Here is a 129,783-nt window from a genome sequence, read left to right as displayed (position 1 = left end):
ATTAGTCTTATTATTTAACACTTATTAGTGTTAAATGATCTTTTTTAACCTAATTGTTATGACTTTCACTGTGTCATTGTGACATTGAGGATTTCATGTAATCAGTTCAAGATTATTATGTCATTAAATAATATTTTTTAAAATCCCCTGTCATTTTGCTTTTCCTTCTAGAAATCAGAGTTTTAGAGCTCTTGAGTGCTGATACATCCTCAATTTTGTTGATTTTGAGGTACAGGAGCATTGAAGGCTCTTTAAGGCTTCCTTGCTGAACTGCTATCTAAATCTGGGGCTGTTATGACAAATTTTCAGGAAAATCTTCAGCATGTGGCAAAACTCTAAAACTCAACACTCAAACTTGGTAGGAAAAGCCAAGATGTAAGCTAAGAATTCCATATAAATATGTGGCTAAAACAGCATATAAATGTGTGGTTTAAAATAGAATTTTTAAGTTAAAAATATATATGAAAATATATTAACAAAATGTTATTTTTAACTTATTAGTGTTTCATTAATCTTCATTAATTAGAACAAGGAGAATTTTTGAAATTTCAAACTGAAAAGGAATGGAGTTTAGGGTGTTTTTATTTTATGTTGTTAGTTTTTATTTTTTATGAGAAGAGGAAAAAGCAAGATCTTAGATTAATTGTAAATTGACATTGCTATGTTATTTGATGCAAACAAAAATATTTACTTTTCAGTTATATAATGTTAAGGTTTTATGTTGATATATGTAAATTTAAAGCAAAGTTGCAGTCATATGAATTGATCTGGTACTCTCTTTTCCATTAAAGAGAATGAATGAAATTTCACTCTTAAAAGTAAATATACTCCCTTACATCCATTTCAATTTTCTGTTGTCCAAACGTTTAACTTTGTTAAAACCTGAAAGCAAAGATAGGGAAAATATTGCTTTTCTTGATAGGGATGGTAGAATTTTTTTGTAAGTTATGATTTTTTAAATTTCCAGAGTCAAGCACTCTGTTTTTGTAAATACAGTTTACAGTGGGCTTGAGGAAGAAATTAACTATTTTCAACACTTGACAAAATTATGAAGCTCAGCTTTTTTTTTTGCTCTCAACTATGTGCTACAGGAAAACCTTACATGGCATAGAGAAATAACCAATCTGTATTTTCTTTGCTTAAACTGATGCAGCATTTTGAAATTAAACTAGTAGGAAACATGTGCATGATCTCATTATAACTTAATGATCATTGCACAAAACAATAACACAATGAATATTTTTAATAAGACCAGAAACCTTAATTGCTTTAAGGTTTTATTTCTGTTGCTATAGTGATTCTGAGAAAACTCTAATGCAACAAATGAATCAACTTCCTGCCATGGAAGCAATCCAAAAATCAGAACAAAAGCCTTCTACCGACTGGACGTGATGTCCTGGATTGTTATCATTCAGCCTACATGTCTTAGGAAAGCAGCAGCCTTGCCTAGTCCTAGTCCTAGAATGCTGCAGCTTCTTGTCCACTGGGGAGACACCAGGTAAATGTATTCTGGAGGGAAAGTGTCCAGATCTTCCACTGAATCTTTTATATTTACAACAGATTTAGTGGGAACTGGTTTTGACAAAAGGGCATTACACTCTTCTTCAACAGTTTAATCTTAAAGAAAAATGCACTGTACCTCTCTGAATATCTTCTTGTAAAGAGCATTACTGACCTTATTTCCATTCCTTCTCTCTTCTGGTCTTCGGGGATATGTCCTTTGGCTGCTGCTGAGAGAACAGCTGAGATGAATGGCACAGGAATACAACAGGGCACGGAAAGCGTAAGGGAAGAGCAAGTTGTTGCCAGCTGTCCTAGTATCCTTGTCCCCCAAAAACTAAACCAAGCATCCCGGGTCTCAGCCACATGTTTGCCCCATATTACACCATCTCCTTTTGCTGTTTGCTGGAGCAATTGAGAACCATTCTGCTCATCCTTAGAACAGCTGCCTTCAATCTCGCCTGGGCCATTGAGAAATCTCAAGCCAGTATGGAGGCAATTTAACGAGGACACAATAATAGAATTGAAATAATGGATAGGCAGTTTTTATGTTACTGGTTCTCTGGTAAACTGAGAATTATTTTATTTTTATGAGAGACCCATATTTTGGTGAAAAGAACAGATTTTCTTTTCAAAATTTAGGTGTTGGCTGAAAAATAATTTCTAGAGGTCTACAGCTACAAAGGAAAACTGCAGACAAAATGTCTAGTCATTTTCTGTGTTAAAAAATAGGTTTGAAACTGACAAACTATACTCATATCTTCAATTAAATACCCTCCATAGAGGGTAAGAAAGCATGGAAAATCACCTGAGTATTAACAGAAGTGTTAGGAAAGTGTTAAATCCATCTTCAGAGAATTTAAAGCTAAACATATCAGTCACAAAATGAAGTTACATAAGTCTGCTGGGGCTTTTTTGCCCCTGTACCTACAGTACCAAGATAGTTTGACACAGGCATAGATATTCTTGGCTGCCTTGATGCTGAACACTGGCCTTGTGGGTGGCAATGCTTAGAAAGATGTTTGACCAGTAACTGCAGTGCAAGAGGAAGAGAGCAAAATGTGAAAGCATTCTTGCATCCTGAGATGATGGGATGATGTTCCCAAAAGAGAATGGGAACAAAATTCAAAAAGTGTGTTCAAAATTTAGATTGTTTCATGTTATTCTTACTAGAAAAAAATAGTAGCAGCACTGCAGGGGAAATAATATATATTTTGTGGTGTTACAGAAAAGATTTAGACAATCCTTGAGTTCAGCACAGCCTGGAAACACTTTTTAGCCTATGCAAGAGATTTCAGTTGTCCTTTCAGCCTAAAGGAATCACTTCATACCACAGAAAGTGAAAGGTATTGATAAGCTCTGGCAATCAACTCAACTACAGCACTATTTTCCAAAACACTGTTCTTAGATCTGTTGGGACTGTTCCATGACAAAGGTATTCCAACAAAAAAAAATCTTTCTAATCTCAGAAGATACATTTTTGTTTGTTAGGTCTATTTTGCTCCTGGTTATTGGCAATTGAAATTGAAATTTCCTTTGTTAAATTGAAGGAATGTTTGACAATTTATTTTTTATTTTTCAGAAAGAGAAAATGTACGTTTTATATCAATTTTTTCCTACCTTGGATAATCCAAAACATACAGATTGAACAATCGCTTTAAAATGAGAAGTAAACAACCACAAAGAAGGTTTCCATGTAAAGAGTGGCAAAACACTGAGCTCTCTGCTTTCATGCCAGCATTTAAAAATACATACTTTAAATCTGTGGAACTACAATAGGTTCTGCATATTCTTCCTACAAGGCAAAAAGTGAACTTTCTTCTTTCCAGATCTTTGATTCAAGATTAAAATATTAATGTAGGAAATAGTCTTCATTCTGTAGACCCCACACATAAAGTTTTGTAAATGCCCTTTCAATCTAGACCACGTTATTTTAACTTCAAAGTTGCAGCAACTGCTTGCATAGGTATTTTGCTGTAGTGCAAACAGAATTCTGAGAGGAAAAGGTTCCTTTTCTAGTCTGCAATCTGGTTCAGTGTTGTTTTGTTCACCCATAAATTCCATGTAGTTTGTGGGGAGTGGGGCATTGTTCCCTCAGGAGAATACAAATGTCTGTGCAAAGAAGTGGCCAAACTTGTTTCTTGTCACCTGGGTTGCTGTAAAAGATAAGAACTGTCTTGGCTGTCTCCAGTTTTGCCTGTAGGGCGTTGAGATACACTGTGGGTGCGCTCATGCACACTCACCTAAACTGAGTGTATTTTGGCCCACACTGAAATGAAAGTGCACTTTGATGATTGATATTCCTAATAAGTAAGAGCTTTGAGCAGGTACAAGTGCACTTTTAAATCAGTGAACTTCATTAATTAACAACTTGAATAGTAGGAAGGCTGGCCAGGGAGCAACTGGTCCCCTTCTGTGAGCCCTGATTTGGGCTGCTACAGCCTGTTTTGCTGTTGATCAAGAACTGCTTTGCTGGTTCTCAGTTCACAGTCTTTAGTACAAATTAAGAGTTAATCAGAGTAAGTGTGAACTGCTTTAGAAGAGCGTTTGTCAAAGTACTGAGAACTTGCAATTACAAAATTATTACGGAGCCATCAGGCACCTTTGAGAGTATTCTGTAGTTCAGTCTGCCTTTTCCCCTCCTACTTGTTATACTCCACGTATGTTTGGTGATGGAACGAAGGGGAGCAATTTTCTATGTTATGAGGATACATACTGGGTTTCTCTGCTTGACTTTAAGTACCAGAAGAGCCATTTCAGCCTCTCCTGATTCTCATTAAAACCGAATGTAAAACAGAGGGTGGTCATGTAGCTATACAAGCTTTGTTGCCTTAATAAGTTATGCTCTTTCCATGATGAAAAATTGGTGGGACCAGAAGTAGACATTTCTGTTTGCTTGTTCTTAACAGAGAGCCATGGGTGATCTGTTCCAGTATCTTTAACTTGGGAAGTAACTGCTGTGGGAACGAAGGAATAGATTTGTACATCTTTCTCCCACACTAAAGGTTGTTGTCTTCAGCCAGACCATCACCAAATGGATAGCAGAGTTTGCTGTGTTGACTATGCCTAAAATATGGGGAGTTGTTAGTGGTCAGTGTGTTGAGGAGTACATTTAGTGCTCATGTAAGGAGCACAGCTCCAAGTGCAGCTGCAGCTGGAGCTGCAGGTTGTGGGCCCTGAGTGTGGGAGCCCAAGCCCCAGGCAAGAGGCCATGACCTGTTCAGGGACCTGTGGCCCAGCCGGGTGGCTGGACACTCAGACACTTCAGGAGCCGATGACTCCTGACTTCACATGCTTAGACTGTGAGGGTATAAAAGCCCAGGGGTTCTTTTGTTCAGGGTCCCTCCCTGGAGGCACTCAGCTTGAACTGTTATTTTGTTATTGCTCCAAGATTTAATTACTTTAAATGGACCTCAGAGACTCTGCTAGGGGAAACCTGGGGTTGAGCCCATAAGGAAACCTGGTCTGACTGACAGTATGGGGGGTGTAATTGCAAAGAGACCTTGGTCCCAGCTTAGATGATGCCAGAGTGGCTCCTGGATCGTCAGATAGGGAAGTCGCCTTAGTAATTGTTCTCTTTTGACCATCCACCTGTTGACTGAAATTATCTTGTAGCATTAAAAGTTTTAGTGGGTTCTCCAACAGTTTACCTGTCATCAGTCACTTTTGCCACATACATGGGCAAGAACTGCTGTCTGAGTGGAATGGGGTGGAGCAAGTGGACATTTCAGTGAGAGAAATCTGGAGGTATCAAACTAAGAATAAGGTACTAACAGGTTACTTTGCAGGGTCTTTCTTTTACATTTAATTCCTTGATGTTCTACTGCCTTTCCAACACTGATAAGATCTGCAAGTCCTGATTAACCTCAGTTAAATGCTCTTTTGAGGAACAAACAGTGCAGAAGTCACTTGCACATTTTGTGCTAGTGAAGTGCACAGAATTTGTCAGCATGTTAGCAGGTTACAGACTGCTTTGAGTATTCTCAGTTCAAGCCACTTTGATTGGATAAGGGTCTGGAGTTTAATTAATTTTGTCACCATTTTGATGTCTATTTATGTATTTACACCATTACTACATGACTAAGATCATATAACAGCCGTAAGAATGTAAGCAAAAACTGTACTTTCTGTGTTGCCTTGCTTTTTGTAGCCTTTGTATCTGCTTTGACAGGGCTTTCTGCCAAGCTCTAAGTGGCTGGAATATTCACTGAACTGAAAACTGCTCTCAATGTTTGTTTAAATATGTAAGTATTTGTTGTAAACACCTGTGATGGTCGGTTAACTGTAGCACTTTATGCAGGATCTGCTAAGATTGAGGACACAGTTTACATTGGAAAGAACTTTAAAAAATTAGCAACAGAACAAACATGTAACTTAGTTTTCTCATGCCTTTTTCCTTTAATTACTTTTATAGAAATTACTAATGTGTTTGTTTTCAACATCTAGAATGAAATTTGATAATTTTTTCCATGCATCCTTTTTTTTTTTTTTTTTTTTTCTCCCCCCCCCCCCCCGCCATGTACTGTGTGAGTCAGTCAGATCTGTTAGTGCAAGGTGTGGATTTCTGGCAGTATTTCAAGTAAATACATCATGGAATCATATGTTTGTCGTTCAACTGATAGCACTGATGTTTTCTACAACCCAAGAAATAAATGAGCACCTTTAAAAATTTTGTGTAAAATCCTGAGTAGATACTGGTTTTGAAGGCTATTTTTTAGTTGTAGCTGGTTCACAGACTTCTTGTCATAGTATACTTATGCTTCAGAAATATTGCCTGAAAGCTAGATAAAAGCAGAACAGATTGTAAAAAAAAATGGAGGCACTGAAGTGTAGATTTTATCATTCCAGAATGAGTTTAAACCACAGCCACCCAACAAACAGCTGAATTAAGGTGTGTTCAGCAGTTTAAAGCTATGTGTCATATAGATGTCAAAACATCTTTGCGTGGCAACTGTCAGAGGTTGTTTTTTCTTTATAAGGAAAGGCACTTGGCAAGTGCAGTACTGAACAATTTAATTGACAAACCCCTTAAAGAAGACAGAGATAAATCTGAAAATGTAGATGTATTATTTTCATTTGTGACATTTATTAACACTTATTTTAATAGAGACTCGTCAAGTTGTTTCTTATGAACAGTTCTCATAGCCTTCAGATGTAGCTCGTAATCAGAGCAGTAATGAGGAGCCCTGACATTTTTCTTACCATTGTTCTTAAAAGTAGCCTTTGCCCTGTACCCTCTGGGAGCATATGTAATTTCAATGTGCATAGAAGGAAGAATTATTTATCAAGAGCATGAAGTAAAATTTGTGAGCCAACAAATTTTTTCACAATTTTTTCAAGGGAGACCTGAAAACAAACAAATAATTTCTTGTGGTTTTGTTGGATTCTTTAATGAACTGTTTATTGGTGCATTGTATTGTGACCTATTTAGCTCATAGTATATTTCTACACAGCTGCCCTTTACTGGTTGAGTAGAAATGCTAATTTTCTCTTGTATATGCACATACTGTCTCCCATGAAATGCTGCTGGGGATATTATTCTTCCAAGAGACCAGTTTGACAGTCTTTTCAACTGAATGGTTGGGGTTTTCTACTGAGCAGTGTCTGGAACTGGATTTCTGTGGAATGTATGCAAAGATAATGACAATTTCTCTATAATAATTAATAAAGAGTCCAGCTTAGTGTCTGCGCCTGCTTTGTGTGTTCCTGATACAAATAAATGAAGAATTTGTTTAAAGGCCTTGTGAAGGCACTAACTAGCCTCTCTTTTGCACCAGCCCCTGATGGCTTACCCTTCACTTACTCAATTGTTTGGGTTATGTTTACTAGTCATTATTGACCTCTTTGTTAACATGGCTACTGTTGACATCACTCCCTATCCAAAAGAGATAAGGCCTTGTGTTCTGTTGCATCGTTGCAGGGCAGCTGTCCAAGTGCAAATTGTTCATCTATATTTGAAATATTTGTCTTTTGAGCTTTGTAATGAGACTTGTTTACATGCGGGAGGGGAGGAGAAAAATCCTTCTAAATTAATGCAGTAGTCTCGATATAAAACCCCACAATAATTCAGTGAAATAGCAAGGAGAATGTGTTTTCCAGCTGCTGTTTGTAGATCCCTGTTGCTAGGGTGCCTGATATCACAGAGTATAACCCTGTCCCATGGTTACGGTCTGCCTATCTTTGCTTTTCTTGACAACAAGGTTAAAGACTATACCCTCATTACTTATCTGATTAGAACCAGCTCAGAAAATTAATGCTGAGAGAAAAAAATCTTATGAAGCTCATGTAATCATCAGGATGCTGGATTTCATTAATGAACTGCTAAACCCATGAATGACTCATTGGAGAGGTAGACATGAAAACCTGCTTTGCTTGCATTCATTTTATTGACTTTAATTAGGGGAAACATGTCCTTCAGTGTGACAACTTGCTGCTGTAAGAACAATGTCTTTGCAGAAAAGGGAAGCTTTTGCTCTTTAGAATAAGGCTGGCTGTTTGTGTCTTGCCTTAAAAGCATGAGCCATTTAACCATGTAGTCACTGGACACCTGGCTGATACATCTCATTGCCCTTATCTATGCTGCTAGGTTGTAGACCACTGCTCCTTCTCAGTTCACTCAAATATCTCCTTGGTACTGATTAACCAGTGTCAAAATGTTTTATAGGAACTGCAGAAAGTAAGCAAGTAAGAGTTTTTCCTGCGAAAATCCTGATGCTTTTTGCTCTAAACAAATAAAACAACAAAAAGGAAGAAAGTAACACACTAACACCTGTGTCTGGAGGAAAAGAAAGCAGAGGTTGGAGAAAATATCACAAGTTTATACACAAGTTACCAAAATACTCCTTTGGGCTTCTAGTTTTCTCTACTTGGTAATTATGTCCCATTGTCTTCAATGGTAAACCTTGTTTACAATTCATGAGCTGAATCAATCCTTCCCTGACCTCATTAGTCCAGCTGTGGGCTGTATTCTAAGCTATGTCGCTGCCTAGTTGCATCTGACATGCTATTCTTTCTTTTTCTACCATCAGTCAGGACCAGAACAGCTCATAGGGCTTTAAACTCCTGAAGAAATCCCGCTGCTGTTAGTCTGGGCTGTAAATCCCCTGGCTTGTTATAATCCCTCAGTGCAGTGACATGAACAGTACTTGAAACTTGGAAGTAACAAGACTGGGGCTGTTATAAAGCTGACAAATACAATCAGCCTTTTTAAGATGGGATATTTTGATTAAAAATGTTTTAGTGAGTTTCTCAAGTTTTCATTGCATTGATGCCTTGCCATAAAGAATTTTCATCAATAAATTAGCCTTCTTTGATAGATACTGTCGTAAAAGGAGATTTTCAAAAACATCCAGTTACCTTGCTATGGCTCCTCTGTTCTGGGAGCATACTGGCCCCAGATTAATTATTTGTGTCAAGACAATTTCACGGTTATTTTTGTGTTTTTACATGAATAGTAAGTGTTCTAGAAATGGCTGTTAAGAATGATTTGTTTATTATGCCTCTTTGGCCATGCTTTCTCTTTTTTTCTGCTTACGTCCAAGCATGAGGGCAGGAATGAAAAACTAACATGCAGCTGTCATCTGCTGGTCACCTTCCAAGAAGTGACTTTCTTCACCTGAGTTAAGGTGGTTTATCACCTCCATAGGATCACTATAAAGGACAGATATTAAGTTTGTAGTTGTGCGTCTTCCATACTGAGCACATTTTGGTTAGAGGGCACAACTGAACCTTTTGATTTTCCATTTGTTTGGGCAACTAAAACCTATTTAAAGGGAAGAATAACAGGTTACAGTCATAATGTGACCTACATATGAATGACCAAACAGCATGGTCCCAATTGCAGTGGGGACTTGAAACAAAAACCCTTCAATGGTTAAGTACAGGGTCCAACATCCACCACTATCAGTGACTTATCAATTTCCTGTTTTAGATAAACATAAAATGCCTGTAAATGAGCTTCACACATTCTCTTAGCTGTATGTATGCAATATAAACGTAAATTTAAAATTTAAGTGACCAGTCGTGGGCTTTGAAAAATATTGCTCTGAAAAAGTAGAGTTGAAAGAACCACCATCAAAAACTAAGCAGTTCTGCAAGAAGTCTACAAAAGTTTTAAGTTCCTATAATTGCCATAAAATCCTTAGCTATTAAAATGGTCCAGTCGCTTACAACCAGTCCTGTGTCAAATCATATGGTAACATAGGAGTTAAATTACTAAATTAAATTCCAAAAGAGTTCCTGTCTGTACAGATATGGCTAAAAATAGCCGACATTACCAGTTCTTAGTCTTATCAGGAATTGTTTGTCAAACTAAACAAGCAAGCTTGTTCCGATATTTTTCCTGACATCCAGCACAAAAATTATAAAGCAGGACCTGTGTAATTAATCTTGGAACAAGTTCACAGCTCTAAAAGAGCAAGACATCTTTCTTCAATTATTGTCTAAAACTTTCGCTGTCCATATTTTAAATGGGAAGAAGTAGGTCCTATTTCACACCAATATTTATCCAACTAAACAAGGTGAGAACTTGTACCCGGTTGAAAAGTGGGCATATCACATTATTTTTGCTAATTTCTTATGGTGAAAGTCCAGCAATCCTGAAAATGGTAATTTACTTTCTTTTCTCCTAACCTCCAGAACCTGCTACCTTTTTTTCCCGAGATTTTGCAGACACATTCATGGACTTCCCTCTAGGACTGGTTGGAAAGATTATGCGGACTTCCATAAGAACATTCTTATAATAATGTCCACTGATAAAGGGTTGTTCTACAAAGAAGTGTATAAATTATGTACAAGAGTCTAGAGCCCTCAGGTGGGTTTAACTGAAGAGATATTGTGGTAAAGCACAATATTTTTTTCCATGTGAGATACTTCTCCACTTCCCAGCTCCACTTTTTACTTAAAATTCTTGTTCACACTGCCTTTGACAAAATTATTATGATTTGTTCCACACTGCATGTTCTTTGTTCTTAGAATTGACAGAAAAACTTTGTTGAGCTCTGTCAACCCCCTTCAAGTCAACGTGAGAGAGAAAAATGCTGCCTCCTCTTTTCAGTTAGTGTTGTCTTTGTGGGTTTAATGGGTGGTTTTTTAATGAGTTCTGTGGGGAAGTAATAAGCATGGGTTTGTATGTCTATTTTATTACTGAACATTAGCATGCTGAGGGCATGATGAAGCAGATGATATTCTCTGCTTTGTTGCCTTTGGGAAGGACTCAGACTGTCACAGACTGGCAGCCAAACAGTTTGTTGGAACATCAGCTTTAGAGTATGACATAATGTGCTTTCGAATCACTTCTGAGTTGGGTCAAAGGAAAAAAACCCAAAGGACTGACCACAAAGAGAGGATTTGCCTGCTGTCAGGTTGCTGAGGGTTTCTGACCTAGATATAAGTGGGACTGTGTCTTTTATTTTCCAGTAGTATAAAAACATCTAAAGAGGGGATTCCATTTCCAATTTAAAGTGCACTTTGGCACTGGTTCTAGAACAGGCTCCATAACCCTGTCTGTTCTCACCTAAAACTTCATTTTACTCTATAAGCTTAGTCCTGTGAATATTTTTAGTGTGAGAGAGCAACTGAGAAACTCTACTAGAAATTACGTAATTCCTCTGCAAATAATGCAGCAACTGTTAACAATATGTCTGTAAATTAATTTCTTGCGACTTTTAAAGAGAAACAGTTGTGGAAATCAAGCTCTTTTGAGACATGCTGAGGTGGTGCTTTGCATTTCCCAGATTCTTCTGTAAAACAGCTTTCAACTTCATTGCTAAGATTTGATTATATCATAACTTTTTATTAGCATAATTATGCTAAATAATTAGCATAATTAGCTACATAGTAAATCTACCAGGAGTTGAACTCCATGACCCTTGTGTGTCCCTTTCAACTCAGCACATTCTATGATATAGTTTCCTAGGAGAAAGTAGCATAGATTTTTTCAATGGCAGATAATATGGCATTGGGAGGAAGTGTTTCCAAGAACAGAGTTTTTACCCATTCTGTGTTCTCACATGTGGCTAAAAAGCTCTTCTAAAAGTGCTAATTTCCATGCCATTTTTCATTCTCATTTCAGGCCAGGATTTCTGGTACTCTCTTGCTTTGGTGTGCTGATTGCAGCTTTGCTTTCCATCCAAATTTCAGTTTAGAGCTCTGATACTCCTTTGTACCCTAATATATTCCCATTTGATCCAAAGGAATGAACTGTTTGGAAGTGATGGGGAAGCTGACCAGTATATTAGGAATGAAATTTAGCATAAATTAAATAAGAGAATTAATTTGGGATTACACACTAGGCAGAATCCATCCTCTTGTAAATGCAGCTTTCCCTTGTTGCTATCAAGGGTTTTTATGTATTTTAAAGGGAAGTAAATTTAAAATGGCTTGAGATATACTTCTTGTTCAAGCAGATCTGTGAAGGCACTGTGGCTGGTATCATGCAATAACTGCCTGAGATTTCCAATCTATTCCTGTTCACTAAGAATGGCCAGGCACACTTTTGGCCAGCAGAGAATGGTGTAGCCTTTATTGCTGTATTTTGGTCCATGACTTGAAACTGGTTTGTTTTTTTTTCTAATTGAGACGCTTCCTCATGTATAGCACAGTTAGATCTGTTCTCCTTTCCTATCTCCATGGCTGGAGATATGTGCTAGTTTTTTATTATAACCTGTTATGTCTAAATTGGCAAATTTCAATGGAGGACCAATTAATGTGGCATATAACGTAAGAAAACTCTGTGTGTGACCATACAGAATGGGATGGTGATTTTTATTTTAAAGCTCATCTCACTTAGCTCACTCACTTCTATTTCACTCATTCTGTCAGGAGAACCAAGGTGTGTATACTCAAGTGGCGTGGCCAGGATTACTTCTGGCAACATGTCCTGGTTTCTGCTGTGATATAGTTAATTCTTTTCCTAGTAGCTGCTACAGGGCTGTATTTTGAATTCAGTATGAGACTGATGTTGATAACACACTGATGGCTCAGTCATTGCTCAGCAGTGCTTACTCTGAACCGAGGACTTTTCAGTTTCCTCTGCTCTGCCAGAGAGGAGCTGCTCAAGGACCTGGGAGGGAGCATGGCCAGGACAGCTGACCCAAACTGGCCAAATGGATATTCCAGACACAGAACGTCATGTGCAGTATTTAAACTGGGGGAGTTGGCTGGGAGGGGCTGATCACTGTTGGGGCATGGGCTGGGCATCAGTCAGTGGGTGGAGAGGAATGGTACTGTGCATCACTTGTTTCTCTTGGATTTTCTTCTCTCTCTTTTTGTTATCTCACTTTTCATTATTATTATTAATTACTATTACACTTAAACTTATTTTGATTATTAAACTGTTCTTACCCCATGAATTTAATCTTTTTTTGATTCTCCTTCCCATCATGGTGTGGGGGTAAGGGGAAGGGGAGGGAGTGATTGGCTGCTTGGTGCTCAGTTGCCAGCTGGGATTAAACCACAACATAGCAGAACAAGGGGCACTGCTTATTAAATCCTCAGCACACGTCCTGTGTGGTCCTGGATTATTCATTATCAGTAACTAAATCCTGGTTCTCCTGAACATACTTTTTGTGCCTTTTTAAGTTCACAGTGATTGTTATTGTTCATTTTTTTCATCGTCTTACCCCTGAGCGTTATTAACATTACAATTTTATTAATTATCCTTTTGCCTCCTTTTCTAACAGTAGTCTGTCCTTTGTTTGCCTAATTAGATATCTTGATAAGCTGCATGCTTATGTGCTGAGGCTGTGACGACCTGCTGTTCTGCACCAAGGTCTGGAGTGTGGATGAGGTGAGAAAGAAGGTGCAGGGCACCTTCTGCAGCTCAGTATGAAAGACCTGACAACAAATGAAACAAATAGCTTAATAAATAGAGCAGCTTAGTAAAACATCTGCTTTAAGAAGACAGAACAAATAAGACAGAATAAAACCAGGAATATAGGTAGGAAGTAAACCTTTTGTCCCTTCAGATGCTGAGGACACATGCAAGCAGCATCAGGTGGACCCTGGGCGGACTTAGGTGCAGTATGCTGTGCAGACTGTGCATACTATCTGTGGACAGAAGTTCCTCCTCTTTGGTCCTTCAAGATAGTTCATAATGTTTTTACAAGTAAGCAACTCTACCTGAAGGTAATTGAGGTGAGAACTTCTGGCTGCACTGCTGGACATGGGCAAAGATGTGCAGGCAGAGCAGGAGCTGTCTGCAGGCTCCTCTGCTGCAGCCAGCTGCTGAAGTGACCCTGCAGAAATGGGGACACACACAGAACAGCACAGCCTGGGGGCCACACTGATGTGCACAGCACAGCTCAGCACAGCCCAGCACAGCTCAGCACAGCTCAGCACAGCACAGCCTGAAGGCCTAGCTGGGTGTGCAGCACAGTACAGTGCAGCTCTGTGCCTACTCATGCAAGCTGTGATGTAGATCAGCAGCTCCTCTACCTAAAGCAAGTGGTTTCCCAGGCAGAATAAACACGCCCACTGATCTAGGTGTTACCAGCACTCCTTGTTTGTTTTTTCTTTTCTGTGTTCTGTTATGTATTTGCATTCATACTTGATTCATACCAGTCCCAATATTTGTTTCTCTGCAATGCTACTTTTGTATATTGCTCCTAGAAGTATAGTGGAAAATTCTGTTTCTTTCACTCAATGCCTTTTTCCCCCCTTTGACTCAAAAAAAGGTAAGAGAAGTGTTTTACTTTAAAAAGCACTCTGAAGTGTTCTACTTTAAAAAAATACCTATTTATGAAAGTAGTTCTACTTTAAATTAAAAATCACAAGAATCCAAAATAAGAAGCTGCATCCATCATCATGCTCATCTTTCCTTCTTGCTATCAGAGAAAGCACAAGACTGGGTTATCAGACTGGTGGCCATGAAACACAGTGCTCTGATTTATTTTGTAAAATACTATTCTGGACATGAACTGACAGAGGTGTTCTGATACAGTCATCACATAACCTGAGATTTTTTTTTTAGTCGCTTCTGTGTATAGTTCAATATATGAAGAATGGCAGGACAAAATTTAGTGGCTTTATTGAAGACTTATTTTGTTGGGAAAAAAGGTAGATCATGTTGCATATTGTAAACCTTTGCCAAATAATTTTCACAGAGATTTCTCTCTATCATGCTTTTTTTTTTTAGCCCTTGTATTTCATTTTGGTTTTTTGCTTAGCACTTTTCTGTTTTACCCAACTGGTAGACTAATAGTGCTTTGAAAAAATATTTTCTATCTGTACTTAATAAAACAAATCAATATTATTTTAAGCCAATTATTTTTTAATCATTAGCTGTAACAATTCACAGAACCAGAGCTTTGGAAAGTGAGCTATAGAGCTCTGTTGAGATGGTAGCTGCTAAATCACAGCTTTGAGTACATTGTAGTCAACTGCCTTAGGGACTTTGATGTCCTTAGAAACCTGAAGAAGCTACCCCTTTAATTCCAGTTATTTTCGCATCTCTTTGCCATATGAGACAAATTAATTGTTCTGGCTCATATTAAAAGTTCTTCTACTGTAACAAAAGAGCGTACGAGCATTGAATGAATTTCCAATGTTGAAAGGTATTTTGTTTGATAATTTAGTACTAATGGATGGGTTTCTGTTGATGTTTGTGGGTTTTTTCCCTTGTGGCACATCAAGTATTTTCGTTCTGCATCTCTGTGATGCAATCAAAGAACTAGTTACTGTTCTTCTCCTAAATAGGATATCCATCCAGTACAGAAGTACAAAGCTGACAAAATACATCATGTTTGCTCTGAGTAACTCAACTGACATGATTTTAGTGATCATTCAACCATGCGCATTTAAATGTGATCTGCGACTATTTTAGGAGAAGCCTGATCCCAGTGTAGCTTTGTTTTTTGTCTGACATGACCTGTATGGCTGCTCTGTGTGCACACACACACAAAGCACAAACAAAACCACAGCAGTCTTCCCCCACCACCAAAAAAAAAAGCAAGAACTATGCCACATTTGAGGCTTTAAATGTCCTCTAGCAATGCATGCCTGATTTAATCCCATTTTAATGCTTGAGTTCTTTTCCTCCTTATACTAACTTGCTCTTGTTCACCGTAAGAGTTTTACATTCCTAAAGCAGAAGTAGCAGAGTGCATTTTCCTATCTTAGGTATTCCCATTCATAGCCTGACACAAAATAATCTACATGTAGCAGTACTTTGACACATCAGAGTATAAAATTCGATGTTTGACATGTGGACAAATACTCTACTCAGACATCCTGTTACAGTGGTGATAGAAGTGGAAGAATTGTAATGTAAACACCTGAATACAAGGATAACTTGATCAGCTTCAGCAAAATTACAGAGCATGCACCTGCATCTTTTAGTGTAGAAAGAACAGTCTCCAATTCCACTGATTATTAGAAAACATTGTTGTATTAATCATAATTATTGACCAGAAAGTACTCTGATTTTACTCTATTTGACTGTTTACCTCATATTTTCTAGTTGCTTGGGTTTTATTTGCAATAGATGAAGACCTAAATTAAGAGTCGATGCAGCTATTCAGATGCTTCTGAGGAATAAGCACCAAGTGGCCAAATATGACATTAGACTTAAATCAAAACTAGTTCAGAATTTGAGAACCTTTTTTGTATTTGACCCTTTACTTCATGTTGAACCACAGTCCTAAGCAGTACTGAAAAGATGATGTTTTGATATGGTTTGGTTTAGTTTCATTTATTTGGGCTTTGATCTGAGTTTTCTAATTTTTTTATAGTCACACTAACTGGGAAGTAACGAAATTGCAAATCAAATGCTACCTCCTTTTATGTTAATGATAAGGTTCTTAAATTTAATGGGGCTAGAACTTCACATGTTGATTTCAGGTTGAACTTCAATAAATCCATCTATGGTGCCAGTACATATTCACACTGATCAAATGAGCTCTGACAACGATCTGTTTGTCTTAACACCAGTAGAAAAAAGTATCACAAATAAGTCTGTTGGATAGGCTCATGTGAAATAAGATGACATGTGGTAGCTGTTTGGATAACAATCACTTAGTTTTAACACAAATCTACATCTCTTACCAATTCATTTCCTAATCAATGAACACTTGTTAACAGTTTAAAAATGTTACAATAAAAGAATTCTTACTTTCGCACAAAGAAAATACTTGTGGAATCTAGTGCCAGGGGCAGTCAGCAACATTTGAGATGAACAAATAGGTGACTTTGAGCAACGCTTCATATATTTTGAGATTTGCTGACACAAAGTAATTAAAGCTAAACTGAACAAAAAAATACTCAGCTTCTCAGATTCCAGCAGCTAACTGCTGCAAGTACCTCTTCAGAAAGCTTCTGTTCTGTGGTCAGTCTTGCTAAAGTTTTCCTCTTTCATTTTGACTTTTCCCAGCTCCCCCTGAAGCATTTGAGAATGCAGGTCAAAAGCAGTGCTGAAAAAGCCTAGCACCATGGAAACAGCATGGCATGGCCATTTCCATACAAAGTCCATCAAGATTTTCTACTGTCTTAACTGCAATGCTGAATCTTAGGTATTAGGCTTCACTGAAGCTTACCCTCTCTGCAGTTCTGAAGTCCACTTCCTGGCCATCTTCTCTCCTGTCAGAAAGAGAAGTATGATTTATATGCCCTCCTAAGAGTTTTCAGGGCTTTGAAAAGAGTATACAATGTTAACAAAGACCGAGCGAAAAGGGGAGTGTACATGATAAACTGAATAAACCACCAAAAAGGGACAACAAAATGTTTTTCAATGATTAACTGAGGAAGAAAGAAATCAGAGAATTATTAAGGCTTCAGCAAGTACTTCAGTTTTTGTCCATTGTATGAAATTATATGGAATATAGGTATTTAGAAATGGCTCAGTGGTATTGGCTTTTGAATGTGTTGTCTTTAACTACAAAGTCAGTGGCTTTGACTACAGTGTCACTTCACATAGAGTTAAGATATTCAGTGGATGAAGGACCTGTCTTGTCCTTACAACCTCTAATCCTTACATCCCTCAATGCTTCCCTAAAAAGACTTTTTTTCCTTTAAGTAATGACTTTGTGCTACAATATTCTATGTTGCTCAGATTCCTTAATGCAAAATGGACTATCCCCAATTTATGTGAGCAAAACAGGTGCAGAAGGAAACTGTGAATGTTGATAGCTTCTCCATGGAAAGCCTGTGCAAAATACATGGAAAGCCTGTGCAATTACTGGAATCCATGTTTCTTAAATCGTGATCCAAAGCATTGGGTGCGCTGCAAAGTTTATCCTTTCCTACAGCTGTTCTGCATTGTCCTACTTTTTGTTAATTTTAACTTTTTGGAAGGGCATTGGGGAAGTGAATGTAATAGAAGTTGGAACAGCATTCCGTCTGAGAGAAAGATCATGTGATGAGTTCTCCCAAAAAGGGTTTATGTGCAACAGAGAAGACTAAGTGAGAAAGGGTGTTTTAAACCTTACAGCTTCTGAAGCTCTGATTAAAACTTAACTTTTCATTAAATTTTTTGATGGAAGACTTGGCAATGAAAATTTTATCATGGTCAGTCATTTGCAGGACTATGCTCTGTACTGTTAGAGTGATCAAGTTATTTCACTAATACATGTGCACATCTCCTGCAGTCTGGCTTCCATATCTGCATGATTTTATCAATTATTTATATTTCAGTAAAAGTGATGAGCAGTCCTTATTCCTTAAATATAATCAGATTAGCTTCTATACAAAGTTACAGGACTGCATATGGCAAAATACAGAATGCCCTAAATAAAACTTTCTGTGTATGAGAATGGCTCTTTATGCTTGGCTACCAATTTGAACTTTTGCCACATTCTTCATGTGATTAAATATTCCTTAAAATTTCATATATTTAGAAATACATTTGCACTGCTAGTGGGTATATGGCAGGTAGTAGTTTTGCCCTCCTATAAAGTGACTACAACTATACAAGTAGCTGTACATAAATTGACTGTGTGTAACATAGTATGACATATTGACAATATGAACATGGCACTTAGATATACAAATGACATTACTTATGACTATTGGTATAACTTGGAAAGCTGTACGTAATTCTCAAAAGATGGAGTAGGCTTGATGGATTTTCAGTTTCTGTAACTATTCCAAGAAGTGGTTAAAACAAGGGAAAAACTGAACAACCTCTATTTTTCTAAATGAAGTGACTACTAGACATTTAAGAATTATTCCATAATTTTGAAGGAAGTTTCAACCAAATTAATGCTCTTTGATTAACACAGATTTCTGATTAAAACTTATCATATTTGAAATTTACAAGTGAACTAAAGTGACCTTTAATAATAATTATGTGATCTTGGCGATACATTTCCCTACCCAGGCCTGATGGCTCAAGAAATCCTTTTAGTTACTCTTTACCAGTTCGGCTCAAGACAGGATGTGTCTTCTGATTCACTGAGTAACATAAGATTTATGTAATCTAACATTTTGTCACCATTACATCACATGTCTCTCAATCTGGGAACTAATGTTGCCCACAAAGTTTTCCAACTCTGGTGGAAATGGCTTAATATATTAACAAAGAAGCTGTCTAAGCAGGAAAGAATTCTGTGTCTTGTGGAGAACCAGGCAAAGAAGGAAGAAATAGCAAAAAAATTTAAAATAACAAAACTTTTGAACAGTATTCATATGTGGCTAGACATAGAAATAACAGAAATGGGCAGTAAGTATAGAAGCTTGAAAAGAAGCTGTGTCAAATGCAGGGAAGAGATCTGCATCCCTCCCAGAAGACTTTGTCTTGAAACAGAAGAAGTGGCATATTAGTTGATGGAGAGAATGAAGTAGGGAAATACGTACAGTTTTATTTTGAATAGATTTGTGTTCTTCTTGCAGTGTTAATTAAAATCAGCAATATTCTTGAATTCAACATGAAGTCTGGTTGTGCTATACTTGCTGTGTAGCTCTGGAAAGGAAAAATGTAGAGCAAGTTTTCTACTTTCTGTAGAAAGATGCCTGTTGCCATCAGACCAGCGGCAAGAAAGTTCATCCTTAAACTGCATCTTGTAGGAATTTTGTACTCTGAAAGTCCTAGTGGGACCCGATTATAGGCAGTGCCTGCCCTCCGCTCTATTCCTGGGTTCTAAGGATATCTACTCCTGCTGCAGTAGCTTGGGAGTATTTAACGAGAGTGTGTCAGAGACAATAACATTTGATCAGTCATTTAGTCTGTTTAGAAGAGCAAAACAGAATTTAAAATGCTAGGTCACACTGAAAAATCATTAGGTCAGATCTCATGGGAATGCACACAATTGGCCTGTGCCAAGAAGAAAAGATGGTATCCTTCACCCGCAGCAACAGCCTACAAACACAGCTGTACTGTGTACTGGCCTCCTGGGGAAATGCAGCTAATCTTAGGATAAGATAGTGAGATCTTCAGGTTGTGGCCAAGGGTCTTTTCTCTTGTGAGAGAATAGACTTCCTGAGGAGACTGAGATAATCAAGGGTTGGACTACTCTCTGGATTTTCTGCAAGACCCTGTTCTGTGGCAGAGCACTACTGTCTCATCAGTGTACAACTGAATAGATTATTCTCTGGACTGAGAAAAATCACTCTTTGTGCAAGGATGAGAGAGGGCTTCTGGGAACTCTCAGGAATTATTTGTAACAGTGTAATTGTATTATGTAATGTAAGTGTACTGAGTGCTGTAGAAATCCACAACATACATGTTGGCATTCACATTATTTCGTTTTCTGAAAAATGTCCAAGGCACACGTAGGACCCAATGACAGCATTCTCAAGACAAAAAATAAATGCAGACAAAGAAGAACTGCCAAATTTGCTTTAAAATATGGAAGAAGTTAATTTCCATAAGGATTAAGATGAACCCAAAGTTACATTACTTTAGTAAGATAGTGTGAAAATATGTTGGGTTGACCTTGGCTAGCCTGCAAGGTGCTCACCAATCCCACTATCACTTCCCTGCCTCAACAAGAGATGTGACAGAAAGTTCATGGTTCAAGATAAGGGTAAGGATATAACTCAGTAATAACCATCTTGGGCCAAACAGACTCAGTGTGGGTAAATTAATTTAATTTATTGCAAATCAAAAGTAGGATAATATGAAATAAAAACAAAATCCTAAAACACATTTCTCCCACTGGTCCTTCCTTCCCGGGTTCAATTTCATTCTTGACTTCTCTACTTCCTTCTCCTGAACAGTGGATGGGGAATAGGGGTTCAGGTCAGTTCTTAATGCTTTGTCTCTTCCTCCTCATGCTCTTCCCCCAGCACGGGGTGCCTCCCATGGGAGACAGTCTTTCACAAAATTATACAACACAGGTCCTGCCCATGGGCTGCAGTTCTTCATTAACTGCTCCAGTGTGGGTCTCTTCCACACTGGGCAGTCCTTCAGGAACAGACTGCTCCAGTGTGGGTTCCCAGACGGAGTCACAGGTCCTGCCAGAAAACATGCTTTATCATGGGCTCCTCTCCATGGGGTCACAGCTGTTGTGAGAGGCCAACTCAAGGATGGGCTTTTTCTTCTTCCGTTCACAGGTTCCTTCAGGGAGCATCCACCTGCTTGGACATAGGATCCTCCACAGGCTTCAGGGTGGATGTCCTCTCCATAGGCTGCAGGGGCACAACTGCCTTACCACGGGCTGCACCACAGGCTGCAGGGGAATCTCTCCTCCAGTGCCTGGAGCACCTCCTCCTACTCCTTTCCCTCCAGACCTTGGGATCTGAAGAGTTGTCTGTACTGTTCTCACACCCATCGGCTGCTGTTGTGCAGCAATTTCCCCCCCTTATTAAATACACTGTTAAATACACTGTCACTGTGTGCTGCCACCAGGCTCAGCTTTGGCCAGCAGCGGGTCCGTCAGAGCCAGCTGGAGCTGACTCCTTCTGGCATTGGGGCAGCTTCTAGTATCTTCTCACAGAAGCCAGCCCTGTAGCCTGCTTGGTACCAAAACCTTGTCATGTAATATGGATAATCCAAAAATGGGTTTTTTAAATTTTATACTAGAATTTTCTAAAAATTAGTTTGGGAGGTGTAAAAGACAAGCATCTTGAACAACAAAAGCCAGTTGAAAGAATGAAATAAAGGCTCCAATATTTTGTCTCATCCCTATCCTGGCCACTTGAGAGGGACGTACCTGGTAGACTATGAACTGAAGGGTGTAAAGGAGGATGGTGTGGATTAGGTTGGCAGCACATATATGCCCTGAGGTATTACTGATTTATTTCTGTGACTCATTTGTCTTTGCCAAAACCTCATGATGCCACATTTTCAACAGTATGACTCCAGGACCAGGAACTAAATTACTAAATTCCATTAAATTAAATTGCTAAATTAAATCTCTAAAATCCTCTCCATCCAAGAATATACAGTCTTCAAAGTGTGACCAGAAATTAAGTGTTGTTAGGTTCTTTGATAAAAATCTCATCTCCACACTCTAAATTTGGCACAGAACAACAATATCGAGGAGGGGAACCTTCATCTTTATGGGGAGCTCAAAAAAAAGATTCCCTGTCCCAGTCTCAGGAATGTCACAAAAGAGAACTGATGGTCATCACCTGGGTCTGAAACACACCAGATTAGTCTGGACAGGCCTTCCAGACAAACTTAGTGGTTGAAGTCAGGGCTACAATAGATGCCATTTGGGTTTTGCCTTTTTTTATTTTATATGTTCTCAGTATTCTTCACACATATATTTGTAACTCTGTCATGTATTGCATTAGTAGCTAGTTTTCCCAGTAATTTTCCATGGCCTTTCCCTAAGCAGAAAGACAAAACAAATTCCAGAGCTCCAAGCCCTGGAGGGTACAAGGCTCCATGCTACCTTGGTTCTTCCTGGGAACCAAGGCTCAGAACAACTCTTCAAGATACATTTCATGGACAAAGTACAACTAGTGCTGAAGGGGGCTCCAGAGAAGGGGCTTGGTCTGGGGGGAGGGGGAATTGCATCACCACTTGTCCTCCTAATTGATGTTTTTTATCCATTATACTAATTTCCTAAACCTATAAAAATGTACTCACCCTTGGGAGAGGGTGGGTGGGCTTTTGTGGACATCTTTCCATAACTGCCTCTGAAGGCCTTCAAATAAAGATCTCCTTTTATACTACCTCCTTACTAAAATTATCTTGAGTTTAATTTCCAGGTTAGGCAAAAGAGTGTATAACACATACTGTGGGATGCAAGAGAGTAGGATAGAATAGAATAGAATAGAATAGAATAGAATAGAATAGAATAGAATAGAATAGAATAGAATAGAATAGAATGTTCATCAAGTCCAACTGCCTGATTGTCACAGGGTTGATTCAAAGTTAAAGCTGTTTTTAAGGACATTTTCCAAATGCCTCACACACTGACAGGCACAGGACATCAGTAACCTCCACAGAAGACCTGTTCCAGGGTATGACCACCCTCTTGGTAAAGAAATGTTTCCAAGTATCAAGTCTGAACCTCTCCTGACATTCAGGGAACCTTAGGATTACACAAGACATCTTTTGGCTGGTGTAGGAGACGAAACTAAAGGTAGAGGAAGGGAGGGCTTATCTTGGCTTGGAGAAAATGCATCATAGAGGGCTAGGAGGATAAAAGCAGTTGCCCATGTGTAAACAGGTTGCTGGGCAGTATACTTGTCTGGCCATGACCCACACCCTGATCACCTGCTGTCCCGTATTCTTCCTAAATTCCATTTCTAACTATTATCCTAAATGAGTGAACTCTGTTCTGTGTGGATATGATTCTATGGATGTCTAGGAGTCAGGAACTGAAATCGGACAAGGGATTATAGGGCTTGCAAATCAGCAGAGTCATCAACTGAAGAGACTGGAGTGAGTAAAAACAAGCAACAATAACTGCACTGCAGATAAGGGGTTATATGTGTCTGTGGTGTGAGCAATTGGACCAAGTGTGAGTGCAAATATTGAACCAAACTAGGTGGAGAAGAGATTAAGAGGCTTGGGACGGAAAAATGTCTCTGAAAGTGAGGCAATTGGAGAAGGTGACTTCCAAAGGGACCAAGAAGTCTATGTCAACTGATGGAGAGGATATAAAATCTGAAGGTAAACTGAGAGATTGCATGTGTCTCTGTGTGTGTGTGTGTGTGTGTGTGTGTGTGTACATGTGTGGGGAAGAAGCTGGGGACAACAGTGTTCCAGGCTGGAAGGAGGGCCTGTCTAAGATATTGGGTGGTGTTTGCTCAGGAGAGATCCGCAGTGTGCATGCTTAATGTGCTGCTCTGTCCAAGGAAATCTGTACCAGCACCTGAAGTGGGACTGTGAGGTGTGGGGAATAGCGTGCCCCGATGCCAGTAACTGGGTGACCTATGATCCACAGCCAATTACGGGGTGGACTGCATGTCTAAGCCCAGCTACTGAGAGAACCATGGTGCACATGAGTGAGGAGGTCTGCACCAGCCCTTGGAGAGGTGTTCATTCGTGAAGGTACAGCAGCTGGGAAGATTGGAGATTCAGGTACCAGCAGATCATGGTGTGTGTCTGTGGGTGACAAGTGAAGAGCAACTACATTGAGACTGCAAGTCTTAGGAGCTCGTATGTCCAGGGTACAGCAGTGGGGCACATTGTGAATCCAGGGGTAGACTGAGTATCACATCAGCTACTGGAGGAATCCACATTATACAGAGCATATATTTCCTAATAATACACTTTCATCCTGATTAGTCAAAGGGCAACAAGATGAGGCCGTTGGTGCTGTTCGTGCTTGTATGAGTGCTGAGTGTTTCTGGCTGTATTGATCTGTGTAGCTGTCCACATGTCTATGCACATAGGTATTGCCAAAATGACGTTGCATGTCTGTGCCTACCAAAACCAGGTTTAGTTTCATTACTGAGTACCAATAAAGGCTGGGGGATGAAGGGATTTTGAACAGCCCTGGGGAGAAAGACTTGGAGGTGTTTGCAGATTGATTTGCAGACATTGATTTTGCTCTTATGAGAGATCGCAATTTCGTTTGCCCTACAATACCACAAAACCTTCACTCATACTACAGACAGACTTAATCCTAACCAGAAGGGTCCTTTCAAGTCTCTTTTTGACATTCTGGGTAATTTCAATAATTGCCTTGAGTTACTGAAATCAGAGTTTATAAGCTAATTTTATAATAGTTTGTAAACTATTCTGTATCCTGAGGCAAGTATAGACATATAACCAATTATATAACCAATTTAAAAATTAGCCATATATATCTCCTGCATTTGAAAAACTGAGAATCCATTGCACATCAGCATTTTGCTCTCCTCCCTCATGACTGTCGGTAGGTTGTTTTAACTTCATTCCAGCACAGCAGAAATCAAGTTAAAATCCACCAAGCTCTGCAGGGTCATTGGACTCTGGTTATAAATTCACAGATGAGGGTGCATAACGGCTGACTAGATTCCTGCTGACTCCTGGACTGTGTCTGTGCTCCAGGGTTTTGGATGGGGTTGATTTGTGGGGTAGGTTTGTGGCAACGCCTCTCCGCTGTGCCGGCCTCAGGCTGCTCCCAGGCAAAAGGCAAGCCAAGGGAAGGTGAAGCTTTTACTGAATGCCCGCTGCACCACACAGCCCAGTCTTTCACACGATGTTCATTTACGCCGACGATCCCAGCTTCAAGCACAGCCGAGCGGCCACCCAGACCCAAACCTGCCAGGGCGCGGCAGAGCACAGAGGACATTGGTACCCCTCGGTGCATCGGAAGGGGGAAGCACAGGATGCGCGAACAGGGCGAGGCCCCGCCTGCCGCAGCGCACCTGCCGGAGCGTTTCGGGCGACGGGGATGACGGGGATAACAGGAATAACGGGGAAAACGGAGCGGACGGGAGTACGGCCGCGCCAGCGGGCCATGTAAGGCAGCGCCGGCCGAGCAGTCCCTCAGGCGGCCCGCGGGGCCGGGCGCGGCCCCGGCCGGACGGCGCGCGCCGCCTATGGGCGCTCGCGGCGGGCNCCCGCGCGGGGGGGGCGGTGCCGCTGCAACGGCCGCGCCGGCTGCGGACACCCGCGGCTCCTGCCGAGCGCGCCGCACGGAGCTCCGCCAGCCCCGCCAGACCTGCCGCCATCCGCAGCTGGCGGTGAGTGCGCGGGCGCCGCTCCCGGGCCAACCGAGCACCGCTCCGCCGGGGGTGGGTAGGGGGGTGGGTGGGGTGCGTGTCGTGTGCCGTGCGCCGTGCCCCGTGCCCGCTCCCTTCTTCCCATCGCGCCGCTAATCGATCGCAGCTCGGCTGCCGATTGCGCGAGGGGTGGGGGCGGTGGAGGCGCTGCCGGGGGTCTGGCGGCTCCGGTGCCCCTTCCCGGTGCCAGCCCCCACCGGAGGGGCGCCCGAGCCCAGCCCAGCACAGCCGCCGCCGCCGTCGTTATGTAACGCCCGCGGGGGGTTGCGGGCGGCGGTGCCGTGTCTCTCCTTGGGATTCACCTCCGTGCTGTCCCCGCGATGTTCTGTGTTCCCTTCCGAGAGCCGGGGACGAGGGACTGGCGGGGAGCGGGACTCGGCGAGAGGCTGCACGCCTTTTCCTGCCATGGGGATAGGCTCTGCAGCCGCATCCCCCTATCGCCATCGAGGAGGGACGCGCGGCCGCAGCCAGCGTGCGACCCGGCGGCAGCAGGTCCGTGGCTGGGCGATGCTGGAGGCTGGCTGCGCCCGCGGGCGGCTCCTGGAGGAGCCGGGAAGGAGCCACCTTGCGCGCACACACCAAATGCTCCGCAGTCAGCAACAAAGCCTCAGCCGCCCCAGCTGATGCTGCTGCTGGTGCTTCATGCGCTCGTGCAGAGGCAGCGGCCCCCTTTTATGGAGACCGATGCGGAGACGCTATTTGCCGTTTCTTTTCTTTTCTTTCTTTCTTTCTTTCTTTCTTTTTTTTTTTTTTTTTTATTTTCTTGAAATGCCCAAGCGGTCGCTGGGGGGGCTTCGTCTTCAAAAGCCGCTGCTGTATAGCGTCCTCCACAAAACCAGCATCAGGTGTGGGAGACCATTTAGCGCCTCCGGTGTAATACTCGTAGGTGTACAGCCATGTACTCCGGGATGGAAAACAAGGACGAGACAAAATCCTGTGTTATAATCTGTAACCCTGGCTAGCTCGTTTGAAAATAAATACGACCCCTCCCCTGTCAGATCACCAGCGGTAGCAAATATTTCTCCAGTCCTGGGTAAAAGCTCTTGGACATTGGTGAAATTATTCCAAGGGGAAGTTGGGTGTGTGCTACAAGGTGCCGAACGCACATGTGAATAGCATCTTAAACACTGACAGATTCGAATCATGTAGGAGATGCTGCTGACAACCAGTTTCCCTGTTCATGTTTGGCAGGCTCTACAAATGGCAGGTTTGGGAGGGGACAGGTTTTTTTAGGATTTCACAGAGGGTTGCATAACTCCTCATGTTTATTGAAAAAAAGAAAGAGGAGGAGCAAACCAAACCCCAGCCTGAAATGAAACACGTGGTGCGAGACTTTTACTGAGCCGTCCTGCTGTTTTCTCAGCTAGCATCATTAAATAGCATGCTTTAGGTGGGTTGGAAAGGGTTAGCATGATAGTAAAACATTAAGGTATGAGGTTTTTTCCCGTCTAGTGCTGTGAAAACTTTGAGGAAAACCAAAGAGATACCTATACACTTTCATAGTCTTAGGCTTAAAATAGCATCACTGTTTATCGAACCGTATTTTTTAAAGGCAATGGCCATTTTTTTAATCCTTTAGTGATGAGCCACTTCTTTGTGTTTTTGGAGACCCTATCCCAACTCAACCTTTCATCTCCCCAGTCCAAAATAAAATGCTATTTTGAATGCCTTTGTACATTTCTGGGGCACAGTTACATGCTTTTAAATAGTCCATCATTTGTAACTGCTGAAGTGTATGTCCAGTATTAAATTATATTACAGTGTAATGCTTAGACAGCCTCCCATGCAAGGATCAAATTGCAGATAAAGTTCACATAGGAATCTCCTGCAATGCTTGCACTTGACCCTTGTAAATCTAAGAAAAGATATTTATAAACGGAAATGCACATCCAGCAAGTGGTTCTTTCTGTGTCATATTTAATCTGTGGCTTGACTGTGGTGGAAAAAACATTTTTATTTAATTTTTATAGTAGATATATTCATTCCAGTTACTTTCTAGAGGCAGCTGTGTGATTGTAGTGGTTTTGGTATTTTTATATTAATTTGCTATTTGGTAGTGGTATTGGTATTTATGGTAGAAACTGTTTTTGCTTTTTTTTTCTTGAGCGTAATTTGAAAAAATAAAATTAAGAGTCTTTCAAGGAGTGAGGCAGTCAGTTATGTCAATTTATGTTAAGGTAAGTATTCTCATTATATGTAAAAGCAATTAATTTTACTCAATATATCTCATAGCACTTCAGAGAATAAGCCATGCAATGTTTAACCTTGACAACTTGCTTTCAGGTGATAAGCTAAAATACAAAATAAAATAATGTCAGATGTTTTTCTTGCTTTACACACTTTAATTAGGTAAATCTCCAGTGTGAGGATGTGACCATACTCACAAGCATCTATCTCTCTATGTTTATATATTATTGCATATATTTCATATATTACAACAAGAGCAGTCATTCTGTGGCATAGTCAGTCATTCAGTCATGTAATGTCCTTTTTTATTTGTACACGCATACTGCTTATAGGCTTGCATAAATGGAATGAATTCTCTTTAGCAAGCAGCAAAGTTTTTTTTTTTGTCTCCCCTCTGAAACCCATTTTTATGCTGTGCCTAACTGAAATTAAATGCAGGTATATAATTTCCACACCTACTCTTTCTCTGCTGTACTGGCATGACTACTGTGGACATAAGTACTTCTAGAAGTCTCTGCCAGTTAGTTGAAAGGAAATATTTTGCTTACTGTTTGTATTGCCATAGTGTCTGGAAGCTGTGGTCGGGGAACTTTACTAATGTGTTGTGTCCAGTATAATGGAACTAAAACTTGGGCATGGCCCTCTAAATATTATGATCCAAAATAAAGAGCAAAGAACTGTGAGTGGTGCAAAAGAGAAATCAGGCTGATTTTAAGAAGGATACATTGGTATGTGTGTGCATTATCCAGTATATTTACACTCATTCTTGTGTAAAAGCAATGGGAATTGTAGAATTCCCATTCAATTAATGTAATGTAAGACTGCCACTGTTCTCTGAGGGTTATCGTTAGGGCATGAGAATGGCTTGGGTTTGGGGGATTTTGAAATACGTCTAACTTGACAAAATGCTGAAAATTAGGGTAAAAAATCTACATCAACCCATATGAAAAATTTTCTCTTCAGACTATCTAATTTTTACAGTTTTTTAAATCTAAGGTAATATTTTAAAACTTTGAAATGGAGTTTTCATTTCAAATTCCATTTGTACAGGAAAATATTGTTTTTCCTGTATTTCATGTTGTTTTTCCTTTTCGTCAGTGTTTTCAGTAAGCTGTTCTAGCTCTTTCTTCATCTCTTCCCCCCTCATGTGCCTAACTCCCCCAGAAATACATAATAATAAATACACCTTCAGCTAAAAGACATTTCCTAAATTGCCCGTACATAGAAGTATTGCAAGAATTTCCCATTTCATTGTAGGCTGTTTTTTGGGATACTCTGGAATAGTGATGAAAAGAACTGTACAGTGAAAGGATGTCACTGGTAAAATACCCCTATATAAATATGGTCTTTAAGTACCTAGGGACTGTACATGTGTTACAGGACAAGTATGCGTATCCTGCTCAGGTTTCAGGACACTCTTCCTGAGTGGGTGTTTATCTCAAGTGCTGACAGAGCAGAACAGACTGATTCTGTGCTACTCAGTTTTCTTGGCTCACAGTGGTATGTCCATCAAAACAGCTAGGAAGTTTTTCTTTATTGTTAGTTGTGGTGGGTGGGCAATTCATTTTGCTGCTGCTAACAGGGATTCTTAACTCTGTCAGGACTCTGAGGCAGCTGTGGAGAAGCTCAGGCTCTTACTCTTGCTAGTTGTCTTAAGGTTCCCTCTTTCTTTTCCTCCTCACCCTTCTTCTGCCTCGTAGTGTCCTGCATTTGTGGTATGAGTTTTCCTTGTCCTGGAGGGAAACCCAAGAGGTGGCAACCAAAAGTTTACAGATCAAAGGTTCAATGCATTATGTGGCTGATGAAATGATAAAAATGAATCTGCAGTGTTACTGTTTTAAATAATCATATTAATTTTTGCTCAGTTTGGCTAATTTCAGGAATATGCTTCTGTGTCAGTGTTCATATATTGGGAGCATTTGACAAAATGAAGCACAGAGAAACCTGAAATTAAAAAAATCAATGAGATAACAGTTTTTGCTTGAGTCTCTGAGGATTGCAGTCCTAGTTCAAATTCTTAAATGGATCAATGCTAAGAAAATTCTTGCAGTAGTAGTGAAAATGCTAAGACGTCTTGCTCACAAAATTATTTTTCCATTGTTGATGACACTGTTTAATTTAAAAACCTTTTTCGGCCTCTTTTGATTTGAGTATTGGAAGGAGTAGTACCCAAATAGTTCATCTTAGAAGCGCTTATAGATGTGAAAGAACTTACTGATTTAGCAAAGTAAGTATTTCCCTTCTTATTTTGGACCAGGCTGTGGGTGGTTGCAAAAAATCTGTACTTAATGGTTAATTTATTTTCCTGGATTCAGACAAAAGTGAAGTAGCAGATTTTAAGAACATAATGGATCTTTAGACAGTCTAACCTGATTCATGTAGTGGTTATATTGAGTTAATTATCCAAGAGCAATAACCTAGATTTGGTAAAAGTCTGTCTTTCAGAGATACTTGACTAAATATATCTTCTGTATTAAAGGCAGTCTAATGTGTCAACATAAGGATGTGAAGTATTTGCAGCTATTCTTGGGAGTTACCTTTAGTACCTGATATGATTGTCTCTTTGTAAGGAAGTCATATTTCTAATTTGCATAGGTGTAGCCTGAATTTTCAAGTGTTGAATTTTTTGATATCTTTGGTAGTAAAGAGCCATTTGGTAGGTGATTCAGTTTCTCTGCAGAGATGTTTGGATCTCTCAAGAATTCCACCAATGTAATTTGTAAAGTGTCTTATGGTAAAACATCTTGTCTCATGATTTTGCATCTCTTGTATCATCTTCCTTTCTTTGATCAGAGGTAGTGCTTTGTGACTACTAAATCTTACAGTGCTTTCGAGTCTCTGTTAGCTCAGTTTTTCTTAGATTTAATTCTGTCCCTGTCAATAGTTGATTCTCTAGATACTTTTACTTACGGGTGGTACTCAAAGTCCCCCATCTTAATGGAGTTTGAAGTGATCTTTCTGTACAATCTTTGATCCGCTTTCATGAAGTGGATCTTCCTTACTTGTGGCTTTTCCAAAAATATTTTGAAAGGGTTCTGTGGAAGTTCCAAGTAAAGTCTGGTAGGGGTGGTGGGAGGATACAATGTACAGTGTATGAAGAAGTGAGGCTAAGCAAGCTCTACAATTGTAGACTAATCCTAAAGTGATGACAGGCCCAGTGTGTTATTTGGAGCTGTAAATTAATTGTGTGACTACTGTGGAGAGCAGCTGTTGTCTTCCACTCTTTTTGGATCTGTGATTCGAAGTCTTTTTTTGATGCACCATGAAAAAATACCTCATCTAAACACTTGAGTCTCCTCATTCTTTAATTAGTGTCATATTCACTTTCTGCTGTGAAGGCAGTTCTAGACACTGGCTTGTATCCTTGCCTGTGTATGAAATTGCAGAATGTTTGTGTCCAGATTATTCATCTACCAATGATAGCAGCCTGGCAGAGCTTAGGATGAGTACTTAGAAAGTGGAACTCTCAAATGGAGAAGTGGCATAATAAAAAAAAGGCATAATAAAGGTTTACCAGTACATGTCTATGTTGTGGATGCCTTATTTATGCTTTTACCTTCATAGTTAAAACCTTGTGTTAGTATCCTGTAAGTGGTATTACAGGATATTGTGGAGCTAGTTAAGAGTTAGCTAGATAGAGAATTTTTGTGTACTTTTAATTGTTGTCAGGTGAACATGTTTTTTGAAAGAAGTAAGTTGCAATGGATCTGTTACTGATAAAGGTTTGTGTGTCTGTGTACAAATGCTTTGTTTATATAAAGAGGTGATGTTTATGAAGTGGTTCTTTGAAATGGAGGAGTGTAATTCACCAAGAGCTAAACTTAGTTTTGTATTTCAAGCAACATTGTAGAAGTAACTAGCTGAATAGCAATAGTTTTTAGAAATACAACAGTAACAATAATTTGTCAGCAGTCAAAATAATCTCTGTGCTGGATAACACGTTTTCTAAGTTAGATCCTTTAATGGCATATGTGATGGCATATGTTCACAGTCTGAAATACTGTTTTGCTGAGGAGAAACATTGGGCAGGTTAAGTAGGTACCTTTTCTGTTGCTTTGTGCATGTCCTGCTGAAGGTCTAAATGTATCTGCATGATCTGGCCAGCTTTGCCCTTGTCCATAGTGCTAAATTTACATATATTGTTAAGAGAACTCGAGGTTCAGCCAGATGCAGTTCCTCATAAAGCCTGCAAAAGGATTTCATTTTCTTTAGGTAAGGATGGCTTAACTGTAGATAGATTTGTTAGCTTTGGTTGTTTTGCAGTGGTCTCTGCTCATTTGCCTTCTGTATTGTATACTAGGGAAAATGGATGGCTGTCATTCATTTCAGCATCACATGTGGAGAAATATAATCAGGGCAGATCTCTGAAGAGAAATGCTTTAACCCTGGTTCCTGCAGATAGCTGTGAAGGAAGCTTCAGGGAAGCTTTAAGAGCGGTCTAAAGCATTGCTTTTTATTAGGAGGATGTTGCATTTCTCCATCTGTTTGTCCTTCCCTAAGCTTGAATGTTTATGCAAAAATGTGGGAAAAAGATTCCATCTGCTGTACTTTGTCTCCGCTGTTTTTATTTGGCATAAATAATTACAGAGAGAAAATAAATGAGAATTCCCTTTCATTGCAATTTTGTTAAGTTTTTATAACAAGGGGAAGATGGATCGAGTACTAAAATAAACCAGATGCAGTCAGGCAAATCCAAATGCCTTGCACAGTTTCATAATTCATTATGCACTCAATTAACTCATAGAAATAACACCTCCTGTGCTCATTGAAAAGTTGCTTTCTTTTTTACTTGGATAGGCTAGAAGGTCTTAAGAAATTTTGGATGGCAGCTGCTTGTGGTACATTGGATGGGTTTTACCAACAGTGCAGTAACAGATTCTGAGAAAAGTTGTGCCCTGAGCACCTGCATGCTTATCAAAACTTGCTGGGCATTAAAAATGAGCAGGAGAATGGAAGGTAAAAACAGGTAACACTGAACATATAAAACTAGTTGTCTGGAGTGTGTGGTAGAAAGGATTAAGAAATTAGGGAGGTATCAGGGCTAAGATTGAGACCCTGAACAGATAGTGCATTTTAGGTTGTAGGAGCCTGAGGAATTTACACTGCAGACTTTATTTGCTAGCTAGATGATGGCCTTGATGCTCAGTGTAAACATAACTTTGTGTTGTCATGTTGCGGGTTGTGCTGGAGGTGAGCATTACACCTGAGAAATAAGGGTGGCCTGGGCAAAGGTGAGTGTTACAGGAAGGAGGAGATGCTAGCAGTACCATTACTGCGTTGCAGCTGTGTCGTTGTGCTGTTGAGTACTGAAAACTCATCAATCTTAGCAGTCAGAGATCTGCTTGATTCTTGAATGATTCTGCTGTTTAAAAGTGTGAATTGGAAGTTTCCCTTAATTCACGCTAGACTTTTGACCTCATTTTAGCAAATTCTTGGTTGATAAGTATTCTAAAGCATGAACAGTTTAAAAATACACTGCCTTTTCCGTTAACATGAATGTATCTGAGGCTGTAATAATGCTGTAATGTTCCAGTCTGTTGTTCTGTGTTATACAGTTACACTCATATTCGTTTCCATGGCAGTTGATGTTGTGAGATGACTTCCATTAAAACTGTTTTTTAAGATTGTTTAAAACTTCCTGCAGGTGAAAGCTATTAGAGGTGAGCTAGACAAAGCGGATGAAAAAGTACATGGTATAGCACAAAAAAACAGGCATTCAGATTTTTGTATCCTGCTGATATGTGTATCAGTCTAAAGCTGTGCCAAGGGAAATATAGGTTGGATATTAGGAAAAGGTTTTTCATGGAGAGAGTGATAAAGTTCTGGAATGGTGTGCTTGCAGAGGTGCTGGAGTCACCATCCCTGGATGTGTTTAAGAAAAGACTGGATGTAGCACTCGGTGCCATGATTTAGTTGAGGTGTTAGGGCATGGGTTGGACTTGATGATCTTGAAGATCTTTTCCAACCTACTGATTCTGTGATTCTGTAACGTGTGTGTGTGTATATATATATATGTAATTTTTTTTTTAGAAAATAGTTTTTTTAATGTGGAGATCCTAAAGGGGTTTAATAGATTTGCAGCTAGTGAGAATATATATTTTTATTTCCTTTATCAAGTCAGAGAATGTTGGCTCTTAGAGTAGTTTACACTCATGTATCTGCTTTATGTGACTGTAATAATTAAAGTAGTGTAGAATATGGGTCCCAGGGTCCTCATGATGTTCTGAATACTGCAGAACAGAACAGACATGTTTCTTTGTCCCACTCCTTTGGTTTCCCTGTCCATGGCATGGCAGTGATGATAATTTGTGTTACAGATACTAAACTTTCTGCTGAGCAAATAAGCCATGAATTAGTTGTCAGGGATGGTGTAGTAAAGGTGCAGTGGTGAATTTTTACCTGTTAGGATACATGCATCTTCAGAATTGCATAAGCTTCTGAAATTGTTGGAAAAAATACTCTGGGACTTAGTAAGTCTTCCTTGCTGCTGAGAGTTGGATTACTTGTAAGAGCAATTCCCACAAATTTAAATCAACGCTATACCAGAACTCCTGCAGTTTGTTGACACCTGGAGAGGGTGTGGATAAGTGAAAGAGTGTAAATTAATATAAATCCTTCAGTAGAGTTGGCAGCTGGTTAGTACTGAGGCTTTGGTTATTCACACAGCTCTAGAAATTGACAACTGAAATTCACAGAAACATTTACCTCTTGTCCCATCTTTTATGGAAGAATCCAGGTTAAGTGACTTTTATCTAGTGGAGGCCTCTCAGGTGTCTGTCTGCAGATGAGTATATATTCTAGTTTCTGGCTAAAAGGAAGTTTGATGATATTAGAAAATTTTTTCTAATGGCTTAGACATATGCTGAGAACACGGATCTGCACTTTCAGTCTGTTTAGCATAAGATAGTAAAATGAAGTCAGTGGCTGGCATCAGTTAACATGAGTTAGTTTGATCTCTGGCTGTTGTGACGAACTCTCCGTGTGTGGAGACACGAGGCTTGACTCCATTTCAGAAGGCTGATTTATTATGTTAAATATTATATTAAAATGCTACATTAAGACTATACTAAAGAATAGAGAGATCAGAAGAACAAGAATAGAACAGAATAGAATAACAAAATCCTGTGACTGCTCACAGGCTTGGCACAGGTGGCCGTGATTGGTCATCAATGGAAAACAATCCACATGGACCAATCACAGATGCACCTGTTGCATTCCACAGCAGCAGATAGTAATTGTTTGCATTTCTCTCCTGAAGCTCCTCAGCTTCTCAGGAGAGGAAAAATCCCAGCAAAGGATTTTCCATAATATCATGGCTACATCTGGCTCAATCTCTGTGTAATGTGCTGTATTATTTACCAATTGCAGAGTGAGAGAAGGGAGAAGAACTGTTTTTTTCATGTTACTACAGGACACAGGCTATAGCAGTTCATAACACAGCACCTAACTGTCTAAGTATTCTGTGGGTTTCTGAAACTCCATTGTTTTGGAGAATAGTTGTTCTTTTGTGCAGCGGCGGCGGCTGACCTTAAGGTGTGTCCCGGCTAGCTGCGGCCAGCACCGCCGGCAGCACGGGGGCAGTCTCCCGATCCGGGGCTCGGTCAGGGGAGCGCCTAAGGCTTTCGCCTTGAGGGACGAGGATCCGCGGCTGAGAGAGAGGGCTAGGGCTGCTAACCCACAGGAGGCAAAGAAGAGACGGACTCCAGAGGTAGTGCAATCCGGATTTAATGTCCAGGGGGGCTACCAGCTGGAGACAAAGCCAACTGGGCTCCGACCTGGGTTTTTAAAGTAGGGGCGGATACATAGAGGAAAGGTGGTCTCCAGCAAATCAGAAAAAAGGTGGGTGTGATGGTAGGATAACGGACATATAGGGAAAACCAATGAGGGAAGAGCAGGGGTGGAGTCCTGGCCCCTGATCCAATCACTCGACGCCCAGGATGGAAGATTCTAGACAGAAGGGCTGGGGCACCGAGTGACAGACAGGGAACCAGGGAGGGACTGAGGGAATGGATACAATGGTTGCTATGGGTAACAGGGAGGGGAGAGGTGACAGACAGGGCGATCAAGGAGAGAGAGCCAGGGCAGAACCATTACAACAGAGGGGTACAAGGAACAAACCAAATCAGCATACAGCATAACAAAACACAATACAACACTTTTGCAAACCTCCTAAACTCTAGCATCTGCTTGTACCTCTTTCTTATCTGGCTGCTTTTGGTGATGTGGACCTGCTTGCTTGGAGCATGCAGTATTTGGAGAGGATTGTATTGGTGGCTAGTCCCACCTTCTTTCTGCTGACTCTGGAAATTGGCATTGTCTAATTGTATACATATTAGACTTTTTGGATGGTGATGAAAGGCATTTCTTGGGTTAGCTGTAGTTGTTGTAGTCGGCATCTACACAGCTCATGCTTTTCAACAGTGGCTTAATTTTGTTTTACTGTATTTTATAGTTGGTATTCTAGAGTAATCACTTTCTTTTGTCTTTCGCTTATCTTCCTACTGTGGCCCTGCCCCAAATTACTCATAATCTTTACTAGCAGAATGTACCAAGCACCCTTTGATTCCTTTTTCCAGGGAAAAAGGGTAAGGAAGACTCAGAACAGCATTTGGTGTTGGATTTTTGTCAAATAGCATATTCTTTATTTCTGTTTGAGAGATCATTTCTTCAACATGACATGATCTCCTTCCTTATCTCTAAACACTAAAAAAAGTTAAAGGAGCTGGCCCCATTCAAAGTCTAATTTCATATCCTATGTTGTGCAGTTCTTTACCTTCTAATTATAGTATGTTAACAAATATAGTTCTCTTCACACTGTGTTGTTTGTAGTGTTAAGAAAGAAAAGTTTAAATTGAGACTTGATAATTTTTTCATAAATCCAGGTAGCTTCTTTTTAATATATTTCATGCTCTTACATAGGATTTTAACAAGTAAACTGTAATTATGATTCAACAAGGATTGTCCATAATAATATTTGGCAACCACTGCAGAGCCCTGGTTTTAATCTCTCCTTGACTTTCTGCTTTAGATGGCAAGGATTTATTTGAAATGAGTCTGTTTTGCATACCAGATTTCACCATTCAAAACTAAAGCCTTTTCTGTAGTGTGTCTGTTCTGCCTGATCCAGAACTACTCAAAAAACCCGAATACAACGTTAATTTATTAATGAGTGAGAGAAGTTAGTATGAAACTATATTTCTGAAGGCCAAATATGTTCCTGAGCATTTTTCCTATAGCAAGTTTATAAAGTTTAAATTTATTAGCTACTGAGAGTAAGTAAAAAATTCTTTCAGTTGATGCAACTATCATATTAAAGACTGTATAAGATAGTAAAACATGATTCTGCTGTGCTGTGCAAAGTTGACTTACGGTTATACACAACAAATCACTAAGCAATTGGCCAGCAAGGCACTGACACTGGTTAAGGAAAGATTTTGTTCAGGAGATACTTAAAAATGTAGGCACGTGGTTATACTTTCCAATTTCAGATGAGACAGAATGGCACAGATATTTTCTTGTTTATAGCTTGTAAACTGTGCTATTGTTGTATATTTTAAAGATACTCACTCTGAGTATAGCTTCTTAAGAGAATTGCTAAGAGCAAGCAGGAGCTATCCCTGAAAATGTTTTGGAAAGTTTATTTGCCACAAGATAGAATTACAAACTGATGCAAATCATACATACCTTACCATTGAAAAGTTTCACCTTTTCCTGTCCTGTTTCTTGCATACAAAGGTAACTTTGGTTTTTAATATCCTACACAGACTTGGTTTTTTGCTGATCTGTACTCTCTTTCTCTAGCCAGTTAATGTTAGCTTGGAAAATTTCTGGCTCTCTATTTCAGCTCCAGTTGATTTGAAATGCTACAAGCTTGGAAGAGACTTCTGCTTTTGGAAGTCAAGCTTCCTTGAATGTAGAGGTACATCATAGATCTTCATGATCTGATTTTTAATTAAATACTATGTTGTATATGTTATGTCAATAGGGGTTTTTTTTGGTTTTTTCTTATGTTCTTTTACTACTGTTTTGGTGGCAAAAGAATGTAGTGTGATGAAACAGAAGATTTTATCTAGACACATTTTGGTGAAAATATGTGTGCCTTAATGTTTGCAGTAGAATTTAATTTACTGCGCATTTTTTTGTTTTTTTGTTTCAGTGTTGGGATGCTTTCAGATAAGGTTTTTGAGGTAAAATTCCTCTTTGGACAGTAATCAGAATGCAAAGGAAATAGAAGTGGGAATTGGTTACTTTTTAAACTTTTTAATGAACTTGACATTTTCAAACTCTTTTTCCCCCCTCTGTGCTTCACTTTTTATTTCATTGGTGCACGTACAATTCTCAGGCTACAGTTAGTAAATTTCTGTTGTAATAATTTTAGTTTAGCATTTTGGTTTGTTGGCCAAAACCTGTGCTGACTGTGTAAACAGAACAGAAGGATCCCCTGGCTTAAGATATAACAAGGGATTTAAGCATTTACATGTTTTCAAAAAAGGCAGTAGTGCTTTGACCATGCTGTGTTTGCTCAAGTGTGAAGGACAGAGGTCCTTCTAGTAAGTTTTTAATTAAAAGATTCTTTCTAATCAAAAACCTCAACAATAACTGCTGCGTAGCAAGTAGCTATGGTTAGTTCTGTTACGTTGTGCAGGGAGGGGTATGTCATGTTTGTTTGTGTGTCAGAGTTTAAACAGTATAGGAAGAGATAGAATTTTAGAACCCTTTCCCTTGCTGAGGCGCACTGTTGTACAGTATAGAAACTAAAAGAACTTCCTATCTGGTGAGGAAATAAAACCTTAACTAGAAATACCTACCCATCTCTGCATATGTTAATCACATCCCACACACAGCTGGGGCTTTAGAAGAAAGGCTGGTTAAGTATGATGGGCTTTCCAGCCCTTGTCTAGCATTTGCCAGATTTCTGGTACTTTAACCATCTCTTTATGGGTTAAAAATCTGTAACAGCGCCATCGATGTCATGGTGGTGACAGTCTGGGTGCAGCTTGTTGGGGCAGGATGGCAGTGTGCCCTGTGCCTAGGCTTTTTAGTCCCTAGGCTTTTTTGTGTCTTACTTCTGCCATGCCAAGAGTGTATGGGCAGAAGACAGAGGTTTCTATGACGTGCTTCTGGCACTTGAGTGTGGGTTTTTTTTTGTGAAGACACCTGAAAATAGTATTCTGTTGCATAGTTTAAGGTTTCATTGAAAAGGCAAACCTATACTATATGTATTTGGAGTAGTCTGAAATTTCTTGTCTGCAGTAATGACATACCTTCTCAGTATGCCTCCATCATGGATGTGTCCATTCCAAGTGAATTCCACAGTTGCAGTTCTTTGGGCATAAACTTGAGAAATAAATGGTCTGGATAAGAAGAGAGACTTGTCTTGTACTTGTTAGCCCTTACATAATGCAACATAAGGGTTCTAACATTAATATTTTTGTTGTTTCAAAAATACTTAATTTTTCAGAAAAAAAAATTTATAAGTTGAAGTCCAGAAAATAAAGGGATGTTTATTTTTCCTTCAGAAATACAAATACATAGTAATGCCTACAGTGTAAAGGGCATACTTCTATTCAAATCAACAGAGTGACTGTGATGGTTGCCATTTAAGAAAAAAAAAAGGAGCAAATATTAAGTGTTCTTTTGATGGCTGGTGTAATGATGGTGAAACTAGTTTTGTGTTCCTAGTTTCTTGCTATAGCTTTTTTTTTTCTAATGTGCTAGAATTTTTTTCCCAGATGGGCAGAGAGTTACATAGTTCTCTGTTTAGACTGATTTTTGACGGTGGAGGGTAGTGAGTTCTTTCTAACTTTATAGACCATTTATTCTTCATATGGACTTCATATGTTGTGACATGAACTCTAGCATGTAGATTGACAGAAAGTAATCTAGTGCAAATTAATGCGATAAGTTTACCCTCCTTTTCTTTGTAGCACAATGGCTGAAAAATCAGCAAAACCAGCAAAACGGTTATCCTCAGAATCAAACTCCCATGAGGGAGCTACGGCAGGAGAAATAAGTGCTCTGGAAGAGGCCTTTAGAAAATTTGCCGTCCATGGTGATACGAGAGCCACAGGAAAAGAAATGCATGGGAAGAACTGGTCAAAGCTATGTAAGGACTGCAATATCATAGATGGGAAGAATGTGACAACCACAGATGTTGACATCGTCTTCAGTAAAATCAAGTAAGTGCATTTTAGCCATAATTTCATTGTCTTCCCTCTCCCTACCCTCCCCCTGCCACCATGTTTTATAGATACCGTCTAAATTTACCTTCTGTTGCTTCTGATGTTGTGAGACACTGTTTGACAAACTCAACATTTCTTTCTTGTTCCTTTACAAAATTTTCTTGCTTGGTCTGAAAATACAGCTTTGAGCTTCTGACCTACTATCTTAAATTGACTTCAGTTTCACAAGTGTTATACTATACAAGGACTATGATGTGATCAGGATAAATGCAGGCTGTTCCAATGAACTGGTCTGCAGTAAGTGCTGTCAATATTTCCTGAAAGATATGTGAATGAAGTCAGGATGTCAGGATGATCTTGCCAAAGCTTGGCCTCAGAGGACAGAGGCTTAGGTGGGATATGTACTAAAAGTCAGTATTCTAACAGCAGTCATGATGTCCAGCACAACACCAGCTCAGGGTTGAAGTGTAGGGCCATGCCAGACTGATGATGACCCTTGGCTATGATGAATTAGTATTATCTTGGTTGTCTGATCTTATTTTTGTGACTGGAGCTTTAGTGAAACTTTGTCCCCAGTTGAAAACCTAGGCAGGCTTACTCAGAAACTTGTCAAATCTAAGACAAGATATTAAAGGAAATACTTTAATAAGGAATTAATCTGTTATGGCATGTTCTGGATGAAGTCCCAGATAATTTTTTTGGTTTTGCTTTATGTGTAGAATTGGATTATTTTCACCTTTCATACTCCCATGGCATCTAATATGATAATCTTGTCTTTTCTGCTTTTTATTACCACATTAATTGTTCAAATTGTCTCACATGTCATTGTGTTAAGGGACATACTTTTTAAAGGGGTCCCTTAATTGTACTTGTAGCCTGTAGGAGCACTTATTTGGCTTGTGCACTCAACTGTTGTGGTGTAATGCTGGGAGAACATGTGAACTGCATTGCTTACAAGGTAGTTGGAAAATCTTGGTACAACCGCTGACCATTTAGACTGCATCAAACTGGAGAGAGGCAGAGAAGAAAAGACCTTTAATCTTGAAAGTTGTCTGTGTAACATATATAGTTAGAATGACCTTATTTATTTGATTGATTTCTCTCTTTGTTTCTTTTCTCCTTGAGGATCTTATCTATAGGGATAACTGAAAACACTACATATGCACGCTCCCACCCTCTTGTCCTTGTTTCAGTCCCTACTTGAATGGAGTTAGAGAGCTGGCTTATTTGAAATTTTCTTTGACTTTCATCAGCTTAAAATTTTGTTTTATTATTTCCTGTAGATAATCTTAGTGCTACTTTTTCATATCAGTTTCTGGACTCTTTAGTGACAGGATGACCCCATGATATGGCATAAACAGAGTTACAGCATTAGCAGATATAAGGAAGTATCAGGTTTGGTGACTGGGGCAGAAGGAATCCCGTCCTCTTGTGCAGGAGTGAATTGTAAGGTGGCAGGTACCTGAGCCTCCCAGGGAATGTTAGCAAATCCCCTTGCTGCTGTTGAACACTCCCAGCTCAGCTTGGGGGTTCTTGTCTTTGCCTCTTGAGGGGGAGGGCTAGCTCAGCAGTTTCTCAGACCTTGCTGCTGTGACCACTGTAAGTGTTGTCATTTCTCGGAAGAGGCATACTATATTTTCCTCTATCCAGTTGTCCTGGTTTAACTTCAGCCAGTGGCCAAGCCCTGTGCAGCCGCTTGCTCACTCCGCCACCAGCAGCACTGGGGAGAGTATTTAGAGTAAAAGCTGGAAAACTCACAGGTGAGATAAAGACAGTTTAATAGGAAAAGCAAAAGAAAGCAAGAAATTAATTCAGTGCTTCCCATGGGCAGCCTGATGTTCTGCCATCCCCAGGAGAGCAGAGCCCATCACATGTAACAAGCTGGGAATACAAACACCATCACTCCAAATGTCCCCCCCTTCCTCATTCCTCCCTCTGCTTTATTTACTGACCATGATGTCGTGTGGTCTGGAATATCCCTCTGGTGAGTTGGGGTCACTTCACCTTTCCTGGCTGGGTCTCCTCCCAGCCTCCCAACCACCCCCACATTCATTGCCAGCATGGCAGTATGGAAAGCAGAAAAGGCTTTGGCTTTTCTGGACATGCAGAAGTCCTGCTCAGCAATAACAAAAATATCACTAAATTATCAACCATATGCTCGGCACAAATCCAAAATAAAGCCCCATACCAGCCACTGCGAAGTAAATGAACTCTACCTTAGCCAAAACCAGCACTCCAGTATTTAATAGCTTAGTAGATAACTGCATCAAATGCAAAAGTATCTTAGTTTTAATTGTTTAATTTTTTGTTAATTCCTCAACCTGTACATATAACATATGTTTTATATATTCTTCTCTTTTTTAAAGTGATTTTATTTTTAAATTATATTGCTTAAGTGGCATGTGGGAGCTGAGATTTGCTGTCCTTATTAGGAAGGTCTGTATTTTTGAATGTATGCTTTCAGTAGATGTACTTCCACATTTTCTTAACTGTTAGGGTTTTGTGAATTTTTTACATTTTTGTTCTTGAGTGCATGTGTCAGCAATTCTTTTTAGTCTAGATCACATTTATTTCACATATAATATTTTAAGTTTTAAAAAGGGAAGATCTAATGGCTATAGGAACTCAAGTGTCAGTAATATGCTTTAACTTAGGAGGGTTAAGCATAAGCTGGGCATACAGGATTTCTTGAGCATGTTCAGACAGCTGTTTTTCCTTGCTTTCTCTTTTACTTCACATTTAACCCCGCAGCTCAAGGATAATGATAGATTTGGGAATGCATCAAAGCAGGCATACTCACATAATAAACGCACACTCATTTTTATTTTACGAGCAGCTTTTTCCCAGCAGAGCTCTGTGGTTTTTTGACAAACCAAGTTTTTCCCCATCTATGTTAAATGTAAAATCTTAACCACTATAGAAAAATCTCCAACTCCCTCCAAAAGTGCGAAGTGCGACTTCCATGCTTCAATAAGAATTTTCCTTATGGTTACCAGAAGGCTTTGTGCATCACTCTTGATTTTGAGCTCTTGAGCTAAAGTGTGTCTCACAAGATTAGCCTCAGCCTGGGATTCTTATGATCAGCCAAAGTGATGGTTTGGTAGGATGGGGCTGGTGAATTTTAGCAGTTGTAGGCTAGCCAGGGAACACAACAAACATTTAAAAAAAAATGTTTGCCAACATTTGCCACCCAACTACAATTGCCATCTAGCATTGTGTTAGAACTTGCAAACATATTTTCTGTTCTGTTACTGGGAAGCCACTGTACCTAGCAGGGTTGTTTTCTAGCAAGCTGTACTTAGAGTTTATGACAATGGCACATGTTGTTCAGACACTAGAAAATAATTAATCTAATAGAAATGTTCTTTGGATTTATGAGTTACTATGTATAAAGCCCACATTTGTTGTCTTGCTAACTTTCCCAGGCTTTATTTATTATTCTAGTAGATACTGGCAATATAGGTAGGAGCTAAACATTGCTGATAGGGTAAAGTAACAAGGAAATTAATAGGAGATATGTTTACTTAAGAGCTACTGAAAGATAATGTTTTATTCACTAATTGGCAACTTGCTCTGCTCCAGGAGAAATTTTACCTCTGAAGTAATGAACATTTTTGTACACTTAACACCCCTTCTCCACCTCTGCCAAACCAAGTGAACAAAACTTCTGAAAGTTTTAAATAGCCTGTGATACTTCTTGAAAGCTGGGACCTATGTGTCTGTCTTTCAGAGATTAGTTCATTTGAAGTTTAGTGTTGTTATAAAGTTTGAAGAAATTCCATTGAACCTTTGTTACAAATAAGAAAATAAATATGGAATGCATGAGAATGTCAGGTCAGACTGAAATGTAGTTTGTCTGTTTATCTTGCTTAAAAGGTCTACTGAAGGCCTTCATGTGAGCACAACATTTATATGTATTTGAGGATAAGAAGAAGGACTAGTCTAATACAAAGAATCCACAGTAGCAGACATGAAAGAATTATTGCTGGAATTGCATTCTTTGGTAAGAAAATATGTAAATTGGGTGATCTCTCCCCTGCTGCCCCCAAATATTTTTGTGTAACAGTAATTTGTAGGTCCCCACAAGTCCTTCCAACTTGATGGATTATAATACAATTTTATGTTTGTTAAAATTGTTAGCTCAGAACATACAAGAAATGAAAAAGAATTTTGCAGTAGAATTACTTGAAACGAAAAGCTGAAGCCCGCCTATAAGAGTAGCCATCATATGTATGAATATTTATGATTTGCTTCTCTAGACAGCAGAGTTAAAACACCTACGTTTATGCCAAATATTTGGATTGCATTAGTGCAGTTGGAACAGTCTGCAGTTTCTGTAATTAATAGGAGAGTTCACTTTTCTTATTTTTTAGGTTATAAAGCTTGCAATAAAGCTATCTCTTATAATGTCATTAACTTTCCATGAATCCTGTACTTGGAAGAGCAAAAGAAATTGTGACGAGTGAATGACAAAAGTTCTACCATACCTTATGGGATGAAATCTGTTAAAAAATGCACCAAAGCCAACAGTAGCGTACATAACTGTAAATGTAATTATGCAGTAAGCTTTCTTTTTTGTAGTTTCATGGTCAACACTTGAGATGTTGTACTCCTTTCTTCATATGTTCTTTGGACTACATAAAACAGTAACACCAGTTGCAGGGTAAATTTTAATCTCAAAGCTATCCTAAAGTTACTTGCTTAAAGTTATGTGAAAGTCCCTTCTGCTAGTTGATACCAGGAAAACCTTTTCTCTGTAAATGGCAAAGGAAGCAACCTCTTCGCAGAAAAAATGGCTTACGGAATTGTTAAAAAAAAAAAAAAAAAAAAAAAGCCTGAAAATACTTCCTAGGAAATGATTTTTTTAACTGGTCCATAAATTCACTGACATACTTGAAGACAAAGAATAAGTCACAGTCATATTCTGTGGGAAAGGTAGTTTTCGTAAATTACTGTAGCTGGAGTATTTGTGACAGGACCAAAACTAGTACTCTGACTTCTTTTGTTATGATAATATCTTCAATTTCCCTGTATCTCAGGTTTCTGCTAAAATGTAGTTTAGTATAAATATCTTAGTAATATTAGATCATTCAATGCATTAATTTTTCACATACTATCTGAACCTTATACAGACAGCTTTCTTTTATATTTCTTTAATGAAAAGCAATAATGCAATCTGGGCCCACTGAATTTAGAGACATACAATATGCAGGCATGCATTTGAAGATGGATGTTTTTCATGACAGTGGGAATTCCATGGGCATCTTTGCAGTCACTGAAACACTTGCCTGCTTTCTTGGAAAAGTTCTTCATTAAATGTTTCTTTTCTGGTACTCTGCTGGAGTTCCAAAGGTTTGTAGGGTGTGTGTCTTTTATTTTGCTTGCAGAGTGCAAGTATGGATTTAGTGGATCTTGTTGCCTTGGAGAAAGGAAGGTCATTGGTGACAGAGGAGAAGGGCACTGAAGAGTTCTGCGTTTGGTATGAAAAGCAATATGTGGCTGCATTCTTCTTATTCCAGCAAGACGGTGAGACACAACAGTCTAAGAACTTCAGGATTTTTGTATTAAGGAGAGCAGAGCACCCAAGAATAATAGATGCTACTGAGCTCTTACCAGCATTCCAGCATGTTGCCTTAGGAACTTAAATTTCTTTGTTTATTGAGGATCAACAACTGCTCTGGGAAATTTGATATGTTAGCAATGCTGTACACATACTCCACTTGTATGTAGTTAACATGGTCATAGTAATAGTCCCTATATAAATATCTCTGCTCTTATTTTAGAAGTGTTGCCATTGAGCACTGCAAGAATATGTTTTAAGCACTGCCATAAAACTGCTAATTCTATGACATTATTAGATAGAAAAATAAAAATATTTCTGTTTACCCTGGCATGTTGCTATGGTTGCAGGCAGGCCTGGGTGACGTCAGCCCTTGGATCCATTGTGAGCATTTATTTAGGTAGCCATCTCCATGGAAACATTTGTTTGTTTTGATGTTACTATGTGTTAAATTTTAAACAAATTTTTGTGGTTCTATACTGGCTTGTTATTGAAGATTAATTAAGCTACAGAAGCCTTGTAAATATACCTTACTCCCTGCCCTCTAAAATATTCTTGGTAAAAGATCAAGTGGAAGCATAATTGTCTTCTGAAATTCCATTAGTATTTCATGATGTTGCTTTGACATGTTTTCTTGTTGCTGAGGAAGCCATGTATTCTAAAGCCCAGAAAACTCTCCTCCATCTTTTTGAGAAAAGATGGTTTTGTTCCTATGGAGAATCTTTGCAACACACTTTATTGTGCCCTGACTTTTGAGCAGACCCAGCCATGCACTGTCCGCACTGTCTTGCGCACTTGGCTGTTTAGCCTAATTCCCACAGCCTGGATCAGTCAGGTCTCTGCAGGAGCGCTTCCACCTGAGAACAGCTGGGCCTTAATGCAGCAGTAGTTCACTGTGGCTGCAAGACTTGGGTAATGTTTGCTCTGAGAAGCTGGCAAGAAAACTCTTGGCAAGAATGAGTATGTGCTTTCCCCGTTTGTCAGCTGTAATATAATTGTTGTCTTTTCTTTGTATTGAATAAGAATGATACTTCCTGCTTTCTTTTTGTATTTGAAAGGACTAGTACTTTGACACCTGAGCTCATTCAAAACAACAATCTGTCCATGAGGTTTCTCTGAAGTAAATAATCTTTAATGGAGATTTTTACCAAAGCCTCTCTTAAATTTTTCAAGTATTTAAATAGGTATGTAGTGGTCTTTATATATAAATGAAGTACCTAGTAGTTGCAAGCTTTGTTTTACATCCCTATTGGAGACATTCTTTTGACAGTGACATAGAAAAGGATTTTTGTAATCCTACTTTATGCATGAAGTAGGCATAACAGTTAACTTTTGTACTTTAGTATGGCTGCATCAGGAAATAAGTTTTAAGTGCATATAGAACAATATGCAGAGCAAAATCTTTTCTGATCTGTCTCAGGCAAATTGTGAACTGTGCATTTTTAGGTAGAAATGTAGGTAAGTTTCAATAGAAAGTGTTCTTTTTTGCCACATCTATATTTTTGTTGAAATTAAGAGCGAAGTGCCTTTTTTCCTAAAGAACCAAATGTAATGTTGCCATTTGCACTTTATCCTTCGAATGTTTTTTGTTTAAAAAAATCACAGCAGCTCTTCTGCCAAGAGGCATAAATTCTAAAAGCAAAACAATGATAGCATATGAGAAGGAAGATGGTTTTTAATTCACTTGCTGTAACATAGGCTTGTTTTATGCATGTATAATGGATAAATTTTATACCTGTAATGATGTTTGCTGATTAGGATTTTAAAAACACCATTTTACAGGACATCACATGAAAACCTATAGATTAGGTGGTGGGTGATTCATTTCCCAGCTGATACGGAATGCTGCATGATGTCATACACAGTACTATATATAGCAGCTTGCTTGGTATTTGCCACACTTCGTGGCCCATTCCACATGTGTGCTACACAAACTTGTACTGGCTTAGAGTAGAAGTCAGTTGTTGTTTTGGTTTGTGGTTTTTTTTTGCAGGTCAGCCAATTGCACCATAATTTAAAACTACCTGCTTTGCATTTATAAAAGCAGCTATGTGAAATCTGCCCAAGTTTTACTGACTAAATAAACTAAGTAATAGGCAAGTATTTTCCAGATTGTTAAATATCAGTTTTGATTTCATGGATTGAAGTAGAAGATGATTAAGATGCAGAGGACAAGGCAGCCTTGTCTGCAGCAACCAGGTGATTGTAACGTTTAAGCTCCTGAGGGAAATGATCAAGATTAACAACAGAACTACAAACCTGAACTTCAGAAGGGCAGATCTTGGCCTCTGCATTTTTTCTCTGGAAGCTGCCCTGGAGAGTAGAGTGGTCCAGGAGAGCTGGTTGGTCTTCAAGGCAACTTCATCAGGGCACAAGAACGTTTCATTCCCATGTGCAGGAAGTCAGGAAGCATGGCAACGGGCTAGCAAGAATAAATGTGGAGCTTCTAACTGGCTGGACCCACGAGGAGGAGGTATGCAAGAGACGGAAGCAGGGACAGGCTTTGTGGGAGGAATAAAGCCCATGCATGAAGAAACAGAGTGAGCAAAGTTGAAGTTCAGGCCAATCACCATAACCTCAGTCCCTGGGGAGGTTATGAAGTAAATCCTTTTGGAAGTCCTTTTTTAAAACACAAAGGACAAGAAGGTGATTTGGAGCAATCAGCATGGATTTGCCAAGGACCAGTTATGCCTGATTGACCTCATTGCTTTCTCTGATGAAATGACTGACACTGTGGGTAAAGGGGTGTAGTTAGTATACATTGATTAAGGCAAGGACTTGACTCCAGTCACATCATCACCAAATTGGTGAGGCATGGGCTGGAGAGTGGGCCAGCAATCTAGGGGGCAGCTCTAGAGGTGGTGATGGTGTCAGTGTTGTAGTTTAATAATACCCAGCTGGAAAATAAGCCCAATGTAGCCGCTCTGTTTCTGCTACCAGTGGGCTGGGGAAGAGAAGCAGAAGGATAAGAGTGACAAAACTCATGGGTTGAGTAAAAACAGTTCAATAGGAAAAGGAAAAATCACTCACACAATCAAAGGAAACTAAGGAAGTAATTTACTGTCCCATGGGCAGGCAGGTGTTCAGCCATCCCCAAAAAAGTACGGCTCCGTCATGCAAAATACTGACTTTAAAAGATGATCACTCTGAATATCCCCCACTTCCTCCTTCCCAATGTTTGTATGCTGAGCTTGATATCATATGATATGGAATATACCATGGGTCAGCTGGGGCCAGCTGTCCTGACTGTATTCCTTCCCTTGCTCCTTGCATACCCCCAGCCTTCTTGCTGAAGGAGCAGCAGGAGAAGCAGAAAAGGCCCTGAAGCTGTTTCAGTGCTGCTCAGCAATAAAAAAATCTCTATATTATCAACACTGTTTTCAGCACAAATCTAACATACCACTTCATACTCGTCCCTGTGAAGAAAGTTAACACTACTCCAGCCAAAACCAGCACAGATGAGAAACTTCTGAAGGTGAGATGACAGCAGTCCTTGCAGTGAGTGTGAGTTGTGGCAGCAAGTTGTGGTAGCTACGTCTGGGCTACATGAGTCAGTGTGTGGTCAGCAGGTCTGGGGAGGTGATCCTTGCATGCAGCTTGCATTTGTAAGACTGTATTGGGAGTGCTGTGCCCAGTCTGGGGCTCCCCTGTGCAGGAACTGGAACAGGTCTGGTGCAGGGCCACCAAGATGGTTCAGGGCTGGTTGTGGTACATGGTGACATGTGGAATAAATACAAGTTTCTTTGTGCTCCTGTATAGGCAGTAGAAATTAACTTCTGGTTTTGAAGTTAGAGGGGAAATTTTATAGGGGAAAAAATGTGTATATGGATGCTATTTACTCCTAAAAGTAGACATGAGCTAGAAATCCTTCATCTCAGAAGGAGGATTAATATACTATATATGTTGCAATTAGATATATTTAATCTGCCTATGTGTGTAAAACTACTTAAACAATTTAGATGTAGTCTGCTTGTGATCTGATGTTTGTGAATGCAAATGTGCTCGATCTGATGTAGTGTTTATCATTCTTCAACCTTTTTGTTTGGCGTTCCTTAAAAAAACAACAGTGGCTTGACTTGAAGAGCCTAATTGATGTACTCTTTCCATTATCAAGATGTTTAGGAGGACTTTTTTGCAACTGAATTGGAGCAAGTCTCGTTAAAGACTGGAAATGAAATCGCAGCTGCAGAGCTTTCACTTCATATATTTTTCCTTTGTGAACTGGTATATACTTCTCTTTCCTTATTCTCATTTAGCTCAGAACAGCTAAAAGTTTTCTACAGTGCTCTTCTTCTAGGCAGAAACATAGAAGACTCTGAAGAAAAGGATAAGCCACCACCATCCTCTGGTGAGCAGGAGCCAGCACATCTGTTTGTCTCTGCTGATACAGGAGAGCATTGTACCACGTAGTGCCGTTTGTGATCATGCGCATAAGCAGCTGCAGAACACTGGTGATCTTTGGCACCAGGCTGTGCCTCTCATAACACATGACAGCACTTGCTTCATTGCCCAGATGTCTTGCATCTTTATTATATGCCCTTCAGTTGCAAATATTGTTTAAAAATGAAAATAAGCTAACAATAGTTATTGTACTGTGAATATGGTGTTTTTAATGGTATGTAAAAGATTAAACTGATAGCTTTTATATCATTATAATTGTGTACAAGAGAAATTGTTTTTCTTGCAGTTAACAATATATAATACAGTGATACTGTAACACAATAGTAGTTCATAGCAGCACAACTGTAAAATTTGTGTGAGAAAACAAAATTGGGTCTGTGCTTATTGTCTGCAATCGTACCTCAGTTATACAGAATCTTCACATATACTCATTACAATTTTCAGTGCAGTATCAGTGGTAACCCATTGGTACTGCACTGGAAATTGTAATGAGTAAATCCATTAACCCTGGATTTAGCTGTTTTGTGATATTTGAGGTGTTTGTTACTCTCTGTGGGGAACCAACAGTGCTGAGAATGGAGGGTTTATCTGACCCAGACCAGTGTAAGAGTAATAAAAGAAGCTACTGACTAGAGGATCATAGATTGGAGGATAGGCAGTTCTTGGTCATCATCATATGCAGTCTGTATTTCACAAAAAGGTGTTAGGTGTTTGCTTCTGCTAGAACAAGCCTCTGTGGTGTGGGCTGCTTAAAAAGTGAGGACTGCAGTATTTACCATCAGCTCTCCCATCACTTTCTGTGCACAGCAGCTACTGCTGCTGCACACTTAAGATAGTTTGTGTTACTAGGGGAACACAAGGAGTCCTATTTTGATACTCCTTTATGGGCTGTCTTCCTGTGTTGCAATTTGAAACATGTAGTAAGTAACCTTTCTTCCAAATTCAGGCTGTTTACATTTTCTTCCTGTCATGGATGCTGTATGGAAATAGATGCCTGGGGCATTTGTAATCCAAGTGGGGATCAGCATGTGTCAAAACTGTTTGCATTTGTCTTGGTGCCAACAGAAGGTTTCATAGGTTTCTAAGCAGTATGCATTGATTAATGTTTTCAGCTCTACAAGAGGGTTTCTAGGGAGGATGTTTTATTTTATTTTATTTGGCTCATTTTTAATTTTTAAGCAAAAAATTTAACAGGTGAGTTGGTATTCTTAAAAGAGCCTATAGATAGGAAAAATAAGAAAAAGGGAGTAATTTGGCATTTATAGGTTCTGTCTTTTCTCAGTCTAAGGAACTTTGTAGGTTGAGAGATAGGTTTCAAGTCTAACAGAACAATATGTGTAGGTACAGAAAGGTAGTTATAGTAAAAGAAAATATGTACTTCATATGGCAGCCACTCTGTTAGGTGATTGTCCTGTATATATCCAGAAACAAAGAATTTTAATTGTAGATATCAGACGAAAATGGTGGTGAACTGATTTGAGTTCAGGACATTTTTAATGCTAATTATTAGAGATAGTGGAGTGTGAATGCAAATCTAAAATTAATGACTATAATATGATTAAATAATTTTTTTTCCCAGTAAGTACTGGTACTAGTTTAAAAAGAACAATGAGAATATTCCATTTAGTAGATCCTTTAGAGAGCCAGTACATTTGCCATGTGTTTCAGCAATCTATCCTTTATTAAAAAAACATAAATAGCATGATTTTTTCCCAAGACTTCATAGTAAAATCAAATAGAAATTATTTCCTTACCTTTACAGAAAAGCTGGAGCTGTGCTGTCCTCTTCCAGACATGTTTATTTTCTTTCATCACTTCACCTCAGCTGAGAGCTTTACATTATGCTGAAGTGGATGTTGTAGCTGGGAAATCTGTTGTACTAAAATGCTAAACAGAACTAGCTTGATAATTTTTTTTTTTTTCAAGACGACAGACTGTTGCCTATTGGGAGTCCTCTAACCAGATGAAAAAGCTACATAGAGGGTACTAGGCAGTTAAATAAGCTGCTTGGTTTTCCTCGTTCTATACTGAATAGGATGAACTCCGTGTGCTGATTTAACATTCTAGTTTTGAGTCTGACTTGCAAATCCAGCTGACTGCAGCTTCAGTTAACATTGGCCATTCTGAACAATTTTGATAATTCCTTTCCTGATGTAGTTTTGTGTTCTTTGCCCAACAATACACTATCTCATGCATGCTTGGAAGATTGTTCCTTTTATTTCTCTATTAGATGCTGCAGTATGTCACCCAGTCACTGGCTTCCTTGTCTTTGAGTACTAATCTGTGAAAACCATAGTCTGGGTTGACAGTGAAGTGGTGCTAACCTGAGATAAACAGGAAAGGTATATAAGAGCAATCAGACTTAAGGACTACCCATGGAGGACTGGACTTCTTTAATGTTAGGGGCATTGACTTGATATTATTTGACATGACATTTGCTCTTTTTGGAAGTTTTTTGACTCAATTTGTCAAAGTGTCGAGATAAAGAAGATGACAAGACATATTTTCTAGAGACAGTTACCCAAATAACTTAGATCAAGTGTTGATTAGATTTCTATGTGTGCTTGCCCCAGGTGTGATCTCTTAATCTTGGAGGAAGTCATTTGCTGAAGAGCACAGCTTCTGCAACATACATAGTAATTTTTAAAGGGGTTACAGTATTCACTTACTTCTCAACAGCATTGTTAATTGTCATATGCTGTTGTTTTTAGAAAATGAAGCATATAGAGTATACCTGGTTTGCATGTACTCAGAAGATTTCTGGCCAGAATTTCTTCTTGTCATCTTTATTAAGCTCCATTTGAAAATCTGGAGGGTTTTTTTGAGCTTTGAAGTGTGAGAGGATTTGGCTTCTAATGCCTCTAAAGGGGTAGGCACCCTATAAGTGCTTCAAGTTAGAAAGACATAAAAAAGTGAGTTTTTGTAGCTGTGATCTCAGAGCTTTGTGTAGGTATAGGGTACTCTGTATGTGTAGGGTAAGATGTTCAGGAGTGCATAAAACTTGCTTTGATTGTGTTCAACCCTGTCAAACTTTAAGTAATTGAAGGAGAGAATTTGCCTGAAACATTTGCTGTTGAATTCCTGCTGGTTTTGCTGTCGTTACTGTGAGACATTAAATAACCATAAATACATCCATCAGGAACTTAAGCTAGATTAAATTGACTACTTGAATAAATATTCCTAATGTAGAGGTTCTGTAATAAAAAAGACCAACATGTAAACCTGCAAAGATGTTTGTCAGTTGTGTGTTTTGGGAGGTTTCAGAGTAGACCTGCACAGGCTGATACATGCAACACAAAACGTAGAGCTGAACTGTATATATATATACATTGTGTTAATGTATTATTTTTGTACCATCCTATTTTCTTGCAAGAGCCAGTTTGCTTTGTGCTTTATAGGTTATGAGGATATACTTGCTTACAAACAGCATCTACCCTATTGGAAGTGCTGATGGAGGGCAGGACCCCTATATGCTGAGTTAGGTCCCATGGAAATTCATCAGTAATCTTCATTCAGAAGATTTTGCACCACAGATAAGTTAGTATATACCTGGAAAGTAAGACAGTTTTCTGACATGCATTGGGATAAGAGCACAGAAGTCTAATACTAATTGCATCATTAACTGTCCACTATTTAGAAAACTTGCCCTTCTATACAAAACATTGTGGGAATAGATACATTGAATATTCTTGCACCAACATGTCAGTGGATGACAGTTTGAAGCAATACTTTGTTGCTTCTGCTGGTTAAATCATAGGCTTTGAAGAAAACAGTTTTCAGAATTGAAATAGTAATCCAAGAAAAATGGATGTGAAGCTTCATTTTCTGAATGTAAGTAACTGAGAGCAGCTGGAGATTGCTAGTGTAAGAATGTACTAATTTGTGTTTGTAGATGAAAGTACCCTTTTTTACAAAGCAAAAATCAAGAGGGCAGCAAATCTTACCCAGCATTGGCTTGATACGTTCCTTCAGTAGGTGTTGGTCTGTTAAGTCACAGATTTCCAAAAGAGCATATGCTTGCTCTTTTATAGTCTCCTCTCTGCTTTCACAATTCTTTCCAGCATCTTGGAGTCTTCCCAATTGTTCCTTATCATTTTGGTTTGTGATGGTGATGTCTGCTACTGTGTGAGTAAACCTCCATTGTAAACTCTTGCATGTTTTGAATAAAGAAGTTCGACGTTAATGAGAGAATATCTGTATTGGTATCAACTGTCATAATTTTCTGCCTTTCTTTTGGATTGGTTTCAGATGCACATGATTCAGCACTGTAAAGACTGATATACGGATCTTTAAACCAGGGAGGTGACAGATCCCTGTAGAGAATTTGGTCACTCTCTGTTTATAGCTTTCACAAAGTGCCAAAACATTATTGGCATGGACTGTTCTGCAGATTCTGTGGCACAACTGAGAGTTCCATTTGGAAAATGTGTTCGCTCCTCTGAACACAGAGAGATCAGTCTCACTCACCCAAGGAGTCCAAGTGACTTCTTTTTGAAGCTGGAGGTAGCTTTATTATAACTACTTGTTTGGCAGGCTTTCTCTTTCTCTAGAATTGGGGTTTTTTTGTGAGGAGATTGATAAAACCCTGTGCTTTGCCTGTGTTGAAATATATTGGTCTCTAAGCTCACAGGCATGCCCTAATTACTTGTGGGGTATACAGGGGCTTCATACAGTTGTTCTTGGTTATGATTAGTAGGGGGATCTTCATTCAGATTGAGGGTTCCATTGTCAACAGCAACAACCTTGTGCTGAGATGAAAAGTGCCTAGAGATTGCTCTTGAGGTATATGAAGTAAGTGGTCAGATGCATTAGCTATTTTTTCCCTAAGCTGTGCAAAGGTAGGTACCTATCTCCACAAGTTATGGTAAGGATAAAGGCATAGCAGAAGAAGTGATAAAGGCATGGCAGAACGTATTAAAGAATATTCTCTGCACTGGCAGTAGCAGACATATGGATTTGGCTTGTGGATCTGTAGTGAAAACGAGGCACTCTCATGTATAAGTGTTACAGGGGTTTTGCTGCTCCATAATTTAGCCTTAACATTTCCCATCTGCACATTTTAAAAACAGTATTGTTCTCTTCAAGTGGATGCCTCTTCAAATGCTCTTGTACTCTCATTTATAAACTGTTTGAGAGTCTGTTTTGGCCACAGTCTACCTATTCTTCTATCTTGCTTTTTGTTTTGTAAAATGAGAATGCTGCCAATGCAGACAATTGCATCTCTAATTGCTGTTTCATAAGACATAAAGATAAGAAGGACATGAGGAGCAGAACATCATTGTGGATGTTGTCGTTTTAACATAGAGTGAAATCTCCTTTGCGAGAAACAGACATAGAATGGGAAATTCTCCAAGGTTGGGAATTGTATATTTAGAGCTTTGCTGTCACCATCCAATTTTCCCTTTCATATGGGAAGGCAGTCTTCCAGTAGGGGAGAAATATGCAGTTTCTTCATTATTTCTTGTTTTCTTTGAAAGAGAAAATGTCTGGTTTCTGCTCTGTGCATAGCTGCAGTCTGGATTCTCCTTTCTTGAAGGTCATGTTTTGGTCCTTGGCTGTTGGTTATGGCAAACATTTTTGTGGCTTTCTTTGAATGTGACCTATGGATATGGACTAACACTGTAGTTTGGTTCTTTATTTTCACTTGGTGTGTCATTCTTGATTTCACACCTTTCTATCTCCAGCCATGGTCAATGACTCTTACACACTGAGATCGTGCTGGCATCAGTTAACACCAGCTGTCTATTTTTAATGCTGCCACCTTCTCATATCGCCAGCAAAAATGTTAGCAGATATGCATACATCCGTGTTTTCTCTCTGTCATCAGGATCACTGAAACAACCTCTCCCACAAACACATACTTAGAGAGTTCCCTATCATTGAGCTGTCACTGGATTCAGAAATTGCTTTTGTGGTTAGATGTGATTTGACATGGAAAACAATCCAACTCTGTGAAATCCTTTGAAAAACTGGAATGGTGCTGTAGTAAAACCATCTGACAATGATATTTTCTTAGTGAGACAATCTGCTAAAACTCTTGGTTTTAAATTCTGTGTAATTAAACTCTAAAGGAAAATTCCACCTTGGATTAGAGGACTGCTGTTCTGGCTTCCATAGTTGTATTTTAGTAAGCAATGAGTTGCTTACTGCTGAGCTTGTCTGCTGAGCTGGCTGCAGCTCCCAAATACATGAAGCTGTGTTGCTTTGTTTTAATTATGTTTCAGAAATAATGATGCAAAACTATTTTTGAAAAATATGTATAATATTTCTTATGTATAATGTTAAATGGTATTGTACCTTTCTCACAAAAAAGTCACCGAAAACCAGTCTGCAACTGGAAGTATTTAGTTGGAGGGTAGGGAGGAATGTCCTGGAGCTGGTTACCTCAGCTATCAGACAGCGCTTTCTGAATTTCTTGGCCAAGAAATACAAGTAAACTTGCTGTATCCTGGTGCACTATGGTGATTAACAAACAGCTGCCATGCCTGAATAGTGGATTGAATATGCTCTATATGAATTCAAGGTTGTGTTACTCATCCCTTTTCCTTCATTTTTCTTGTCATCAGCTTGGGACTTCTTTTCTTTATACTGACCAGTGTAATTTCTGAATTAGGATGGGAGTTTTGTCTGAGGCCTCACTGAAAAAGTGATCCAGACACCTTTCTCCATAGGAACAAGCAATAAAATGTTCAAGTTGTACTTGTGGTTTTACTTGAGCTTTGTAGTAATTTAAAAACATGTCCCCACAATACTCACCCTTTGCCTTGCCACCATTTTGCATTGTCCTTTTTGTGCTGCTCTGATCAATGTAGGAAAAATGGCCAAAAAATTTGGTAGTTATTAAATTCCTGTCTGGGAATTAAAAATTCCTCATAATATTAGACATTGTAAGGATACACAGCTAGAGTTTTTGCTGAAACATCACAGTATCTGAGGAGGAAAATAAGAAAGAATTTCCAGGAAGGTCAGTAGCACATAAAATTAGGGTTTTTGTTTTAATGTAATTTTAAAAACTGAGAGGAGAAAAATTTTTGAGTAATATGTTGTTAGAGAGAAGCATGGATGTTCACTGCTGTCCCATAATAAAGAGTTGGATTCAGTTATTATTCTGTCCCTTGTGCAATGGTTTACTTTCAAAGTCCAGTTCAGTTCTCAATGAAAGCATAATTTAAGCTCTAATATCTAATATCTTGAGACTTAAGGAGTTAAGATCTTACTATGTCCTGTCCTATTTAATAATGCCATTGTTCTTTGTCCCCCTGAGTTTGAATTTTCTCTAAATCAAGTAAAATGTCATACCATATAAGCATTAAATATCTAGTTCTTAGATATTTTCCGTTCTGGGTCTCATTAATAAAAACAGCACTGTCTTAAGTAACTCTGTTGTCTGTTGTAAAAATTCCACTTTTTATTCCCCTGTCAAATGTCATGTCCTGTTTTTGGTTAGCTGGTCTCATGAAAAAAGGTAGTGTCTTCCCTGTGTGTCAGCTCAGTCAAAACACCGATACTGTATGTAGAGAGAAAGCAGTAAGGAAGGCTACTGGTTACCAAAAGCCTGAGGGTGCTGATATGAAAGTTCATTAGGCTGTGTCTCTTTTCCTATCTCTGAGTGTCATGTATTTATATAAATTCAGGTTAGTAATATAAACGAAGTCCTGAAAAATAGCTAGTAATCTGAAAGCTGTCCTTGAGAATATTTTTCTAATCATACTTGTGAACAATTTTGTATAGTTTCTATGGTTTAACTGCTTGGGATAAAATGCATTCACTTCTGCTAAGAAGATGTTTGGCCATGCAGCATTGACCTTACTCATGGTCATGGCTTGTTGCAGTATTCTAGAACAGTGTTTGTGTTGGATGTCATTTTGTTATACTTTGATTTGTCTCATTTTTAATCAAATGTTTTCACATTAGGTATGAAATCAAGAGAGAGAGTCAAAATAAACCCAAATCCTGGTTTGTTTGGTTTTTGGTTTTTTTTTTGTTCTGGGACGTGAATGAGACATGTCAGCTCACATGGGATTGCTGGTGAGCTGCAGAAGGATGCCTTATCTGTGTATCCTACTTTTCTTTCCCTGGGTTATCAGGCAGTGTGTTCATGTGCACTGCTTTAACTGGTGGAGAAAGTACAAGTGATGTTGGTTCTTTGCCCTGTCCTCTCAGCTGTAAAGTCTTTGCCCTAAGCCCTTGCTCTTCAACAGCAGAAAGAGCTTTTGAAACTGCAGTGGTGTATCAGCTTTTTCAGCTCTCTCAAGATAAAATGGTAAGTATTATTACATGAAAAAAGCTTCTTGCCACTAGCTTGTGTGGTGGTAAGCTCAGCCTGGGGAAGACAGACAGATGAAGTGATTAGCTATTAAGAATGCTTCAACTATTCTTAACTGCTTTAATTTATTTATTTGAAGCTGACTTAATGAGCACTATGACATCGTCCTCCTGGATTTTTGTGTTTTGGATGTGCTCAGCAGTATCTCTGGCAGTTGGGCACTGCATTGGGTTGTTACACTGTGGTTAGTTTTTGCTCCCTTCCCCTATGGTCTGTATGTATGCATAGCCTCATGCATTTCCTTAAGATGACATGAACCAAAGAAAATGGCAAATAAATTGAGCTTGCTAGAGAAGAAACAAGCATATATTCCAGAAGCCTGATTTTGAGGCGTTGTCGTGCTGCTTCAGCACTGGTTTGTCCCCTACTATTTGTATCTAAGACCTGTCTGCAGCCTTGTTTTTGAATTGCTCCTAATTTCCTACATATTTCTGTACTTTGGCCAGTATTCCTCCTAGTTTCACTCACCCCTGTCATGTCCTTTAATGTCTTAACTTCCACCCAAATTGTGCTGTCGAATGGTATCAATCCTTCATACACCCAAGGGATGGATTTCTTTGTTACTGAACGTTATCTGCAAGTTGTATAACATTCATTGGATTCTTTCATAGGAGTAGACAGCATTCTAAGGAGTGATAAAATTATTATCTATCTGTTGTGTGTGTAATTTGGGTAGAGTCCACAGGATTGACAACCAGAAGATGGATAACTCTCTTCTATAACAAGGAAAAGCTGAAGTACTCCCAAACTACATGGTAGCGCATGTTTCTGTCATTTTCCAAACTCTGGTCCGTGCCTCTCACGCCAAATACACTTGCAAACTCCTTTAATGTAAGTTGGGGCACGTGCTTTCTTCAGGCTTCACAGGATTTTCCTAATACTTCTTATCAGTAGCTAACCATTACATGAACCTTCATTATTAAATGTTCAAATGCAACATTATTTTTGTTCTCTTAAACTGAAGAAAACCTCAAACGAATGTGAAATACTGGATTCTGCTACTCTGTTTAGCTAATTTAATCTATTCCTCTAAGCTGTATATAGCTATCAGACCTACTGTCTGCTTGGACTTTCTCTTTTCCTCATCCTCTGTAAATCCCATTAAATCTCTTTAACCCCTTTAACTTATTATGGGATTTGCTTTCTTTTGGAAGCTTTTACTTAGTAATGTTTTTGCCAAGTCATATTCAGTCTCCAGTCCCCCTTTGTTCCCTTCCCAATACTATTTTATCTGATTGGCTCATAGCTGTTGGGTTTGTCTTTTTTTGAATTTCAGGTTTTATTTTAAAGGAAATTAATTTTCTCCATGAGTGAAGCACATAGGAAGCACATAGGATAGGAAAAAAAGTCAAGAGGAGAGATGTGTTAACTCAAGGATCAAAAAACAGAGTTTTCACAAGAGAGGCCTAAAATATTTAAATTGCAATGAAGTCCAATCATCTGCTGGTTTAGTGAGCTGTTGATGTCTCTTGCTTCAGATTTTCATTGCTTTCTACTTTTCTTGCTTAACAGCTGTCCCAGTTTCAGACACTTAGAATAAACTGGGCATACTCTGCTTTACCCTTGCTCACTTGTGAGACAAAAAGCACCAGGAGGGAAAACTGACCGTTCCAGGTTCAGTTCCTGAGTAAATGATCTGAGGTGTTCTGTCCTTGTGGCCCACTCCCAGAGAGGTTTCTGTAAGTGATTACTATTTGCAGTGATATAGTGAGAGAATTTTGTACTGCGTTTTGCATTGTGCTTGTTTTGTTTTTCTTTCCTAGAAAACTGATAATGGCATTCACTTGTGGTCATGGGGTATATGAAGCCATCTAGTCCAGCTGCTGTACTGTGACTTGGCCAGCATGCTATCTGTCTTAGAGAGGGTAATTGTGAAGGTCATCTGGATGTCTTCATTGTCAGTCGTACTCTTCCCGTCAAAAGAATCCAGTTGTGGTAAATAGCCATGCATTCAAAGGTGCCTGTGTTCTAGAAGTGACCACTACTTTAGCTGAAGATCTCTGTTGTAGCTTCTTCCTAGGATCACTTTTTTGAAAATATTGTCAATGCCTCTTTCCTCACAGTTTGCCAGGTTACTCCTGCTTGCATCAACATACAGATGTCTAATTTCAGTATCCCAGTCTTACCCATTAATTGGGCAGAAGTCTGATGCGAGGTGATATCTGAACTTGTGTTACCTTAATTTTGTTTTTTTCACCGTATCTCTTTAGAAGCTGCCAGTGCAGTGCAAATATCCTGATAGTATTAAAGTAGCTTTCTTCACTTGCTCATCTGTCCTCAGCTCTATTTTTAAAATTAGTACACAAGCCTGTGCTTTGGGTTAATTATGCACTGTTCAGTTATATCCAAGAAAATCTTCTCTTTTTAATTTTTAAGGGGTTTTTTGCACTATATATCTAAGAGGTTTTTTATTCTGTTCTTGACTGATACATAGTGAAAACCAGACCTTCACAGGATATCTTTAATACTCCATTAGATTGCAAGGTTCTATTGGCCTGGTTAGCCGCCTAGGGGCCTGCCTTTAGTTTGAGACTTTTTGGCTATGAATTGTTGTGCTGATAACCTGCAGAAATTCTGAGTTGTGTAAGAGAGGAGAAAGTGAAAATTGTAAACTACGAAAAAAAAAAATTAATCACCAGCCCTGCAGCATAATCTGCTTCTTGGTTACACAGCCTTGGACTTTGTGGTGATAGCATTACAGCGGATATTCTTGGGAAAAAATATATCTGTTAGATGAGTGTTGTGTTTTGCAGAGATGGGTACAAACCTATTTTGCTTCAAGGAATTTGAATTTGTCTGTGGTACCTTATGATTGTCAAGGTGTGCAGTACAAATAATACTAGCAATTGTTATCGATATATATTATGTTTATAGACCACATCGTGAAGACCTGATGTTTTCACAAGCAGCAGGGAAGAGAAAGTGTCTGTTCTACCAAACAAAGAGGGGTGAATGCTCTGGGCCCTAACAGCAATAATAATAAAGTTGCTACTATAAAGTGGAAAGTAAGAAAAATCTTTATATGAAAATCAGTAAGTTTCAGCTGTAGTGACTTTTTGGTATGGCATGTTAAGATAAAAGAGAAACAGCTAAAGTGTGAAGTCAGGGCTGAATGTCATTAGTAAATATGCCTTTAGTTATTCAGGATAAAATGCCTGACTAATGGTCTTGTTCTCAGTGATGGTGCTTTTATGTGATTAATTTGAATAATTTTCAGTGTTTACTTCTGATAATTAAGGAATGTTTCAGTATTAGTTAGCAGTTGCCTACGTAGATGTGGGAGCAATAGTGCAAATCAGAAACAGCCTGATCAGGCTTGTTGTGCCAGTAGGTCAGAAACTGTGACAAATAAGCTGCTTGTGCGTTCTCTTGCCAGCTTGGTTCTTCATTCTGTTTTCTGAATGAATGAGACTGCCTTAGAAGGGAATAAATGTAGGAAGTACCCGAAGCCGTGTTCTAATTTACAAGAAAAGATGCTGTTGAGTTTTACTTGACTGCTCAGTTGATCAGACACCCAAGTCCCTGGTGAATTTAGAATTAGAAACAAAACTCCTTCTGTTAGAGTTTATGCAAAAACATTTGTTGGACTCCCACTTCTAGTTAGAGTGTTTTTAGACCCTTGTCAGACCTGCTATACTCCTTAGACCATAGATGAAAATTTCCACAGCAGAACAGTCCTGGTTATTGTATCCTGCCATAATCCTGTCTGACGTACTAACAAAAATAGAAGCTTCTCTCAGTTATTCTACATTTTCTTTCCTATGTTCAGTGTAAGAAGTTAGAAAAGTATCCTATTGTGATGGGAACTGGGTACGACTTTTGGTAGATTGAAGATCACAGCAGGACCTATTAAGTTGTAGACTTTATTCCGTTAACACTGAGCTGTTTTAGTGCTCTGGAGATAAAGATATCTAATACCAGTCAAGGATTTCGTGTATCGGGTATATGGAGTGTAATTGTGTAGCTTTTCAGCTGAAATTGTGGACAACTGTTAATCCAAATACTATTCAACTCCATGGTATCCATTTGCAGCAGTACACTTTCACATTTAAGAACTTGGAGCACTGTTAGTAGTAATATTTGCAAATGAAAGCTGCATTGCTTGCTGTTCCAATCTACTTTGGGCCAATGATTGATACTTTGCACTTTGTTTACTGTGCTGATGTCCAGAAACAGAACTGATGCTTTTATATAGGTGAACTTGGGCTCCCAAGAGCAAACTGAGGATTTTGACCTTCAGTTCAGAATCTCCCATTACGTAGTAGCCACATGTGGAGAGACTTATCAAAGAAGGGGAAGTGATGGGAAGCTTCCTAAAATTCTTCTGAGTATGTTCATTCTGTTCCCAAATGTAGGCATAGATACAGGAGGCTGTCATTATTGTACCATGAACACGGTTTCCGCCACTGAAGGATGATGCATTACAGTAATTCTGTTTGTTGTAAGAAGCAGAGCTTAAAATAGAATGGTATGTAAGAATGTATCCTTTCTAAACATAAAGGTTTCTTTGTGTCATAATGAAGTATAGGGCTTTAAAAAATTTTTTTATTAATGTCCTTCATATATTTTATTCTTTTCATTGAAGTGGCCAACCTTATGACACCTAGTTTTGTGAAAACCTTTTTTTCCCTCCCACCTTCCCTTCTTTGTTGTTATTTTCCATTTTGTCTTACTTGCTGGTCAGTTTTAATTTTCATTCTGATGCCTTGATTTTTATTTTTTTTTTTCAACATAGTTTTTTCTCTTTCTATGCTAACTCTCTGGAATGCTAAACCTAAGAGATGAGTGTTAAGAGCTGAGTGATCACCCTTGGCATACTTAATTGTAGACAAGTTGTTTGAACTTGTAACACTTGGAAAATGAAAGTGAATATATTTGTTTTGTTATTCCCATGGAAACGAGATATTTATAATGAGCTTCTAAAAACAAGTTACAAATATATACACAAAGAAGCTGATTCTTCGTAGCAGTTGCTTAATAAAAAGGAATTAGTTTATTTGGGGTGTTACGGGTTGGGTTTTTTCTTAAGTTCATGAGGTCTGAAAAGCTGGTACAAGGAAGGGGTTTCCTGAATGTGAACAGGACATTAAAAATGGTGAAAATAAACTGGGGGTATGAGAGCCTTGTGTGTTATGCTGTGTTCATAGCATTATAATTTTTCATACAGTTTGAGTTGCAGGGAGCCTTTTACATGTCATCCAGGTGAACACCACCACCTCGCCCTTCTCCCAGTGAGCAGGGACACATTGCATGAGACCAGGTTGCTCATAGCCCCATCCAACCTGACCAGGGATGGACCATCTGTCATTTCTCTGGACAGCCTCTTGCTGTCAGTGTTTCACCACCCTCCTAAAAATGTCTTCCTTATATCTAGTCTGAATTGACCCTATTTTAGTTTGCAGCCATTACTTTGTCCTATAACAACAGCTCTGCTAGAAAACCTTCCCCCAGTCCTTCCTTGTATGCTCCCTAAAAGCTGCAGTAAGGTCTCCTGGAGCCGTCTCCACCAGACTGAACAGCCCCAACTCTTCCCAACTTGTCTTCACGGCAGAACTGTTCCTTCTCTCTGACTCTCTGGTCTGCTCTGGACTCACTCCAACAGGTCAGTGTCTTTCCTGTGCTGGGGACCCCAGAGCTGGATGCAGTGCTCCAAGTGGGCTCTCACCACAGCAGAGTAGAGGGGCAGAATCCTCTCCCACACCCTGCTCCCATGCTGCTTTTGGTGCAGCCCAGGATGCAGTTGTTGGCTTTCTGGGCTGGGAGTGCATGTTGCTGGCTCATGTCCAATTTTCCATCCAATAGTACTCATGAGTCCATTACCCCTAGGGTGTTTTTGTGGACCTGGATTGGAGAGAGTGTGTAAATCAAGGTTCGCTGAAAGACTTTTCCTGTCATTTCTACCTACTCAGTCAGTGGTCTCCTATGTATTCAACCCATGACTGTACAGACAGAGGAGAGGGGAGCATGCTGTTCTAGTTAGTAATCATGATGACAGCAACTGCTCAGAGCTTTTCGAGACCTGTTTCTAGAGAGAGGAGGGGTATAGGATTGCTGCTTGATAATTTAGATGCTAATACATGGCATACATGTACCATACCTCACATACCAAAAGTGCAAGAACATGTTGTGTTCCTAGGGTTTTCCACAAGACTTGGCATATGTTGTAGCTGTAGAGTATGGTGCTTTACTAGTGGATTTGATAATCTTGTAGTAGATGGGGGAGTGAGAGGGGGTATTTTTGGAGTGTAGAAAAAGATAACAAATTTCAAAATTAAAGTTGTTTTATTTAGGAAACTTGGGATATAGTTGCAAAAATTCCTTCACTCCCAATCCTATTTTTAACATCAATAAATGCTGTTGTCTGGTAAAGAATATCAGCTACGATGCACATTTGTTTCTCTTTCGGGGTTTGGCTGCAATGGTACCTTGGTCATATATGTGTCTAATTTGTCTAAGCTGAAGGGGAAAAATCCACTCATTTCCTTGCCCCGTGTAAGTGACAGGGAAGAGATGAAATATGAAAGGTAGGTATACCTGTGTCTTAAACTAAATGCTCTTTGTTCCTCATGGCAGCCATATTTATGTATTTTTCCTTTTAATTCATACAAAAAAAAAAAAGTTATGCTTTTCTATTTAATAAGTGGGCAAGCAGAAATTCTTCATGTGTTAAAATAAAACCCTGAGATCAGTTCATTTGTTTAGAGTGTGGTGCTAATAGTGACAAGGTCGTGGGTTTGACCACTTCAGGGTTGAACTTGATGATCCTTGTGGGTCCCTTCCAGCTCAGAATATTCTGTGAAAAATAAACAAGTCAACATGAATTTTTGCTGGTTTTGCTGAAGTGATCATTCTCTTTCCCACTGCAATGATCCTGATTGATGATCCAAGCTAAACCTATGTGCTACAGAAAACTGCCTTTGGCAAGGCCTGAATGCTAGGCTTGGCAGTGAGTCTGTAGAGAAATTAGGGCCTTAGGTTGTTGTTATGCTGAAGCCTTGCAATGATTGACAGTGCTTTCTTTTTCTAAATAAGAGGCAAAACAAAATGAAGTCTTGACCTCTTGTGCTACTTATAAGTTCTTGGACGTGTTTCATCAGAAGACGGATGTTAAACCTATTAATGAGAATCCTGGAGAAATTCCAGGTAGTTAATTGCAGTTTATTCCACCTGTCTTTCTGATTAATTAAATGCTGGATTATATTCTTTATTTCTGCTGTCATGGTGTTCTTTTACCAGCTAATTCTGAGATATTCCAGCACATGCTTTACCTAAAGCACACAAGTAGTTGCAAACAGCAATGTTTGGGCAAAAAACACATAAAGTTTATTTTGTGGGGGTTGCTGACATTTGATACATATGTTGGGCTGCATTGAAAATAAAGAATGCTAGTAATGAACAATTATTTAGAGGGTTCCCTTAGTGTTGAATTTTGTTGTGAATAACTGATTTTTCTTTGTTTTAAAAGCCTGGGATAAAATTTCATTTTTGTTTAGTTAATTGAAGTAAGAGTCACTTTCTAACTGTTGGTTGCTAAACCAGAAATCTCATTTCCCCTTTTCGTTAGTGGAGGCATCCCCCAGCTGAGAGGGATTTGACCACTGAAAGTATCTAAAAGAAGATCAAAGATAAATCCATGACCTATAGATGAATTGCTCTTCACAGTGGTCTTTTGACACTTGAATTAAAATTAGATTGCTGTGTACTGTTTTTCTAGCCCAAGATTTCTGTTGCTGGTGCACATTCTCTCTATCCTAGCATCTATTGTTTATTCCTATATAAACAGCTGTCTCTGTTGAAAGGACTGGTCTGGGTTGTGTGGTGGTGCTTGGTTACTTTTTCCCCTGATTTGCTTGAAATGTTCTCCAAATTGGCGCAAAAATAAATGCTCAAGCAGCAAACAAAACTTGTGTAGTAGCATGTTTCCCAGCAACATGGACTCTCAAATATTACTTTAACTTAGAGATTTTTGTAATGTAAATATTTTCTGCTTTTGAAGATGGTACTATTTAAGATTATATCAGTATAAGTATCAAAACATATTTTTGAAAATGGTTCTATTTGATCTGCTAAACTATGGCTAAATTTTGGAGTGTAAATTCTTATTATAAAGATCAGAGAATCTGTAGTTTACTAATACAGGAAAAGATGTGGTTTGTCTCTGCTGTAATTCGTAAAAATAGTTGGTTTTTGTTTAATGGTGAGTAAACTCACTAATGCTGTTGCTTCATATCTGAATTTTAAAATGAGGAACACTAAAACTAGGTTAATATTAGGGAATTGAGTGGAGCAGTGCATACTCTGCAACATTATCTCCTGCCTAAACTGAATATTTTAAAATGCTAGAAAATAGACATGCATTAACCTCCTTTTGGGTAAACATATCACTGTAGTGAATGCTTTGTAAGAGTTGTATCAACTGAAACCTTTGGTGTGATGGACCAAAAAAGATCTGCAGGAATGACAGTATAAACTGGTGTTTGTAAAGTGGGAATTTCCCATTATCAGAATTTGCACCACACACTTGTACAGCAAAATTTATGAGTTTACCAGGCTACTATATTGTGTTTTCTGCATACCTTTAAATGTTTTTTGAAGATGATGGTCTACAAAGGAAAATAGGTATTGAATTTAAATGTGTTATTTAAAAACTTGTCAGTCTTCAGTCGAGGAGGAATTTCAAGATTTTAATGCTTTTCAGTAGTTTGCTTTACACGATAGCAGAATAATTCTTAATTTATTTGTGAACACATGAATAGTGACTTATAAGTAATATGATAACAAGTTATTCAAAGAGGAATAAAAACTAGTAAATAAAAAGACTCACCTAAGATGCTTCAGATCCTGTCTTATACGTGCAGGCATTATAAGTGGTCAACCAAATGAGACTGTATTTAATTTGATGAGCTGCAGGCATTTTGACAGTAAACCCAGTTGCTTTATTTCCTCTTTATTTCTGAACATTCATCAAGGGAAATCTATGAAGTGCTATCCTACTGATGTACATATAAAAATAAAGTGATATTCCTGGGATATGTTTTTTTTTGACATCATAAATGGGCTGCATGGGTCTTCCTGTTCTGTTGCAGTTTTCTGTTGTTCACTGTGGTAAACTGAAACCATTCTGCTATTCTTGAAATGCTTTTGTGCTCCCTTGTAATTTCTTTCAATTGCTGTGTGTTTCAACAGGGGAAAGTCTGTAAGAACTATTACTTTTGAGCAGTTTAAGGAAGCTCTTCAAGAACTCTCCAAGAAGCGATTTAAAGGCAAAAGTGATGAGGAAGCACTTCAAGAAATGTATAAACTAATTGAAGGAAAAGGCCCAGGTTTAACTGGAGTAACGGTACGTTACTGGTCTAATGGACAGATTGTTTCTACCTGTCCTTTGTCCTATTGCAGTGTTGTTATGTTCACCACTTCCCTCTACAATCCACAAATCCAATTTCTCTGTGAGCCTGAAGGCAATTGCAAAGCAAAATTGGAGAAAAGACTATGCAACAACTGAGTATTGCGCTACTGTGTGTTCTTGTGTGGTACTGTCATTGCTCCTTCTAGGAATTGTACTAGCATGTAGTAGCACATCAGGAATATTCTGAGCTCTTGTGTATGCTTAGAACAATGAAATGTTCATGAAGAGTGGTGTATCCAAATCAAAAAGGGTATAATGACATTGGAGCCACAATAAAAAGTTTTAAGATGTTTTGTGAAACACCAAAAAGCAAAGGCATCTTAAAATACATTTATTTACACCATGTGAATCCCAGAACACTGGAAATCTGGGAATAATTATCATGTGGTCCCATCTTTGTTTCTTGTTTGTTCAAAGTCTGTCAGAGCTACAATGTTCTTTCTTTTTAATTTTAAAATACTGGTATTAAGCTTTGTATGTGAAAAGAGAGCTATAAAGCATACTGTACATTAGCTTGGTTGTCCTTTTAGATGCCCAGGCTAGGCAAGCTTTTATCCAGTATTTTAGGAAATACTGGAGTGCTTACCATCAGCTCGAATAGTTCTGTCAGTTTAGTTCATCTGCTTAAAATTTGTGATCCTCCTGAATTTTGCCTGTAAAGCTGTGAATGAAAGTATAATCTTTTCAGAAACTGGTTCTCTACAAATGATCAGCGTAAATATCAAGTGGAAAGAACTCTTTTGAGTTGTAAAATAAGTCAGCTTTTTGCAAGATTTTATTTTATTACTCTTCTACTCTCATTTAAAACAAGTGGTAATTTTGATACAGACTTAAACCTTCCTTTTTGTTCTTCACTTACGTTAATGAATTTGAATAACTTCTTCATCTGTACAGGGATTCTTCCTTCAAATTGTGTACATTCTTCTAGGCCTCACTCCTGATTCCATTTTTGGTATTTCAGCAGGCAGATATTGAAATGAGCAGTATCTGATACTAAGGGAAAAGTGTCTTTCTGTGTGGGGTGCATGGATGAGAGAGCTTTGCAGATGCAAAGTAGCTTCATAAAGGTTCAGCAGAGGTATATGAGTGTGCCAGCAGCAGGAGAAGAAGAGCAGAGGGGAATATGAGCCAAAGATGTGAGGCTTGACTGTTCAATATATCCTGTTCTGGGGAGAGTTGAAGAAGTTAGGAAAGGGCGATCAGAATATCTTCTTCTGCTACCTGGAAAAGTAAGGGACAGGAGGCAGAGCTTAAAAAGCAGGGAGATTGCAGGCTGGGAGTGTGTGTGTATATAAAACCAAATGTCATGTTTGTTTTCTCATGCTAATTTAGTTCCTGGATGGTAAAAAAGACCCACAAACTTGGCAATTAAAGACATTAAAATAAATAAATGAATAGATGGACACTCTCCTTCTGCAGCCCAGGAGTATTAAGTTGTTTGCCCCGGGCCAGTTCTCATAAGCCCTAGAAAAACACTTACTACACCCAAGGATAGCTCAGCTACAGCTTTGGGGGCATAAAATAAGCAGGATGGCTTCTGCTGTGGTGTTAGAAACAAAAAAGGTTTAATAAAAGGCAAAATAACAAATAGAAAAACTCGAGCCAGGTACAGAGGTCTGCCCCTGGTAGAAACACTTCACAAAAGCCCCTCTTCTCTTTTGTTCTGTTCTTTTCTACTTGATTGATCAGGCGGGACTTTTTGGCTTCTATCCAATTACATGTTCTCTAGTGTTTGGTGAAGTCCCTGAGGCCCTATAAGGTGGCTTTCCACCTAACAGTTGAGAGAAGCTTCTGGGCTTCTTTCCTTTTTTGAGGGACAAAGGTTAGTTTTGCCACTCTGTCATTAGGGGGCGCATTCCTACACAGGAGTGCATATATGAATTCTCCATACAAGCTTTTAATGCTTTGTTTACTTTGGGAAGTTAATATTGTGGAAATTTTAAGTTGTGCTCCTTTCTGTATGGTTAGATAAAGTTACATTAAACTTTTCTTAAAAGTTCTAAGGTAAGTCAGTCATGCCATGTAGTGTGTGCCCTGCTCTGTAAAACTCTGCTACAGGTCATGTAGATTCAGGTTCAGGTCTCAGAAAAGTTTGTGACTACTGACACATTACTCCAAACCTATTAGGGAAGGAATTGAAAGTATGATTAAGTGAAGCTTGTGGATAATACTTCAGCAGCACGTGGGGTATTTTATGTCTTAGCTTCTTCTCATGTTCTGTACTGGGTATTCTGGGGAGGTAGGGGGCAGGGGCAGTATGTGTGGACTAAATGGCAGCCTGCGGAAAGCACTCCTTCAGCAGGACAGTTAGAAAGTTGACCTTCACATCAGACAATGAGGATTTTAGTGCATGTTAGGACAGAAGTGATAGAAGATTTTTTTATCTTCTTCTGTTTATTTTTTCTTCTCCTTCAGAATGTCATAGAATTACAAAAATCCCTGCTTGCTGTTGATGTGGTTGAGAAGGCTCAGCAGCCAGCCATTGAAACCAAGTGAATTTTAGGCTGCTTTCTAATCTGGGAACAGAACATGTATGATTGACTTTGTCACACAGGAAGAAAAACAGGAAAGTGATACGGGTTAATGAAGCCAGTGGCTTTATTAGCTCACTTGGTGGTGATCTCTGAATAGAATCTACAGTGCAGGTCATGTAACTTTGACAGCTTGTAAACAGACATGTAAATGAACTCTAAGGCCTTTTAATTGTCCTCATTCCTACACAAAGGTTACAAAGAGCAAAACTGAGGTTCTCTCTTTTCCTGTACCAAGAGCTGTGTGCCATAACAATGCTATATGCATTTTTACACCTCCTGGGGAACAGATCCTTACCTTGGTTATTGTTTGCTGTTAAAATAAAACCAGTTGAACTTCAGTGTATATTCATCAGGGTCTTTGACGTAGAAATGCAGAGCAATTTCAAGTGCAAGGAATCTGGGATGATCTCATTCAAACTTCTGCTCACAAGAGGGCTAACTTAAAGCCAGATCAGGTTGTTCAGGGCTCAATCCAGTGAGATCCATGGTGAGAGGACTATGGGTGGCAGGGCAGTACAGCAGCAGCAGCACTTGAAAAGCTGGATGATGGGTGCTCAGGGAGATGTTGATGTGGGCAAGACCATATTCTCACCAAAACATACCTGTTAGGGCAAGAGTAAGGAAGCCAGAGTGAAGCCCACAGAGTGTGGTAAATGAGACAAAACACTTGTTGCTGCAGAAGTGCAAAGGGGACTAGGAATTCTACTTAAGACTATGTGGATCTGCTTGAAGACTATACAGTGGTAGTCTGAAAAAGCTGCAGGAGATGCTGTCCAGCACATGGACTTCCATTAAGATATAGAAGTCTGCAGAACTGCCATTAGCACATCAGAGTCTTTGGCTCTATTAGGAAGAAGTCCTATATCCACCCTGAATGCTTCAGAGAGCTCATGTATCTTCCCAGAGGTCAGGGCGGTGGTGGCCACTCTTGTGGGAGATGTGCTGTGGTCGAAGTCCTGAGATTCCAGATGGCAGGAGAAGATGAGGAGGAGACTGACATGGCATTTGTGGAAAACCCAAGCTACACAAAGTCAGGAAGGAGTGACAACTGAAGACCAAGTGGACAGAGGTTATTGAGATAGAAAAGGCTGAAAGCTGGTGGCTTCTGGCAACAAAAATTCACAGATCTGCTCCACCTGCAATTGTTCAATTTCAGAATACATATAGTATCCTAAGATCTGGTGAGGATCAACAAGACCCATCAGAGTCAGCTGAGCCTGAATTTAGTGTTCACACAAAAAAGGGAAAATGAGTGATAATGTTGACCAGCACTGTCTCACACTGTGGGGACAGACAGCTTCTTTTAAGAATCCTTGGTTGAATGAATCCTTGGCTGGACACAGATTTGTAGATATATCAGGCCTTAGCATGAGCTGTTAGTGAAAATCTGGAAAGGAGTTGAGTGAACAGTCACAGAAGATTTTGCCACCCCAAATATCTCATGTGCAATTACACTTCCCTGAATGGGTGACACTATACTCTGGCAACAGTGCTGTACCATGAGTCAGGAGTAATGGGTACCAGTCACAGAACATTACTGGAGATTCTTCTTATGGATGACCAAGACACGTGTTTTCTGATCTCACCTGATGTCTCAGGAGTTTTACTGCTTGGTAGGTGCCAGGATCTGGGATTGTTGCAGATGCACGGCCAAAATTTGTCCATCTTCCTCACACGGACCTCTTCTTCCTCTTTCTCTTCCTTGTGGGTACCCAGAGTACTGCTCTGGAGGTAACCCTGACACATATAAAGAGGAACTACAGAGCTTTAGGGATGAGGGTGATGGGTAAGGAGCTGAGATCTTGTCTTGCCAATCCCAGGAGGAGGAAGGATTGGGTAGAAGTGGACTGTGTGGCTTCTCTTGAAGATGGGGCTTTGGCTTCCAGGACCACAGAAATGAGGGCTACTCAGCAGGGATGAAATAAATCTAACAAAGTAGAACAAGAGTATCTTTACAAACTAAGCTTACTGATCTGCTGAGAAGACTGTTAGACTGGGTATGGAAGGTTGCCATAACCTGAAGGTGAAAGATCATAAGGAGCAGAGCAGATATGTTTAGGCGACAGGCCTGACAAGGGAGGTTTTTGCCTTTCTATAAATGCAGCAGGACATGGGGTCCGTCTCTAATGCCTGCACACAAAAGCAGTATCATATATCGTATGGGGAAAGCAGGGCAAATTAGTTGCAGAGATGTGATTCACTGGGATTGTGCAGATGTGTTAACACTGCTCTTCTGACTGGAGTGCTGCACTGGATGAATAGAGACTCTTGAAAATACATTAATAGAGGCTCTTGGAAATACATGAAAAAAATTAGGAAGAGGGATGGTACTCTATGTAAAGGCTTAAGTTAACAGCATCTAGTTTTGGACCACGTCTCATTAAAGACTGGTTGTAACATTAAACTGAAGAAGGATTCAGCAGCACCCTCACTGAAAAAAAAAAAAAAAAAAGGTCTTTGTAATATATTTCCCTTTCTTTTTGTATTCACCACCAACAAGAAAAACTCCTCAGAGAAGTATTGGCACACTGTTTTTGTGCGAGGTCATATTAATCAGGCTGCTAGATCCCATGAGGTGGGATTATGCAGTGACTTAGACTGTTGAAATGCTGGAGAGCTGAAGTTAAGGGGCTAATCTTAGAGAGGAGGAAAGGGAGGGTTCTCTTGTGGCTGCCAAATAACACCTGATCTGCCCTTATGGCTGGACGTCACATGGTCTTCTCTTGATGGAGCTAGACCTGGGTCAGGCAGAATTGACAGATTTACGTGAATTTCTTGCTGAAAGTGGTGTCACATATAAGGCAACTTTCTGATGTATTTTCTCTAGTTCTGACTGGACTCCTAAAAAATTAGAAGGTTTAAGTACTGTATATAGAATTAGGACTTGCAGTGCTATATCATCTGAGTGGCATTACTGGGAACCACTCCACTGAAAGTTTGACTTTATGGGGTCTTTTCAGTCTATAAAATCAATACAATTTTCCTGCCGCAAACAAGCCAAGCCAGTGCAGCTGCAGAGCTTTCACTTCATATATTTTTCCTTTGGCAAACAGCTATATACTTCTGTACTACAGTAGACAAAATACATGTTCTTGACTTCTGTGCTCTCATTTCCTTTTTACTGTAGTTCATTTCAGTTTCCTAAGGACTGATAATGCATTTCTGGAACTAATTCAAATTCTTGAAAATAATGAAATGGACTGTGTTGCTTGCTCTGTAAACTGGTCCTTGATTCATTAGTTATCTTTAGGTAGCAAGCAAAATCTGTAAGTTTGCAGAGCTGACTTTCTCAAGAGAGGGGAAGGGAGGAATGTGGCATTTGTTAAGGTTTCTAGAGTTTAAAGACAACAGCTTTCACTTCCTGTCTGGTAAGAGGGCTGCTTCAGACAGAAGTTGGACTATTGGTAATAGGGAATTTAGATGAGATGTAGGACTGTTTTGGCTTTTTTGCTTACCTGCAGTGTAGTCAGACCCTGGAATAAGTTGCCCATGGAGTCTCTGGGACTTCTGAGGTGTTCAGGACTTAACTGGAGAAGTTTCTGTATAAGCCGCTTTGAGCCTTGCTGTGAGCAGGGCCTTATGCTAGATGAAGACTCATATTCAAAGGTTCTTTCCAACCTAATTTGTTCTGTAACTTAGTCATTTTAAGTTTTGATAATCCTCAGGGACAGAGAATCCCCCACTCTTTCCAGGCTTGACCAACCACAGTGGTGAAAAATTCTCACGTGTCTAGTTGGAATTTCGTATCTTCCAAATCATGCCCATTATTGTTTACTTCTAAACTGTCTCTGTTTCTAATATAACCACTCTCTTGAGGACAGGAATAAGATTTGTTTCTCCCTTTTCAATTCTGAGTCTTTATAAACACATTCCCATCATCTTTTCCATGTATGTCACATGCTCCAAGCCCCTTGCTATCTTAGCAGCACTTCTTTGTAGACACTAACACAAAGTGAGGAAAAATACTGAATTTTGAAGAAAAAATGCCAAAAAAATGAATAAACTCAATTTGGAACACTAAATTATTATGTTTCATTCTGTTGTGCTTAGTAAAACTTTCTTCCTAAGACAAAGTTTTTTTTAAATAAAAAAAAAATTGAAGTTCATGGGCACCTTCTGTGATATGCAAACTTTGTGGTTAACTGTATGTGCAAATAAGAGATGGAAAATGAAGGCTTCTGTGGTCTCAGAGAAAAAAAAATGAGGAGGTTGGCCCCAAGGAATTTATTGCCTTTAGAATAATGTAACTAGAGATATTATATAACTTACTCTAGATAGTAAACAGTGCAAGCAGAATTGCTGTATGACATGGCAGAATCATTTTTATGTGATTCACTGTGAAAAAGAAGGGAGAGACTAACTTGCTATTGTGGAAACTCTTCTCATCCAGCCCTTTGTGCTCTTCACTACATTTCTTCCTACATTTTTCTTCACTTAAGAAGGATGGTCAGCTTTCTCCCCCCACCCCCCACTTTTTTTATTTGCCTCGCCATACCCTTGTGCAATAATGAGCAGATGGGTTGTAGAGAATGAGCTCACAGCCACCCTTTCTATTGGTTTTGCCTTTTGCTCAATAGCCAGTTTAATCTGCATAGTTGGTTATGTTCAGAAACAAAAAAAAACATTTTGATAAGAACAGTTGGTTGCACATTCAGTTTATAAAGGCTATTCACTAAAAATAAGTCATCAGCTCACAGAAGAATCTTTATTATAAACTTTTCAGGTTAAGACACTGAAAGTAATGGTACAGCTAGTCCTAGAAATCATATCCAAACACATGAAGAAGAGAAAGTCATCAGAAGTAATCAGCATGGTTGATCACCAAGGGAGAGTTGTACTTGACTGACCTGTAAACTTCTACAATTAAATGACTACCCAAGTAGACAAGGGAAGAAGAGAGTAGTACAGTGTCTACCCCATGCTTCAGTAAGGCCTTTGATGTGGTCTCTTACAAGAGTCTCACAGCCCCTCAAGCTGATGCTGTAGTAGCTGGATGTGGATTGAAAACAGGCTGAATGGTTGGGCCCTGAGGGTGTTGATGAACAGTACAAAGTCTAGTTGGAGGTTGCAAAACAGTGGTGTACCCCAGGGGTCCATACTGAGTCGAGTCCTGTTTAACATCTTCATTAACCATCTTAATGATTGGGTGTGGTATACTTCCAGTGAGTTTACTGATGACACAGAGCTGGGAGGAGTGCCTGATAGGTCATCCAGATGGGATGGTGGCCATCCAGAGGGACTTCACAGGCTGGAGATCTGGGCTGACAGGAACTTCAGCAAGCTCAGCAAGCAGTGCAAAGTTCTGCAACTGGTGAGGAAGAGCCCCATTCACCAGTACGTTCAGGGGGCCATGCAGATGGAAAGGAGATTGGTTGAAATGGACCTGGGAGTGCTCACGGACACCAAGCTGAACATGAACCGGAGAGGTGTTCTTGCTGTATGGAATGTTACTGGTATCTCAGCTGCATTAGAAGTATTGCCAGGCAGACAGGATGTTCCTTCCCCTCTGCTCAGCACTGGTGAAATCTCATCTGAAGTCCTGCATTCAGTTCTAGGTTCCCTGGAGAAGACTGATAAACTACTGGAGAGAGTCCAGAAAAGGACCATAAAGATGATGGAGGGACTGGAGCATATATCCTGTGAGGAAAGGCTGAGAGAGCTGGGACTGTGTAATGTGGAGAAGAGAAGGCTCAAGGGTGAATCCTATATCCATGTATATAAATACCTGAAGGGAGGGTGCAGTGATGATGAAGCAAGGCTTTTTTTCAGTAGTGCTCAGTAACAGGACTTTTCTATGATTCTGTGATATAAATACCACTAGCTGCGTGTGGTTGAGGAGCCCAGGATGGGTATGAAGTTGTTATATATTCTATTCTGTATTTACAAATACTTTTTTGAATGAAAGCATCTTAGCACAATCTTAAAAATGTTCACCCCACCTTAAAAAAAAAAGGAATATTTTCTTTTTAATGTATACATGTTCATCATAACAAAGAAGGAAAAGGAGAAATAAGGCGTTCTGCATATCCTTGTAGTGGCATCTCATCTCTGATCTTTTATATAGATACATCAGTTCAGGGAGTGAGAGCATAATGTGCAAGGAATTAACATTGCTTGGATTTTGTATTGTTGGAAACAAGGTGAGCCTCCCATTTTGTAGGAATTTTGCCAAGAGCAAATCAACAGGATTTCAATTGTAATAATCTGTCATATGTGGGAAGGGGCACATCAGTGACTTGACATACAACTTAGGAAAAGGCTGCAGTTCTTACTCAGTAAAAAAAAAATCTAGAGAAAAAAATGTTTGCCTTGCAGCTACTGCCTTTAATGTTCATTTCACATATTATGACTCCTGTGATGCAGGAAGCATTCTGATCCATCTTGAGATGAAAGACCACCTGATGTGGGATCACTGTTGCTCTTGCCTGGGATTTGTGCTGTTCCGTTGCTCCGTGTGTTCCATGTGGTTTTAGGTTTTGCTTAATTGTTTTTTGGGACAAAAATATAATATTTTTTAACCTGCCAAGCTGTTGCCCATCCTCCATTTTCTTTGTTGGTTAGAAACATGTCTACATATTTATAGGAAAAGGAAGGGCTTGTGTGGCACGCTGCTGTCTTGTAAAGATGCACCTTATAAGTCATGTGTGTTGAGGTCTTACCAGAATGCAGGTGTCTTGATATAAACACCACATTTCTCAAGTTTACAACTGGGAATAGTTTTCTGGGAACATCCTTTATTGTTGACATGACCCATTCTATTAGTCCTTGTTTTACTGTTTCTTCTTACCTGTTAATATGTGTGCATTTCTATCCATTCACACAAGTTTTATTTATGTTACTAGTATTTAGTATGTTACTAAATACATTGCTGTACAAAAATTCTATTATGTTTTTGTTGTAGTTTGTGTACTGAGGAAAACTTCATACATTTCATGCCACACCTTTGAAACAGAGGAGCAGAAGCTGTAGTCTTTCTTTTTCAAATAGTGATTAAGTTTACCATTACAAATTCTCAGAACAGCAGTCTGTCCTGAGAATGAACTAGGTAAAGGAAAGGGCAGTCAACTAGAGTTTCTGAGATTTCTCTGTGGATGTGATGGTAGAGAGTATATGCAAGTGTAGACACAAGTGATTTTCTATCAAGTAATGGTTTTTAAATACAAGGAAAGCAAATATGATTTAATTAACTCCATCTTGAATATATTGCCCTTGTCTTGTATTTGGAGTTTTCCTGGTTAAATGGTGCTACCAGGTCCATGTGAGCAAGTAAACTGTATGTATTAGACCAATACTTCTTCCTAAGCATTGTCTTGATGCCTATTTTTTCAGTATAGAAACTATTCCACCTCTGTGAATAGTACTCTTAAGACTACAAGGCAGAAGCCCCTAAAGGTCATTTAGTAATGCTGTTTTGAGCAAAGAATGCTCCAGTGGTCTTTTTCTTTCAGATAGTGACAGGTGGTGCACATAAAAAAATGCCCAGATTTTAGCATTCTTTGTTCATTTTAGCTCAAAAGTCTAGTGTGTTTTTCCTTCACCTGACTCTAAATAAATAAATAAAATTAAAATATAATTTAATTAATTAATATAAATAAATAAAATTAAAATATACATTGAAGGATCAAAGAGGCTGCTCCTAGTTCAAGCACAGAGATTATCATGGTTCTATATTGTTATGTGAAATAATTTTTTTTTTTGTTTCTGTAGTCAAATTTTTTTTGTCTCAATGACAACAAAACTGATTTTTGAAGAGCCTGATATGACTCACTGGAAGAAACGTCTTTGTTCAGTGCCATTTCACAGACTGCTAATTTCCTAATATTAGACATTACTTTCAGTTCTTCCAGTTTGTTACTTATCTCATGAATACTAGAATTTAGAATTAAATTGTCTTTTGAAGCAACGTATTCTAGTTGTATTGGAATACTTTTTCTATATTGGTGGAGCCAGGCTTTTATACTTTCATGTTGACGTAATGGATTTTGAACACGGTTCAAAATGTGAAATCAAGATGAAACTTCTTCATATCATTGGTGCTTAGAACTTGATTATTAATTAAAAGTATCTCATACTGAAAGTATCTTCCAAAAGGTTTTGACATAATTTGTGCTATTTCCTTTTCTGCTATATTATTATTGTCATTGTATGTAAAGGCAAGAAACAAACATCTTTTGTATCCTATTTCTGGGAAGAAGTAGGTATTTGCATAGTCTTTGTCATTAGCAAAGATTTAAATATTGGTAGCATGTAAAAATATCTGTATTAAGAATAGCTGATTTCTGATACGTCTTTTTTGTTTTGTTTCTTTTTTTTTTCCCCAATAGAAAACTGTTGCATCTCCAACTGTTTCACGCCTTACAGATACTTCAAAATTCACGGGTTCTCACAAAGAGAGGTTTGATGCCAGTGGGAAAGGAAAAGGCAGAGCTGGCCGAGAAGATCTGGTGGATAACTCAGGATATGTATCTGGTTATAAGCATGCAGGCACATACGATCATAAAGTACAAGGAAACAAGTAAGGCTGAGGGTTTACAACACAGAGCGGGATAGAGTATATATTTATAAGGATGATGTTATGAATCCCACATGTTTCAGTTATTGTGAATGTTGAGACTATGTTGTCAAGAAGTTGTCTTCAGGAACTGGAACTGATTTCAACATCTGCTGAGCTACTTGCAGCACAATGCCACTTCATTACATTCCTCATGCATATATTGGCAAAAATAAATAAATATGTAGGTATAAAAAATACATTATTTTGTTGAGCTTTAGGAAAAAAAACCCAAACCAACAAACAACAAAGCCAAAGTCAAGAGAAGTTATACCACACTTTGTCAATTCAAGCAAAATATCTCAAACATTCCTCGGTGTTCAGTTGCCCTGATGATGTCAAAGAGAATCTCTTGAAAAGAGGATCTTTTGTAGCAGTCTTTCTGAAGAATATCCCATTACTTATGCAGTTTAATTTGACTATTGTTTTAGGGTTTCTTAAAATGTCTTATATGGGATCTAGCACTTTTCTTAAAACATTCAACAATAAACTATTGGGAAGTAAGTGGTAGTACTATACTAGGTTCTAACCTGTGATTGTCATATATCACTCATTGGAAAACTGAAAAAAAAAAAAAAAGCTATTTCTAGGACAATATAGGCTCTAAAGTATTTTGTGTCAACAGAAAGAGTTGGAAAATACCTGCTCTTACTTTCCTCCTGTCTATACTTTGTGCTTGTTCTTGTGTGTACTGTAGCATGGTTCTGACTGGCTGGAATTTGGATGGAGCTATTGTACTAACCAGAGAGGTGAGGAACAAGACATTACTGAGAAAGTATAGTTAAGGATTTTCACAGTCTGTTTTCAAGTTTGCACTGCCTCACATTGCAAGTGAAGGGGGCATTAAGCTAATAATGCTTTAAAGTATTGTTTATGACTTAACACTGCCAATCAGATTCCTGTTAAATGAACATTGTTTTGCACATATGTTGACACATAATCCCTTTAAGCTCTAACATATGTAAGGAAAGCTTATGGCCCCTTGGAGTAAGGACATTTACAATTAATATCTATGTAATTAGGTGCAATTTTCCTGCCAAAAAAAAACCCAGCAAATCATTATAACTGGGATACATTTTATGGTAGATTCATTTGAATCCAAGGGATTTGATTCTCTGTCCACTTTTGCTACCAGACTTGGGAATAATAGTATTGCTGGGGATGGCTTTCCAATGTTACCAGGAGAACCAGTCCCACAGGTTTAAGGTACAGGCAGCTGAGTGTGACCTAACTGGGGTCCAGAATGCCGAAAGAAATTAATTGGAATAAAAATAATTTCTTTTTAATATTGGTTGAAAAGGAGAGAAAAGGCCGTTCCAATTTTCTGCAAGAGCTGAACAAGTACCTTGATGTATTACTCTGTTTCACTAAAGTTATGAAAGCTAGGATGTTCAGTATTCCAAACCAGCTCTTTGCAGTTCTGCCTTGCTTTCTTTCAAAAAGAGCTTGTGTCCTGATTTTCATGCTAAACTCTTAATAAAGGTTAATAGATGTATTGCTCTCCCTCCACCCATACCAGCATCCCACTGAGAGTACATAAATGTGGTTGAGCTGTCATGTGCCATGCAGGTGAACAGTCTGTATTTGGCCAATGTATGGAAAGGGATCACTGATTTTCAGCCGTTAAACTGTTCATGTTCTGTTCTGCTGACATTGTGTGGTAGCCTGTCCTGTAACTTTGTCTTCAGTGGCCCTTCGAGCCCATACATCAGCCTAAAACAAAAACAACAATAGCAAACAAAAGGCAAGGGCTTCCTTGTGGACTTGGACATCCTTTTGTTTGTTTATAATTCATTTTGATGTTTGTTTTTAAGCGGGAGGGAAATTGGCCAAAACACAGCACATGCTCCTGTAAAGATTTAAATTGCTTTTCCCATGGATGGCTTTGGTTACCTGTGAAGAGTTTAGGTGTATGTAAAGATGCTCAGGATGCAAAGTGTTCAGCTTTGTGAACCCTTTCCAAGAATTACCCAGTGTTCTTGAAGAGTGAAAAGTTATCCTCTGCTGTGTTGCACTGGGGACCTGTCATACTCCAAAGCAGAAAACAGGATACTTGATACCAACAGTGGCTAAGTTATTCTGGCATGGTAGTAAACTGTCCAAATGTAAAGAGCCTTCTTTGTCACTGGTGCCTGTGCACCTGAAGATGGCTCCAGTGTAGTCCTGATTTATTTTAATGAATAAAAAGGCTGAGCCTACAGCCCTTGATGAATCCTTCTGCTGAGTTACATGCAAAATCAGTCCCTGTTTTTCCTTTTGACTTCAAGACTTGACTAATAACTCACTGCTAACTGAAAAGTTCTGGACCCAGCCTCACTAAAGGGTGAAGTCCAGCCTACTGCAGAGTCCAAGAGCACACTGTTGATCTGGTTGTTTGTTGCTAGCTATTGTCGTTACATTGGGTGACACTTTGCTTTTAGGTACACAAAAGACAGGCTTTCTCAGGCGCCCAAATACAGATTCTGTAATGCCAGAATGTTTCTGTACAGGAGGAGTGATTGGTTAGGAAGATTTTAATATATTATTAGGTTTTAAGCTCTTGATTCAAAGTGAGAGAGAGATCAGCACACTCATAAGAAGGCATGCAAGGGAGTGCAAGTGTGGACAGATCCAAGCTAACACTGTCTAGAAATTGAATTATAAGAGGCTGATGGAACGATCAGAGGTTCTGCCAGAGTTTACTTGGCATTGCTTGTGCAGTATAAAATCCCTGCCATGAACCAAAGCACTTTACTGGTACCTGATGCAAAATTTGTAATTGTTTCAATGGCATAGTAAGCTTGGGATCAGAACTTGAGAAGATGGTTCAGATAGCAGTATTTTATTTTGAAGAACACACTTCTTTTTTCTTCTTTGTTTCTACAGTCTGATAGTTTTAAACCTCAAAATGATACATGAAGTCATTCTGATGTGACAGTTAAAAAGTTGTTGCTGGGATGATAGTACTTAGTAAAGGTTTTTCTCTTTTACTATGCTTGGTGTGAAAGATAATGGCTATGAATAATAGCATCTTATGCAGCTGTGTGTTAGGGGTTCACTACCTACTTAAGCTCTTACTATTCCACTAATATTGGCAGGAAATTAAAAGCCTGAATACTTGCTTGATTATTTGCTCTTAAATTCCAGGCCTGCTTGGGAATGAGGCAAAGTACATTTTCTTACTCATCTGCTATTCCCTCAACTCTCAGGACAGTAAGTACAGCTTATACCTCAAAGATGACAGGAAGGGATAGCTGAGAACGTGCCCCATTTTCAGCCCTTAGAGTGTTGTTGAGCATATTCTCTTCCAATGCACCATGCTGCAGACTGTAACTAAATGTCATGTCTGAAGTAAGGACATGGGAACCTAATAAGGTTTACTGTCCTCTCTTTTTTGGGGAGCATCTTAATTGATTCCGTCTAAATTTTCAGCATCTTCCACTACATAGCACTGTCTTATGTGACATCTTCTATAAAACCCTGTTGTTCCTAGTTATCTTTGCTTTCATTACTACAGCAGATGCTACCAAAAGAAACGTGATCAGAAAGTCAGATAGCTTTTAGAAATAACTGCCTTAAAGAACAGACTCAAATTTCATTTAAATACTGTGGCAGTACACAGTCCTTATCTGTGTTTCTACTGAAGCTTAACCTGACCATCAAAACCTGACAAGACTGAGGGCAAGAAACTAAAATCCTTACTGAGGCAAATGAATAGTCATTACAAATAATTTTCTAAAAATAACGTCATTTTTAAGTAAAATATGTAGCAGTCAAAAGGGATTTTTGTATTAGGACTTGCTTACTTACTCTGTTTAGTCACTCCATGAGCTTTAGTTGAGAGTTTTGCTGGGAGTTTTACAACCATTAGTATGGAAATATCAAAACCAAAAATTATTGTCCTGCTCTTTGTGGTTACCAAAGCTATCACAACAGCATTACTGAGAAGCAGACATTAAAAAACACACATAGTTTCATGGGTCTTATATGAACAGTTGTAATTAATTGTAGTCAAATATTTGGAATCCCAAGGGAAATGTAGAATATTAGATTATAGCCAAAATTTAGCCCCTATTTTTTAAAACTATAATACTTCTTACCTCCTTTCATTTAGGGAAGGGAAAGGGAGATTTGAAAACTACTTAAGTGTCAGAACTTATATTTTTCATCAGCATAGAGATTGTCTTTCAAAGATATTTTGAATTGAAGTATGTATTTTACTGACCTTACCTAAACTAAAAATTCTGACAATTAAATTATAAAGTCTGATAATTTTTTAGCATTATACAAAGCTTTGTTCAGAAAGTACCATCACTTTGTTCATGAAGTCATCCTATTTTTCCCCTCTGTTGGCTCAATTCATATTTTTATAGTAGCTGGAATTAGGCAGAACAAAAAGGCAAATGACTACTACGGGTTTGACTTGCAAGTGATAGGTATCCCAGCCATCTGTAACCATCTGTAGAGAAAATCCTCATGTATATTCCTCCAAAACCAAAACTTTAAAGTTGTAATTGGTAGGTTTTTTCCTTAAGACTTTTCATAGTTATGAAATGAATTTTAATTCTTTGTGCCTGCATGTATGATAGTCAAAACATAAACCTGCCTTCAGGGATGCATGTATTCTGGGGGCATGTGCCTGTCATCTGTGACTAAGAATTCTCGTTTGTACTGGCCAAGAGCAAACCTTTTACCTTCATGATAGAGCAAATGTAATGTTGCACTGGTATGTGTCCTCTTAACTGACTGTCAGCCTTGCGTATGTGCCAAAATAACTACACCTTTGTGTATGTTGTTTGTAGCGTGAATATTATGTTCTTGGCTTGTCACTTAGTTGGTATTAAGTAATGTAATGCACAAGACTTGTGTAGGTTTGTGTGTGTGTACACATGCTCTTTGGATCCAGCTTAAGTAATTAAACTGTATAAATGTTGATGAAAAACTTAAATCTTATTGGGGCCAAGCTCTAGTCCTGCAGCCAGTGCTATTCAGCTTGGCTAGTTGGGGGTGTTGTCATTCTCCCTTCATACCATAAACGTAAAGATCTAAGGAGGCTTTAAGGTTTTACCTGTCCACCCTGTTCTGAGAGAGCTCACTCTTCAGCAATTCTAACATAGACTTAGTGTGACAAGAGAAGTTTCTCCACGGTGAGGAAGTAGGAGAGAGAGAAAAAGCAAGGAAGCTTCCCTCTGAGTGCTCTTCAGCAACCATTTAAAACTATGCTCTGCATGGGCCCTTTGCCCCAGTTTTGTGAAGCAAGGTGATACTCATTGTGTAAACACAGAGTTGTTCATCATCTGTTAGTAAGTATAAAGCTGTGGTGCAGTGAGATGGGAACAGGGAACAGGAATGTCATACATTGCCTATGGACTCAAGTCTTGCTTGAACCTGTATATGATTAAATACCAGAAGCATAATGACAGCTCTTAAACTTGTGTGAAATTCTTAAAGTCTGGAATACCTCAAATTAATACTTGTGTACCTCCTGTATTTGGAGTGTTTGCCCATAAAATATCATTTAACATTCAGTTGCTCATTTTGTGCAACCCCAAAGTGCCCATTTGGCTTACTTAATATTAGAGTCAGGGTTGTTCTTTTTAAGTCTTCAGAATCCTAGAACTACTAAGAAACCTGTGGCAGTTGCATTCACGCTGGCTCATTAAACTCAAAACCAATGCTTTGAATGATGTCCCAGCTAAGAATAATGCTTCTAGAAGTAAAAGAATACTGCAGATACAACCTCCATGTCTTAATTGTCCCAGTAATTTATTCTTGCAGGGAAAAATATCTGTTAATATATTTGGTATTTTTTTCATGTTTTTCAGTATATTAACCTTGGTATATTGCTTTAAAAACCCTATGGAGAAGGTGGATTTCAAAACAAGTTTAAGATACAACTCTTGACTTTGTTGTCAGAAAACACTTGTATTGGCTTATTTCATTCAAACTAATTGATCATCCACTCAAGGTAGACTTTGGCAAGAATAAGCCTGATCATAAACAAAAGGGGGGAAAATCCAGCCTCTTGGCTGAGCATTCGTGACACATTTTCAGTTCTGGTAGTCTGAAACAATTTTTTTAAAAAGAAGTTATCTTTTGTATTCATGCACATGCACACGTGCATGCACACCGGCACTGCTTGGGGACATGGATATACATGAGGGCAAAACTACAGAAGAGACTTTTTTTTCCCCTTTAAACTTTGCATTCAGAAATTGACATTGAAATGCCCAACTGACTAACCTGGTTTGGAAAAATGGTAAGCTACAATCATATTCCATTGCAGCTATATAGCCAGTGAATTAATTTTCAAATACATATATACAGCATGTCTTTTTCGTGAGTTACTGTAAAGCTTATGGCACTGTACAAAGTGAGTTTTGATGTAAACATTTGCAAAGACCTCAATGATAATGCTCATGATAATTTGCCCTTACCTTCAGTTATCTTTATGCAAAGTTTTTCTACAACTTTGCACATTTTTCAGAAAACATCAGAAACATGAGTAAAGCTACACTCAACTAAATTAAAAATGTGGCCCTAAAAACACACTCAGTTCGTCCATCTTTGCATTCTGATCAGGACCTACATTATAGATGAACAACAAAATATGAAAAAAGATGGCAGTCTGAATCCTCACAGTGGTAAATTATTTTAAGTTCCAGTTTACATCAGATGAGTTTCTGTATACTTGCATTTGCTCAAATGCTATTTTTAAACAAAGTAATTATGTGAAATAATGCAGCCTGGGCTCTGTTAAATAGGGTTATATTAATGCAATTGAAATGCTGTGTATGTCTGTAATATTCAAGCTAAATATGTACTAGATCTTTACAAAGGCTTTGTGTAAAGTCAGTTAACCTACAAACTGATGTCCTTTATAAAATCATGTTGGCAAGCTACTTTTGTTAGCACTGTAGTGTATGAAAAGGTAAGATCATAGGCAAAAACAAGTTATAGGGTGCAAAAAAGTGTGTTTATTTTTAAGCTTTGTGCTGGGTTCAAAATATATCAGCTTTGGCAAATTCTTGCAGCAGGGAAATTTTTCTGTATAATGCTTATAATACAAAGTAATTGGTCTTTACATTCTGTAAAGCAGATAAATGGTCAATGTTGGATAAGTATATTGGAAGTTTATTCTTAGCAAGGTGTGATGTTTCACAGATTTAAATATTAGAGGAGAAATATATATTTATACAGAAATATAATTTTTGAATGAGATTGATTTTGTTCAGTCATGAACCATTTATTTATCCACATTATGCTTTATTCCTTTGCTAGCATGTTTATCACTCCATGCTGTTCCAACATCCATTTCTAATTCGATTTAGATGTTTTGATTCGTCATTTGCTCAAATCTGGATGTGCATGCTGTCAGGACCTGATCATAAAGGGTGAAGGCAAAACTGTTTTGTCTTTGATTACCTAGAGCACTAATTAAAATTTAATCATTAAGCAGTTGGGATATGGAGATAGGTCTTGACATAGTCTTCCTTGGAGCACTGTACACTATGACAAAAACCTTCAGTGAAGCTTACTAGTTTTTGTTCTTATTTTCATTTGTCTTTCATCAACCAGGAAGCTGCTGTGTGCTAATAATTACCTGTAATATTTATAATTGCAGGCATTGCAAACATTAACATGCAGCTGTACTAGCCTACTGTGTTCACTGTGAAATTTTCAACACGGTAAAAAATTTTACATGATCATTTAACCTTACAAGTTTACTTTTTCTCACTAATTTAACACTGAATCTTCTTTTCATTATTGCAAATTAACAACTTGAGCATAGCATTTCTAAATTTTAAGTATAGTAGAAAAACATATCCTAAGCAAAAATTTTTAACCGCTTGATGAAGGGGGCGAGGCACCATCCAGTGCAAAGCATGCTGGACAAAATCTTATCCCCACTGCAGCCAGTTGCAAAATTGTCTTGGCAGAAATAGAACCACCCTTCCCAAGGGGTTAAAATGCTTAGTAACCATGACAAGAGGTTATGGGGGTGCACAACAGTGATTCTCTTATTTCCATGTCTTTATTTCTGTTAATTTAAAACTACTACTCTTCAATCTTTAAAATAAGTAAAAGAAACTTGAAGGGGGGATCATATACTACTAGTTTGTACTAGGTTTTTTCAGGAAAAGGAAACAAATTTATATATACATATATATATATATATGCAATATATTTTTACACTGTTTATTAATGCTAGAAAGTATTAAATGTATCACTTTATCTGTGTGAATGTTAAAGTAATGACAATGTTACAGATGTTTTAAACCTTTTGAAGTTGTCTTCACAACCCACATTAACAATGGAAAAGCTACTTTGTCTGCAACATTATTGTTGATGTTTTAGGGGAAATGTTCAAGTGCAGCAGTTGTTTTGATTAGCACTGTAAAAGCTTGGCTTGACAAGTTATAGTGAAATCCATATTTTAAACACTATTTTGTTAAAGCATAGCTTCTCATAAAGTACGTTTTACTGCTGTTGACTGACTGTATAAAACTGTATTTTTAGTTGGTAAAGTGATCAATAAATGTGTTACTACATCAGTTCTGGGATTTATTGAGTAAATGGTATTTGCTGATAAACTTTGTAAGCAACAGTTATTTTACAGTTTAGATGTTAATTTAGTTGCTGATGAATTTGGAAATTACATGAAAATACTCTCTGAAAATTAAGCTGTCTGGTTCTGAGCAGAATTGATTTCTTCTGTACCATTTATTTTCCTAGTTCGAATAATGACTAAAGCTGGCCATTAATATTTTGAGGATTCTTGTATGATGCTTGAATAGCCATTATAATGGTAATCCACCAAATGAGATCTGTCAGGGATGAAGCCATTTATTCTTAACTAGCAACCTTAGATTGATCTTCAGTGCAAAAGCCAGAGTTACTTCTCTCAGCTTAAGTGGTGTTGAAAATATTTTACTTGTAAAGAAAGAAAGTAATTTGCTACATAGAACATTGTTTCAATAATGTTACATCCAAAAGCAAATACGGACCTTCTGTTTGTGAAAAAAAAATCACTCAGCTTTCTAGTAGCAAAAATACAATGATTTTATTCAAGAAGCAGAAGACTGAAGTATTTAACTCACAACATTGTAATAACGTAATTAATAATGTGACAAAACAAAAAGTCAGAGTACTGCTCTAGAAATTTAGCAGTGTCAATTGTTGATTGACAAAATGAGCAGTCAATTGCTAATCCAGTGGTTAGCAACGGCAAGGAGACATAACTAAACAGCTTACAGCTACCCTGTCTCTTCACCAGTTGTTCTCAAACTGGAAATAGTATTCCTTGTTCTCACACACTAGACACCCTTCTTTAGAACTGCCTTTTAAGTGAAATCTAATACAGCTGTGTCCTGAGATAGCTTTTTTTCCAGCATAGAGACCATGGACTGTTCCTCCTATACTCCTTTTAACTCTTAGCGTGTATGAAGCTGTAAAAAACATAGTGAAGCAGAACCTAAAGGAAAAATCAAATTCTTTACCATTCAAAAAGCCTTTAAGATAGGGAAAGATAGTACTCTTCTGCCCTGTGAGAATATAAGACACTTAAGATCTGTATCTGCAAAAGAGTATTCCTTCTTCCTTCAAAAAAGGAATTTTTAATTATTTTCCTATAGGATGTCTAGAAATGCCCACTCACCCTTACAGACCACTTTGACATCATGACTTTAAAATGAAAATAACCCCCCTCTGCTAGGATGTGTTCTCTTTACTCCAGGAATAGAATTATTTGGGCTAGTTTTCAGTCTGTATAGCTACTCTTGCAATAACTACATGCTCCTGTTCTCGTGTCCGTACGTCACGTGCTGGCTGATTTTTCCTGGTTCTGTCAAGCTATTCTACCACAGCCAGGACTGCATGGACAGAGGTGTGGAGGCAAAGGCTACCTCTGCAAATCTGAGTCTTCAGGGGACTTAACCTAGTCTTCTAATTAGCCTTTTTTTTTTTTTTTTTAATTTCCTTAGTTTTCTGTTTAACTCACTGCACTGATTTATTAATAATGTGAACTAACCCAAGCACATTGAAAGGTCAGATACTTATGATAAGTATTCATTAAATCCCCTCTCAGTCCACAAAATTCCCTCTCTTCTCCACAACAATAGTGACTATGTATGGAAAGAACCAAAGGCAGGGATGTAGGTGGTCTGGGGAGGAACAAGCACAGGAAAACAGAGGGATAAGGGACTAGTCCCTGGTCCATGCGGTTATTTGATCATGTCCTGGATCTCCAACGTGCCAGCTGCCCTGTCTTATTAAATTAAATGTCTAACTATTTTCTTGGGTGAGAGGGTTCTCTGGTCTGTGCTTAAGTACATATGTGCTTATGGAGGTCTGTCTAATTGTTAACCAGCTGGAGTCATACCATGGGTCACAATAGCCAGTGTTAACCTATGGTGCCAGCAACTGGAGTGGAGTCTGTGGGTGACAGGAACCCATATGCCTGGGGTGCTAGCAGCTGGGCCAAGTGAGGGCATGTCTAGCACCATTTGGCTGCCAGCAGATACTGAGCTGAATCTCGACAACAAGCAGGGGCTTTAGCTCAGTTACCAAAGCATTCATAAGGCTGGGCCAGATACCTGTGTGTCTCTGAGACAGCTGGAAGCACATACCAGAGGGACCAGGTAGTCCCTGATAACTGCTGTGGAGGCTACAAGGTCTAATGGTGTGTGTCTCTACACCAGAGATGATAGAATTTGTGTGATAGTTACTCAGCTGGCTGCACATCTAATCCTGGTTACTCAAGGGATCCAGTGTGTGCATTAGCTGGGAAGGGAATGATGACATGGGACTGTACCAGCAGATGAAGTGTATCTTCGATAGGCTTGCATGTCCAGATTCCAGCAGCAGGGGAAAATAGTGATCTAGGCACTAGCCAGTGGGTAAGCTGTCTGGAGGGAATCTCATTAAATATACACGTTTGCTACTAGCAGCCCTTCATCCTGGTCAGCCACAGACAGGTTGTTAGAACTGATTTTGATTTTTTTGGTGGTGCTGGCATTGTTTATTTTAAGCGTGGAGGATTTCTGTCCATCAGCATTACCATCATGAAACAACTTTGCCTTCTTTGCAATGGTACTAACATCTGTTGTTGCCTGTATTGTTACAAAAATGTTGATTTGTCATGTTTCTTAACTGATAATCGCTCCCATTAAATTGCTCAAATTGAGTTTCAAGGCATTTGCATGTCTGCTAATTCTTGATAGAAATTAAAGTTCTTTACATTAAAACAACTCAAGCAACCAATTTTGTTCATTACCCCATCTAAATTAAATTATTTTTTAATATTTCTTTTCAGTAGTATTTTAGTAGGTTAATTCTGTTTTAGTACTACTAATTTAAACTTTAACTACAAAGCAAACTCTTTAAAGGAACATTTCTTATAAGTTTCTTAATGGAAAAAATTATTGTAGTCATACACTGACATTTATTCAGTGAGAGTAGGTTTCATATGTTGATGTCACTGGACCAGATAGAGTATAAAATATGAAAAGTAAATACAGTTTTTTTAATATAAGATTAAAATTTCATACATCTTTATATTTACGTACCTATATATCTAGATATATATACACATATTGAAATTGGTATAAAATGCTTCCCATTATTTGAAACTCTGTTCTTAGGTACTGTCAGCAGTATGAGGTGATGATGTATGTTAATTTTGGGATCCTGCTTTAGCTGTTTGCCATGACACAGACATCCTGAAGGATGTAATCTTTTACTTAAGTAAATCTTGTCTGCCTTAAAACACATCACAGCGTTTGTCCTATGTGCAGTCTTCGCTTGTTATCGCCTTCTCATTCTCATCATCCTCATAAATAGCACTTGACAATGGCTTTCATCTTGAGCTGTGTCTCATTCTGCTCTTCTCAGTTTCTTGTCTGTTTGCTCTGCGATGTCCCACTGTATGGGAAAGGAAGCACTCAAGATCAGCAAATGCTCTTGGTCAAAAGGAGCGACAAAAGTCAGAGGGTCCACAAAGTTTTATTAGTAAATTAAACACTTGGCATTGAAATTGATATGTTAGTCCCTGACCTACTCTGTAAGCCAGCAGTGGGTTTTGGGTGAAGGGGCAGGGTCAGAGGGAAGAGAGAAAGGAAGAGATGAATTAAAGAGGGGAAGAGAATGAGAGAGACCATCTCTTTTGCTAACGGGATGTGCAGAGTCCTGGGGGTGTGTGTCTGGGCTTGATGCAAATACCTTTTTACAGATCAGTTTTGCCTGCCTTGAGGACAGGTTTCTGGCTTTCTATGCAAGTTAGTTATCATTTGCAGTCTGTTCTTTCAGACCTATCTGGACATAGTTTGGAGGGTCACAGGGGTCTTGGGTGGTCTCATATCCTCCTGCTGGATTGGCCCTTGGTTGACAGTTCATGCCTATTTCTTCACAGATGCTGTCTTTTGCTTGTTGTGCCTCCAGGGAGCAGAACAACAATGTTTGTCCCTACTCTACATCCACATGGTCCTGTTCTCCAAGCAAATCTTGTTCTTGGCACAAAACCCCATGGCTGTCTGGTTGTTGGCGTCTGAGACATACATATTAGCCCCTTATTGTCTGGGCTTCTACATACTCCTGGACCCTAGCTTGATCTCATTTAAACATTATCTGAGATTATTTTGGACCAAGTGGTATTTCTAATTATTTCTGGAAGTAATATGAGATTGTCTTAAAAATTTGATTTTAACCAAAATTTTTACTACTTTGCAGAAGTAGACCATGTAACAACTCCTGTTTTAATTACTGAATAAGTAGCTGCTTTCCTCAGATATTTTACACCAACCAGAATGCCATTAATTATGATTACTGATGCCATATGTTAAAGTAAGAACACTTTATGATGTTGCTAAATACAACTGGATGTTGAACAGAAGACATGAATTAAGCCTTATTTGTGATAAGTTAAGACATATTTTTTCACCCCAGTAATGGGGTTGTGAGTTTTTGGAAACAAGTAAATCCTGTATTTCATGGACCTGTGAAAGGATAAGTCTTTGGCAGGATGTTAAAAAGAATCCAGTAGGTGGTGCACAAGGCATAGGAGAGACAGGCAGTGTTCTGGAGACCTAGCTACTACCTAGAAACTGTTTTCAATTTAAAAAAAGTCATCACAAAGAATCAAAAGTAACCCCAAAATCAAAGTTTAAAATATTTGATAAAAAGCCTCAATGAGAAGTCCAGGATACAAGCAAATTTAACTTTGCCAGTGAAAGTCTTCTTGCGTTTCTATGTAGATTCAATGACTGCATCTGGAAGAAAACCAAATCTTACTGCTAAAAAGACAAAACCTTTTGTCCTAAAGCCTACACAATATGATATTGCTAGAGTAGAGCAGGGCAAGTGTGAACTACCAAATACCTAATGCATGACATTGAGCTGAAACCCAAGGGTCACATCCATTTCTCCTATCACACAGGAGGAAGGAGAAGGCTTGTGGATCAGTTCCCTGTCATTTCCAGCGCAGGATATGTGTCCTTTATGTCCCATATTAGCTCGAGATACTCTTCTGTACAGCCCATGTGCATGTCTTCCTCCACAACAGTACCTCCAGTTATTAAATTCCCTTATGTTTACCTAAGCTGTTACCTCCCTGTGCCCTGGAAGCACTCTCACATGCACTGCTTGCTAAGCAAGAGGCAATTTTGGCCAGCATGCACAAAACTTAGCCAGCTACCCACCACAGGTATACACAAATGACTAAAAACTGCAGCCTTTTTATCTTCAGTAAATACACTATCAGAAATTTCTATGACTGTTCTTGTGTCGGTCATCTCTGTGCTGCAACTTGCATTTTATAAATTGGAGACATTAATCATCATTTCTTCTGACTTACAGTCTGTGTCATTTTTCACCACAGTTCTGCATGTGACTCCACTGATCCATATTACAACTTCAGAATAGGATTTAAATGAAAGACAATTATGTATTTGATAATTTTCCAACACCGTCTTCAGAGAAGAAGTCAAATTTAAAATACTACACCGTATGTAGTTTGCTTGTATCTTAGTTAAAATCATAAAATAACTCAGGCTGTAAGGGACCTCTGCACATCCTCAATTGTCCAACTTATGCTTAAATGAGCTCTCTAACTTCAATGTCAAGAAAGCTGCTGTAGTGTTCTGCTGAGTCATATTTCAAAGTCATCTCTAGGTGCTAGACCAGTGGAAAAAAATCCGTCTTTTATGTCCAGCTGGAATTGTCTTTGTTGCCATGGAAATGTTACCTGCCTCATATAATTTTACTGTCTGTGTTGGTGAAAATCTGGTTTCATCTTCTCCACATGCCCCCATGTGGAAGACAATAATTAGATTCTCCTCCTGCTCACTTTTCCCCAATTCTTCTCTGGAGTAAACAAAGCCATATCTCTCAACCTATTCCTAGTGTATGTTCTACCCTATACCATCTTCTCTGGACTGTTGTGTTTTATGACCTCTCTTTTACATGGAGAACCCCAAAGTGGAATACAGTACTGCCTCATAAGTGTTGAGTAGAGGGAAATAATTTCTTCTCTCAATCTATCTGCTCTCATTAATAAAGTCCAACTTGCACTGCAGTCACGTTCAGCACATTACCCAGGAAAAGCCCAAATTTTCTGCAGAGCTGGCACATAACCTGTCAGATCCTGCACCTGCTGCATGGGTTTATTCTGCCCAAGGTACCACTTTGCATTTCTCTGCATGTCTCTGCTGAACTCAGTTTTATCTGCCAACTTCAAGCTTTATTAAGTTCCTTACTAACGGTAAGCCAAGTCCAGTTTTTTCTTTGCTATATATATTTGTGAACATGAAACTCTTTGCAATTTAGAAATTATCTTGTTGCTTTGGGATTGGAATAGGAAAAGTAATGTAAGTTTACCCAGAATACATTTATTTGGAATAACTTGCTCTATTGACTCACCTTTTTAAAGATATCTATGGAATCGCATGATCATATAAAAAAACCAGTTATAACTGAAGGTGATGGCCCTGAATATATGTTGATGAATCCACTTTAGACATCTAAGTTTGAGCATGTTGTGGAATGTAATTTTAGTAAACGACGGATTTTTTCTTGTTGAGCAATTTTCTGGCTGCATGTCCAGAAAGACAAGTTCCTAAAATGAGCAAGAACAGAGATACTAGAGTCTATGGCTTCTCCATGTTAGCAAGTTCTACATACAACAGGTGCTGGAGAGACATTTCAGCTGAATAAAAACTAGACAACACAAGTTCTTGTTAGAAGGTTTATATTGCTTAACTTTCTATATGCTACCCATAGCTTTACAGAAAGGAGACTGATAAAAGTATTTCAGATGGTGACAGGTATGGTAAAAATTATGTAAAGCCTTTATTTTATCTACAAGTAAATGTGAGAGGCTTTAAAATGTAAGACTAAAAGCCTGATGAGTTAGCCATCTCCACAATTAAAATCAGATGGCTAAAATAAGCCTGCTAATTTAGACCAGTTAATGGCAGCATGGTTTGCCTGAGAACAGCTCAGAAAGCTTCAATATGCTAGGTAAGGAGATAACAGAGCACTGCTGAACTGGAAAACACTGGGCAAGCTAAAAATTATATTGTGCCTGTATTTGTGAGCATACATATTAAAAAAAAAAGTTACTTTAAAAATTCACAGAAATACATTAAAAACAAAATATACTAAAATTACTCTAATTGTAATTACTATAGTCTAATACTGTATCTTGGCATAACAAAATGATAGTACCAAAGCTAACATTCAAAACATAAAATAAATTTGTTTTTTATTGACAAAGGGGCACTTAAAGGCACAATATGCAGTTACATAAACACAAAGAACCAACAGAACGGAAATTTAAATGCAACCAAAGAACACTCAGACCAGGTATTTCAAAACAGCAGGCCCATTCTGAATACATCAGAAGTCCTTTCTCCTCTATGCTAACTAGAGATATTCAGTTCCCAAAATGCTTGCAAACCCATTCCAGGTTTCCAGACAAGCTAGCAGGAATATAGGATGCTAGTGTTGAAAATTCATGTCTTAATGAGTCCACCAATGATGTATGAATGTCAAGAGACTACTTGATGACATGGGATGCCAACTGAAAAGGCACCTCCAAAAGTGAATTAATGCACAAGAAACTGACAAGACTTGTTAGATGTCTCTGCTATATCTGTGCTGCTGAGCATGCTGCAAGAGAGCTATTTTTAAATGAGACATGTGATGTACCAGAAACATTCCAGCCACTGAAGCATGAAGCTGTATGTAACCACTGCACCACACTGCAAGGCTACAGTACTATATGTGTAATTATCTTTCCAAAATATTTAGGCAAAATTCAGATGTCGAGTGAAGTCTTGTAGGTTGTTGTGTTTCACTACAGGTTTTTCCTGAACTCACCTAACTATTCACTTTCGAATGAAGCTCAAACTTCTGTGATAGCATTGCAATATCACTGTTTCAATTAATGCATTTGTACCTTCAATTGTTTGATTCTGTTGCTCAGGAAAACCTAATTTTAATGTATTATCTGTACTAAAATGCACCAAAGATGCATTTCACTAAATTTTCACTCACTGGACAAGCATCTACAAAAGGAAATGATAAAATTAGGACTTGTACAAGTATTCAAGTCAGGAAGTGTGAGCAATGCCACAAAACCTTTCAGATTTGATTGATAAACTGTCTTTTAATTCAGTAATGTTATGAATCAATACTGAAATGGGTAATAAATGTTAATGAAAAAAGTAAGTGCATTCAAGATAGCATTTTAGGACATGAAATCGATGCTGACATTGTAACTGTACACAAAACCTTGACAAATCATGTAAATCTAGTCATTTTTCAGAGGAAAGATTTTAATTTTTTTTTTTTTTTAAACTCGTGTCAGGAAAAAGGTTACTTTGTGATGGCCATTTTGAGAAAATCCGTTACGTTACATAAGTTGCTGAAATTCATCTCCCATTCACAGCACAGGTTAGAGCTATAAAGAAAGCATTAGGAACAAACTTACTGACTTTATGTTAATGATACTTTTAGAATATCAGGAATATAAAGAAAGCATGACAAATTTAGAGCAGCAACATGCAACAGCAAGGCATGTAGAAAATTTAGGTTGGTATTGAACAACAAGAATTTTTGGCATTAGGCTTTGTGGCCAAAATTGATGACTAATGTCAATAGCATGGGTACTTCATGTACAACCCAGAAAGCTTCTGAATACTCTTTGAATATGATGACTGTCCTTTAACTTAGTCTTACACATGAAATGATGTGATTTCATTCATATACAGGTAAGCATGCAAACGGTCTGCTTTGAAGTTTGGTAACAGGGAAGATTGAACAACAAAGTTTACTTGCAAAAATAGTACAAAAATAACTTTTTTAAAGTCACGGAAAACTTAAGACGGCTTCACAGTTGATTTCTACTCCAAATATACCTCTTGCTATGTTGTTTAGTCAGTTAACAGTGTTATATAGTTACTAGTTATACTAGTAACTATAAATAGAAGTAGCTGACTTCCCTGTGGCCTTTGATATCAGTGATAAAGCAATAAACTACAATATGGATGACAGATGGAAGTTTACAAAGCAGTAATATGGCAATTTGTTTTGCAGCTCCAAAGACAATTAAAAACAGTCCAGCTTCCCAGGGGAAACAGAATCTAGTTTTCTTCCCTGATGCTACTGTGAGCACAAGATAAGACAACAATTCCAAGAAAAAAGAAATAAAGCTGTCTCCTCAAAAACATTTGTGTACACCATCAATTTGTGATATTTGTGTATACCTGTGAATACATCAAGTCATGTCCTCATAGGACAGTAATATAAAAGCTTAAGTGCAAAATATAGTACTGTTTTGTATTTCCTGAGTTTTACTTCAATGTCTACTTCAAAACAACTGTAGTCTGAACTAATTTTATATTTCCAGAATAGAGTCTGGAGTAATTGAAATTTGATATTTTACAGAAGCCAGAGTAGACCAAAGCAAGAGCCTTTTAATTTTAGATGCACATAAAGTTAGAAGAGAAACAAGACTGAATTATAAATTCTGTTCTCCTTTAATATTGGCACTCATCAACCTGAGACTGTGACGTGTCAAAATGACCTGATTGAAAAGCTCACATACTCTGAAAGTCAATCAGGAAAAAGAAGACTCTTCTCTGCTAGATTAATGAACTGAACTGACTTGAAGAATTGTCTGATGAGTGCCAGAGGTACAGCAAAGGAATGTGCAGGACTATGTGGCCAGGAGCCATCAATCAGGGAGTGAGGTAGAATCTCTGCCAGGACAAGGAGGATACAGGAATAAAAGCTATTCTTTGCTGCATCAGCAAGGCATTCATTTCACTAATTTTTTTAATGAAAATATTCTCATTGTTACAAACCTGGAAAAATGAATGGGTTTATTTTTGTATTACCACTGCAAAAAGCCATAAAAAGTAGAAGTAAAACTGGCAAGTTTCATTGTAATTCAAAAAAAGAAAAAAATCTTAGTGTAATGCATGATAACCAGGTTTTAAAGTGGCATGTGACACCTAAGCTATTTCTCCTTTGCCACTTCCAGTCAATTGTTCAAGTTCTCACACCATTTTTTATATTATATCTTTCGACTATGTCAGGTGTTATATCACTGCAGTTAACTGGAAAGCTGATCCTGTTGAAAGATAACCAACTGGGGTATTTTTTGGTTTTCAAAGTGTATATAAATTCTTTTAGATTTATTTTAGCCTTCAGCCATACAAATGTCTTAGTGTTTGTGATAGGAAGTAGCAGATACATTTTTTTTGTCAACACTACTGCTCAGCTTCAGTTCACATATAGACTTAATTGCTATCCCACCTGAGTCAGAAAAACTTCAAAAGTAGTAATATAGTGATGCCCTTTTTTTCAGTAAAACAGACTTAAGTAACTAAAATAACTCTAGAACAGAAACTGGTGCCTTTTCCTTTTAAGAGTCAGACATGGTTAAGGGGTAAAGGGCTTTTACTTCAGTATTTAAAAAGGATCTTTATGGTGCACCATTTTGCCAAGGTGGAATATGTCAAAATGCACATCCCCAGTAGGTCATGCATACAGTTTTATAGACCTTGCAAATTAGCATATTTAATAAAGATGCCTCAATGAGAGGCTTGAATGAATAGCATGATATCTCCCCATCCTGAAGAATTCCCCCCTGGAGGGGTCTATTCCTAATTTTCAGGATGTATTTTAAAGAGGACTTTAATTTCTCAAGACAGCATAGGGCCTTCCAGCCGCCAACTGCGAGACCTCTGGGATGTTTGGTCTAACAGAATACCAGGATTATGCTAAGTTATCAGATTTAAAGAATTATAAGTATGATGCTGAAAGCAGTGAAGATACAAAAAAGGTATATAAAATATATATTTTCAAAAAAAGGCAAAAAAATCATCATGGCATCAAAACAAATATTCAGGATCCCCATGTGAAGCACCTGGGATTCCCATGATGTTACCCAGAGTTCTGTGATTAGCTGTGTTTTACTTCCTGTGAAATCACATTTGCTATTAAAGAGAAGTTCCTTCAGGTGTTGTCAGCTCAACATGTAGACACAACATGTTCTTCTGCAGAGACACCTGTTGCCATCTTATTACAAAGGTTTCATACCTTCTTGGTGATTTCTCACGGGCAGCTCCTTATAGCACTGACTCCTTCTCAGCACAGCCAACAAACTCCATCCAACTTCTGAACCAGCCAACCTACTCTTTTACAATATCCATCCTAATTGGATCCAGCTGTGGCCTATTAAGGACAGGCCTGTTCCTAATTCTTGATAATTAGCACAGCTGTAACTCATTAGGGGTGAGATTAGCTTCACCACTATCTCTATTCTACATTCTATCTATCCACAGACACCCATTGGTGCAATATAATATTTGTGAAAGAAAAAAGTTTGAAATACTTATCCAAGCTCTATGTCTACTTCACTCAGACTACTGCCAAAGGTTGGTTTGTTTTGGGTGCTCATGTTGAAATAGACTAAGTCCATGCATGCATTCTGAAGTGTCTTTTGAATAGCTACAGGAAAATAAGTTTTAGATGCTGATGGATCAAGTACAGAAGTACAGTTACCACCTCAGCATGAAATGTACCCACTTCTTAGGATACATGTCTCAGGAATCACCACCTTATTTACAGTGATATGTTGTAACTGGAATTAGGCACTGAAAGACCCTCATTTCAAAAATGTAACTATTGCAATGTTGCTCTGCACAGCTAACACTGTTCTAACTTTGTCTTCCATAGGCTTTCAAGATTTGCTGTGTATTGGTTACATCTTTCCTAATCCTAGCTGTTAAGAAAACTCCAACCAACCAACCGACCAACATCCTTACCTCCAAACTAACCAATGCATTATGAGAGAGATCTAGGGATTTCAGGTGACTGATTTTTTTCAAAGAATTTCAAAAAGGAGTAATTTTCTCCTGTGAGAAAGGAGCAAGGATGGTGCATCACCTACTTCAGAGCAAAAGGGCAGGCCAGGTGGGGGCATGACTGGGAACATCCATAACCTCAGCATATTTATAAGAAAGGCAGGTAATATGTTCTACACATTTTAATACTTAATTGGGTTAATACAAAACGCATGATGAAGCTATTCTGCAGTATATCAATAATTTGGTATTAAACAAAAATGGGAAACTTTAATTTCTGGTTGTTGCTTGAGGGGCTTTTTGGTGGTTTCTTAAATGGCAGAACTAGTAATATTAATTACATGGTAACCATTGCAAAAGGATGCTAGAAAGAACTATTACGTCTTTCAAATGCCACTTAATATGAAATCAGCCCTTGCTCAATACCCTGCATGTCACTCTGCAGGACAAAATAACCTCTATGCTTCCAACTTTTCCTTGAAAACAAGTATTTATAGCAGGTGCATATTATGTATATTACATCACTCTCATATACAGGGAGAACACACATCAGGTACATAGATCTGAGTTTGATCTTCCTTAGGAAAGAAGGTATGGAACAATAAAACCTCAGTTTCTAAATATATTAGGGTTTTGCCTACACAGAACATTTTAGATGTGTCATATGAGTTTTTTTTGTTTTTTTGTTTTTTTAATGTAGAGGTAATTTATGAGAGAGAAAGTGGATTGTGCATTCCCTGGGTTTTGCGGTGGTCTTGGGCCTATTTCTGCTGAACTCTATGACAGTGTTTCTGTAGGAACAAATGTAAAGAAAAGGTATTAATACAGTGCAGGAGGCATCCAGAGTAAAATCTAGCCAGGATACAAGAAGCAAAACTGGGAACTCCTACTGTCAGTCTGTGTATCAGGCATTACCTTTATCCCTCCCCTGATTTAACTCCACATGTAGCATTTTCTTTTCTGAAGAATTTATACGCCTTAATGAGCTTAGCTTCCATATCTGAGAATGCTTTCCAAGTGAATGCTTTTCCAATGTTTCCAAGTACCCTGGGATGTTAGAGCATTACATCATTTTCAAAAACTGTTCAGTTTTCAAGCACTGAATTATGAAAAATACTTAGTATTTCACATTACTCGAAGTTCAAGAAATAATTCAAAATTTACTGAAGCATGTCAGTGGCACATCTAAATTAAGTTAGCTTTTAAAGTCAGATGCATCCTGGGCTGCATCAAAAGCAGTGTGGCCAGCAGGTAAAGGGAGGTGATTCACGGATGCTTTGCTCAGGGCAAGATCCCACCTGGAGTGCTGCATTCAGCTCAGGGGTCCTCAGCACTGAAAAGACATGGACCTGTTGGAGTGATTCCAGAGAGAGACTATAAAAATTATTAGAGAGGTGGAACCTTTCTCCTCTGAAGAAAGACAGAGTTGGGGTTGTTCAGCTGGAGAAGAGAAGGCTCTAGGGCGAGTTTTTTGTAGCGTTTCTATACTTAAAGGGGGCTTATAAGAAAAATGGGGACAGACTTTTTACCAGGGCATTCTGTGATAGGAAAGGGGGAACAGCTTTAAACTAAAAGAGGGTAGATTCAGACTACATATAAGCAAGACATTTTTTATGATGAGGGTGGTGAGACACTGGAATAGGTTGCTCAGAAAGGTGGTAGGTGTCCCACCCCTGGGAACATTCAAGGCCAGGTTTGGGCAGGGCTCTGGTCAAGTTGAAGATGTCCCTGGTCCTTGCGGGGTATTGGAGTAGATGAGCATTAAAGGTCATCCTTTAAAGGCCCAACCATCATCATTCCGTGGTTCTATTATCCATAATCTGCTAATAGAGCTAAAGGTAATGTCAGCTCAGCCAAAACAAATAGCTGCTGCCACTACCTGCAAACAGATGAAAGGAGTTTGGGAACCAATAGAAATTAGTATGTAGGAATTCCAAGCCTTCTGGCATATTTAAAGAAGATAAAGCAGCCCGAGGGTTTTTTACCTGCAGCCTACAGTTGGAAACTTTTAAATCTTGGTTCTCCCGTATCAACTTTCCTTCCAGGTATGTTCTCCTGTTTCTTTATTCTGCATTGACTCTGGTAGTAATTTAAAAAATTTTCATGGAGTAACAGACAATGAAACCAGAATTATGCAAGAATTTTTTGCTGGATTACCAAATTAATTGTAATACTGCATGAGATAATAAGCACTAGAGATGGTGCAAAAAAGATACAGCACTAGAAATGAGGAAAAGAGAAAGAAAAGCAATTAGGAAAGACAACAAAAACAAAACACCCCCATATATCAACTACCTTTTAATTTACCATATTAAGAAATCAAATTTAAGAGTATGTTTCTCTCTTCCAGTACTTTTATGTGATATATGTACATCTGACTAAGAATTTACACATTCTGATTTTGCAGAGATTTATATCCCTTGAGCACACAAAACCACCTAAAATGCAAGGTGACAAGGGACTTAATGAATCATCAAACTATAACTATTCTGGTGTATGGTGTACACAGCAGCTAAAAATCAGTGTGTTCTTGTGGTGTGGTTGGGTTTTTTTCCTGCTGACTCTTGACCAACAAAACGCTTATCTGTATTTTCTTCTAATTGGGAACACGCTTTACTTGCTGCATTTCTAGGCAAAACACAGAACAGCAGTTAGGATTAAATATTCATAGAGAACAGTTATCTGTGGTGCCAAAACCCCAAACCTGGGTTTAATGGTCTGAACCACTGTGGTGTCATTTTATCAAAGCATTAATTGTTGGTCAGGGGAAAGCGCCACCAGTTAAATTTTCCCATATTACAGTAACTGCGGTCGCTCAGGTTTGCAGCGAGCGGGAGCCGAGGGAGCACTGGCATAGCACGTACTCGTCTCTGTCTCGGCCCGCTGCGGGGGGCTGTGTGCGGCCACAGCGCTCCCTCCTTCTCCGCTTCCCCGCCCGCCCCTCCCGCCCGGCCCTGCGCGAGTCCGGCCCTGCGCGGGCAGCGGCGCCGCGGGGCTGCTCGGGCTCCGTGCGGGCCGGGAGAAGCGTGTGGGCTCGGGAGGAGCGCGGGGCCGGGGCCGGGGCCGGGGCCAGGATGGGCGGGAATGGGCCGGGGCCGCGGCCCTGGCTCCGGACGGGAAACGTGAGCGGCCCGGTCTGCGCCCTTGGAGGCTGTCGGGCGTGGGACGGCGGTGCCAGCCCCAGCAGCGAACTGAACTGCGGCCGGCCGCAGCCAGTGCGGCGTCCCTGCTCTTGTCCTCCCTTCGGCACACGTACTTGCTGTAAACTGTTCGTTTGAAATGTTTTGTTTGTTGGTGATGAGAAGGTAATTACATTTTGGTGTAAAGTTGCATTATGACACAAAATAAAATATGTTTTAACTTGATGGCCTTCATGAATTTTTTAAACTGTTGTGAGGACATTTTGTGCTGTAGTGTCTGTATAGTCTGTGAATGCAGCAGATCAGTTTTTTACAAAGTTTCAGTTTAAAACAGCAAACTTAGACCCAGTGTTTGTGAAGAAGTCTCTAATGTCCTCTAAACTGTAACCATGTTGCATTACTATATTCAGCCTTGAAAGAGTCTTGTCTTTTTACCTGCCCGTACTGCCAGCCTTTTAAAAAAAACTATATAAAGACAAACTCTCTGGAGCACTGATTGTCTAACTGGTTTTATCTCTGTTGATCGAAAATATTTACATCATGTTGACTATTAATCTATTTTCTTTCACTATAAATAGGGAGTCTTTCTGTTGGTTTAAAGGGAACTGGATTAATGATAAAGAACAGATAAAAAGCCTGAGTAGTGGTGAATTTCTTAAATAGAAAAGAAACCAAATCTCTTCACAAGATCTGATCTTCTCACATGATCTTCTGCCACAGTAGAGGTACTGTGAATTGGGACAGAGGGCCAGAATGCATGTAGTTAGGTTAATGTGCAGATGGGTTATTACTATATACCTCTATAACTTGAAGTGCGGGTTATATCCTGTATCTTTGGCTGTTTATGGTTTTTAAGGGATGTTAGGCAGAAGGAAGAAAACAGACTCAAAAGAGCAAAGTAGTTGCAACATTAATATCCATCATGGTGTTAAACATCTGATTTGTGTGCTTTTTTTCTCTTAATTCCTATACATTAAATAGCACCTTTATTTTGATTATACTCATGTCACTTGAAATACCTGTCTAGCAAATCCAAACCCACAGAATCGTTGGATATCTTGATTTGGAAGGAACCCACAACGATCATCAAGTCCAGCACCCGACTCCACACAAAGCAGCCTAAAAGCTGAACAGCATGTCAGAGCGCTGTCCAAACACTTGCTGAGCACTGACAGCTTGGGGCCATGACCACCTCCCTGGGGAGCCTGTGCCAGTGCTTGGCCACTCTCGCAGTGACAAGCTCTTTACTAATACCCCATCTGAACTTCCCCTGACACAGCTTTATGCCATTTCCTTGCATCCTGTCTTCTAGCATTCTTTCTGCTTAGTAGGAGATTTTTTTTTTAAGATTTTTTCCTTAATTTCTTTTTTCATAGTAAACATAGTTGTTCCCTATAAGACTTCCTGTGGCTCAAACATCTTATCTTTTTTATTTGCTCTACTTTAGGCTACCTGCCATTCTTTATGTTAGCTGTTTAGGGCCTAATTTTGTCATTATAATATATGGCTGACTATGCATGTCGGCTTTTTTCAGTCCTTGTTCAGTTTTTGAAAATTGGATAGTATTTTATTGCTAATGATATACTCATCAATCTATTAACACCATTATTAGTTACTTTGAGATTAGTGTGCAAGACAAAAACTCAAAGGTGAAACTTGAAAAGCAGCAGGGTCAAATAAATATAATTGCCTTTAAAATAACTTCTAAAAGTAGAGTCAGGTTTTTTTTCATGTTATCATCTTCAAGCAACCAATCTGACACTTTTTTTGCTAGTAGGTCTGGGAAGGATTTCTTATCTTTTCTTATGGTCAAAGAAAACTTTCAGAGATTGGACAGTTTTAGACCACTGTCTATCCTGACTAAGTCAGACAGGAGGCTTTTGGCATAGATCTGTCAAAGTTTTGTCCAGATTTTATTCTAATGCTATTCTCAATTCAAGTTCTGTAAGTATTAAAGTGGATTAAAAAGAGAGCGTGTATTTACTATGTACATTGCCCATTCAACCTAAATTTAGGTGTATTCCCCCCCCCCCCATTTTATTCTAACCATACAAATTTTGCCAAGAATGAGAGGAAAAGATTCTATAAAGAAATGGCTGTAAGTGAATATACCAAATATACTGGGTATGGTAGTCAGCAGCATTTTCCTCTACAGGTCTCCTGATTTTCAGCAATTGTGTAATGCAGCCCATCTGATTTTTCATCAGTGGAAATGCTAATCCAAGAATTTTTTTTTAATGTTCAATGTTTCCATAGTTCATCATACTAATGGACATGAAAACTAAGAAATTTGCAGATCATAAATATTTTTCAAATTAATATTATTTAGACATAGAGAGAACTGTAACTTATCTCTACCACTACATAATTTTGCAATACAAGTTTGTTAAAACAAAAGCTACTTTCACAAGTTTAAAATAGTATAGTTAATTCCCAGAGTGCCTTCAACTGGACATTAACCAGGGGGAAATGAAACGTTACTTTCCCAAAATCTTTTTGACATCCAAATCCTATTTGATGGATCCTATTAAAAACAAACCCCACTTCATATAAAGCTGCTAAGAAGTCCCTGCAATAAAACAGTTAAAAGAGGATTTTGAGTAGCAGTTGAAAGTTGCTGATTGGCAAAACAAGATTCACAAGAAAAGAAAGTGGTGTTATGCAGAGTTCTCTTTTTTTTTCTAGATTGACTCAGAAAAATAATTCTCCTGCATATGTGTAGAAATTACATTCTGCACATACACTGAAGGGTTAATGTGTCTAATCCATGTTCTGTAGCAGGCCCAGGGCCTGCAATGGCTCCTTGGTGGTCAGAAGCCTGAGCTAGCATGATGACTGGACCTTAGAAGCCCCTCTCTTCCACCTTCAGACCCTGCTTATCTCTCTGTAAGTCTCTAGGTGACTTTACATTGACCCTTACTGTTGGACAATTTCCAAAACCCCTGTAGGTTTATTAGGTTTATAAACCCCTAATTCGGCCCAGTTCAGTAGAAGAGCTGTCACTGAGAACCTTCGTGGAAGACCCCAATAAAGAATTCTTTGGAACCTTACACAGCGCTTCTCCTCTCTCTCCCGGCATCTGCTGCGGCACCTAGCAAGCTAAAGAGCTGAAACCACTAAGAGCTGATATCACGTGAGCTTACTTAGGTTTCCTGCAGCTAGCAGCTGCTTGGGAGCTCAGACATGCTGTGCTGAGCACCACTGAGCTATCCTGGCCAAGGCAGCCCACCGGGCATACCCCGGCTGGAAGCCGCCCAATAATATTCTGTTCAGTGGGATTTTTTTCATTAATCATAGTTGTACAAATATTGCAGATTTAAAATAAATTAATGCTTGTTCTGTGAAGGAAGCACAGGAGAAAGTATTTTGATGTTCTGCCAGTGTTCAAAAGTTTATCTTTAAATATAGTTTTAATATGATAATGTCTGGGATTGTTTATATTATCTTTAGTAGGATTTCTCCAACAAATACATAGGAGAACTCATTATGTTAAAACAGACATTGTAATGCATTTCTATGCATTGGGAAGATTTTTTTTTTTCATGGTGGAAATGTGTTTTTGCAAGCATACACAGTTCTGAACTAAGTGCTAAATGCTAGGTTTTTCAAAGCAGTATAGACCGTTTGTCTATAACAGTCAGAAATTTTTAATTGCAGGCAACACATTATCTACTTTAAATAAATTATGGCAAAAAAAAGGAACAGATTCATTATACTGCCAATGAAGAGATTCAAACACAGTACTAAGTACCAGAATTTTCACCATCTGAACATCTCATTCTAATGTCAGTTATCTTAGCCCCAAAATAACTGGCTGTTGGTTGTGCTCATGTTCCCTCTGCTCAGGACAGCTGCAGTTCATGAAGTGCTAATTTCCTATGTGCTTAATTTTTTGTTCAGCCATCAAGAATGATGCATAGCCATTAGAAATTAATCTCTGTCTGTTATTCTAACATTCATTTGCAGGTCTCATGCAAGTGTATGCAAGGAAATTTCCAAAGGCATTGCTGGAAAGTGGGACCCAGTGGACAATACTTTTTCTTGATGATCGATTTCTTACCTGCTGTTTTTGCCTTTGAAAAATGTGCCCCAAAGAATTTCTTCCTGTGGAAGGCCTACAGGAAAACAATTTCTGAATGGAGTAAAGCTAGAAAATACACTGTATTCAAGATAAAAGACTACATTTTCCTCTTAAGAATCTAATTTAGGGGGAAAATTAAGAAGATCCTAACCCCAGATTTATTGACCAGATGAAAAAGAGAGAATTGGAAGATAATGGGTATGGTTTAAAAAGTCTACAAAATGTTTTTGAAAAAATCTGAGGATTGGAAATATTAGCATTAAAACAGCTGCAAATGTGTTACCTCAGTTTCAAATGCATTAAAATGTTTTGATCTGACATCTCATGTTCCAGGAAACAATTACCAATATGGGTTGGAAAAAGAAAGACAGGAAGATTAAGGGCATCTAAAACTATCTGACACTACATAATCATAAAATCATGCTACAAAGTGTAGCAACTTTGAAGATTGTGTAAGTGAATGGAATTCACTCTTGTGTCTGTTTCTGAGGTTTGCCATACCAGACTAGGAGCCAGTTCTTGCTTTGTGTGAGGCAGTTTCTTGCATGTCAAGGAAGGGATCTCTTGAGGCCATGTTCCCCCCTGGTTCAAGGCATGGTTGGCTAAAGCAAGTTCCTTAATACCTTGTCTGGTCATTTCTGAACATCTCCAAGGATGGAAACTCTGTGCAACCTTATCCAGTGTTTGACCTCACCATAACAATGAGGGGTTTTTTTCTTATGTTTAAATGGTGTTTCCTGAATTTCAGTTTATGCCCATTACCTGTTGTCCTTCCACTGGATACCACTGAGAAGAGTCTGGCTTTATATACAGTGGGATTCTCACTCACCAGTTTTGCAGATGACACCAAGCTGAGTGCTGCAGTTAATGCAGGAGGGAAGGGATCCCATCCAGAGGTACCCTGACAGGCTTGAGCAGTGGGCCTCTGTGAACCTCACGAAGTTCAACAAGGCCAAGTCGTACAACTTGGTGTGGGCATTCCTCAATATCAACACAGACTGGAGAATGAAGGGATTGAGAGCAGGTCTGTGAAGAAGGATTTGAGGATAGATACTGGTAGATGAAAAGTAGGACGTGACCCAGCAATGTGCACTTGCAGACCAGAAAGCCAGCCATGTCTTTGTCTGCATCAAAAGCAGCACGGCTAGCAGGTTGAGGGGGTGGTCCTGCCCCTCCGCTCTGGTCTCATAAGACCCCACTCGATTACTTCACCCACTTCTGGAGTCCTCAATACAAGAAAGACATGGATCTATTGGAGCAGGTCCAGAAGAGGGCATGAAAATTATTAGAGGGATGATGGAACACCTCTCCTGTGGGGAAAAAAAAAAAAAAAAAAAAAAAAAAAAAAAAAAAAAAAGAGCTGAAAGAAGTTGTTCAGCCTGGAGAAGAAAAAGTTCCAGGGAAACCTTTCAATATATAAAGGGGGTAATAAGAAAGATAGAGAAAGACAAGACTTTGAGCTCGCAGCTCTGGTAAGAGAGACCCTTCCATTGGCAGAGTGGTATTGGATCTCTGAAGGTTCCATTCAACCCAAATCATTCTATGGTTCTATGACTCTGTGTTTCTATACAGGCAGCCAGTAACAGGACAAGGGGCAATGGCTTTAGACTAAAAGAGGACAGGTTTAGACTAAATGTTAGGAAGAAATTATTTACTCAAAGGGTGGTAAAGCACTAGAGGAGGTTGCTCACAGAAGTTGTCAATGCCCTATTGCAGGAAGTGTTGGAGGACAGATTGGGTGGGGCCCTGCGACACCTGATCTTGTGGGTGATATCCCTGCCCAAGGCAGTGGGCTTGGAATCAGGTGATCTTTAAGGTCTCAGCCAACCCAAGCCATTCTGTGATTCTATACACCATTCAGATATACATAAACACTTGATAAGATCTCCCTTGAGCCTTCTCTGCTAAACTAAATCCCAGCTCTCTTGGTCTTTCCTCATTTAAGTATCAATATATTTCCTTGACTCAACTGATTTAAACCTTCATTTCAATAAAAAGGGATGTTTTTGCAGGTCAGTGATACAGTGCAAAAAATAATTTAGAGACTTGAGAAGTAATTTTAGCATTCTAAAGTCTTCTTCCAGTTGCAAAGCCAAGTGTTTAGCTTACTGTGTTGTGTTGGGTGTCTAGAGAGAAAGAAATCTGGAATGTTGGGCACTAATTCTCAGTTCAGATATGTATTCTCCACTGTGGTAAAGAATTAGTTAAAAATCAATGTGGGATGGTTTTTTTCCTTTCTTTTTCTATTTTTTTTTTAATTTCTGTAAGTTTAGTATGCCTAATTCATCTAAAAATCTCTTAAAAATCTGAATTTCATGACTGAAATTATACAGGAAATTAGAATTCACCAATTTCCATTAAATTCTGACTTCAGTTCTAGTATGTGCATACATATTTTATATGTATATGTATGTGTCGATATATGTAAATATAAATCAATAAAATCCTTATATCTTTTCATTCTTATTTTCTCTCTTGAGTTCTTTGGCAATTTCAGTTGCCTGCCAGAGATAATACTCTACTTTGATAACCGCTAATGAAATTCTATATACTTTGATGAACAGGAAGTCAGAATTTATTAAATTGCTTAAAGAACTGAATACATTTTGAAGAGTGAAGTGTAAAAAAACCAGAAAGGAGTGGTATAACTGGAGTATTTTAACGCATTTTTTTCTAAATATTTCTACTAGATAAAATCCAAATGAGTTAGTTATCCAAATCAGCAGCATACCACAGTTTTTACTCCCTTTTTGAAGTAATTTGACAGAAGCTGTAGGCTAATTAAGGCTATTTATAAGAAATTAAAGCAGGTCATAAGATATTTTGTGTCATACTGCTTCAAGATAGAATGGGAAGGGAAAAATATTTCTTACTGAAATTGTGAAATAGGTGGTTAGAACCAAATGTCACCCTAGAATCAGTTACGCTAAAAATGCCTGGATCATGTGGTCCTTGTGGCAAGGATTTTCTGCTGTAAATGTAGGAATCTAGACTTGATGAACACTATTCTTATCTTGAAAAATTGTAACATTTGAAAAGTAAAGTCACATAAATTAATTTCTTAATTCTCAGTAATAATGTTTTACAGGTATCCTGTGTTGTGCAACAATCAAGAAATCCAAAGTAGGTTCAAATAAATGTCTGCCATTTCTGCTTCTTCACGCAAGTTTCACCATTCTACTCTGCAGAACTGCTGCACCTTCTATCTAGCAAGCACAGCTACAGTGATTTGTGAGTAGTGACAATCTCATCTTCCATGTGAGAGAGGTGTTTTTCTGATGTCTGCTCAAGCCATATGCTCCCATCCAAGCCAAAAGGACACCATGTTTAGCTCAGTGTTGACATCATTACCAGAAGTGTTAATACACTTTGCCTGTCAGCACTGCCTTAATTGAAGTGTGCAGCATTAAATCTGTAATCTGAACTCTGAGTGGTGTGCTGAGTTCAGTGTCTTTTGTTTGCAGATGAAATAATTTCATGCCACTGCATTTAACCTTATGGTGTTTCTGGTGTTTATTGGGATAATGAATAAAGATCAGGCAGGATTGAACCTTTGTGAGGAACACCCTTAAATGCTGTAGTAAGTAGTGGTGGTTACTCAGCAGATGCTGATCTTTTTTTCCAGTTAGTTATCAGACAGTGCCATGTCAAGACACTTGGTTGTTGTTTGTTTTTTTTTATCTCAAGCAAAACGAAAGTTCTGGTTAAAAACCTAATCAGAGAATGGAAAGTGTATCTTGAAAAATAATAATAATAATAGTATTAAAAATTTAAAATCAGATCCTTATGTGTAAAACTGATAGCCGGAAAATTTCCACTTATAGCTAGAAAGAAACCAATTTATGAGTGTCATGAAACTAGTAAATTAATAACTTGATTTCCTTGGGACTGCTGTAACATGAGATACTTAAGATCTTGCAGCATTTCAGTGTATAAATTTAGATTCTGAGTGCCACAAGTCAAGTGGAAACACAGGGATGATAGGCAACAGAGTAGCAGTCAGCACAGCTGCATTGGGGAAAGCATGGGCATGAAAGCAGTTACAAACACTTGGTATTTTAGAAGCAAACTTTAAAAACAGTTCTGAAATTGCACTAAGCTAAAATTCTTTCATTTATACTTTCATACCTGTAATGTATCTGGATCTAAGGTAACAGTCCCTGATAATGTCCTTGAAGCAGTTTTCATATGCAATAACTTGTTGAGAATTTATTTCCAGAAAGGATATTGTACTCCAGATCCCTTGCTGACAGTATAATGTAATTTTTGTGTTTTAATAATTTTTCCAGTAGATGGCAGTAGCAGCTTATTGGCTGATGAATGAGCACCATCATAGTGCACTATATGAACACACAGTAGTAAAACCCAAATATATTCCTATGCAGGTACTTAACACACAACTGAACTGTAATTTTGTCTGTTACAAGTGTGTCACCTCTTTGCCATATCTGAACATGAAATCTTTTCTGAGTATTTTCCTTTTGAGTCTGTTGGTTTGCTCAGAAATATGTGATAGTATAAAACTAATAAAGCTGTTACAGGGCTACAAAGAGTTAGGGACAAATAAATCTCAAAGTGTGCTTGGTTCTGAAGTCATTGGATTGTGCCTACATTTGAAAACTGTTGTGGGTTACTCTGAGTTGATTAATTTTATAATGTCTTACATTCAGATTAAAATGCTTTACTGTAAATTATCTGACATTAAATTGCGCTTTTATGATTGGAATTTTACTCAAATAATATTATGTGCCAAAATAATATTGTGCCAAAATCAGAATGGATGATTCTGCATTGCAAAACATGTCATGTTGCAAGACTGTCAAAACCTGCCATTGTTCTATTTTGTTTTGCTGCTTCTACGCTTTCTGTCCATCCATGTTCCCTTTTCTGTCCTGGAGACATATTATAGAAATTGTTTTTGTGCTGTTCAAACACTGATCCAAAGACTTATGTGGTCGTTCTGAGTTCTTAAGGAGTTCACAAACCAAAGCTCTTGGTGCTTCATCTGCCATATATGATGTTGGATGGAGTCATGTCCTGAGAAGCTTGGAGAAAACCTGCATTATTTTAACTGATCTGCAGTCGTATAAACAGTCACCATTATACAGATGAAGGAATACATGGGATTAAATCTGGTTTTGCCAAATATCTCAGAAGTATATTCTGGATAAGAATTATAAGTGATCTGGTGTTTTTATGGAAAGTTTGATGATATCTTGGCAACTGGGCATTAGCAGTCTCGATAACACAAACACGAGAATGTCAAACACTGCATCTCAGAAACCCCTAAAGAGTTACGGGGAACAAGAAGACCCTGGAAAACACTGAAGAATCAACCTGAATCACAAGCAGAGGACAAAATGAATGCATAGGGTCAAATCCAGTAAATATAACTTAATACAGTGATATTCAGCTTCAGTGAAGGAGGGTAGGGAGGTTTAAATAAATTAATGGCACATTTTTCCAGCCTTTTTTTGTTTCATGGATTAAGTGCTTTGCCTACTACCTTGCCTGCATCCTGGCTTCTGTTCAGCTGTACTGCACACGACCTGTTGGCACTTCCCTATTTCTTTAAGTACACACTAGAAGAAACAGTGTCCCACTCTGTCCCAGTTCACGGTGCTTCATCTCTTCCTTTCTGCTGAGTTCACTCTGAATCTCTGAAAAGAGTGTTTTTCAGGTGACAGTTTTAAAGACAGACTTACAGAGAAGGGTGAGTGATATCTTTGAAAGGATCAAAGAGCACATGTTAACTGTGGTGAATGCTTTGTGGGGTGCTCCCGGGACGAGTGGAGAGATGCGAATCTCGACTCCATGTTTCAGAAGGCTGGTTTATTATATTATGATATATATTATATTACAATGCTATACTAAAAACTATACTAAAACAATAGAGAGAAAAGGATTCATCAGAAAGCTAGAAAGAACAAAAATGGAATGCATAACAAAGACTTGTGACTCTCAGAGTCCAAGCCAGCTGCATCTGTGATTGGCCATTAATTAGAAACAACCAACATGCCCCAATCACAGATGCACCTGTTGCATTCCACAGCAGCAGACAGTTATTGTTTACATTTCTTTCCTGAGGCCCTCAGCTAAGGATTTTTCCTAAAATATCATGGCTAGATGTAACTCTCAGCTTTCCACTAATATACTGTCAATATGTATCTTTACAATATTCACAGAAGCCTCCAGTTTATCAGTCGTCATTAATTTCTGTGGCTTGGCAAGGCTACCAGTTTTCAGTGTGAAGCTTCATATCACACCTGGGGAGTAGCTATGCATGTGAGGAAGGTAATTTTTTCTCCTTTTTTCCTTGTAACTCTAATGCCATGGAAAAGAAAGAATGGGGAGCAGGAAGGGGTAATGAATGATGATGTAAAGGCCAACAACTTCTTCACATACATACCAAAGTAGTCATTTGAATCTACACAGTGCTATGAAAGCCTACTACAATATTTTTATAAGATAATTTATTGGTATTGCTATCTGATGAATAAAGGACTTGATGACTGTTTTGGATCATTGATCCTCCTTTTATTTCATCATCATAACATATTCAAAGATTCTGAAATAACACAGAAATGTCAACCTTGTTACAAGGTCTGTATTAGAAACTTGCATGAATGTGCAGAAAAAAAACCATTAAGTGTGGTAACACTTATCAAATCTGATTAAACTATAATAAACAATACACTGAGCCAAGAAGACATGTAGCATTCCTAAGAATGTCTTCTATGAAAAAATGTATACTGATGAAAAGCTGAAATTACTATCAGTATGTGAGTGCAATACATTCTTAATTTTTTGATTTTGTCTCATTTTAGTGAGTTCTCCTTTCTGACTTACCAGGCTTGCTTTTCTTCTACTCCCTTTGCAAGGTTCTTTCTTACTTGCTCTCCTGAGCTTCTGCAAAACACATCCAGCAGCAATCAAAGGGAACATGGAAGGCAAGACCAGCACAATTTTTCTACTTCCTCTCTATCTCTCCACTCAGAAAAGCAAATCTTCAGCACTGTGCCTGAAACAGTAGGAGCAAACAAATCCATGTTTGCTGGGGATGTGCAATTTACAATTGCAGCATCTACATGGGAATGACCTATTACAGGATGCTTCTTACCAGTGACCCACCTTGTCTCTGTCATGCTTACCACAGCAGATGGAGCACGATACCATGTGATACGTCTGTGACCATTGTGCTGGACTTACTCATTTTTTGTTGTCTGACTTGGTTTGTACAAAGCTTGTTGTGCACACTCCCTCTGCCCAGTGGGACAAATTCTTTCAACCTTGAAGCTCCTCTGTCATTAGCAAAGTTTCCCTTCTATTGGTCTTATTATTGCCCCTTCTATTGGTTCTATTACCCTATTTCTTTTTTGTAGTGAAAAAAGGCAGTCAGGAGCAAATTATGATGAACACAGGTAGTTGTTGCCAACATATACAAAGTGGAGAGTAACTTGTGAATCAGGATGACCTGCAAAGGAGAGCAGTGGCTTCAGGCTCAGTCAAAACCAAATAATTTTACAGAGCTGGCATTCTCTAAATCAAGGAAGTCTATTGATTGTCAAAATGTTTGAGGTTTTTTTTTGAACTCTATACCCCAATGTTCATAAATAGAGAAAAATATTCCTCTGTGGTATACTAGTGTTCGGTCTGCATATGGAAAATTCACCTACAGTAATGAGATATATAGGTAAGACCAAGATGTAATACAGTGCCACATCCATAAGACTGAAAGACCAAGATTCCAGAAGTGGAAAAAAACCTCTCCTTGCACCTGCTCAAAATAGGCCTGTAGAAAGCAAAAGTTCTCCTAGGCAAGACCTGGCAAGCTGCCCATGATGTCGAAATGATTTGCTGTGACCCTGCTCTATTACAACTCTGTCAATTCTAGGTCCTGTGCAACTTGCCAGTCTGGATGAATATTTCAGCGTCAATGACATAATTCTAGTGAACACTGTATCTTTGAAGTTGTTGTTGGACTAAAAATATGACAGGACATTGGCTTCTAGACTAGTCCTTTCACACACATTCTACATAGCTGGCTGTCTGACCTTCCTGACACTGGTAATGTCAAGTTCCTGAAACACAAACAGAAGCTTTGGCAGACACCAAGAAGTTATCCACTACTTTTCCCACCCTAGGTAAGTATTTATCTCATGTGCATACAAGTCTTGATTTCCTGGAAGGAGTATTTAGAATACATGTAACGTTTATTGGAGTGCACTGTTGTTCTGGAGATGATACATTTCTCTGGGTGTATAAATCTATGCTTTATGTGTAAATCACTTGGCTGCTCAGATAAGAAAGTAAGTTACTGCTTCCAAGCAGGAGTAGTTGGCTCCTAGTGGTCAGCTAGCTGCTGTTGCTATATAAAGACTCTAAAATCTGTTTACAGAGCTGTTTCTATGAACACTCCCTATCCTTCTCATTCACACTTTTTATCCTGATCCCATCTGAGCTGTTTTACTGTGAGCTTTACACTCACTGTGGAGTATGTGAACAAACATACTCTTCCAGAGAAGACAGAATTTCTTGTTTTCCAAAGATTGGCTGTGTAATAAACATTACTTCGAATTACTCAGTTTGAATCGGAACTAAAAATTCTGCTTTAGTGCTGGAATGGTATGAGTGCAAAAATGCCATAGAAGGGTTTCATTATAGTAATTTGAAAAATTCATTCTGGTCCTTTTTCTTTGCCCTCAAAAAAAAAAAAAAAAAAAAAGAATCATTTTATGGCAGCTCTGGGTAGTTTTATGCTATAAAAAGATGGCATATTCGTAAATGTCACAAGTCTAGCAGACAAGGCAGAAGGACAGCTTGGCTGAACAAGGATCTTGAAAATAATGGAAAAGGAAGGTTGTGTCCAGTGGAAGCAAGGTCAGGTGATTTGGGAAGAATACAGGGATGTTATTTGCCAGTGTTGGGAGAAAATTTATGCAGTCAAGGCTCAGTTAGAGATGAAGCTGTGATGATGTTAGAGATGAACTGTGGAGGGGCAATAAAAAGTTTTTTTCAAATATGTTAACAGCAAAAGACAGTTAAGGATGGCTGTCTCACAAACAGGGACAAACAGAAGTGTTAAATGCATTATTTGCCTCTGTCTTCAACATGAGCCAGGAGATGGACTCAGTCATCCTGATGGTTCCCTTCTGTAATAAATGTATCAAATTTGTGCTTAAATAAATGTAATAAATATATTTGTACGTAGGAATATATACATGTATATCGAATCATGCTTTAGAATATATTACAAAAAGCACCCAGGTTTTTAGAAAAATCTCACACAAGGGTTAGGAAACCGGTTACCTCACTAGATTGTAGCACACACAGGTGTTCACGGAATAAGAGTCCAAATTAGCAAGTGAAGGAAGTAGCTCCTACAGAAATTCTGAGTGAATCTCCGCACTCTCGAGGACAGCTCTGGACTAGCATGTGAATGCTTGGTTCCCGTAACTTGTATTTTACATATTTCTGTTCCCTTCCCGGACACGGCATTGTTTTCCCCAAGACAGCTTTGTCCAAGCAGGAGACAGGAGACGGGATTCCTCCAACACCAGACGGGGGACAGCAGACTACATGAATATTCGAATCCTTCCCCAGACACTGTTTCTGTCTACTCCAAGACAGAATTCTTCTAACACCGGACAGGAGATGAGGACCGCATGAATATTCGAAGAAGGAAAAATAAACAAAAGAAACCTAGCTTCGGGCAAGAAAAACAGTATATAACCACGGCTCACCAGAGGAGACTTTGTGAACTTCACAGATCTGATGCGAGAAGGGGTCAGACCTGTGTTCACCCAGGGTCGAGTCCCGGGCTCGACGCTGTCCTTTTGATTGTGGCGTGCAGAGACTGTATTTTGATTTGCGAAATAAAATCTACTCCCTTTTTATTTTAATCTGGCTGTTATAGGTAAAAATCAATACAGCCAATTTAATAAAAATAAAAATAAAAATAAAAACATGATTTATTTGTGACCTATATACAGTCCCGACAGCCAACAATCAAGAACAGCACCGACCCAGGATTGGAGCTGGGTGAACAGATTCGGCCTCTATTGCACCGAATCCCCCACAGTTCACAACTGTGGTCTGGTACAGTCTATTTTTATACTGTTTTTCTGGCCTGAGACAGGGTCTCCTCTTGTTCTTTTCATAGTAAATCATAATCATGCTGCCTTCTTTCTTTGCGCTGAACCAAAGAATACAGTTCCTGTCCACCGATGAACACAGGTCGGGCATATGCATGTTGTTCCTTCCTTCGGGTAGTGTTTTACAGTACAATTCCAGGCAGACAGCAATAGCCGCATTTGGAGGCAATTCTCTCGATGGTCCTCACTGTTTTGATCTCACATATGTGCAAGTGGTCCCCATCCTGGCTAGGCCCTTTCGATTGCAAATTAGCTCCCTTCCTGCTTAAGACTGCAATTTTGCAATGGTATGTGGTCTTCCTATAGCCTGTGGGATTTCTCGGAATCCGCATGCATGTTTAAATCATCTATATCTATTCCTTCTAAAACATCATAACCTATATTTATTTCATATTCTGAACAGCACGAATTATATACATATATAACACTGGCTTTCTCAAATTATTGATTTGGCCTGATCTGGTTGTTGCCTATAACACCTTCCAACTCAGCATATTCTGTGACTCTGTGATTCTAAGTTTTTCTGTCATTCTGTGTATCCATCTAGCCCCAAGGTGTGGAAACATAATGAACAGCTTTATCAGCAAAAAACACTTTACAATATTTTTCAGTTTTTCTCTAATATATTTTAAGATGAGTAAAGGGCATGAACATACCAGAGTTCTATGGGGTATAACTAGCAAATAATTGTGATCTGTGAGTGATTGTGAGGCAGACAAGGGTGTTGTGATGAATCTAGATATAATCTGCTGCTCTCTGCTAGAGCATGTCTCAGTAGATGGAAGCACTCAGCATTTAACACTATATATGTGTTAATTGTGCTATTTGCTGTCACATAGTTCTTTAAAAACCTATTCAAACACATTGGGACCAGCGTGAAGAGTAATTAAGATTGTATTGTTCCTCCTTCATTGTCATGAACTCTGGAGGTGCTTGAGGTTGGCCCAGGAAACTGATAATTCCTAAGGCAGAGCAGTTGTTTTGTTCCTACAGTCCTTGCAAATGGATCTGGAGCCTCATCTAATCCCGTTTTTTTCTTGATCACAGAAAATTCACTTGGGATAGTTCAGAGATGAGCATTGTCTTTCAGGACTGTGCCGTTCAGTTTGAATGCAGATTCAGCAGGTGTTAAACAAGTAAAAACAGCTCAGCTGACAGCAGTTGGAGACTTAATGAATTAAAGGGTGGGAAAAAGGAGTATTTCCCTCAGTTAAAAAATATGTTTCATTAATCAGTTAATATAACTGTGAGGGCATAGTATTTTGTTAGCAAAGAAACTACTGAGACAACTTTCAGGCAAATGCTGACTCCTAAAAAAGTAGATTTGTCAGGTATGTAGACATGTCATTAACTTGCATCCTTTCAGGAGTCAAGGAAAATTCCTGCTTTTGTTTTTTCCCCAGTAGAGCAAAAGACTATTTTATTTAAAAGGAAAAAAAAAAAATTGAATTGATGTTCAACTCAATTAGTTAAGTAATTCACTTAGTTTGTTAAATCCAAAAGCAGCCAAGGGCTTTTGCTTGAGCTATAATGAAATTAGGGCTTTTCTTTAATTGTGAGACTCACATGTTCACAATACTGCAACACTGATTGGAACTACATTAGGGTTTAAAGACAGTCTCTCTCCATCTCTATGCTAGTGTGAAATGTATGATTTTTAGTTTTGTTTAACAAAAGATCTTTGTTTAGCAGAACACTTTTTAGCAAAATCATAATTACAGAAACACTGAACAAACCTGGTATCAGAGTTTTTCATGAGAACTTGAGATTTTGACCGTTATTTTTCCATCCTTCAACAAGAGGGAAAACCTTATGAGCATTTCTCTCTGTCAGATGTCTGGTTTTGAATCAGAATCTCTTGATTTGGTACTTTGAGCAGAAGAGATCCAGCAGTCCAGACATCTCTCCTAGCAGAAACTTGGGATCCTAATGGAAACATTACGCCCACAATGAGATTTGATGAATTGTGGTGCTGGAAATTTGTTGGTCATCTGCAGCCAGAAGGCATGAGATTTGAGAAAGGGGGAACTGATAAGCCATCTTTGCTAAATAAGGTTCTTCCATACTATGCTGTCATCTTATAAAAATCATGTATTTGAGGAAGTTCTCATTCCCATTTACTAAAAGGCCTCCTAAAAGTACACAATTCAGTTCAACTTAATATGTGTTTAGCTAGCTTGAAAAATAATGCATTTTTAAACTTCCACATAAACTGCATTTAATCATTGCCAAGTCTGCAAAGACCAGCTCCTACTGATCTGAGGGTTTCATTGCCAGCTGAATTGTTACAGGGTACTCTCTTTAGACCACAGTGTATGTTAGTTAAAATATCCACACGAATATGTTCTTACATTCTAGTACATAATTCTAGTATATAATTTACTAATGTCTAGTGACAACAGCACATTCAGTGATTCAGACAGTAAAACCAAGATTGTAAAATCTGCTCCAGACTTTAATACTTTCAAAAAGAAAATACATAAATATTAGTATCAGGAAACTGCTGTTGTGCAAACAGCACAACATAACCTCTGCAACAATTAAGAAATAGGAAGCACTTAGGATTTTACTTACATGTGCACATAGAGACACAAGGCACATCCCCTTGTAGAAGAGTCTAAAGGTCCTAAGAAGTCTTCCATTTTTGGCTCAATTTGTGTCAGATGCAGGCTTTGAATACCCCATCTAACTTGCGGGAAATCCTTTCTCTGTGTTTACAGATGGGGTTTTTTGTGTTTACATCATCAGCAAACCGAGAACAATGGTGACTTTTTTGTAAATTGTTTTATCTCTTGGAATTGTTAGAGGTCCCACAGCTCTGCTGTCACTAGGTCACTTAGACAGTTTAGCTTTTCCCCATTGTGTGTACTGTGACAGAGCACCTCTGCTTCCATACTTAAGGTCAGACTTCAAAGGATTCATCCACATCTGAAAGCTGGCTGAAGCACTGCATTTTTATAGAAAAAGTAAAAAAACAATTTCCTGTTCTAGACAGTTTTTCAGCTGGCATAACTTTACCAGAATACCTTGGCTTGCTCTCCTAAGGGGCATAGTAATGGCAGAGGGATGCAGTTTCACTTGCATTTAGTGACAGGGATTCCTGTCACGTGTCCTGCATTAAGTTAAATGACAGGGATATGCTTCTGCATTGCTTAAGACCACAGACACATCCTGAATGCAGCCATCCCTCCTTAGGACCTGTAGTTTCTTAAGCAATGACAGGGACAGAGAGCAGGGCTGACCTGCGCCCCTCACTCTCAACATCAGCTAGCCGGGGAGGCAAAGCGGCAGCTCTCAGCTCAGTTTTTGAGGTAGCCAGTGAATTTAGGCAATCTTGTTTATGTCATTGTATCTTGATTTGCAAATGATAATGATTTTGACCTCTTTCCACAACGTATTAACAAATTCCATGTAAGATCTAAGTAAGAGTATTGCTCAGTTTCTCTTTTTGTAAAACCCCAGGATCTAAGTATGCTCATCATGGCAATCGCAGACATTTTTTATCCCAGGGACTTTATGTTAAATGATATATAGGCATAGGTAGAGACAGAAACATCAGAAACATATCACTCAGACACTTAGTGTCTTTATTAATCACTTTTTAAAACTTTGATTATTAATTGGATTGTGATGTGAATTTGGCCAAAACATGATGTGATGTGTACAGATGATGAATGGGAAAATGCTTGTGTTCAGAAGAGCTTGTCATTTATAGAAGAACATTTACAAGCTATGGCATATATATAACCTTGCAAGAAATAATTTGTCCAAGTTTAAAAAATAATTTATTGCTCAAGCTTAAAATAATCTTTATTGCCAGTAATTGTATGTATAGTGCTAGAACTTAGATCATGAAACAGAACTTCACATTCTTGTTGATTCATGTGTTGGTGAGCAGTATTGTGGATTTCATCTAGGAAAATGGAAAGTGATATTAAAACTTTCTAAACTATTAGTAACTCATGTACTTTCTAGAAAAGTAAAAAAAAAAAAAAAAAGCTGGCCAGCAAATGCGTAAAGATTACCCCTGTCTTTTACTTGTACTTCAGTTTACTTATGAGACAAAAGCGTCATTTTGAGAGATGGTGTTTAAAATATATTGAACATAATATACATTATTTCTCCTGCATAAAACAATAACTTAGAAAATCCTGCTACTGAAGTTTTTAAACCTGATGTGCCACCTAAGCTGTGTCTTTGCTTGTGTGTTAGTGCCTGGCAAACTTTTTTTTTTGCTGTTGGTTGATTTCCTTTTAGACATGATATTAATGGGGGTTTGAGCATGTCTTGACTGGTTTTGAATATGGTCTGTTATTTCTAACATGTTATTTTTCCTTTTATATAGCATCTCCTAAGTGTGCTTGATAGATCCAAAATCTGGGTCTGGTGTGGTTTTCCTGGTGTTTTTGTTATCTTTTCAATTGTTCACAAAGTTTGCAACAATGCTAAACAATAGTGAAAAGATGTAAACCTGTATGTAAACTTGGCAATTTCCCATGGCAATATTCTGTTATCAGGTGGCTAAAACCCTACAAGTCACTTCACACATCTGAATATGATGATATTGATGGACTAAATTCCATAGACCTGAAAGTCCATGCTATAGGACTTCACAGGATAATGCCTTCTGAAAAAAAAAAAAATACAAAACCCCACCAAAATAGGTGTTGGGGTGAGCTGCCTATTCTTTGAATGTTCTTAGTGTGAATTCCTACTAATAAATGGCATGTTTAACATGCAATAAAAACACTGACAGTATCTGTATTCAACTTCTGAGTTTGGTATCCTGTACATTATTCTTTTGTGCAACAAGGACTATCAAGATTTCTCTCCAGTTGGACACAGTGAAGTATCCTTTGCTAGATATCCTATCAAAGCTTCCAAGTTTTTTTTTTCTATGATCAGTGGGCCCCTTTTTTCAGATTTTACTCAACAGTTTTGTCAGCGTTAATGGTAAGGTGGCTGCTTTACCATCACCTTTCTCTTTCTGCTTCTCTGTTTATCAGTTTCTTGATTATAGTCAATTGCTGCGGTCCGCAGTGGTGGTGGGTGCAACCTTCCCCAAGAGCGTCTTGTGCCAACGGGTAGGAGCCATGAAAACACCAGCACACACACACACACACACACACACACGCACACACAGGAAGCAACTCAACAGTGAAGACATGGGAGGGTCCAGCCATGGAGTTCCAGCAGAGGTTTATTACTGTCCAATGCTGAAAATGCCCAGAGACCTAAGATGGGGAACAAAGGAGAATCCAGGGTATAAATACAGGAAAAGAGGGGACGGAGAAAAATATCAGGGACCCCAGGGATCCAACGGTCTGAGAACTCAGGGGCGGTACATGGGGAAGGGACTAATAGGGAATGCCAGGGTTGATGGGTGGGGTTACACACCAATGGGATTACAGGGAATGAAGAACTTACTAGAACATGAACATATAAGGGTAAAAGGGGTAGGGAAGGCCAACAGGCCAATCGGGAGGACAGAATTGGGACAAATTAACATAGTGCTGCAGAGCACCATGGGGAAGGTTCTTTCCTCACCCTAAGCTCTGAGAAATGCCCAGAACTTAAGGTGATCTCTCCAGCAGATTGCTCTTGCTCTCTCCCCAGTAGGCTTTCAGGTCTCCTCAGTTTATATTGCTCATATTTCCACTGGACTGATAGTTCATGTATTTTACCAAAACAAGTAATGTGCTGAGCTAGTGGAATATTAGAACTCTTTGAAATGCTGTGCCCATTCACTTATCTGCTTTATCTCAACTATGAGTAAGTTAATGCTGCCTGAATAATTGGTTATTACCAGTAAATACATGCAACATGACTTCTCTCATGTATAGTGAGTCCCTGACTACTTTAAGACTTTTTAAGTGTTTGGGTGGTAGTGTGTCAAACAGCAAGCTGAGATGAACTTGCAATATGGTGCTTTTCATGGTGTGCTTAATAAATGGCTTGTTACGTGGGCAATAGGCTCCTCCAGATAACAGTGCTGTGCAATGGAACCTTATTTGGATGGTAAAGCAGACCCTTCTGTCCAAAACCTGAAACTTTGGGGATGTCTCCATCACAGAGGGCAGCTTTACACATGAAGCTGCAGCTAGTTCTGAGTACGCTGGTGTGTCTACAGTGCCATATAAAAATATGACCCTTGACTGACATCAGGTCAGACTCTACTCTCTCTGCTTCACAGTTAGAATAATTGCACAACAGAGCTTTACACTGAGGTAGCCATAATGCTGACCCCTTAGCCAATTAGTTTGCAGTTAGAATAAATATCTTGGAAAGTCTGTTTCCCGTGCTGAAGAGAGGTATTCTATACTGAAATCCTTATATATTGTGTCATCTTGGTTTTTTGAGCATTTATATCAGAAGGATATGGAATAAAAGTGTAAAACTTCCCTAACTAATCCAAATGTGCTTGTAATTTCAGGCTTCAAATATTTCCTGGAATGCATCTCTTAAGGAACATGCTTATTCATGTCAGTGCTGGTAAATAAGTAATTATTTTTCCCTAGAAACAGCATGTACTCAGCTATTACAATCCTGGAAGGGCAAAGCCTACCTTAATTTTATTAAGGTTGCAATCTGCTATCTCCTCACTGTTCAGCACAGGTCTGTTCTCTGATCTTTGCCCTGAAAATAGTACAGTAGTTGTGCTATACTTTGACATAGATAGCACTTAAAAGATATAAAAGGTTGACCTTGACCTCAAACCCTTAGAGAGGATTGAGCTTTAAGAAGTCACCTATGGAAAGGTAAAAGAAGAGTTTTATCCCATTATCTTATTTTTGAAAATTTTGTTATCAATACTTCAAGAGACACACTTATTGAATACCTTATTAACTGTTGTATTTTATGTGCATTTATTTAGTAAGCCAAGGGAGCTGATGAGTGCTTTGGTGGTTTTGTGTAACTCTGCTTCTCTATGTTAAATATTTATTTTGACAGTTTGTCCCATTAACAATAAAAGCTCTGCTTTTCCCCACCTAAGCTCTTTATAATCAGCACAAATGACTACAAGTTTTTTCCCATTTTTTAGGGGAAAATTATCGACATACTACATGAAGTGTATTCCAAAATAAACTGGCAAGGATCAACTTGCATGCTGTTAGCAGTTGTTGTTCAAGAAATTGAAACAAATTCTATCCAAATCTAGACAAGATTTTTTTTAATGCAAAAACTATGTAGTCATGATGTGTGATAGTAAAATCAGCAATACAGTGCTTTGCTCCAGTAATAACTTTGCCCACAATAAGTAGTTCAGTAAGTTTTCATGGAGATTGTGTGTGTTTATGTGTGTGTCTAAACTGGCGTCACCTTGCAACTTATAGATCTCTCTCTCTGTGCTCTCAATTGTGTAGTTGCCTCTTCCCAGCTTTTGGCACTATTTCTTTGATCACATGCTAAGATGACTCAATTCACTAACAGAGCAAAAATATGTGTGTTTAGCTTGAATAAGTTCACAATGCAAGCAGACAAGTGCCAGCGTGAACTGAAGATGAAAACTGTGTGTGATTAGGCAAGGAAAATGGAGGCAAAAGGAAGTGAGATCTCTCAAGTGCTGAAAAAAATACTAATTTGGCTCCCTGTAATAAAACCCCATATTTAGTTATACAAGTAGACTGCAAGTACAATGATGATTCTGCAGAGACAAGATGTGCTCTAATGCACATTTCTCATTCCTTTAACTTGCATGCTTTAGAATTTATAAAACAAATTTGTAGAATGGCACAATCATTATTAAGAACAGGCCAGTTTGAATTGGCCAGTTTGAATGCAGTTCTTCTTCTGGAGGAAAGTTACACATAACTGTTCAGTTATTATGGTTTTTAACCATATTTACATCTACTAGATATAGCATTGCAAATATTGCACTCACCAACACCAACTGGTGATGAAAATAGGCATGAATTAAATGCCATTAGGCTGCATATTTCTAGACTCTGTTTCTAAAGAGTAAATACACTACCAGGAAAAAGGAAGAATGTCTGCTGGAGTTCCATTTCTAAAAATAGTCTCCAGAACTTTTGTTTTTAATTTTTTTTTCACCAATCATTTTCATGTATGAAGTAGAGAAATATGTAGACATTTCTTTGAGTAGCCCAATCACTGAGAGCAGAATAATGATAGAAAAATGTGTCTAAATAGTGTGTGACTGTTCACTCAAATCTTACTCAAATTTTGGCTGTCACACAGCTCATGCTAAGGCCATGCTGGGAGCAGTGCCATTAGCTCAGAATGAGGGCAACATATCGGCAGGGTATGATTGGGCAGAAATGGATAAAGGTAACTGTGCAGCCACTATCACCCACAGCTTATGATCTCCTGCAGAATCCTTGCATCAGCAGTTTTCTGGAAGTTTCCTCAGAATCCAGTAAAAATGCATGGCAATAGACCAGATTTCCAAACTGGAAGGTATAAATACATCAGCTTACCCCCCCAAAATTTGAGGTGGATCCAGCAGCAACTGGGCTTCCAAAATTTTCATGCTTTTTGATAGAATATAGGGAGTGCCTGCATCATGGGGAAGGAGGAAGGATGAGCATTCTCACCATCAGCTAGGTAACTACTTTGTTCATAGGTGCATGAGTTACAAGTTATGATTTATAGAACACCTGAGTTAGAAACTTCATTAATTAATGAGTTAGTTAAATTCCTGTATTGGACTATTCTATACAAATGAGATTGAGCCCTTGCTGGTCACGTTTATTAATTTTCTTTCATGATAAGCTTATAAGATAAGGTTTGTTTTACAGAGTGTGTTTTCCCCTTACATATGAGACATTTGGACAGACAGTGACAGATAAGCTAAGTAGAACTCTGGGACATTTGACCTTACTTTAGAAAAATCACTAGCAAGTGAGGAAGAGCAGGCAGATATTACAGAGGGATGTAAATCTATGTTGAAATGTGCTGGACAGATCTGTTTGAGCCTGACCAAGTCCCACTGTGCACTGGTGTGATCTTTCATCCTGTAGGACAGATAGCCAGGTAAGAATATGGAACACTGTTGTTTCCATTGGTGGAATTACAGGTTAAATTCCAATACTTGTAGGTAAATCCCTTTAGGGACAGCATGTCTGGATATTTGGAAATAGAAGTTTAGCAAAGAATTTTTTAAAGTCATCTTCAAAACACCTCATCGTAGTCTGATTTCACTTTCTGTGTGACCCCAGATTCTCAGTATCTTAGATCAGAAAAAAAAATCTCTTGCCAGCAAGACTTTACTTCCTTTATCATCACTTTAATTTGCCATCCCACTGCTTCTCAAGTATAGTCCTTCATGGAGACATCCAGCTTCCCTGTGGTGTGACAATTGTCAGCACAATTGTCACAACAATTAACAACACGTTAATTGTTGCAGACAACCTAATGCATACATTCAGCATAAAATACAAAATTATATTTATAATTTTATTCAGTCTTTCTCCCTCTGGCCTAACCTCTTCTACTACAAGCCCTTTTTCATAGTATAAGTGTAGCTGTGGGTACTTCCCCAAAGCACTATATTCTATCAATTCAGTATGCTCCGTATTAAATTTTACTTCTTATTATCCAAACTCATGTACTTCAGGTAGTTAAAGTTAACCTCTCCCCCCCCCCCCCCCCCCCCCAAAAAAAAAAAAAGAAGAAACCCAAACAGTAGAGTGATTATACCCTGACAATATGTTTTCCCTTTTACACCTCTATAAGAGAGAAGCTTTAAAGCAGAACAGTAATGATTGGAGTTTGACATCTGCTCATCTCAAGATGGCAAATGAATAAAGAAAATTCTGTCTTACTGAAATTTGAACAAGGATATGATGATCTACCTAATGGAAGAATCTTGGTTTCAAGGTTACCAGTCCATTGTGTGCTATCAGATCAGGCAAAGTTTAATCTACTACTTCCTGTCATGCACCAAGTCTGGTATGGGGAAAGAATTTAGATGCTTGTAGAAAGACAAATAAATAGAAGAACATTCCACTCATCCAACTGTACTTTTGGTATCTAGATTTATACCTGGAGTGAATTAGACACCAAAATAAAGACTATTTTGTATTTTTTTCTGGTCACTGATATGAGCATAATAAAACTAGTGCTAGTGAGTCCAAATGAGGGCCATGAAAATGAGCAGCTCCTAAAAAGACAGGCTGAGAGAAATGGAGTTGTTCAGCCCTGAGGAGAGAAATCTCCAGAGCAAGTTTTGATCAGCTTTTCATTATGTGAAGAGGGCTACAAGAAAGTTGGAGAGGGACTTTTTCCCCATATTAGAAAGAATTATTCCCTATGGGGATGATGAGGCACTGGAATATGTTGCCCAGAGAAGCTGGGTTGCCTCATCTCTGGCAGTGTTCAAAGTCGGGTTTGATGGGGCTCTGAACAATCTGGTCTAGTGAAAGGTGTCCCTGTCTGTGGCAGGGGGTTGGAATGAAGTGGTCTTTAAGGTCCCTTCCAACCCAAACTGTTCTTTGATTCTAATTGCACATGAATTACAACAGTAATGTATTGTATACATTTTGCATTCAGAAAGAGGTCAGTGTTTTACTTGAGAAGTTAAAAAGTTTCAGAACTGGATCAATTAAAGGTGCATTTCTTAAGAATGGTCCTACTCCAGCAATGCCCAGGCTTGTAAGTTCTCCCACTTCAGCTAAGTTGGTAAGCTCTTGAAAATAAATAATAAAAAGTGTCCTTCCTCTATTGTTGTTAATGGAGATCAGCAGTCTACAGAAAAACTTGTTAAAAAACCAAGATTCTAAATTACCTAATTATAAAGCCTGTCCTCACCTATTGATTACAAATCACTTTCATATAGACCTATATATAGCTTTCCATACCTATTGCATTGCCATAATTGTACTGGTTTCCCATTGTCATGAAGTCTGTATGATAGATAAAACAGCAATTTCAATCAGTCTGAAGTATATTTTGTTCTGGTACAAATATGAACATATATATGACTAAATGAAGCCAGGTTTATTCATATCAATTCTATTCCTTTTACAGATCTACAAGGAAATGAAATTGTAATATCAGGCCATATATTTTTCCATGTATTGTTAGGTGAAAACTTTAACACATCCTGCCACATCATACTTGAGATTTCGTGCCCCCTCTGCATTATTTAGCTCATCAGCTATTTTCAAGTTTCAAAGGATAAGAACAAGATAAGGAAAAGAATGAAAAGGATTAATGGAAAGAGCAAGGAAGGCCTACAAACATCTGTATAATTGTAAGAGTGAGTGAACACAGTGCACCTTGAAGGGAGCCACACCTAGGTGAGACAAGAGCAGTATTCCAAAATTTCAGAAACTACTTGGGCTTTAAAAGAATCATAGAATAATTTGGGTTGGAAGTGACCTTGAGAATAATCTAGTTTCATCTACTTCCTATGAACAGGGACACCTTCCATAACCAGGTTGCCTTGAACACTTCCAGGGATAAGGTATTTGAAATTTCTCTGGACAATTTTTCCAGTTCTTTACCACCCTTCACAGCAAAGAATTTCTTCCTAATATCCAATCCAAATCTACATTTCTTCAGTTCAAAGACATCACCCTCTGTCCTATCATTATCCCCTTGTAAAAAAAGTCCCTTTCCAGATTTCTTGTAGGCCCCAGTTAGGGGGCACTGGAAGGCTGCCACAAGCTCTCCCCAAAGCCTTCTTTTTACAGGCTGAATAGCTCAGATTTTCTCAGCCTCTTCTCCTTGGAGAGGTGTTCTGTCCCTGTGATCATCTTTGTGGCCTTTCTCTGGACCCACTCCAATATATCCATGTCTTTTCTCTTCTGAGGTCCCCAGGGCTGAAGGCAGTGCTCCAAGTGGGCTATCACAAGAGCCTAGAAGCAATAATAATTTTGAATCCCATTGTATTTTGGCTGAATTTTGCCCAGGAACATATTCTGCAAGTCTGTAAAGGAAGTGCAGTTCAGGAGAATGAAAAACTCTAGAACTAGTGGGAGGTGTTGAGTTCTATCAAAACTTATTGTAGTAGGAACAAGTCAGAGAAACCAGTTCTTTAGCTAATTTGGCCCTGTCAATGAGTAAAACATGATAGAAAGGGAGTCTAAAGTCAGATTTTTCCTAAAGGAAAATTGATGTGTATCTGTAAGACTTCTTTGCCCTAAAACTTAATTGAATAGTTTTGCTTTCCTTTTTTCAAATTAGTTTAAACCTTTAAACCTTAAAGATAATAATGCAAGTGGACTACAACAAATGAAAAAAAATATATTAAAAAAAGGGGAAAGTAATTCAGGTTTAATAGAAAGAATTGAAGCACCTTCACTGTCTTTTGGTAAAATAGAAGCAAGTTTTTTTTCATGGCAGCCGAATTTTTATGAGTTGATGAGTTTCAAAGTAAACACAAAGCAAGGAACCACCAACACAAAAACTAAGGCAAATTTCTAGATTCTAAGGTATTTGGCTAAGTTTGGAAAAAACCTTAGTTAAATCAATACTTCTAGGAGTATATACTTTCATGAGTTCTAGTGGAGTATGCAACCTTTTATAAGCTTTCTCTTTTATTTTTCAATAATTATTTCTTTCTAAGGTATTGCAAACTATTTTTTTACTTTTTTTTTTACTATTTTTACAGATAATAAAATCAAGTCCAACATATACATTCTTTTGAGGTTATTTATATGAAACAAATAAAAGGAGCAGAGCAAGTGTGCTTTTCTTCCCTCCAAACCTTATTTGATCACCCTTTTCCAGGGTGTAAATACTGTCTTCTATTCCTTTGCCTGCAGCTAGGTAAAATAGGAATTACAAAGAAGCAGTAAATCTAAATTATATACAAAAGTTTAATAAGTACCATACAGAAATGCCAGGTCTTCTGGAAAATGTCAATATAAATTCAGGTGGAGATTCAGTTCTCTGGTGACTTATCTGGACTAGGCACTTGCAAAAGTGATTGTGGACGACTGTCTCCTACACGCTCGCATTCCTTTCTGTGTGCAGGCAGCCTTCCATGGCAACATTCACAACCTTCTCAGAGCATAGGGACAGACGGAAAACATGGAAGAGAAGCATGTTCTAAGCCTTACATCACACATGCTGCAAGATGATGGGCAATGCTACTGATTGAGTAGTAAATTATTACCCCCCCTGCAGCAATGAGGAAACAATGTATTTAAGTTTGGCCCCTGAGGTGTGGCTCTGGGACAGATTACCTCTGCGACTCCCACTGTAAGCATCAACCTTTGCTTAGGGCTGTGCCCAAGGGTATCTTTTGGAAGCAAATTCAGGCTTTTATTTCTGCTCTTAGATGTATGCAGTCAGCCAAGAAATGGAGTGGTGGCCCTGTATTCTGCTGTAAGGGTACAAAGCAAAGCCTGACCAGTATTCGGGTATTCCTGAATCAATTTTGCATCATTGCACTTGGTTGAA

General features: G+C 38.6%; 1 protein-coding gene across 3 annotated transcripts; it reads left to right on the top strand.

Annotated features, from left to right (window-relative positions):
- The first annotated feature begins 25,394 nt into the window (after nt 1-25,394).
- LOC121349259 (tubulin polymerization promoting protein) lies at nt 25,395-109,649 on the top strand. Of its 3 annotated transcripts, none has more exons than XM_041459501.1 (5): nt 25,395-25,503; nt 39,657-39,908; nt 67,385-67,538; nt 78,463-78,653; nt 109,347-109,649. In XM_041459501.1, the coding sequence occupies exons 2-5, from the start codon at nt 39,661-39,663 to the stop codon at nt 109,393-109,395; spliced, it is 642 nt and encodes a 213-aa protein (XP_041315435.1). In that variant the 5' UTR covers nt 25,395-25,503; nt 39,657-39,660; the 3' UTR covers nt 109,396-109,649. The 3 variants fall into 3 exon arrangements, with proteins under 3 accessions (XP_041315435.1, XP_041315436.1, XP_041315434.1); XM_041459502.1 differs by lacking the exon at nt 109,347-109,649 and adding an exon at nt 96,261-96,325; XM_041459500.1 differs by lacking the exon at nt 109,347-109,649 and adding an exon at nt 91,078-91,237.
- Nucleotides 109,650-129,783: the final 20,134 nt, after the last annotated feature.

The sequence above is a fragment of the Pyrgilauda ruficollis genome, unplaced genomic scaffold (assembly GCF_017590135.1).
Source record: "Pyrgilauda ruficollis isolate IOZ18807 unplaced genomic scaffold, ASM1759013v1 scaffold137, whole genome shotgun sequence".
Classification (NCBI taxonomy): Eukaryota; Metazoa; Chordata; class Aves; order Passeriformes; family Passeridae; genus Pyrgilauda; species Pyrgilauda ruficollis.
Note: the sequence above shows the minus strand (reverse complement) of the source record. Positions and strands in the feature narration are given on the sequence as shown.

Coding starts and splice junctions, on each gene's coding strand:
- LOC121349259 (XM_041459500.1), top strand. CDS start 39,661: ATGGCTGAAAAATCAGCAAAACCAGCAAAACGGTTATCCTCAGAATCA. Junction 39,909..67,384: donor ATCGTCTTCAGTAAAATCAA/GTAAGTGCATTT, acceptor GTGTTTCAACAG/GGGAAAGTCTGTAAGAACTA. Junction 78,654..91,077: donor CATAAAGTACAAGGAAACAA/GTAAGGCTGAGG, acceptor ATTTCTTCACAG/ATGCTGTCTTTTGCTTGTTG.